The 117,043-nt window shown below is 38.3% G+C and overlaps 5 protein-coding genes across 20 annotated transcripts; 2 read left to right on the forward strand and 3 right to left on the reverse strand.

Moving 5' to 3' along the window:
- The first annotated feature begins 2,940 nt into the window (after nt 1-2,940).
- On the forward strand, nt 2,941-57,958 carry obscnb (obscurin, cytoskeletal calmodulin and titin-interacting RhoGEF b). Of its 15 annotated transcripts, none has more exons than XM_081598571.1 (83): nt 2,941-3,185; nt 6,087-7,169; nt 9,921-10,190; nt 10,384-10,644; nt 11,432-11,737; nt 11,817-12,083; nt 12,197-12,303; nt 12,986-13,154; nt 13,291-13,566; nt 13,655-13,936; nt 14,333-14,608; nt 14,688-14,963; nt 15,091-15,372; nt 15,452-15,733; nt 16,890-17,165; nt 17,247-17,516; nt 17,601-17,867; nt 18,288-18,557; nt 18,664-18,930; nt 19,755-20,021; nt 20,107-20,219; nt 20,315-20,468; nt 20,561-20,722; nt 20,796-20,900; nt 21,702-21,968; nt 22,914-23,183; nt 23,277-23,543; nt 23,627-23,893; nt 25,095-25,361; nt 25,445-25,714; nt 25,857-26,126; nt 26,664-26,930; nt 27,402-27,668; nt 27,869-28,135; nt 28,336-28,602; nt 28,826-29,092; nt 29,296-29,562; nt 29,816-30,082; nt 30,552-30,626; nt 30,841-30,903; nt 31,258-31,353; nt 31,878-31,940; nt 33,170-33,436; nt 33,577-33,843; nt 34,214-34,480; nt 34,840-35,109; nt 36,286-36,552; nt 36,845-37,123; nt 37,393-37,650; nt 37,791-38,057; nt 38,206-38,478; nt 40,931-41,197; nt 41,412-41,687; nt 42,135-42,407; nt 42,504-42,794; nt 43,034-44,359; nt 44,668-44,949; nt 45,067-45,148; nt 45,253-45,374; nt 45,643-45,840; nt 45,961-45,993; nt 46,093-46,191; nt 46,287-46,505; nt 46,661-46,694; nt 46,799-46,851; nt 47,063-47,161; nt 47,910-47,966; nt 48,660-48,799; nt 49,367-49,567; nt 49,674-49,750; nt 49,831-50,001; nt 50,110-50,269; nt 50,885-51,001; nt 51,161-51,325; nt 51,434-51,592; nt 51,673-51,850; nt 51,942-52,055; nt 52,183-52,350; nt 52,686-52,788; nt 53,418-53,547; nt 53,964-54,057; nt 54,260-54,302; nt 55,730-57,958. In XM_081598571.1, the coding sequence occupies exons 2-83, from the start codon at nt 6,095-6,097 to the stop codon at nt 56,814-56,816; spliced, it is 19,557 nt and encodes a 6,518-aa protein (XP_081454697.1). In that variant the 5' UTR covers nt 2,941-3,185; nt 6,087-6,094; the 3' UTR covers nt 56,817-57,958. The 15 variants fall into 15 exon arrangements, with proteins under 15 accessions (XP_081454697.1, XP_081454699.1, XP_081454696.1 ...); XM_081598570.1 differs by having other exon boundaries at nt 2,942-3,185; nt 45,250-45,374; XM_081598573.1 differs by lacking the exon at nt 30,841-30,903 and having other exon boundaries at nt 45,250-45,374.
- A 479-nt stretch (nt 57,959-58,437) lies between these two features.
- Nucleotides 58,438-64,715, reverse strand: guk1a (guanylate kinase 1a). The gene is made up of 7 exons (XM_008434292.3): nt 64,581-64,715; nt 62,777-62,890; nt 61,597-61,638; nt 61,260-61,495; nt 61,093-61,177; nt 60,906-60,991; nt 58,438-60,086 (listed from the first exon to the last, which is right to left on the reverse strand). Exons 1-7 carry the CDS (start codon nt 64,612-64,614, stop codon nt 60,048-60,050), a joined length of 636 nt encoding a protein of 211 aa, XP_008432514.1. The 5' UTR covers nt 64,615-64,715; the 3' UTR covers nt 58,438-60,047.
- A 469-nt stretch (nt 64,716-65,184) lies between these two features.
- Nucleotides 65,185-69,290, forward strand: c17h1orf35 (chromosome 17 C1orf35 homolog). Its single transcript, XM_008434291.3, has 8 exons — nt 65,185-65,317; nt 66,604-66,754; nt 66,844-66,889; nt 66,978-67,060; nt 67,647-67,719; nt 67,873-67,955; nt 68,079-68,213; nt 68,809-69,290. Exons 1-8 carry the CDS (start codon nt 65,221-65,223, stop codon nt 69,062-69,064), a joined length of 924 nt encoding a protein of 307 aa, XP_008432513.1. The 5' UTR covers nt 65,185-65,220; the 3' UTR covers nt 69,065-69,290.
- Nucleotides 69,291-70,667: 1,377 nt separating this feature from the next.
- arf1 (ADP-ribosylation factor 1) lies at nt 70,668-80,162 on the reverse strand. Of its 2 annotated transcripts, XM_008434290.3 has the most exons (6): nt 80,008-80,161; nt 74,846-74,964; nt 72,467-72,675; nt 72,241-72,351; nt 72,028-72,152; nt 70,668-71,920 (listed from the first exon to the last, which is right to left on the reverse strand). In XM_008434290.3, the coding sequence occupies exons 3-6, from the start codon at nt 72,609-72,611 to the stop codon at nt 71,762-71,764; spliced, it is 540 nt and encodes a 179-aa protein (XP_008432512.1). In that variant the 5' UTR covers nt 72,612-72,675; nt 74,846-74,964; nt 80,008-80,161; the 3' UTR covers nt 70,668-71,761. The 2 variants fall into 2 exon arrangements, with proteins under 2 accessions (XP_008432512.1, XP_081454712.1); XM_081598586.1 differs by lacking the exon at nt 74,846-74,964 and having other exon boundaries at nt 80,008-80,162.
- Nucleotides 80,163-91,545: 11,383 nt separating this feature from the next.
- On the reverse strand, nt 91,546-113,215 carry wnt3a (wingless-type MMTV integration site family, member 3A). The gene is made up of 4 exons (XM_008434298.3): nt 111,950-113,215; nt 103,911-104,152; nt 95,700-95,965; nt 91,546-95,617 (listed from the first exon to the last, which is right to left on the reverse strand). The coding sequence occupies exons 1-4, from the start codon at nt 112,069-112,071 to the stop codon at nt 95,138-95,140; spliced, it is 1,110 nt and encodes a 369-aa protein (XP_008432520.1). The 5' UTR covers nt 112,072-113,215; the 3' UTR covers nt 91,546-95,137.
- Between the last annotated feature and the right edge of the window lie 3,828 nt (nt 113,216-117,043).

Genomic DNA, 117,043 nt, shown 5'->3' on the forward strand with positions numbered 1-117,043 from the left:
CTAACCTGGCAACAGTGACAGATAGTGTTTTGCAATCTCTATAAGTTTACAGTACATTTGTGAAAGAAGAGGTTTTTTTTTTTTCTGGCATCAGTCCCAAGCAAACAGTTGGAATGTAGATAAAATCTGAAGGCTCTCATGAGCACTTTTTGACCCCAACATGCCACTTTTTGCTGACGTTATCTGTGTGATGGCTAGATAATTACTAGTCTTTTTTCATGTTGGTGAAAGAAAGGGAATACTGTGTCCTGTCACATTATTCCTCCACATAAACAGAAAGTCCTTATAAACTCTGTTTCCTAGCATAAATAAGTAAAGTATTATTTCTAAAAATATATTTTGATATTTGTTTTTGAGGTATTGTTAGGGATATTTATAATTGTACTTATAAAAACAGTTGCTTTCTGACATGGGATGTTTTCTCTCACTGAACAGATTGAAGTACTCAAATTAAAGGTGAGTTTTTCTCAAAAATGTCAGTCAGATTATGCAACCACAATTACTTTTTGCATGTCTTTTCCAAGGGTGCCCAAAACTTTCTCTGCATCTGTTTCTGGGGGTATATGATAAATATTAATGCAGTGCAGCAAAATATTATGCAAGAAGTACCTTGGAGAAACCGCATGGGCCTTGCAGGTCTATAAATTCCCACTTTACTTTCTGCGCACTATATCCTGAGAACAATGTCAAAACTGACATTCTCATTATAAACTTGGCCTCAGTCTTTGACATCTCCATTAACTAAAAAAAAAAAACTAAAGCTTATTTGCACATGTTTCAGGCTTTTCATAAAAGGCTTTTGACATTTTCACATAAATCCAGCTATTTGTAGCTCAATTCTGCTGATCTTCAGAATTTTGTGAATATTTTATTGCAGAATGTTTAAAATAAATTGTTTTACAGCTATCTTGTCGCATTTCTCCCTTGATACATGTCTGCATTGTAAATATGCATGAATAAACAGCCAACTGCTGTTGCTTTTTCCTCCTACACCTTTTACTTCTGGAGGACAGGTGCGCCATCTGCTGTTCTTACAATAACATTTGCCTCGACTTTCACCTGGCATGCAAATGTTTTGGTGGTAACATGAATGTTTGAGTCTGTGAACACGATACATCCATGACCTTTGTCTTTCAAATGACTGGGAGGTCAGATAAAGGTCCATGCAGTTCACACTGGAAGGCATACATTGCATCTAATTTTTTCTCCTCCACTCATCAGACAGAAATGCTTTAATACAAAAATAGGCACTGTGTGGAAAAGTTTCTTTCCCTAGTGTGTTGAACAGTAAGCTTTAAACATCTACCAATGGCTCTGAAAATATACCATATATCATCCCAGCCTGCTGGAATTTTTGGATTAAAAAAAACTTTAGGATAGGATAACTCAAGTTCTCATAAATCATTGTCTATTTTACACCTCTGCATGACGACACGCGAATAACCTAAAAGCTTTCAACAGCTATAGAGTCATTGATCAGTTCTGGCAGCTCCTCTATGTTCTTTCTGCGGTATGGAAACCAAAGACAGTGGACAGAACAGGATGAGGCAGAGACAAGCAGCAATAGTGGATTAGTGTCTGCTAGAGTTTCGAAGAGGTTAAATGAGGGTCCAGGAGGCCTGCTGCTGTCAGTCAGTGGAACTGGGAGGGGGAAGCCCACAGTCAAAAACGAAGAAAATACCACAGAAGCAAAGGAATAGGGTCCCACAGTGGAAGTCATAAATCAATCCTTGATAAGTGATTTAAAATGAATCATCCAGGCAAACAAGAGCTTATTTTTACTCTGTTGGGAAAGAGGTTATTTCTGAGCATTTTAAAATACTACAATTTTAGGTTTGTGGAACAATTTAAAATCATGTTAAAAAAATGTTACAGATTAGAAACCAGTCGAATTTATTAATTCGGGCACTTACTCAGTATGAGGTCATGTTTTAATAAAAGGTCAGATGCTTAAGTTGCAGCTGTCACAGTAGTAGCTGTGGGAACACAACATGCCACAACCTCTATGCAACGACCCAATTATATCAGTACATTTTCTGTAAATGAGAATCAGGCTGTAAAAACAGGAGTCAGTGGCAATACAGCAGTGTGGCTACAATGGCCAGGAGAATATTCTGAGGTTTCAAAGCAAGATTCAAAACACGATGCTTGACAGCTGGGAAAGTGCTTTCCCAGCTGTCAAGCATGGTGGTGGTAGCGTCATGATTTGTGTCTGTTTTGATGCAGTCAGTGCTAATGCATTGTGCAAAGTCAGTGGAATGACTGAAGACTACCATTATTCTTTATTTGTACCTCAAAATAACAGCTCCTATGGAGGCAGTCAGATTAATAACAAGTTAATAAGAAGATACTATTACCACCTTCACTGTACATTGTCAATTGTTTACTTAGTTGCATACCTAACATGTTGATTTAGTCTTGACCCTTTTTAGAATATTCATTAGAAGATATATTGTCTTGTACCTAAGGAGGTGTCACAATTTTTGTTGATTTTATTATCATTTGCCCTTGACACTGAACATGGGAAAGTTGGTGAAAACTGATAAAAATCAGTTTTTTGGTTTTTTGTGTGGTTTTTTTTACTTCCTTGAACCAAACACAACAATAAACAAATTATATTGAGTATCTAATTAGTATTAACCAGTTAAAAGAGCTTTGATTTACTGTCAACTAAGACAGGTTCCAGCCCAGGGCCCCACATCTTTCTAAATCTGGCCATAACTCTTCCTCCCTGAAGGTAAAGAGCATGTTTCTTCCTGGTTATATATTTTTTTCCCCTTTGTTCTACTGAGTGTAGGCAGCAGCAGTGACAGGCCACAAAGGCCACTGTCTGTGTCTCCGTTACCAGGCCTGTCCAACAGAGGCCATCTCCTATCTGCAAATGACAGGATCTATTTTGGAAAGGAGGCTGCGCCAAACTCGGAACGTCAGCTATTTGGCATCATGAGCCCTCAGAGAAGAAAAGAAAAAGGAGTCTAGTCAACCGCCCACCACAGGAGACTGGGGGACTTCCATCTTTCTGGATTTACTATCATTTCACGGATATTTGTGCACAAAGAAGACCAAAATTTTTTTTTGGTGGGATTACTGAACTCGGAGCTGGTCCTTAATCTGGAATTTTTTAGTAACAGCCAATAGTCACATGACTCAGCTGCTGATTTACCTGAAAGGTTGAAGACTCAAAGGTAAATAATGTATCAGTTTAAAGTAATATCATTCTTAAGACTTACAATTAAATTTCCTATGACTGTGTGATTAAAGTTAGCTCTGGCTACAACTTATAGTATTGTTTTTGTATATGCCACTTGTTGTATTTAAGAACCAATTTTAGAAATTTCTGTCTACCTCAGTTGGCCAGAGAGAAAATGGACTGTGCTAGAAATAAAGCATGTTTCCGAAGTAGGAGCTTTATCAAAGAGCACTTCGTTTCTACAAATGGCAATGTGCAGAGATGGGCTCTGACAGCTGAGGTTATTTTTGGGACAGGCGGTCCGAGCCACTGGAGGTGACAAAGCTGGCAAATAGAGATCTTTGAAAGGCACCTATCTTTTCTGTATGACCTTGTTACATGGGAATTCAGTTGTTGTTGTGGTATTAAACTATTGAACAGGCTGCGTGGATTTATGTGGTTGGCTTGATGAATGTGTGCAGAGGAAGAACAGGAGACTGTATAATGTTACAAGAGCTGCCAGCTATAAATATGCCGATCTTAATTCTAGTTTTATATCTTTTTTCATTGCATTAAAAAAAATAATAATAATAATGTAGAGTCCACATAGAAAATTGTAAAATGTGAGGCGTTTCATTTGGCTTTGGTTAAGAATTTATTCCATGACTTTAATATGAATAATGATGTATCATATCATATATTTAGTTTTATTAATTGTTTTATACAATTACTGTATACAACGCCTGCTGATATTTTAAAATCAATCTTGTTCCATGACAGACTGAGGTTCAATTAAATTAAATTAAAAAATACTTCATTCATCCCAAAGGAAAATGAAAAGACCAAATACTAAAATGCCAAAGGATTAAACAGAGCAACAACATTCCTGTTTAAAAGTCTTGCTTGATTTCTCTGAGTTGAATGAACCACAGGAGGGTCACAAAGTAAAAGAATACTTTCCTTAAAAATAGCTTCTGACATCACAGTACTGTACCCAACTTAATTTTAAGCACCTAATTGACACCAGAAATAACTAAACTTAAATTTACTTCCTTGATTAACATCAGCCACATTGAAAACGTATTGGGCACAGTGCCTTTACTTATCAGAACAAAATATAGGCTACTGTCACTGTTCTGGGCCAATACATAAAAAATCTAATGATTCCAGTAACAGTTATATTTTAAGGTAAAAAAAGTAACATTTAAAAAATTACTTTGTAATGTTTTACCAAAGAGGCACAACTAAACACAATCACAGCAAAGGGGAGGTATTATGATTTTTCAGGCACATAGTGCCATTTTATAACACAATCTAATAATTAACTTACATTCAGTTGCTATGAAAATGTTGTAGAGGGCTATATTTAAAAAATAACTTTACAACATCATAGCCATATCTGATGTCTTGAAATATACCTCTGTGTTTTTAAGAAGCTCCTACCTTTCCCACACTCCCCCTTCAACACGTCATGGTGCTTCTCCATTCCTTCTTACAATGATATAGTGTGCAACTGTACTCAGTGGTGTTGAAGTTGGTATGATAAACTCAGCAAATGCACAATTACACCAGGTGAGCCATGGCAAAATGTAGATGGAAGGTAATAAAATTCTAGCACAATGCAACTGTATTTTAATTAGGACTGTCAACGTTAACGCGTTTTTCCTATTTTGACCTAAAATCCAGTTAGGACAATTCCAAGGCCCACCCCCCAACCCCCACAAATGTATTTATTTATTTTCTTATAGAAATAGAAAAAAAATTGGGGGCCCTCTCAATTACAAAATTAATCTTATTGTGTTTTTAAAATTGTTTTAGCAGTAAAAATTTAATGTTACCACTCACAGACCAAAAAGCACACATCTATATTTGCCCCGAACACCCCCCTGTATCTGAATGAAATGGTTCGTTCCTGCTTAGCAAGCTTGACAGTGACGATGTTCAGGACCAGTGGAAGACAAGTAGGACTGTGTTTGTTACTGTGCCGCCAAGAAAAATGATAAAGTCAGGGTTTCAAAAAGAAAGATAGAAAAAAGACAAGTGTCAATTTATAGCCCAGTTTTTCTCCAAGAGAAGTGGGTAGAATGTGCGAGATTGTCAACCATTTAGCATAGTTAGCTTAGCTACAGACTACCGTTTGCCTCCATTTACCTAGCATTTTATGAATGAAGAAAATAATTTAACAACATATTCATATATTTAACTTGTACCTGTACTTCCTACCACACTTAACAACAGATTAGTCAGACAGCAGCAGCTCTAGCCCTGATAACAGCATAACTCCTCCCAGTGGAAATGGTGAGCAACACAGTGTTCAATCTATGTGGATGTTTCCTGTCTCTCTACTCTTTTTACAATTACACAACAAAAACAATTTATTTATTACTCACAGAAATTCAAACAATCTTTATAAAACCTCCCAGTAGCACACTTATCAGTGAGTGGAAGAGGTTGATTGAGAGCTCTACGCCTGTTCTCCTGGTTCTGATTGGTTGTTTTTGGTCAGAACAGTGCATTTCTTTAGACAGCAGTAGCAGCTCAGGGAGGAGGTGGAGGAGATTGATCTTTTCACAGATTATCTGTTTAATAGCAAACCGTCACGACATGGTGACAGCTTTAACAAATGGTTAAGATACTTTCAGCTGCTGGTCATCTTCTGTAAACAGCTATTTTTTTTCTTTTGTTCACCACTTGTTTGATCACCACACTTTGCTTGTTTTCAAGGAAGTTGCAGTCATGGTTGGGGTCAAGGAGTAGAAAAAAAATCAGTTCTGTGTGAACTGATGTTACTATATGTATTCTTTGACCCTGTTATTTAGTTGTCACATTTAAATCAAGTTGTCCTTAGATTATTCCTTTATTATTGTTTGTTGTAGTAGCTGTATTAATGTTGTTTTATATGCTTTATTCATCACAGAAGTAAAAATGGATCAAAACCTGTTTGGAGGAGCCCCCAGGTTTCTCACTCGCCCAAAGGCCTTCACAGTGGGTGTGGGCAAGGATGCTACACTCAGCTGCACTGTTGTTGGCAACCCAACTCCAGTAATCACTTGGGAAAAAGACAAGCTCAAGCTTTCGTCTGGGGGCCGCTTTAAAACTGTGGAAGATGGAGACATCTACCGTCTGACCATCTATGACCTCACGCTGGAGGACAGTGGTCAGTTCATGTGTCGAGCCAAAAACAACATCGGGGAAGCTTATGCTGCCGTGACCCTGAAGGTGGCCCTCCAAACAGAGATGTCTCAGAGGGCCCCCGTTTTCATGGTGAAGCCCACTTCCACACGAGTGGCTTTAGGAGGAGAAGTTGTTTTCCACTGCCGGGTTGTGGCTCACCCTGAGGCTACATTTGAGTGGGAGAAGGACGGGCGCTACCTAGGTGAAACAAACCGCATCAAAATTATGTCCGACAGCGAAAGCAGCACCTTAAAGATCCAAGGTGTGCGCAACCTGGACAGCGGCACGTTCATCTGCAGGGCCCAGAACTCTGTCGGCCGCTCCCAGGCTGCTGCAGCTCTGGTGGTGGATACTCAGGATGCTCGCCACATGTCTGCAGACAAGAGTACCTCTCTCCTCTCCCACATGCAAAAGCGCAAAGAGGAAATGAAGAAGGACATCTCCATCTTTCGCACGGAGGAAAACAGCTCCCTCTCCAAAGCCAACATGACCGATGCCCTGAGTTCCCTGAGCCTGGAGCAGGAGCTGAGGGCGTCTGCACTGGCCAGTCTACCTAAAGGTGTTTTCACCCGCACTTGCACTGTTACTGAGGGCAAACATGCAAAACTCAGCTGCTTTGTGACGGGTCACCCCAAACCACACATTATCTGGAGGAAGGACGGAAGTAACATCAGTGAGGGACGCAGGCACGTCATTTATGAGGATCAAGCTGAGAACTTCATCCTCAAGATCCTGTACTGCAAGCAGAGTGATAATGGTCTCTATACATGCAATGCCACCAATATGGCAGGCCAGACCTACAGTGCTGTACTGGTTACAGTCAAAGGTAAGGTTTTAAAATGTTCACTTATTGAGAAAAAAAATCATTTGTGTACATCTAAACTACCTTAGGAGGTAAAACACATTATATGCACACTAATGCAGTGATATCCACATTTTTATTTAAAAAAATTTATGATTGCAAAAAATATTTTGTTGAGATTTTTTCTTCCTGGCCGGGAAATTGTCTTATTCTATTTTTACATTTAGTCACACTCTTTCTTTGAAGACACTTGGTTTATTTAGCTAAATGTAATGACTAAGTAAAATATGTCATGACGCTTGCTTTTGATTAACAGGATGTGTGATATTGTTAACTATAAAATAAATTAAAAACTAAAAATGTGGCACATTGTTGTCCCTTGGGCTATGCTTGGCCCACCTCTTCTTTATGTCAGCAACATCTTAAAAAGATGCTGATCCATTATCTACATTTTTGTATCAAGTACGACTTCAATGGATACTAAGCTTTCCAAGTACCACCACCTTTACAAGCTTTGTAGAGCTGTAGTACAGCAGGACTTTGACTTGTCTTGTTTGTTTGGGAATGCTGTAAAAAGACAAACTAAAAAAAACAACAACTAACATTCATTGACAATGTATTTCTAGGAAATGGCTTATCTGTGTGTTAAAGTTTAAATCACAAACATTGCAGCTGGGAAAATTAATGGAAAAGTACTTAGAAGTTAAAAATGTGGGTGGGAACGTTGTCTACATCTGCTTATTCCTGTAGGACAGTCATTTGGGGAGAGGCATGGTATATATGCCCGTGACAGTGCAACAGTCTACCACAAGCCAACACTGACACACAAATTATAAACAACCATGCATACACACTTAAAGGGAAATTAGTGCCCAGTAAGTCAAGTCATGTTTTGGACTGAAGGAGGAAACCAAAGTACCTGCTGAGAACCTGAGCATCCACAGGAACAACATGCAAATAGAGCACAGGCCGTGACTTGAACCAAGAACTTTCTAGCTGCCAGACAACAGAACTAACAGCTGTGCCAGTGTCATCTCAGTTCATGCATGTTTTGGTAATTGGATTTCTGGATTAGGATCCTTAGCCGAAAAACAGAAAGTTTTTTTTTTTTGTTGTTGCTTTTATCAACATGAAAAATATAGTATATTTGTATTAAATTATGAGGAGGGTGTGAAAAACACTCACCTCTGCAAAGTGTAATCAATGATATTATGAGGTACTTTGCTAGCACAAGTTGAGAAGTTTTTTCAGAAAGCAAGACTTTTATAATTTTTATATATTTAAATGTGAAAACAAATCCAACAAAACTTAAATTCCAAGAAATTTCTACTCATTTGTTTTTTACCCCAAAAGAGTAAGAAAATTATTGTTTTTTTAATTTAACAGAAACTGTCAAACACCCAGATTTTTTATTTAATGTTTTATTCCATGTTACAGACTGCCGATACCTATAATATCCAAGTGGTAATAATAGGGATATTAGCACTTGTTCAACATTTATTTAAATATACCATTTTAGTATTGTTTTTTTCTCTGTAGCACTAAAGGTAGCACATATCCCATCAGTTTAGGGAACCATAGACCTACATGTACAGTTAAAATGATAAAAAAATATTTTTCTTAAAGTCCCCATATTATAGATAAAGTTGTAGATCCCAGTTGTTGATAAGCACATTCAGCTGCAGATAACCACACAATTGCTTCTCATTAAAAAGGTCTGTAATATGTCATACACTACATGTAACTGTAATTACCATGTTAAATCAATGTATTTTCCCCTAAGATTTACCTAAATGTCAGTGGCCATAAATTACATGGTTATATTCATCTCGACCCTTTGGAAGTAGGTGTTGTGTTTCATCTATTTCCTACTGGTGATGAGTAGTTCACAGTTTCTCAGATGAACTCACCCTTTCTAGGCCACTGCAAGTGACACTTCCTCCAGGAAGAAAATTGGCTCAGAGGATGACATCATTAAATCATATATTTGTGTTGATTAAAAATCTTCATGCACTCTGATGACGAGGAACGATGGATATATATATGGAGAGGGTGTGCTGTTTTCAAGCGGTTTCTTTTCCATGAAAGTCATAATAAAAGTGGCTTATATTTATCAAAAAATATTCAGTTATTCAGAACAATTGTACTATTTTATGTTACTTGTTCATGAAGCCCTTATTTACTTTGATAAGTAAATTTGGGCTTTACACTGAAATTGTAATTTGTAAGGCTTTCTGCTGTCTTTCCCATGTTAAAAAGTGTCTGCAAGATATTAGCTTTTTGAATGTCAAATTGTACTTTATATCATGTCTGAAAAAAACATAACTGACAAAAGTGGCTTGCAAGGTAAATAAAAACATACAGGATTAAACGAAAAGAAAACAATAAAATAAAATCAGTATAAGAACATATATGATGAAAATGATGTAAAACAGACTAAAACACAAAAATACCAGAACACAAAATATCTGAGTTCAGACAATCTTAAAAAGCATAAATCAAAAAAAAAATTTATTACTCAAGTAAAAGTTTAATTTTTCTACAATTTTACTGACATTATACCTCTTCAATTTAAACTTATTTTGTTGCATTTTTACACGTCTTTACAAGAAGTGACAATAATTTTGGAGTGCACTGCATTTAATCTTAAATTTCCTTTACTTTTACTTAACTAATATGTAATTTCCCACCTTATAACGAATGATTGCTCTGCAATTTAGAACATTTTATGTCATTTTAAAAATTTGCAGATTTTGTTGTTTTTCTGTTTGTCAGAGCCAAAGGTGCCATTCAAGAGGAAACTGCAGGATGTGGAGGTACAAGAAAAGGCCTCAGCCACACTCTTGTGTGAGGTGCCACTCATCGCCACTCAGACCGACTGGTTCATGGAGGAAACTAGGCTGGAACAAAACACCAAATATCGCATGGACGAGGATGGGACTCTGCGTCGCCTTACCATACATAATGTCACCACTAATGACGATGGAGTTTATATCTGCGAGATGAAAGAGGGCAGCCGTACTGTTTCTGAGCTCACTGTCCTGGGTAGGGAAACTGTTCTCATTGGATTTTTTCAGGCATCTTGTGTGTAATTTTGAAGACATTTGTTTAATAAATAATTTTTCTAGTGCAGCTGCTGTTGTGACCACACTGGTTAACAAAGTTGAGATGAATGCTTATATTTGTTGTTCTTTGTGCTGCAAATATTATTATCTGTAATCTTACTTCCATGTACCAGGTAATATCACAAAGAAGCTTCCTCGGAAGACCATCGTTCCAGTCAGTGACACCGTCATCTTTTGTGTTGAGCTGGAGCATCCTTGTCCAGATGCCTACTGGACTCGCAATGGCGAGAAACTGAAGGAAGATTCTCGTACTTCAATCGCCTGTGTTCTTAGACAGTACACGTTAACAATTAAAGACTGCCAGGCAAATGATTCTGGAGAGGTGGCCTTTGTGGCTGGAGATTGTAAGACTTCAACGCGGTTCTCTGTCACTGGTGAGTTAAATAATTTCTAAAGACTTTTCTTATATATGGTAAATTGTACAACATAGTGAGAGAGACAGTAATAAATATTGAAAGGTTGGCTTTGGTGAGCACCTAGTTCTGCCTCCACTTATTCCAAGAGCCCTTTACCTGCAATGTCCTTTAATCTGCATTCCCAGCATGTCTAACCTAAAACCAAATTTGTCATGGCTTTAATATCTATGCCAAAAAAATCGCAATATATGTATATATACATGAAACAAATAATGCGTTTATAAATAGATGTCTGAAGACATAGTGGGCTATTGAGATATGATGGAGGTAACAGCATTAAGGTTCATCATGGACCCCACACAAAAAAAGGGCTCTCAAGAGTTTAAAAATGTAAACTTTTGAGTTGTAAAAGACAAAAAAGAGCTAAAAAGTATAAATCATATGACATTTCAAGTATGTTACTTCAAGTTCTATTAGTCTAAGTTTCATGTGAATTGACTTATAGGATGTATGTAGAACAACTTGTAATTAAGTAAATAATGCATGTACATTTATGCCTATTGTTTTAATTTTGTGATTTCATCAAAACATTTTATTCGATGTTGATACTATGATACTATTCTTAATGTCAGATTGATGCTACATAAACAATGTTGTAAGTTAGATATTAGATGAACTATCATAAATAATGGTAGGCCATACAACCTTGGAGTAACACCTGTCAATAGTCATGTAAGAAAAAAGAGAAGATGAAAATTTATTGCACTCAAAGGAACATCTTCAACTGTTTTTTTCCCTACTGTAGCTCCCAGGAAGCATCCTCCTGATCCCCCAGTCGATGCTGTGGTGCAGAACAAGACTGACTCGTCCATCACCATTCATTGGTCTCCCCCTGACAGTGATCGTCCCGTACCCATAAAAGGATACATCGTGGAGAGGAGGAAGGTTGGTGCTTCTACCTGGCAGAGATGCAATGCTGGAGAAATCCTCACAACCACAGAGATCACCATAAGCAGTTTTGCAGAGGAAGCTAGCTACCAGTTCCGTATTTCTGCCACAAATGACTTTGGCCAGAGTCCCTTTCTGGAAGTACCTGGCAGCTTCTACCTTGGTAAGTCTTATATTTTTGAAAAGTATCTGTTTTCTGTGTTTTGTTTTTTAAAAATACTTTGCTTGTCTTTCTTATCCAGAACCCACTGCAGAAATCAGGAAGGGCCTGATGGACAGCTCTGCAGTCTCTGGAGAGGAATTCTCCATCTCTGTGGAGTTGTCGGCTGTTTGTTCAGGTTTCTGGTCCCTAAATGGACGCCTCCTGCGGAGTGGATCAGAATATCTTATCACCAAATCTAAGAACATTCACACACTGCTCATTCGTGTCGTGACCATTGAAATGAATGGAACCGAAATCAAGTTTGTGGGTGGAGGTTCTCAGAGCAGTTGCATCCTATCTGTGAAGGGTATGTCGTTTAAAAAAATTATTTTCTGCATTTAGATTTTATAAGAGTAATCTGTTTTCTCAAGCTTTATTTTTTACTCAGTCACGCATTTTAAGTACAAAAATGTGCTATAGCACCCCCTATCAGGTTCACCAACAAGTCCGACCATCCAGAGGTTGTAACCTGCAGTGTCCAAGAGACGGCTCAACTGAGTGCTGAAGTGTCAGACTACGAAACTCAGGTTTGTGTGCAAAACATCTTATATTCACCACTTTGACCATTTTCATATTTAAAAAAATAAATCCTGTTGGAGAAAGTAAGGTATCCTCTTACAGAGCCTTGCGGTTCCTCCTCAGACCTTTTCAGATTTAGTCATGTAGCCAGCAGAAGCCAGAACATGACTGTGAAATTAGAGACATTTTGGAAAACTAAAACTCTGAAAGATCTGGTGTGCAAATGTAATCAGTCCCCTTTTTGATGATACCTTAAATTAAAATCCAGTGCAACCAATATCCATCAGAAGTCAACTAGTTAGTATAAAAGAGATTACCAATAATTCTCTGTATATACAACTTCTTAGTGAAGGCTTCTAACAGCTTTAAGAAGACCAAGGAACACACCAGGCAGGAGGCTTAAAGCAAGATTGGATTAGAAAACAGTAGCCCTTGGTTTTACATTTCATTCGGTGCACTTCAAGTTCATTATTTGAAAATAGAAAGGCACAGCTACAAACTTACTGTCATCACACTATTAGCCAGCATACACACCACTATATGAGGTGGTGACTTTATGCTGTGTTAATGCCTTTATGGATTCTGGTCAGTGCTAATGGGAAGAAAAGGCTAATTCAGTGTTGTGAGTGCTGTTAGAGATCTTAAAATTAGATAATGCGTTTTGGTAAACTGGACTGTTTGGTTCTTCAGGTATCTTGGTTGAAGAATGGGCGAGAGGTGAAAATGGGGAAGAAGTATGAATCCATTATAAGAGATCGTAAGAGAATCTTGATGGTTCACAATGTTACAGAGGAAGATGTGGGTCTTTATGAGTGTGTCTTATCTGAGGATAGGATGTCAGTTCAGCTGACACTGAAAGGTAAGTGAATTAGAACTTTAAAGTGGTTATAACATTGCACTAATGGACACATAACATCCTGGGTTAAAAGCTTTGTTTCGGTAACCATCGACTACATTTACTGGAATTAATTTCGTTTTATTCTACTTCTGCTTAGATGAACCTGCCAAATTTCTCAATAAAGCCAGAGGCCCCATGGGAATGTCATCATCCCTTAAAGGAGATCTTGAGCTGACCTGTGAGGTGTCTTCTGCAAGTGCTGTTGTTGTATGGAAAAAAGATAAAGTTGAAATTAGTGAGGACCAAAGAACAACTATCATCTCCAAAGGGACCCAAAGGAAACTTATCATTAAAAGTGCCAAGAAAAATGATGAAGGATATTATTCTTGTGAAACAGCAGCTGATAAAGTCACATTCCATGTCAAGATAAAAGGTAAAACTAATATTTCTTCTTGTAACATGATGTAAATTGTTGTCATGCAGGTGCTTCAAATTTGAGATCATTTTGTTTTTATTGTCAGAAACCCAAGCAGTAGCTGCATTCTCCAATAAAGAGTCAGTTCAGAGAGACGTCAAAGCCGTCCTCAGCCAGAAATCAACACTTAGCTGTGATGTGTCAGACACTAAGACGGAGGTGAAATGGTACAAAGATGGAAAGGTGCTGGAGTCAAGTAAGAGAATACGCTTGGAGACCAAGGGTAGCACCCGTCAGCTGGTGATTGAAAACATCGAGAAGACTGATGCTGGAGAGTACACCTGTGAAGCTGGAGGGGATAAACTGGTCTTCAAGATAATTGTATCAGGTAGGAAGGCTGAACCAGTTACTTTGAAATATGGTTTTCACTGAAGTTGTCCTGATTAGGATGTTTTGACATGTAAGACCAGCTATTTGCTGATCCCAAATAACTTACTTATTTACTTACTTACTTACTTACTTTGCCCACAATTCTTTCCTTTTTTTAGTATTTTTAGTTACTTACTTACTTACTTACTTTGCCCACAATTCCTTCCTTTTTTTTAGTATTTTTAGTTCCGCACAGATGTTGCATCAGAATTAGGTCTTAATGGTTTCATGTAATGATGTTCTAAAGGTCATCACATGTTGATGTTAAAAAAGAACCGTTCGGTTTTAACTTTTGAAATTGTACTGTATTTATTATTCATACCAATACTGAATTTTTTATTGGCTTTACTTTCAGAGGCTCTGCCTGCTTTCTGCAACAAGGAGTTAGTACAGAGGGAGGTGAAAGCCACTCTCTCACAGAAAACCACCCTCAGCTGTGAGGTAGCAGACGTGAAGACAGAGGTGAAATGGTACAAAGATGGCAAACTCCTGACTTCCAGCAAAACGGTTCAAACTGAATCAAAAGGCAAGAACCGCCAACTGGTGATTGACAGTGTGGAGAAGAAAGATGCAGGAGAATACATCTGTGAGGCTGGGTCTGAAAAGATGAGTTTTAAGATCAATGTGGCAGGTAAAAATGTTTGGCACATATAAATCGGACTGTTAAGGAGAAGTTACTGATATGTTTTTTTTCATGACTGTTTAATCAGAGGCCCAGTCAACCTTCTTCAACAAGGAGTCGGTTCAGAAGGATATCAAAGCCACTGTGTCTCAGAAAGCTACGCTCAGCTGTGAGGTGTCTGATACCAAGACAGAGGTTAAGTGGTACAAAGATGGCAAGCTGCTCACTTCTAGTAAGACGGTACATACAGAGTCAAAAGGCAGAAGTCGGCAGGTTGTGATAGAGAGCCTGGAGAAGAAAGATGCTGGAGAATACATCTGTGAGGCTGGTGCGGAAAAGCTTTCCTTCAAACTCCAAGTGGAAGGTAGGATCCAGAGCTAAACGGACACGTAGATGGTCAATACAATACAGTTTATTGTACAGAAACTGTAGGAAATGATACTAAAAAGTAGATTATTGATAACAAAGTCATATATTCCTACTTCACACAGACGTGCAGGCCCAGTCTGCCTTCTACAAAAAGGATTCTGTGCAGAAAGAAGTGAAAGCCTCTCTTTCCCAGAAGGCCACCCTCAGCTGTGAGGTAGCGGACGTGAAGACAGAGGTGAAATGGCACAAAGATGGCAAGCTGCTCACTTCAACCAAAACAATCCACACCGAATCAAAAGGCAAGATTCGCCAGCTGGTGATTGAAAGCGTGGACAGAAAAGATGCAGGAGAGTATATTTGTGAGGCTGGGTCTGAAAAGCTGGCCTTTAAGTTGCATGTTGAAGGTAAGGCGGTTTTTTATACACCAATGTTTCATACACCTAAGTTGCAGCTTCAAGATGTTTTCCATTATTATTTTTACAGAGACCCAGCTTAAGTCAGTCTTCTTCAACAAGGAATCTGTCCAAAAGGAGGTGAAAGCCACTCTGTCGCAGAAAGCCTCTCTGAGTTGCGAGGTTGCTGATGCAAAGACAGAGGTGAAATGGTACAAGGATGGTAAGCTGCTGAAATCCAGCAAAACCATACACACAGAGTCAAAAGGCAAGAGTCGCCAGCTGATGATTGACAGTGTAGAGAAGAAGGATGCTGGAGAATACATCTGTGAGGCCGGGACTGAGAAGTTGGCTTTTAAGATTCATGTGGCAGGTAGGAGAAAAGAAAACAATACTTCTTTCTGTTGTAGGCATATACCATTATACTGGATTTATTTCACAGCTTTGCTTTTCTGAAACATTCTATTGCTTGGACCTTTTGTTAGCAGTTTTTTTTGAAGGGTTCAAAATAAAAGACAGAGAAGAACACAAAGTAAGCGACTTCCAAAATGGACTGAGTCGGCATGAACAAGTGTGAAAATCCTATATGAACAAGTAAAAAGTTTGTTTACAGTGACTGAAAGTAGAAGTGCTGATTCAAAATTTTTGTAGGAGATTTTTTAACTTTGGTTTTAATAAAGCTTTGACTTGCTGATTGCCGATTTTTGACAAATTGTCTTTAAAGATTAATCCAATAAAAGATCTGCAAGAACAACTTTTAAAGAATTATATTTTTTTCGCCTTTCACATTAACGGATCTTAATTGTTTACATTAGGAGCAGAAGCCACAGCACAAATCATGTGTGTTTAACAACAGTCACTCTGAAACAGTGCTTTAAGGCTTCAAAGAAAAAGAAAACGGTGTAAAAATAAAGTCTAGCATTAGCAGTTAGTGTGGTTAGCATATTAGCTTTGCAAAAAGGTTGTCTACTTTATATTTTCAACAGAACGTACATCCTTACGTTCTCAAAAGGCTCCCAGCATTTCCAAATGTAGCGTTTTCCACGACAGACATACAGAGTTTGATAGTTCAGATGGATTAAACAGTGTAATGACTGTATCTTATTCAGCCTTCCTATTACATTCTGAAAATGTCACTCTCTCTGACTTTTATAAAAAGTGAGTAAAAGTGAGTTGATATGTGGGTTGACCAACATGTCGACGTGAGTTGCAGACATGTCATAGAAAATACAGTTTTCTGTCATATAGCCTCTTACATCTTTATACTTCATCTGACACACTAATTCTAAAATGCTTAACTCGGAATCGTCTTTGCTCAGTAACAGAGATTAGGTGTGTTACGCTCACCGATTGAGAAAAGATAACATTTTTGACTTTCTAGCTATCTACTAGTCAAGGTCAACTTAGCTGACACATTGTCCAGTACCAGTCCCCAGCTGGATCCTTTGTGTGTTTCCAGCTGAAAAATCCAACTTATGTTAATCAGATGAACTGAAATGTTTATGACACATATTTCTTTTGTTCTTTAGAAACTACAACTGTCTTCTCTAGCAAGGAATTAGTTCAGAGAGAAGTGAAAGCTGCTCTCTCTCAGAAAGCCACTCTAAGTTGTGAAGTTTTAGACTCCAAAATGGAGGTGAAATGGTTCAAGGATGGAAAGGTTCTCACTTCGAGTAAGGGGATCCACATGGAATCAAAGGGCAAGACCAGTGAGCTGGTAATAGAAAGAATGGAGAAGAAAGATGCTGGAGAATATACCTGTGAATCTGGAAGTGATAAGCTGGTCTTCAAGCTGCAATTGACAGGTACCAGTATATTACAAATAAAGTTTTAACTGCAGAGATTATGTTCTATAACAAAACACTTTAAAAAATTGTGTCCTGTAGACATGGCTGTGAAGTTTAAGAAGCCTACCAAGGATACATTTGTTGTTGAAGCAAGTGAAAGAGTTGTTTTAACGGCTGAAGTGAACACAGAAGTTGGTAATGTGAAGTGGTTCAGGGATGGCGTGGAGATAAAGGAGAGCAGCAAGTGGGAAATACAAAAAGATGGGCTTTCTCGCACTTTGACACTGAAATCGGCAGAGACCAAAGACAGCGGAACGTACTCCTGTCAAACTCCAGATGACAAAGTGGAATTCAAAGTTCAGGTTAAAGGTAGGTCAAATAAAACTATTTCTGCATCTGCTTCTGCCGATGTTTAACTTTCTTTTCCCCTGTTATCCCATGCTTTCATTTCAGATTCAGCTTTGAAGTTTGTTGTTCCTTTGAAAGCTGCTACAGTGGAGTTAGGAGGAACACTCAGCCTAATTTGTGAGCTAAATCAGGCCTCAGGGGATGTTCTCTGGCAGCACCAGGGCCGTGAAATTAAACCTGGAAACAGGCACTGTGTCAGAACAGATGGAGCTAAAAGGATCCTCACTGTAACAGCAGTCACTAAAGAAGATGAAGGGGAATACAGCTGTGTGTGTAAAAATGACAAGACCTCTGCTAAAATAACTTCTAAAGGTAATTAAATCTGAAAATTTACATATACACTTGCAATCTTTACAACTGTGCCAAAATATTCGAGCCATAAATGAGAACCTTGAATGGATTTTATGGACGTTTGTCCACCATAAAACATATAAAAGCATCCAATGTACCTTTAAAGAGTTATGTTTTTTTGTGAATAAGACCAGAACAGTCTTGGACCTTAATATTTACTAACATCAGCAGGTCCGTACCGTTCTTGCACCTCTTATTTCACTGACCTAAATACACAGAAAGGTATTTTAATTTTCATTAAATTCTTTACAAACTTTGTATTTTTGTAAATAGTGCTGTAGAATCTATGTTTCTTATGTCATTATGTGTTTTTATAGTCAGTGTACACCTGTTAGTGAAAACGCCTGATTGAATCTTAAAAACTGGCTTCATTCTTTTCAGCTCCAAGACTCGTGAGGTTGACCACTAAACTGAACAACGTTGCCGCAATGGAGGGAAAGGACGCCATTTTCAAATGTGCGGTCACTCCGGCTGACGTCAATGTTCGGTGGTTCCACAACAATATACCCGTCACTGCTGGGCCCAAGTACAAACCTGAGCACGGAGGTGGTAGCTTCGCACTGACCATCACTTCAGTCACACAGAAAGATGCAGGAGAAGTTAGTGTTGATGCAGAAGGCAAAAGCTGCAAAGCAACTCTTCAAGTTCAGCGTAAGCTTAGAAATGTTTTCTGCAATAGCTGTCATTTTTACTTTAGTTCATTTTCAATTTCCAAAAATACAAAATATGTGTAAATCACCACGTCTGCTTTTCCCAGGTGAACCTGTCACTTTTAAGAAAAAGCTGGAAAATATGACAGTGGAAGAAGAGAATGAAGTGAAACTGGAAGTAGTGCTGAGTAAGCCTTCAGATGAAGTCAAGTGGATGAAGAACAGTGTTGTTGTGCAGCCCGCAGGAAACATAGAGATCCGAGTCGAAGGAGCAAAGCAGGCTCTAATTTTCAAGAGAGTAACTTATTCTGACCGCGGGATATACTCTTGTGAGACTCTGGATGACAAGACTCAAGCAAAACTCACTGTTGAGAGTAAGAATAATCCCTATTAATGTTTTTGGAGAGACTAATACAATATGCATGTCTGGTGCTACATACAACTCTCGAACCACAGTAACAGAATGCTTTTCCCTATTGTGTATAGACGTTTGGTTAGCATTTACGATTCACAGGATTTTGTTCACTACACGTCAAATTTTTTCTGATTGACAGAAATGTAGTTTTACAGTTTCAGCTGTTATGGTGGTGGTTTATATTTAGTCCAGGTTGCTATGTAGAATGATGAGAAGTATTGATCGGTATAAAAAAAAAAAATCTGTGCTTCTGACCTTAAACAACGCCATCTTCTCATTCTTCAATAATCTTATAATCAACTCAGGGCAAAATGTTATAAAAGGACATATCATTTGTCATTCCGACTGAATTAGCAGGGCAGATGGTTCATTTTAAAGAGAGTGGTGCTTGAAACATTCTTCTTTGGTCAACCATAATTGCTTCAAAGGAAACACCTGCTGTCATAACCATTTTGACAAACTCTCTAGATTCAACTTTTGCCATCAATTCAGAAGCAGTTGAGTTATGAAGAAAATATTTGAAGGCATGTTAAATGTAGTAAATCCTCCAAAAGTGAGTGTGACCAGTCATTCAGAAATTTGTCCAGAAATTTATATCTAGTATGTCAGAATTTCAGCCAAAAATCATGAAAAATAAATCAAGACTCACTCTTTGCCTATGCCTCAAATCTGACTTTGTTTATCAAAGACATGTGACAAAAAGACCTAATGCAGTGAAATTTTATCAAAAGCTGTTTCTATTATTCTCCAACTTTTTTCACTAAATGCTGTTTTCCCCTTCAGTGAAGAAGATTCAGGTAATAAAATCTCTAACAGACACAAAAGCTCATGAAACGGAGACAGTGACTCTTGAAGTGGAGCTGAGTCAAGCTGATGTTGAAGGCTCGTGGACCAGAGATGGGGCCAAGTTAAGGTCAGGGGCAAACTGCCGCATCACGACCGTGGGAAAAAAGCATACCCTGACGCTTTCCAATCTGAAGAGAGAGGATGCTGGGACTATTTCCTTTCAAGCAGAGGGAGTCCATACCTCAAGCAAACTGATTGTCACAGGTAAATTCTGCTGATTATTTGTTCTACTGGGGAATTGCCTGAACATTGCCATTTCTTTTTTTACTTAAATGTGCTAATCATACAGAACCTCTTGCTATGATCTCCAAACCCATAATGGACATCAATGTTCCTGAGAAGGAAAAGGCAACATTTGAATGTGAAGTGTCTAGAAACAACGCAGAAGTTAAATGGCTCAAGGTGAAAAGTTACTTGTTCATCTATATAAGCAAAATAAAAATATCCTGTTCAAAAATAATAATAATAACATTTTGAAAACAACAACAATTCTGCAGGATGATGTTGAACTGAAGCCAACAAAGAACATTGCTATTCATTCCTTGGGCCGAAAGCGCTCATTAGTTATCAACAAATGCACGCCTGAAGATGGAGGCACTTACATCTGTCGCACAACTGATGATAACACCTCTGCTAAGCTCACTGTGCAAGGTGATTAATTACCTGCACATTTATTAAACCAGTCAAAGTGTGCTTTTTTTTAATTGTTCTAATGAAATACATTCTTAATTTGGTTTCTGTAGCCAGAGATATCAAGATTGTTAAGAAGCTAGAAGATGTGGAAGCGGTGGAGAAGGAGAGTGCTTCGTTTACCTGTGAAGTCTCTCATGACGACGTGGAGTACCAGTGGTTCAGAGGAAATGCTAAAATTAAAGCCAGCGAAAATGTCAAGATGAGACAAGAGGGTAAGGATTTTAAAAAACTTAAAATGATAAGAACTTTTATGTTTTTATTTGAAAATGTTTTATCCTCTTCCAGGCAGAACGTATGTACTGCTGTTTAAATCTGTAACTCCTGAAGACATGGGTGAAATTCGATTTACAGCTGAAAAAGCGTCTTCAGCTGCAAAACTTAAAGTGAAAGGTGAGCAGTTGTTTTTTTGAATATTCATTAATTTTTCAAATGCTGAATGGAGAATGGCATGAAGTCAATAACCTTCCATAGTCTTGCAATTGGATTGATCGTGGATTGATGGTATGAATGCCATACTGATCTGCATATTGTAAGCATTGCTTCCTCTAAATCTACACACTGGCTACTGCAATTTTATTTTCATAATCTTATTTTACGCAGCATACAATATTAAGATTACATCTTCACATACTTACTAGATGTATATTTATCTAAAAAATAGGAAACGCATTGCATCATTCTGACTGGTTTTAATTTGATAGGATTAAATTGCAAGTTGCATTTAGGTTTTTATTCCTCATTGAGGCCCGATGGCACCCCAAATACGTTTCATCGAGAATCAAACTTGGTGTTTTTTTTTTTTTTTTGCATCAGAATTTTAGCCTGATATTTTGGCATAACTGGTGTAGGCAATTGTGTAATTACTCAGTAATTTTGACTTTTTGCTGCCAATGATCACATTGTATATTCAAAATTTATTCAGCTTCAATGTAAATTGTGGGAAACAGTCAAAGTTACCTTGAGTTGCATCAATTTATGGATTTTATCTGGCATTGTTATGTTATAGCTTTGCTTTTGTGTTCCATTGCCATAATATCTACCTCTGCTTTCTCTGGCTTTGGCAGAATTATTGAGCAATGGCCTTCCTATCATGTGCTTTAGCAAGAGCTATAATAAGACCTGTTGCACTGATAGGCCTTTTTTGAGACACAATTACTAGTCTACAATCACGCCATGTTCATGTTACTATAGAACTGCCTGTCAAGTTTGTGAAGAAACTCAGGGATAAGATAGCGATGTATAAGCACCGTGCTCATCTTGAATGCCAAGTGTCACGTGCCAGTGCAAAAGTGAAGTGGTTCAAGAACAAGATGGAGATCAAAGCCAGCAAAAAGTACGAGATCAAAGGTGAAGATGTGTATCGAAAGCTCACCATCAATGACGTGGATTCTGGTGATGAAGATATGTATACCTGTGATGCTACAGATGACAAGACATCCTGTAAAGTGCTTGTGGAAGGTAAAACGGAAGATGACAAAGAATACTTGTACACTTAGTTTTGCTATGAATAGATACACCCACAAAACAAGCCATAAGATTGAGAGTCAATGAGGCATTGATCTATTTATCAGTGTGAAATAATCTACTAATGGGATAAAACGTGGACATTTACCAATTTGTATTTTGTTTCTTCTTGTAACCAATCTCACCTACTAATTTATTAAGATCAATTAACTTTTTTATCCTATAAACCGATCGAAAAGTTTTAAATGCTACTGCCGATAACATCTATGTAATTTGTCTAAGTGATTAGGACCACAAAAGAAGGTATTCATGGATTTAAGTGTAAGTGTGATTCATTACAAGAAATGTATTTGCTCCAAATATGTATGTTTTTAATAGCTCTAGATTAATTGTGATGACAGTAAAACATTATCAATAGATCAAAGATTCAAAGATATAAGAACTTAAAGGAATACCATGGTTATTACCAAACCTTGCTCCTCGATCGATTTTTTTTTACCATTTGCGAATGATGTGGTTGTGATGGTAAGTTCATTTCATGACCATTAGCGGGCAGTGGAGTGGTTCACAGCTGAACATTAGGTGTATGGTTGAGAGTCAGCTCGTCTAACTCTAAGGACATGGTTCTAAATTGGGAAAAAGTGGACTGCTCTCTCCTGACCAGATATCTGTTGCAAAGTTTCCAAAATAAATTCTTACTCAAAAGATCAGCAAAATATCTGAGAGTAAAGACAAACAGCCAAGTGACTTTTTAGATATGTGGTTATTGGGCAAATGTTAATAAATTAAATTTTGATTATTGTTTTTGTGCTAGTCAAATTACATGAATGCCATTCTTGGATCATATAACTAATAAAACATTATACAAATACCTGTTACCTTGAGAATAATGGATGCCATTTGTCGTTTCTTACTTTGATCTTTTTGTGATTCTTACAGAACAGTCCATCAGTATCGTACGGGAACTCAGTTCAGTCGAGGTGACGGAACCTTTTGCAGCTGTTTTTGAAGTTGAAGTCAGTATGGAATTAGTGAAACCTCCGATTTGGACTTTGAGTGGAGTTCCTGTGCAGGAGGGTGTTGATGTTGAGATGGAGAAAGAAGGCACCATGCATCGTCTCACTTTTAAAAAGACCAAAGCGTCAATGACTGGACCAGTTCAATTCACTGCAGGGAAAAGCAAATCTCTTGCTCAGCTCGCAGTCAAAGGTGAATACTTTTTTTCAAGCTCATACAACAATTGGGTATATTTTGTTTTCTGCATTAATGCTGTTGTTATCATATACTTTTCTGTATGTTTAGAGCGCCCACTTGAGATCACTGAGCATATCAAAGATGTAAAGGCAAATGAAAAAAGCTCTGCTGCACTTGCTTGCAAATTTTCTGCCACACCTAAAGAAGTGAAGTGGTTCAAAGGTCAGGTTCTTCTGGCAGTGTCAGATAAATACAACATAAGACAAGATGCTGCAAGGGCTCAACTTACTGTTCAAAAGTTGACTGAAGAAGACAGTGGGGAGTACCGCTGTCAGTCAGGTCCTGCTGAAACCAAAGGGACTTTAACTGTAGAAGGTATGATTTATATTTGATGGAAAACTGCATACTCACATAACTTATGTTTACATTAAAACTACTTTCCTGTTTTAACTTCTCAGTTCGAGAAATAAAGATCACCAAGCACCTAGCTGACACAGAGGTTGATGAAGACAGCGATGCAATGTTCACATGTGAGATCAACTACCCTGATGAAGATGCACAGTGGCTTCTGAATGAGAAGGTCCTGTTCACCAATGAGGTGAACACCATCACACATGAGGGCAAGGTCCACAAACTCACGCTGAAGAACTTGGCTCCTCAGGATGGAGGAACTATCACCTTTCAAGTACGCAAAGTGAAAGAATCTGTCACACTGAAGGTTAAAGGTAAGCAATGCCATTCACTGTCTTTTAATAACTGGCCTCAAACTTCCTGGTTGCCTAAATTAATTTAATGCTCAAAAACATATAATTGCAGGGCCTTGCAAAAGTATTCAAAGTATTTTGGAACTTTGTGAAATTTTGTCACATTGCAACCACATGAGTCTATAAATTTTCCTGGGATTTTATGTGATAGACCAACACAAAGTATTTTTGTATTTTACTCTAGTATTCCTAAATAAATTCCAGTTTAACAAATTGAGGTAAATAGAGGTAAATAGACCTGTGTGCAATATAAACTCAGTATATATGGAGCTGGTTTCTCGCATCATTAAGACATAAGAGACGGAAACAGGAGCAATACCCCAAGCTTTGAGTTTCTGGTGAAGTTCTGTTTAATCCATTTTGACAATGGAAAGAGTATTGCACTTACCTAAACATGACCATCTGCCTAACCTCATCTGTCAAACAAGATGAACTCTAATCAGAGGAGCAGACAAGGGGCCCATGGTAACTCTGGAAAAGATGTAAAGGTTAGGTGGGAGAATCTGTTGAGAGGACAGCTAAGAGCTGTACATCTCAAAAATGTTGTCATGAAAGTGGCAAGGAGAAGGTTAGTGTTGAAATAAGTCATAAGTGTGAGAGCGGCATGGAAGTGTTCCTGTAATGTTATAACAGCCTACTTAAAGTCCAAACCTATATTACATTTAGAGTTTGTGGCAAGACAAGATTTAAATTTATTTTTGATTGTTGCTCTCCATCCAATAGTGATGGGTCATTTCAAAAGCATCAGCTATAAGAGCCGATGCTTTTTAGTGAATCAGAAGAGCCTCCAAGACCTCCCATGGAGTGACGGCCTGCTCTCTGCTCTCCACTTGTTTTCTTCCTTTCACTGCTCTGCTCTCACACTCATCCTCATTCTCATGCTCGGTGGCTGAAGGCTTATTACAAATGCATGCTATACTTATATATATTGCCTCATTTGCTTCCACTTTGTGGAATCCTAAAATTAAATCCCTGTAAAAAAAATATTAAAGTTTATGGTTGTGAGATGACAAAATGTGGCAAAGTTCAATGGGTATGAATGCTTCTGAAGCCACTGTATGTAATTAGGGTGAACATAATTGCTAGTGTTTGGACTTCATCTTCTTGTAGTGTGTAGAAATAAATCTGGCTGTTTGTTTCTCCCACCTTTCTTAACCTGCAGAGAAACAAGCAGTGTTCCTCAAGTCATTAGACGATGTCACAGGAGAGGAGAAAGGCATGATAACTTTGACATGTGAAGCAAACAAGCCAAGAGTTTCTCCAATATGGAGAAAAGAGGATAAAGTGTTAAAAGCTGGACCAAAATATGAGCTCCTTCACACGGGCAAGTCTTTGGGCCTGATTGTTAAGGATGTGACCAAGGAAGATGCTGGAGAATACAGTTGTGATCTTGGCAAAGAAGTCACAAAGGCAAAGGTCACTGTAAGAGGTGAGTAACCTTTTAGGTAAGCAATTTAGAGTTAAAGTGAAAACCCCCCCCAAAAAACAAAAGCTCTTTCTTTCCTATCCTAGAAATTGGTATCGGCATCACAAAAAAACTGAAATCTGCTGTGGTGAATGAAGGAGACACATGCAGCTTTGAGTGCATTCTGTCACGCGAGAGCATTGATGACTGCTTGTGGTCCGTTAATGGCAAAGCCGCTAAAAACGGAGGTCGCTATAAGATCTCCAGTCAGGGGCGAAAGTATACTCTGACCCTGAAGGATGTGACCCCTGCTGATGCTGGTGAGGTGGTCTTCAGCATTAAAGACCTGAGCTCCAAAGCGACACTAAAAGTTGAAGGTAAGTCACTTCATAAATTTTGAATGTATCAGAATAGTTCTCACATCTCCATCTGTGTTCAATTGCTATTTAGAATTGGTGATTAAAATAGAGGCACACATACCAAAATAAGTCATCTAAACATTGTGTTTCCATGGCACAGGAAAAGCTTCATCTCTATCAACTGGGCTTCAGAATGTTTCTGTTGTGTGTAGCGAAGATGCTGTTTTTGCCTGCGAGGTAACACAGGCTAGTTTTACAGTAAAGTGGGCCAAAGATGGTAAAGCCATCAGAACAAGCAAGAAGTATGAGATCAGTCAACAGGAGAAGCTCATGAAGCTGACCATTCGCAATGTGTCTGCTGAAGATTCTGGGGAGTACAGCTGTGAAGTTGTTGGAGGTGCAACCACAAGAGCCAAGCTGGAAATTAAGGGTAAGGAAGAAATGTATACACTTTATGAACTATCTTTTTACATATGTAGACACTTCTGGGCAATTTACTATGTATTTATTTATTTATTTACTTCAAACTGGAAATAAAACTGGAAATATCCTCCATGTGTATTATCTGAATATTCTAAAGAAGAAATATTCACAATAAACCACTTTCAGTAGCAGTTTTAATATCAAACTATAATATAAAAATAGCAAAAATAATTAAACATTTAAAGTTCAGATTCTCCTTTTTTTCTTCCCTAGTATTACTTTCTGTGAACTCGTAGAGATTTGTACATGTTAATAACATTACTTTTAAACACAAATACATGTTTTACATTTAATTTATTAAGAACATTCAGTATTAGCAGCAATGTTTATTACATTGCTGCTAAAAATTATAGTCTGACATTAGATCAGACAATTTTCTTCCTTTTTCCACCCATATATTGAACATTGGTGTTCCCCAAAAATATATAACAAACCAATGAGATGATTGTTACTCTCTAAACTGTAGCAATTTTACTTTTACCAGAACCGATCCATAAATTCACCAAAGCGCTTGAGGACATCCAAGCAGATGAGCGGACCTCTGTGACCTTACGTTGCGAAACGGCACAAACTCCATCCACGGTGACGTGGCTGAAAGGCCACACAGAGCTCAGGGCAGGAGGTCAATACGAGATGTCCCAGAAGGACAAGGTCCTAACTCTCATCATTAAACACCTGGAGGAGAAGGACACCGACATCTACACATGTGACGTGGGCACTGCGAAAAGCATGGCAAAGGTGACTGTGAAAGGTGAGCAATTAGGAATAAGTAAGGAACTGAAAACTTCACTTTCAATTCCACCCCAATCTGACTTAACACGAAAATTGAATAAATGTCATTCCCTCTTAATTCACATTGGATGACTCGTAAGCTATATTGAGTTTTATTATTTTGTTCTCCAACTAAAACATTAATTAATCTGAAACCTGCTGCCTCCAATATCCAGTGGAGGAAATGACCACAACATCTTATACCAAGAGAAAAAACATGACTCAGGTGTACCCTCTGTATTCTTAAAATCGTGAATTTAGTGGTGAAGAGAGGGGAGATTATCCTTGTTTTTGTGGGGACCAGACAACTTCTGCTAACCTAAAAGTGGTGGTATGAATTCATGTCTTCGTTATCAGAGGTTTAGAAAGTTTATTCAAAAAACACCAAACCATTGAAGTTTTCTTATTATTTGTGTCAAATTTTGCTGTTATATAAAACCCACTTGTGCAGCATTGCCAACGACATTTGTGAAAAAGTTGGAGAGCCAAGAGGTTGAGGAAGGAGCCAGTGTTACTTTGCATTGTGAGCTCTCCAGACCTGGAGTCTCTGTGGAGTGGAAGAAGGGAACACAAGTCCTGAATTCTGGAGAGAAGTACCAGATGAAGCAGAAGGCCTCTGTGAATGAACTCATTATTAACAAAGTGGTTCCAGAAGACAGTGGAGATTACAGCTGTTTGTGTGGAGACCAGAGGACCACAGCCAACCTCAAGATCAAGGGTAGGAGAAGGATTTATTATGAGTTCCTTTCAACGAGTTTTTGTGTTTGTGATTTGTGTGGTAGATCTTGTCTGTGATTGATGTGTGAAACCGTCCGTATTGGACCCATTTGTTTAGTGTGGGGGTACTTTGTGCTTGTTCGTGTACTATTTGTTGTAGCAAGAATACCATTGACTATGTTACAACTAATGACCATGCAGCCAAACCAGTGATCTTCAAACAGAAGTTGGAGAAGCAGGAGGCCGAGGAAGGAGCCAGTGTTACTTTACAGTGTGAACTCTCCAAACCTGGAGTCTCTGTGGAGTGGAAGAAGGGAACACAGGTCCTGAATTCTGGAGAGAAGTACCAGATGAAGCAGAAGGCCTCTGTGAATGAACTCATTATTAACAAAGTGGTTCCAGAAGACAGTGGAGATTACAGCTGTTTGTGTGGAGACCAGAGGACCACAGCCAACCTCAAGATCAAGGGTAGGAGAAGGATTTATTATGAGTTCCTTTCAACGAGTTTTTGTGTTTGTGATTTGTGTGGTAGATCTTGTCTGTGATTAATGTGTGAAACCGTCCGTATTGGACCTATTTGTTTAGTGTGGGTGTACTTTGTGCTTGTTTGTGTACTATTTGTTGTAGCAAGAATGCCATTGACTATGTTACAACTAATAACCATGCAGCCAAACCAGTGATCTTCAAACAGAAGTTGGAGAAGCAGGAGGCCGAGGATGGAGCCAGTGTTACTTTACAGTGTGAACTCTCCAAACCTGGAGTCTCTGTGGAGTGGAAGAAGGGAACACAGGTCCTGAAGTCTGGAGAGAAGTACCAGATGAAGCAGAAGGCCTCTGTGAATGAACTTGTTATTAGCAAGGTGGTGCCAGAAGACAGTGGAGACTACAGCTGTGTCTGTGGAGACCAGAGGACCACAGCCAACCTCAAGATCAAGGGTAGGAAGAGGATTTATAGTTAGTTTATTACAACAAGGTTTTTTTGAGTGTGTATTTCTTTCATGTATGTATTAAGGCTGTTTGTTGGAGTTCCGGTCTGCCATCAACGTGTGCAAACTGTCAGTGTAAGCCCTGCTTGTTCAGCTTTATTGTCATTTCTGCTTGTTTATGTGAAATTTGCTGTGACATATCGTTGATTGTGTAATAACTAATGACCACACAGCCCAACCGGTGACCTTCAAACAGAAGTTGGAGAGCCAAGAGGCTGAGGAAGGAGCCAGTGTTACTTTGTGTTGTGAACTCTCCAAACCTGGAGTCTCTGTGGAGTGGAAGAAAGGAGCACAGGTTCTGAAGTCTGGAGAGAAGTACCAGATGAAGCAGAAGGCTTCTGTGAATGAACTTGTTATTAGCAAACTATTGCCAGAAGACAGTGGAGACTACAGCTGTGTGTGTGGAGACCAGAAGACCTCAGCCTGCCTCAAAATCAAGGGTAGGCAGAGGATTTATTGTTAGTTAATTTCAACTGTTATTATTTTTTTTGATTGATTTATTTAAGGTTGTGTTGTAGATCTTGTTTGTCATCAAAGTGTGCAAACTGTCAGATGGTTGTTCAGCTTTGTTTTGAATTGTGTTTGTTTATGTAAAATTTGCTGTGGTGTAACATTGATTGTGCAACAACTAATAACCATGCAGCAGCACCAGCGATCTTCAAACAGAAGTTGGAGAGCCAGGAGGCTGAAGAGGGAACCAGTGTTACTTTACGCTGTGAGCTCTCTAAAACTGGAATCCATGTGGAGTGGAAAAAGGGAACACAGGTCCTGAAGTCTGGAGAGAAGTACCAGATGAAACAGAAGGCCTCTGTGAATGAACTCATTATCAACAAAGTGGTACAAGAAGACAGTGGAGATTACAGCTGTGTCTGTGAAGACCAGAGGACCACAGCCAACCTCAAGATCAAGGGTATGAGGAGGATTTATTATCAGTTTTATTACAACTAGTTATTTTGAGTGTCTTTTTCTTTTATGTATGTAAAAGAAACAACAACCTTAAAACAACTTGTTTTAAGGTTGTTGGTTGAAGTGCCCGTCTGTCATCAAAGTGTGTTAACTGTCAATGTTAGTCCTGGGTGTTCAGCTGAGTTGTACTGTATGCCTGTTTATGTTCTATTTGTTGTGGTATATCATTGACAAAATACCAACCAATAACCATGCAGCCCAACCAGTGACCTTCAAACAGAAGTTGGAGAGTCAAGAGGCTGAAGAAGGAGCCAGTGTTACTTTGCGTTGTGAACTCTCCAAACCTGGAGTCTCTGTGGAGTGGAAGAAGGGAACACAGGTTCTGAATTCTGGAGAGAAGTACCAGATGAAGCAGAAGGCTTCTGTGAATGAACTTGTTATTAACAAAGTGGTGCCAGAAGACAGTGGAGATTACAGCTGTTTGTGTGGAGACCAGAGGACCACAGCCAACCTCAAGATCAAGGGTAGGAAGAGGATTTATTTGAAACCTAACAAAGCAAATGTATTTGTTTGCCATGTGCAAACTGAAGTTTCATTGATAGTGTATTTGTATGAAATTTGTAGTGTCAATGTTTAGAATCTGCTCTGTAGTTTTTTTATTTAAGTTGCTCTTGTGTTTGGTTGTTATTTAATTTTGTCTGCTTGCCTTATGTTCCTCTTGTCTGTGGCTGATATTTCAAATTCTTGAGTTGTTTTTGTTACATAATGTGTTTTACTGTGGTGAACTCACCATTGTGACATTTTGTATGATATTGTTTCGACTAAAACATTGTGCAACACTTCTATGGCATTGCAATTCTGCAGTTAATTCCACAAATTAACAAAGTATTTTTCTTGCTTCTGTTATTTGCTGTTATTTTATGTTTAGTTCATGAACTCATATGAATAATCTGATATGTTATGGCACACTGACTTTGCATTATTTTCTCTCAGCTGTGAAGCTGTCTCCGCCTCCTTCTGCTGCTAAACCAGAACCCAAAACTCTGGAGACCAAAGAAAAAACTGAAGGTAGGTAAGAAAATATGGTTGGGTGATTCTGAGTTGTATGTTTTCTTCAGTCGGATAATTGTGCCTTAGTGTAGTCTTCCTTTAAATTGTGCCTCAGAATAGGGCTATTTCTGTTGTGTCATTCTGTTATTTTGTTTTAGTAAAGTGTTGTTTGGTGGAAAGCAAAAGTTTAAAGAACTTATAGTGATTATTTTTGTTGCATTTGCATTTGCAGTCAAGGTCGGTGAAGTTAAAAGCATTGAGCAGAAGAAGCAGGAGATAAATGAAACTGTAGAAGGTAACATTCTCAAGATTTTCACCTTTGTTGTCTTGAGAAATGTTCTACATGTTGAAATTAAAACATGTTGCTTTGTAACTTGGCTGTATCACATTGTGTCTCATTTCCAGGCCCCTTACGCTTTTTGAATTGCTCATTTTCAAATACCTAGCGTGTATTTATTTCATGTTTTCAGCTCGTACATCCACAGGTTTCTGCACTCTCAAGGTTGTTTTGTTTCTTGCATGGGGGCTAACTGTTGATATGAAATGGTATTTGCATTTATTGGCTGTGTGTCTCTAATGACCAGATACGAGTGCTTCATGCAGCTTGTGTATTTTTATATAAAATTACAATTGTGTCCAATTATTGTAGCTGTGATCCTGCTATCTACTGGTGAAGCCCCTAAACAGCAACTACTGAAAGAGGAAAATCAGAGAAGCTCAAGAGAATTTGATACGGAACATGAAGGTAATATTACTAACTTGTTCTGTTGGATACTGTGAGAGTCTTAGTTGAAAAATATTTTTGGTGTAAATAAGATGTTTAACATTTATCCAAAGCTGGAAAACATATAATTGTTGCTCAATTTAGTCTCAGTCAGAGAGAAGGTGTTCTTTACTTCTTTAGTGTTTGTATTTCATCAGTATTTTACTGTTTTGTTTCAATTCTATGTCCAATTTTTAGTGCTGCAGGGCATGTTGGCAATACTGTCTGCTTTTCACAATGATTTGAATTTGGTTGAAGTAGAGTCGAAAGAGGAGCCTATGATATTTTAACATATATTTATTAGCTTTCCCTTTTCCCAGAGATTTTGTACACTTTACAGTCTGCATTAAACAAAAGAACATTTGTGTTTAGGGCAGAGTTGTAAGCTAGTAACATTAAACTGTGCATCGTAATTGACTGTGTCTGCTCTCTTGGCTCCATGCTGGTGTTTTATTTGGGTCAGTAAACTCATCTCTGTAAGATTGTGAGGTTAATGTTGTGTTTAGTCCTAGGTGAGAAGACTGTTAAACAAGCTGCTCAGAGTGAAGAGACCAAAATCCAGGCACAAGGTAGCTCCTGACTCGTGTTTCCTCATCAAACTTTGCTGCCACGTTTATGTCAGTTTGTTTTTGAGCGATTTGGGGATGTCTTGTATGCCGGGATGGCAGGGGCATACTGAGTCACTGCTTTACAGCTGGGCTCTGTCTATGTTATGTTCCACAGTGTGAAAGGTGTGTTCATAGTGATGTGCTGTGTCAGTCTTCTGCTACAGATATCCTTTTGTATGTAGGCCTTAAAGCTTTCTGTGTTGTAATGCAGCACAAAATTTATGTAACTTTATAAGCATTCACTCCTCCTGGATGAGGATATGATGATAGTGTGTTGTTGACTTTACAAGAATACCTCATACTGCGCATGCATGTAGTGACAATGGAGAGGAAAACTCCCCATTAAACCTCCAGCAGAATCTGCCTCAGTACCGGCGGCTATCTACCACGATCGACTGGGGTTTTGAGAAGATAGAGCAGTATACACAAGAACACCCAGAAGAACTAATGTAGGAGTACTTTCTATGTTAATGAATAGTAACATTTTAATAACAAGAGTGGAAAGACGTTTCGTTGCTGGCAGCATTATCTCAGACAATGCCCCCTTGCTGGATAACCCAACCACTTAGGTATGAGTGAAGTCAGAGCCCTGGAGAACTGCTTTTCTTAATGCCATTTGTTTTTGCTAGATCTTGATTGATCTGCTTGAACCCCTCACTTGTTTTCTTCAACATTGAAACACTTGCTTGAAAATGTAAAAGGTGGTACATATACTACGTTATCCCACTCCCCATCACATTCTTTTTTGTATCTAATACTCTTGTCCTAAAGCATGATTTTGCTTTCTTTGACATGTTAAAAACACACTTTTGTTGCTTTCATCTGAATGCATATATCTGAAATAACATAGAATGTGTAGTACTGACACTTAGTGGTCTAAACGGGTACTGCCGTTCTCATGTTGACCCTAAAGAGATGAAGTTATGGGTGGATGGAGTGCTTTCTGATCATTGTGTTTTCTACTTAGTTGTTTATGTGGATTGTCTGTGGGGTCTTTGGCATAGCCCATGAAGCCCAAGTCTGCTTGATGGACAAAGGTTTATTGTTTGTACATGTCTATTTAAAAGCAGTTGTTTTCTAAAGATGTGATCTTTGTAAGACATATAATGAAAAAGACTGGTTTGTTAGCATATGTATTGTGTTTTCAAAACATCAAACGCAATACTTGATGTAAATCATTGATTCCTCAGTTGTTCAAGTCATATGCATTAAAGACCTGGAAAGCCGTGTATCAGAGGAGGGAGCAAACATCACCCTGCACTGTGAGCTTTCTAAACCCGGAGTCCCTGTACAGTGGAAAAAAGGACCTGAAGTCTTGAGTCGTGGAGAAAAGTACCAGTTGAAGCAAACTGGATTACGTTACGAGCTACAGATCTTTGATTTGACTCCTCAAGACACAGGAACCTATTCGTGCTGCTCAGAAGACATATTAAGCTCTGCATCTCTTGTAGTAAATGGTACGGTGAAGACCATCTTGTTTACCACCCATCAAGCCTGTCTTTTCACATCCGTATTAATTTCTCCTTCCACCAATTTACTCCATCATTTCTTTTCTTTACTTTTCAAATAACTACCTATCGTTCTTATTGTTCTTCAGCCTCCCCAGTGCTTTTCACACGCGAGTTGGAAAGTCAGACTGTGGAAGAGGGCCAGAGTGCCATATTACAGTGTGAGCTTTCCAAGTTAGGTGTTTCTTTGGAGTGGAAGAAAGGAGAACTTGGCCTTTGCCCTTGTGGAAAATATGAAATTAGACAAACAGAGAACCTGGCTACGCTAATAATCCATGATGTAGAACCAGAGGACTCTGGAAGTTACACATGTGACACTGGTGAACATCAAAGCACTGCAAAGCTATCTGTGAAGGGTATGTTTACAACCTACTGTGGGCTCTTCCTTTGTCTCTGAAAGATTGAGTCAATCAGGATCTAAGCTCAAGACCCGAACTTTTGTGACGCATTGTCCGTAGTGCTTACTTTTTACTTTACTTTACTTTTCTTGATAGCCTTGAAAAAGTATTAACATCCTGTTATTTGATAGATAAGGGATCAGACTGGTTATGGGATAGACCACTAAAATACACATAAGTTTGTGGTTCTAAGTTGACGAAATGGGAAAGATGTACGGTTGAATACTTTCACAATGCATTGATAATGACTTTAAGGAGTGATGAAATAAAAATTGAACTTGTGCTCTTATTTCTTCTTAATGCTCATAATTTCTTCAATTTCCCACAGCCAAACCTGTCCTTTTCAAAACTAAGCTACAAAACCTGGAAAGACAGGAAGGGGATTCTGTTAGCTTTTGCTGTGAGGTAACCAAAGTGGGAGCCAGTGTGGTCTGGAGGTGTGGTAACAAGGTGCTGACAGCCAGTAGCAAATACCAACTGAAGCAGGAAGGGACTGTGGTCCAGCTTGTTATCTATAAACTGCAGCTAAGCGACGCAGGAGAATACTCCTGTGATACAGGCTTCCAGAAGACTTCAGCAGCCCTTAATGTTAATGGTAGGATTTCTTTTCATGCATCAACCACCTTTTACATCCTTATCATGTTGTCTTGTTTGGAATTTCCTCTCTAAAGTTATCTCTTGAGACCTTTTTTCAATGCACGTTAATTTTTCAAATTATTTTTTATTCTTGCACATTTCCTAACAACTCCTCCAGCTCTTCACACAATTTGACATTGAACTGGAACACTTATCACTTTTTGTGGTGCCCCATCCTTCCTAAGCATTAACACACCAGAGTGCTGTTGTTCTTCACTTGATGATTTCAATAACAGCTAAGTTGAAATCTTTAAAGTTTAATTACAATTTGCAGTTTCAACTTTTCAATATCTGTGTGCTGCTGCAATGTCTCTGCAGCCGCTGAGGTTCTGATTTTGAAGTTTTTGGAGAGCTGCGTTGTTCACGAGGGGGAAGATGTCCACTTTGAGTGTCAGCTTTCTCATGATGAGGCTCCACAGATACAGTGGAAACTCCAGGATGTCCCTCTGCAAAATAACGAGATGAATCTGATAAGGTCTGAGGGCCGGGTGCACAGCCTCACACTTAGAGGTGTCACAGCCTCTGACTCTGGAACAGTCACTTTCACTGTAGGAAACCACACCTCCACTGCTTCTCTCACAGTCAGAGGTAAGAAAGGCAGAAATAGTTTTAAGCCATTTCCTTCATCATTATCATTTTGACCTTTCTCCAATGTTCTCCATCTTTATCACTGTGGGAGATATTGTTGATGAATTACTACAAGAGCTCTTCAACCTGATAGCCATTTCTTTTTTTTTAATATCTCTTTCTTTTTCATATTCCTGAAATTTTCACTCTTTCGCATGGATTCTCCTAGTATCTCCGCAGTTATTGACCCACTTGCATAACTGGAAAAGTGTGTGAGAGGGAGCAGTTAGTGTTTCACAGCTCGCCAGTTCAATGGGATTTCTTTTCTTTTTTCAAAACAAAGACAAAATGATTATGCAGTGGACATTTTAAACTATTTTTAGCATCTAACTTGTTTAGTGAGGATAGCATTATTAAGAAAAGTCTAATTGTGGCCTCTTGCTGAATGACCAAAACCTTACCTCACCTGTCAGATGTCTAAAGATTTGCCTGAATTTTCAAAACCACATTGTTGCACGACTGAGATAATTGAACTCTTCAAAATGGAAAAATTTAGAAACTTCCTTTTTTCACATAATTTTAGCCTCCTGTCAACAGCTTCAGCACTGAAGAGTGGTGTTGTCACAAGCTGTTAGTGCTAACATATGCTCCATTCACCAACCTGGAAAAGAAGGGATTTTTCCATTTCTGATAACCAGTTGTGTCCCATGAAATGTAAAGTGGTCCATTTCATAACCCCAGTTGATTTTGAACTGGATCAACAGCCTGGGCTAAATACAGGCTTATATGTTAACAGTGTGATGATCATGTGTTCATCAGAACATTCTTGAACTAACACCTGTTAAAATTATGTTGAATGTTAACATTTCCATTTTGTATGAAATGTACTCTCATGATAAATAAAGCATTTGGACTATGTCTTTATATTTTAGCTTTTTTATTTTTATTCAAAGTTTAGAAGGGAACCAGTTTATGGTTCCCTTCTAAACAACCAAGTTTTGTTTTCTGAGACCTCTTTTCATGTTCTGTCTTATTGTGTTATGTTATGTCATCTTCTATGCTATGCATGTTGTTTGTTGCTTTTTGGTACAGTCTATAACATATGTATTTGTGGTGTGTAACGTGGAGGCCATATTCACCTTCTAAAACTTAAAAAGCCTTATAATACTCATCTTCTTTAATTGGTCTTTCTGGCAGTGCCACCAATATCCTTTAAAAAGGAGCTGGAAAGCCAAGAGGCCAGAGAGGGAGGAGAGACAACACTGTCCTGCGAGACATCAAGCCCTGACTGTAAGGTGACCTGGTGGAAGGGCTCAACTGTCCTCTCTCAGGGAGAGAAGTACACCATTCAACAGAGAGCTATCACTCACAGCCTGGTGATACACAAGCTGGTCAAGGAGGACAGTGGTGAATATACATGTGATACAGGAGACAAGAAAAGTACCGCTAGGCTGACTATTAAAGGTAACTGCTTCTGCAACTCTCATAGAAAAACCAGAGTTTTCAGTCTATGAAGCAACTTCACCTCATTATCTGCCATTGTACAGAATTGATATGTTCAGGAGGGTCCTTTCAGGTTATTTAAATGTAAAACGGGGACCTTGTGTACTTAGTGCTAAACTAACATTTAGATGGATTGAAGAATGCAAAGTTTTAAAATAATTTACCATGGTTTCAGTTTTATATCTTAAAACTAAAAGTGATGCTCTCTGAAAGATCCGTTTGACCTCACTTTTCACTTCACATTCACTCTCAGAGCATGTTCGCATTGTCCGTGAGCTCCATGATGTTACCGTGACCACCGGTCAGGACGCCGTCTTTGAGGTCGAGCTGTCACATGTAGGCGTCACTCATGGGGAATGGTGGCTCGGAGACAACCTCCTTCAAAATAACGATCTGAATCAAATGAGCGTTCAGGGCAGAGTTCACCGACTGGCTCTGAAGATGGTAACCACAGATGAGTCAGGTGATGTTGCCTTTGTCGTTGGTGAGGAGAAGAGTGTGGCTTGTCTTCTGGTTGAGGAGAAACCCAAAGGTAAAACGGATGACATTGTGTCTCTAGCGTTTTACTGCCCAGAAACATCTTCATCAACAATGAAACAGATTTTTTTAGTCCTTTTAGTCCTTTTTATTATCATTAGCATTAGCACTCACAATAATTATTCATTTTATAAAAAGTAATGTCAGCAAAGCACAGAACATATGTAACTTAAAGCTAATGCTATGCAAGTCAAACTTAGAACAAGAACTCTAAATAAAAAGACATATCACTGCAAATGAACTATGTGTTCCCTATATTTACAGTGGTAATATTAGAGAAACCTCATAACGCTGCAGCAGTAGAGGGAGAAACCGTCACATTCAGTTGCTCCCTCTCCGACTCCAATGCCTGTCTCACTTGGATGAGGAACAATATACCAATCCAAGCTGGCATAAAGTATGACCTGAAGAAGAACGGCGCGTTGCATCAGCTCCGAATTCACAACCTGGTCCCAGAGGATTCAGGAATATACATCTGTGAAACTGGAGATGCACAGTGTGAAGTTACTTTAACAGTGCAAGGTAAAACAAGAATGTTTCCTGTTTAAATTGAAAACTGGACCAAGATAGTACTGAACAACATACTTACTCTAGCATTTTTAATCTTTGTGCAAGTTTCTGTCAACTTCTCCGATTGATGATATACTTAATTAACCCGCTAGGTGCCCCAGTGTTCTTCAAGAATGAGCTCAAGAGCCAGGACGCCATAGAGGGTGATGATATCACCCTACAGTGTGAGTTGTCTAAGCCAGGTGTCCGTGTTGAGTGGAGGAAGGGAGGTATTGTCCTCCAACCTGGTAAGAAGTATGAAATGAAGCAGGAGGGGCGCATTCAAGAGCTCTGTATTCATAGCCTGGAACCTGAAGACAGTGGTTACTACACCTGTGATGCAGGAGAGCAGCTCACTACAGCTTCTTTGGCAGTGCAAGGTAGCCTCCAAGCTTTCACTTCTACGTCTGTCTTGATTGTTTACTGTCTGTCTGCTGAATTGTTTTGTCAGTCAAACTGATGCAATGCTTGATAATGAATTTGTTTAAAACTTAGTGTATGCATGTGTGTGTATTTTTCACTCAACAGTGAAAGAAGTCTTCATTGTTACTGGTCTTAAGACCACTGACGTCTTTGTTGGGGAATGGGCAACGTTCTCCTGCCAGCTTTCTGGTCGGGCGTCTGGTAAGGTGCAGTGGTGGCTGGATGGCACCTTGCTGGAGACCAGCCCCTGTATTGATATAGGGGTGGAACAGGGCTTTATCCACACACTCACCTTTAAGAACCTGGCTACAGATGACTCAGGCACTGTCACCTTCAAAACGGGCAACTTAACCTCATCAGCCAAGCTCTTAGTCAAAGGTATTCTGTTTAAGGATCTCAGTCATGCAGAATTTTAAACAAGAATATTTCTGACTTGCATTATGTATGGAGTTCTAAAAGTGCCAAATTAAGAACCTATTATTTAAATGTGTCATTCAACAATTAGAACTGGAATCAAATGGATAATTTCCGAAATATTATTTGGTGTGACTAAAAGTTACTCTTTTAGCATTTATTTAGTTATTCCATTGTTGTATGCTGCAATGCAGCATTTTCGTCAGTGGGCGGGGCTAAAACTACTGGATGTTGGTGTCTATATGATTAGCAACATTAACAGTTTAAATCAATGGTCCCTAATCGCAGGACCAAGAACTGGTACCATTCCTTATTTATTTGTACCAGGCAGCAGAGAAAGACTATATAAGTAATTTTCTATCAGTGTTTTGACAGCCACACTCTGAAAGATATACAGCTGACACTGATTAGGGAGAACAGCTAGTGCTCTAGCACAAAGTTTGTTATTGTGCTACTTATTGTTGCAAATCCCAACCCTGGTCTCTAGAAGTTTTGAAGCACTTTATGCACCACCCTCAGAATCCATGAATTTCTTTTTTTCCAAAATGAAGTTTGCTTTATGGTGCTGAATAGATGAATAGCTGAATATTGAACATAGTTTTAAAATATGACTTCCTAGTTTGTTTGATAAATGTAGCATTTATTTATCGTATGCATTAATACATTTTTGACATTTAAGTGATTGTAGATGCCTTTATTTATCTATTAAACAACTCCAGACATAGTAGACTAAGACTTATATAAATCAATATTAATTTAATTTAATCATTTAATGTGTGTGTCAAACAATTTTTGGACACAAAATATTAAATATTTATACTTTCATATGAATACACATTTTTTTGTCCTTTAATTTAAATTTTTACATTTAAATATTTAAATTTCTGCATTGTGGCACTTTTAGGACTTCACATTTTAACTTGCTGTCAGTCTTTTACAAAAAACAATTGGAAATATTTATTCAAAACATTTGAATAAATATTCACAAATTACAAAATTACTAGTGAATTTTGCTTTTCTTTGTGACATTTTTCTCTAATTTTTATGGATTCTTTATATATATATATATATATATGTTTTAGAAACTTTAAAATATTTTTGCAATCCTGCACATAATCATGCATGATACCAGATTGTTTTACATTCTATTAATAATACTGTTCAGAGTTTCATGCTGTATGGTTTGATATTACCAAAGCATAGAACTGGGTGCAGCACCACACCAGAGGTGAAAAAAAAATACTGTTCAGAGTACTTCCACAGCTATTCGATACGTCCTGAAAAACCATATTGCAAATAAACTTTTGCTTTACATTTGTATTTTGTTTTGGATAAGTGATGTATTTTGGGCTGCTGAAATGACAAACTGATAATCACGATTGTGAATATGATTTTTCAGAATACAACTACATTATTTCCTTTAATCACCCACCAGTGCCACACATTTGTATTAATTAAAAAATGCAAAATCGATTTGATTGAGTCAAACGTATTTCATCCAGACATGATCAGAATGTTATGGCCAATTTTTGATCTCCAGTCTTTGTAAAGCTTTGAGCTGCCAATTTCATGTTCAGCTAATTTGAATTACCATTTAAGAACTTTAAGTGGTGTAAGAACGGTGTATTGGAAATATTTTCTTCTAGCTATCCTCTCATGAGAAGTCAATATTATTCACAAAGGTGATTGTAATTTACTTGTTGCACTGATATCTTTATTTAGTTGCTAATTAATCTAAGGTTATTTCTTCCTTAGAAGGAATCTCTTTACTACTAACAATTTTGTTGTAAAATAGTGGATGAAAAGTTTTTAGAGTAATAATCTGATTGGTATGCAAAAATAAACAACTGGAATCCAGCGGGGATTCCAGTTGTTTTCTGTCTTACTGTTTTCTGTAGTAAGTGGTGCAGCCCAAACTCTATGAATTTCTAAACAGTGAGTGATACCTGTTTGATGTTTAGATCCAGCAAATTACTTCTTAATGTGGTATGCTTGAATTACATTTTGAACTTCAGGTGAGAACAGAGCAAAAAAGTGCTGCTCCACCCATCCAGACTGGCTAGATGCTCTCATTCACATACCCTGTCCTAACACTAAAACCTCTAACTCTCCTGCAACTCCCATGAGTTCAGCATTGGCACTCTGTCCATTTGTGACCCCCTTTCTCTTTTATCTGCTGCCAGCACTGTTGGACTTTTTAATCCCCATCTGTATAAAAAAGCATATTTATTTAAGTCCATTAGTGGAACAAAAGCAAAACCAAAAAATCTTATAAAATATAATAACATAAGAACTTGTTTGGGGGATTACAAAGCCCTTACATCATTTGGCATGCCCCAGTCATATTATTCATGACTAAGTCCTGACAATATCACCTCCCTTCAACTCCCCACAAAACCCCTCACCCTGACCACAGATCCCACGGTTGAGGTGGTGAACGATATGGAGGACCTTTGGGTGGTTGAAAACCAACCGGCTGAGTTCATCTGCCAGTTCTCCAGGCCAGTCAAAGCTCAGTGGAGGAAAGATGGGCAGCTTTTGCAGCCTGATGGCCGAAGGGTGGTAGTGGAGCAGGACTGGACTGTTGCTCGCTTGTACATTAACCGTGTTTCCGGTGCCGACATGGGAACATATTCCTGTGAGGCAGAGGGTACCTCTGTGGTCGCTTCACTTCATGTGGAAGGTGAGCTTCCGTCCACATAGAAAAGGCAACAGCCTTTAAAAAAATCTCCTCGTTTTGGTCGAACTCCTAAGCAAATCTTTTGCCGCTTTTACAAAATGTATTCCCTTTTCAACAAAAGCTTTATGTATCTAAATTTTACAGCATTTTTGGTTAAAAATATATTTTAGGAGTCTTCTTTTATTAATGTTATATTTTTGTCTTTCCACTTCTCTAGGGAAACCCATTAACATTGTCCAAGGCCTGGAAAACGTGGAAACATTTGATGGGGGCGAAGCGTTGTTCGAGTGTGCCCTTTCTCGCCCTGAGAGCAAAGACTGTCACTGGCTTCTTGATGGAAAACCAGTAAAGGAATCACCTAAAGCAGAGATTGTGTCTTTTGAAAGTGGTCGACGTCATCTGCTGCTCCTGAAAGATCTGCACGACAAAGACAGTTGCACAGTAACATTTAAAGCCGGAACAGCTTCCAGTTCTGCCCAGCTCACTGTCAAAGGTGAGCCTTCCTATTTGCTTAAATTGTGGATCTCTAAACAGGCTGAAAAAGTCTGCAATTTAATTTCAGTGTTTTACAAAATGTATAGAATGGCATATATATCCATTCTTTATCCTTCTTCTTTTTTACCTTCTGTCTTACTATATTAATGTCATTCGATCTTTTTTTCCCTTGTGCCATTACTTATTTTCCTCATGGTGTCTTTCCTCTGTCTTTCGATACTTATGGTTCCTTCGTTCTTTCCTTTGTTTATTCCTTCTTTCCTTCCATCATTCCTGAATCAATTAGAGAACTTACAACTATGGAATTGAGTCTGCAAAACTAATTTTTACATAAATAATACATGTACTATGTGTGAATAATTTTACATGAATAAAACTGTCTGCATTGTAAGCTTTAATCACCAAGATTTTCAGCATAACTTTGTGTTTTTATTTCTGTTTTAAGGCTGGAAACTGGAGATCGTGCAGGGTTTGGAGGACAAAGTGGCCGCTGTAGGAGAGAAGGCTGAGTTTTGTGTTAAGCTTACTGAGCCTGTTCCTGCAGCAGATGTGACGTGGTACGCTAATGGAGTTGAACTAAAACCCAGCGACCTCTGGGCTATGAGGGTTGACGGCAGTTCTTATCGTCTTGTCCTGAGGCAGGCCCCACTCATGCCCCAACAAGAAATTACCTTTGCAGCTAGGGATGCACTTTCTTTGGCCAAGCTTACCATCATCAGTAAGACTTTAATAAACAAGAGACAATTAATCTGTAGTTTTTTTGGGGGGGAAGGGATTGTGTGTGTTTTCAACCTTTTGTGTATCACTCCAACAGCTGTACCTGACCCCCCAGAGGATCCAGAAGTCCTCCGTAAAACCACAGAGTCTGTCACTCTCTCCTGGTTTACTCCTCTTCACGATGGAGGGAGTCCCATCATTGGCTACAGAGTGGAGATGCGACTTGTAGACAGCGCCCTCTGGCTTCCAAGTCATTCTGAGCCTGTTTGCAACACAGAATTTGCTGTGGAAAAACTGGTGCCTGGGAGTGGCTACAGGTTCAGAGTGGCAGCAATTAACAAAGCTGGCCCTGGAGAGCCCGTTGAGCTCCCTCTGACAGTGCAGCTTGGTGAGTAGACAAATACATTTGGCTAAAATATTACTACACACTCAATTAATAAACATAGCTATTTGCTTATTGCTTCTAAATAACTGTTTTGCATGGCATGAAGATTTATGCTGTAATCTCTAAAATACACTGTTATGTTGTCATTATAACAAACAAGATATTGAGGATAAGATCATTTTAACCAATAAATCAAATGTTGCTGTACTCTAACTTTAACCATATTGTGGTCATTTCTTCAGATGTAAAACAGATAAAAGTAATGGAACAGCCGAGTCTACCTCCAGACTCTGCTGAGGAAGGGGAACTCCATGATCTGTGGGATGCATCAGCAAAGAAACGTCGCATGAGCAGAGAGCCCACTCTGGACTCCATCTCAGAGCAGCCTGAAGACAGTAGCAAAGGCGGCAAAAAACAGCAGAAAGAGTCTGTGTCATCAGAAAAAGTAGAAGTCACAGGAGCGGAGAAAGAGCAGGTCGTTGTGTCCAAGAAACAGACAGAATCCGTTCAGTCCATCAGCTCCGAGAATGAGACTGTCACTGGCGGCTCTTCACTTGTGTCTTACCTGAAAAAGAGCAGCAAGACTGAAGCAACAGCAACCAGTGAGGCAGAGACTCTGACAGCAGAGAAGTTCTTTGCTCATTTCCAAATGGTAGAGCAGAAAACAGTGCAGCAGACTGAAGCAAAAACAACAATAATCCAAAAAACAGATGAAAAGCACCTGTCTACTCAGGAGACCAGTATCATGGAGATTACAAAAGAGGAGGAGCCCGAGCTGACAGATGCTGCCATCAAGATTCAAGCTGCTTTTAAGGGTTACAAGGCTCGCAAGGACATGCGTCCCATCTTTAAGGAGGTCTTTAAAGACCAAACCAAAGAACCTAATGACACCATACATCTCGAATGTGTGTCAGAAGGTAAACCAGAAAAGGTGCGCTGGCTGAAGGACGGTGAACCGCTGATGGACGGCAAACATCATCATATTGATATCTACAATGACGGCACCTGCGCTCTGGTCATTACTGCCATCACCACAAAAGACACTGGGGTTTACACCTGTGAGGTCACCAACAAGTTTGGAGTGACGTCTCACAGCGCTAAGGTGACAGTGGGAACGGTGAGGGAGTCGTCAGGCCGACGACCTCTGACAATAGGTTACAGTGCCGACAGTGAACCCGAGAGCTCTTCCGGTAGTGAGATGGATGAGTCGCTGAGACAGGCGAGCAGACGCCTGAGGCGCCTTCTTCGCACACGACTCCCACCCGACGTTGAGGAGGAACCATTTATCAGCGCAGACGAGGGCGACTTGCGTGCCCCAGATCCTCACTCTTACCGGGAGGATGAAAATTACATCTACATTCGCTTTGATTCCCAATCAGAGGCTGAGATCGCCTCTAAAAGATTCCAGGAGATGTTCACGGTCCACGGCGTACCCGTAGAAACCGCCATCGTAGCAGCGGGGACTCACAAAGTAGAGCTGCGAATTAGAAAGATGGGCTACATTCAGGATGGCACACAGACCCCAACACAGGATCGACAGCCTCCTGCTTTATTGACTGGAGCTCCAGGTAAGCATTACGGTTACGACTGTGGAATTCACACTTCTTGAACAATTTCACATTCAAATTTGCCATTTTTCAGCGTCCTATTTTTTACAGTGAGACAAACTATGTAAAGTTCTTCTTCCACATCTGATATATGTGCTACTGGGTGTTTATGTTTTAGATAAAAAATTTGAACATGGAGGTTGGTAGTTGTTAAATGACAAAATGTAGAAAAAAAAAGAATACTTAAAGTTGATAATTATGCCAAGCATATTTTCAGCCTCGGAGTCCGTGTTCTTTCATTTATTGATCCAGTTGTTCTTGTTGCCCAGCTGCTCCAGTATTCCTGACGGAGCTACAGAGTCAGGATGTTCCTGACGGCTATCCAGTCAGCTTTGACTGCGTTGTGATTGGCAAGCCCCCTCCCACTGTTCGCTGGTATAAGGATGGCAAGCTGCTGGAGGAAAATGATCATTACATGATCAATGAGGACCAAGAGGGCTGCCACCAGCTCATCATCACCTCCGTCTTGCCCACTGACATGGGCGTTTATCGCTGCACAGCCGAAAACAGCAGTGGAATTGCCGCCACTAAAGCTGAACTTAGAGTTGACAGTAAGTAGAAGTGAATAAACGAATATGAAAATGAAGCAAACATTTTAATTTTCCCCCAAAAAATGAATGCCTTTTCAACAAACTTTGTTGAATAAGATATATTATCATCTCTATTAGTGTCGTGCAGCTCAGATTATGACACTGCTGCAGATGCCACTGAGACCTCGTCGTATGTCAGTGCTAAAGGTTATGTGTCCAGGTAAGCACAAGTGTTTTATGATAAATTAATTAGAATATTTGACATTCACCCTCTCAGTTCTCATGCTAGTTTTTGTTACTGCGCTGCATACTTTCCTCCAGTAGGGAAACTGAAACATTTGAATCCGTAAGTGAAGACGATCAGCTTCCACAGGTTGTGCACGAACTTCACGATGTTCATGTCAGTCCAGGTTCGCCTATTGCTAAATTGCAACTCAAAGTAAAAGGTGAGCCCACCAATAAACCTGAACTGTCAAATTACAATTTACAATTGTCAATAAACAATTTTGTTTATTAAAATATAACCTTAGGAATTTTTTAGTGGAGTGGGAGTGGGGAAGTCTGTTTTTCGTTTAAAGTGTTTAGTGACACAAAGTTTTATAAAAGAGGTTTCTCCAAAGATGATGGCTGAATAAATGAACTGAATGGATGAATTTAATATAAGATCAATGAGGATGAAGAGGGCAACACGTTCTACGTATTTCTGTCTTCTAGGGTTTCCTAAACCGAGAGTGTACTGGTTCAAAGATAGCCAGCCTCTCCGACCGTCAGAGAGGATTCAGCTTTTAGCAGAGAGAGATCTTCATGCTGTGGAGATCCTGGAAGTGAAGAGAGAGGACATGGGAGAGTACTCTGCTTATATCAGCAATGCGGCCGGTTCTGCTTATTCCTCCGCCCGGCTGATAGTACTGAGTATGTATGCACAGACCTAAATAGACCTAAACTGCACATCCACCATTTTCTGTAAGGCACACAGCTTCGGCGTTGAGCTCAAGATCTAACCACGCATTGTAACATTTGGATTTTGAACAGGTCCTGGGGAGATTATGCCACAGGATAAAAAGGGTAAACTACTTTTCATACTATAAAATTGCAACAGGTATTTAGACTGTAAACAAGGAGCATCTCTAAACTTCCTTTGCACAAATTATTTTTTTTACAAAGATTCTAAGGAGCCGCTGGTGCCTCCACGCTTCATTGAGAGGTTCAGCAATAGGAAGGTGAAACAAGGAGCAAGCATCACTCTCTCTGTCAAGGTCGAAGGTCAGTTCACATCCCCCTTTTAAACTTCTTCAAACACCCTCCCCCCTTTAACTTCCTTGCAGATTTTAGCAGGTTCTCCACTTATGCTCTATTAGGATCTCCTACTCCCATGGTCTCCTGGCTGAAGGAGAAATCATCAGAGGATGTCTTGTGGATTAAACCTGACACTAAAGGATACAAAATAGCCAGCTCTGGTCGCCAACATAGCCTCATACTGATGGACGTAGACAAAGAGTATACTGGCGTCTACACCTGCATAGCTACAAATAGAGCAGGGCAGTCGCTCTGCAATGCTCAGCTTGAGGTGGATGACAGTAAGGAAAATTTCGTATTTTGCATTTTATATGAAAATAAAATGACTTGTGAATATGCGGTATCTTCACAGCATAAATAAAACAAGCAGACCTGGCTGAAGTCTGCTAAGTTTTTGTAGTTATAAACAAGTGTATACTGCTCTCCTTTTTGACAGCACCACACCTGAAGAAGAATACTGCAGCTTCAGAGTAAGTAAGCCGATAAATAGACGTACTGCAGTTTACATATACATGCAAATTAATTTCATCGTGCTACAAATGTGATGCACATGTAAAATTTGATTCATTTTTAGGATCCTCGGGATTACAGTTAGTCCTCCACAAGAAGAGGCTGGCAGAGGAAGTGGTAAAAATACAATAAAATACAAAGATTTATTTTGTATTTTAACCAAATGTTTGTCTTTTTTTTTACTGCATATTAAAAAGTGTCAAGCAAAAGTATCCATACGTCTTGATTGTTTTTACATTTTGTCATGCAATACAAAATACTGCAGCATTCATGGTGTTTGTTTATTAATTTTTTTTTTCTTTTACTTTTGTTCATACCCATATATTAGAGGGTAAAATGCCGTACTTAGGTGAAGTTGGCACAGAGGAATTCCTCATGAAGCTCACTTCTCAGATCACCGAAATGGTTTCAGCAAAGATCACACAAGGTAAGTATTTGTCACCAGGCAGTTTTGATTAAGTATTTGGATGTTCACTTTTAATTTTAGTTTGTGTGGTGTCTAGTACAATTTCACTGCTAGTGTAGAATGTGAGCAACAAAATAAAACAGAATGTGTAATTAGGTAGACGTAGCTTGCATGTACACCTTTCATGAAATTGTGGTGTGCTGTTTTATCACAAGACCAGCATTTTAATTTATTGTCACTATGCATGCAACAAGCTTCCAGGAGGAATGTTGGCAGAGTGCTATGACTCCTAAAATATCTACTGCGCTATTCAAAATTGGATTTCTTTTTTTTTTTTTTTTTCTTGAGACATTATTCAGGAGGAAAATCATGTAACTGCAAAATGTTCCAGTTTTCTCTGTGCATAGAAAAACACCATCTGATGTTTGCATGCCTCTCCTCCTCCTGCTGTTACTTGCTAATCGCTTTAGTCCTACAGTCAGGTTTGGTGGATTTCACTCATTTTGCTCTGCCAATCCATACATTTTGTGGAAATTTAATGTTATATTAATGAGCTACTAAAATGTGTGTTTTTTTCTTTATTATTATTTAGAACTGACACCAAACCTGACAAAGGTGTTTTATTACTGTTTCACTGCATGCTTTGGTTTTTTTATTAAACACATAAAACAACTCTCTTAACTTCACACAGACCCCGTTTTCTTAACACCCATTATTTTAATCAGTTTCCCCATTTAAATGTTCACCCAATAATTAATTTGTTATTCAGACAGCTTACAGAATCACGACGTGCTCCAGTGGATGAAATCTTGGCCCAAATCTGCCAGTATGTATACCAAATGCATCAGCATCACAACTGTGCGACAAATTTTCTTTCTCTTTAAGAGATATTTATATCATTAGATGAATTTAAGGAAGTTTTTTTTTTTCTCACAAACAAAAGCACAGCTGCTACATGGATTTCTTCATTTTTTTTCTTTACCTTTCATAGCTGAAATCTTACTAAATGCTTTCATCTATTCAAACAAGATTTATTGTCTCTGTCAGCTTACAGCTGGGGTACAAACTCATTGACAGGCATGTATGTACCTGCATGTTGCCACTAACGCAGCAGAAATGCATTGTTTGGCAAAAGTAGAAATTGTTTCCTGCTGATCTTTTTCAGAATTTCAGCTTAAACAAAGTAGTCATTTCTCAAAACATCACCGGGGTCTTATCACTACAATATCATCACAACCAATTACTCATCGTCTACTCTGACAATGAGTAACTGGTAAAACTGCCAAGTTGAACTGACTGCAAGTTTTATTAAACTTATTAAGCTAAGTATTAAGAACTGGCACAAGTGTTAAAGTCAACAAATTCTGTTTTAGACAAGACTTTATAATACAACTCCCTTGACAAAATGTCTTTTGCTACAGAACTTTAATAATTTTGAAACAATAGAAAACACTGAGAGGACATGCTGCGCACATTTCCCCCTTTGTTTCAAGCATCTTTCTTAACCTTGTCGTTCAAGCTTCACTGCGAGTACCAGGTGTGGACAGTGATGATGAGACCAAAACTCCTTCTCCATCTCCCCATCATGGTCGCTCTCGTCCACCTTCCCTCATCGCAGATTCCTCCTCAGAGTCAGATGAAGGAGATGCCAGAGGAGAGGTACAAGCTGTGGAATTGAGTTGTTTTGTTTGTTGTGTTAGAGGAGTTTACAAAAACATTTCATTTTCACGATTAGTAATGGGGGAACCCACCTTCAAACAAAGTTACATTTTGAGAATCAGACTACAAGTTATTAGATATATTCACATCGATGACTAATCTGACACCAGCAGTAATAATTAAAGATGCACCAATCAGAATTTTTCAACAATATCTGATCTGTGGTTTTGCTAAGCTGATTTTTGCAAATTTCGATTTGTCTTCGAGAAGTTTAAATGACAGCATTCAAAATGGAATGTTCTGTGAGCAAGCAGCCACTGTAAATATTTTATTGAAAATGTTTCGAAAACTTGAAAGGAAAAAAAGACTTTTCTGCAACACATTACAGATCAGATTGTTTTCATTAACAACAGGAACAAATAGGCAGAAGATTGAAGCAAGTATTAATTTGCAATAGGAGAAGTTTGAACTTGGAATGAAAATAGAAAAATAAGATTGAGCAACTAAGTCATTTTTATTGATTTACATCACTGATGAGAGTCCATCTGCCTTGTCATGTTTTTGTAGATGTTTGACATTTATGTGGCATCTGCGGACTACAATCCCACCTTTGCAAGCAAAGACTCCATCTCTCTCAAAGAGGGACAGTATGTGGAGGTCTTGGACTCAGCTCATCCTCTTAAATGGTTGGTCCGGACCAAACCCACCAAAACAACGCCATCACGACAAGGCTGGGTGTCACCGGCCTACTTGGACAAAAAACTTAAAGTATGTCTTCGGATCAACATATTTGGATTATTTTTTTTTTTATCTTGTTATTCTCTGCAGCAGTTTAGCTTGTTGATGACTTCGTATTTATAAATGTTTGTCCCAGCTCTCAGCGGATGCAGGAGATCTTCCAGAAACAAGCGTAGAAGAGGTTTCTGAAGCAGAATACAAGCGGAAGTTATTGTAAATGAAGCACAATCTAAAGTCACTATAAAACCGTGAAACTAAAGACACTCTGACGAAATTACATTTAATTCAAACAGCCAGCTGATGCAGGACCTGATAAAGGGAGAATCCGAGTTTGTCAAGGAGGTGGAATTCTTCACTTCTCACCACATGAAGCACGCCGACAGCCCGGATGCTCCACCTGACGTCTGCAGCCAGAAAGAGACCATCTTCAGAAACGTTGATGACATCAAGTCCTTCCACAGCAAGTAAGACCACATCTTAATTACCAGTAATATCTGTTAGACCTTAACAAGAACCGCATCAAATAAATGCTTTGTATTCATGAACCTCGTCTCCCGCATTTTCTTTTCTAGGACATTCCTTCCAAAGTTGCACGACTGTGACACAGATGATGATGTAGCAATGTGCTTCCTGAAAAGCAAGGAAGGATTTGAACATTACCTCCAGTATCTTGTAGGACAGAGCCAAGCCGAATCTGCTGTCAGTGACAAAGCTGTCCATCGTTTCTTTAAGGTACCTATTTTTAAGTGACTCCTAGATAAATAAAGTGCCTTTGAAAAATATTCAAATCTCCTAGACTTTTTTACAACCGTCATGGGATATATTTTTTACAACCGTATGGGATATATTGGCACACAATTATGAAGTGGTTTGTCATTTTTTTTAGGAATAAAAATCAATTTTATATCCAAGCTGCTTTACTCTGATGTCCCTTATTGAAATCCAATCCATCTAATATCAGAGTTAGTTTATGAAATAATAAAGGAAACAAAAAAGGAGAACTCAGTCCATCGAAAACAAGCAATGCAATGAATGTGTTCCTGTCATCATTAATCTAATCAGATTTTTAAGTCTTGATCTAAAGAAACTTTTGTTTCAGAGCATAAAATCTGAAAAACACTTCTCCGTGTTTGATTCTTATTCTGGAGATATAGAGTAGACTTGACCCAGAATCAAATGCAATTTCATGCCACAATTTTCTGCTTTTTATTTGTGTGGAATTTTGAAAAACATTTATTACTTGCACTTGACAATTGTATACAACTTTGTGTTGGTCTGCCACAAAAATACCCAAACTGTTTCCCAGAAAAATGCTCAAATTAAGTCATAAATTGTTTACTCTTACAGCAGTGCTCTGAGAAAGAGCAGGTGACTGCAGGCCCTGGGGATCCTCCAGTTCGAAGCATAAATGCCTACCTGCAGCAGCCCCTCGAGAGGATTCAGAAGTACAAGGCCTTCCTTAAGGTGACAGTTTTAACAGCCTACAGAGAGTCCTTTATGTTTAATACCTTCTTTATATTGTAAATGGGTATGTAGGATGTGACTCAGATGTGCAAATCATTTTCCATTTTGATATCTGATCATCATTCAGCCTTTCTAAATGTCTTTGCCTGCTGTCTGCAGGATCTCATCCGAAACAAAGCAAGAAACGGCCAGAACTGCTGCCTCCTGGAAGAGGCGTACGCCATGGTGTCTGCACTCCCTCAGCGTTCAGAGAACACTCACCACGTCTCTCTGATCGAGAACTATCCTGCCACCCTTGAAGTTCTTGGAGAACCAATCAGACAGGTAATACCTTCATCAGTAGCTATGCAACACAGGCCAGTGGTGGCTTTATGTGTTTGATTGTTCTCTTTTTTTTTTTACATATTTTTTCTTATTATTTCCTTGCTCAAGGGACCTTTCCAAGTGTGGGAGGGAGCGCCCGGAATTAGAACATCCTCTAGGGGTCACCACCGCCACGTCTTCCTCTTTAGGAACTACTGTATCATTTGCAAACCCAAAAGAGACAGCAACACTGAAACGCAGGCATATGTTTTTAAGAACATGATGAAGGTAAGTAATAATTTCCTGTCGGTTTTATATTTCATCACAGACTCAGCATGATTCTTGTTGTACTGTTCATCTCGGTGCAGCTGAATAACATCGATGTGAACGAAACGGTGGAAGGTGACGACCGGGCCTTTGAGATCTGGCACGAACGGGAGGACTCTGTGAGAAAATACACTTTACAGGCCCGAACGGTCATCATCAAGAACTCCTGGCTGCGAGACCTCAGGGAGCTGCAGCAACGCTACAGCATGCCTGCATGGAGTCAGAGCATTTTTTTTTATTCTCTTTAACTTTGTTCTTATTTCTCTGTTGCTTTAAATGTTAACTTTTTATGATGTAAACATTCTTCCAGGTTCACCTGATTTTGTAGAAATTTTGGCAAACTGCACAGCAGAGTTGGGTCAAACAATTAAACTCGCCTGCAAAGTTACTGGGGTGCCTAAACCTGTAGTCACCTGGTATAAAGGTAAGACAGTTGCAACATAATCTGTGCTCATTTGCTTGGCTTTACAAAACACTGTACGCATTAAATAATCTTTAGAATGACTTTTCTTTTTTTTTAATCAGTTAATATTTAAACTCTTGGTTTTTAGATGGACGGACAGTAGAGGCAGATCCTCATCACATCATCATTGAGGACCCTGATGGCTCCTGCACGCTGATCCTAGATAACATGACTGCAGATGATTCCGGCCAGTACATGTGCTTTGCAACAAGCCCAGCAGGAAACGCAAGTACTCTTGGAAAAATCACTGTTCAAGGTGAGTGAGAATACAAAGTTGAAGACTTTATCATCCATTCCTTCATATTACCAATTATGTTTCTACCCCCTATTCCTCCTTCCCAAAATATGATAGGGCACTAATATCTTATATTGCACAAGTACCAGATTAAAAATATATAGCTGCCCTGTGTAAATGTGCAGTCAATAGGGATTTGGCGCCCTCTGCTTTCTGCTAAAAATAGCATGTTTTAAGTGTTTTGTGGACTGCTCTTATGTCTATCAAGATTTTGCTGCTTAATTGGAAGCAAATGAAGTATATTTTTTGACACAAACACCTAAACATCTCATGTACCGTTTGTGTATTTGACACAGTGCCTCCTCGCTTTGTAAATAAAATGAGAAATGCTGTCTTCGTTGCTGGTGAAGACGCTCAGTTCACTTGTGTGATACAAAGCGCCCCCAGCCCAAAAATAAGGTAGGACTGTCTGAAGTACATCTAATGCTGCTCATTCTTGACTTTTAAAACTTGTGGCTCCTTTCAAAAAGCACTCGGAATCATTTTACTTTATCACATCTAGTCGGATTATAACCACACACTTCCTTGTATTTTATTAGAAACCTAAATGAGAGGTCAACCAAAGTAGCGTTCAACTAATTCTAACTTGGAAGGAAATGTTTCAACTATTTCAAATGAACATTTATAAACTGTGACATATATTTGAGCTTTTAATTTTACATCGTTCACTATGATGTTTATTCACAATCAATAACACACCTCTGAGGTCTCCACACAATAGTGGTATTTATATGTTAAATTACACACTAAATATATGTTAAATTCCAGTGGTTGGCTGACATCAGAGTAACAGGGGAAGTTAGAAACACATCAAACTTTTCAGATTTTTATGTTTGAAATTTTTTTAATACTACCTGTATTTATCATTTTCTTTATACTTCACACTTTTGTGCTACTTTGTGTTGTTTTATCACAACATTGAAAGACATTGAAGTTTGTTGTTGTAATGTGGCAACATGTGAAGAAGCTTGAGTGTCTTAATATGTCTGAATTTAACATATTTATCTTTCTTTCTGTACTTGTTAAAGGTGGTTCAAAGATGGCCGACTATTGACTGACCAGGAGAAGTATCAGACCTACAGCGAGGTCCGTAGTGGGGTTCTGGTTCTGGTTATTAAAAATCTGACTGAGAGAGACCTGGGACACTATGAGTGTGAGGTAAAATCAGACGACATCGCTTCTGTTCTTATGTTTAGCTCTGTCTTGTTTTTTCTGGATAGTTGAAAATTGCATAATTGTATTTCAAATAAATGTAGTTACATTTTCCCTCTTCAGTTTATTATAAAACCTATTATAACAAGCAGAAAATGTTGCAGTTTATTAAAACTATTTATTTTGCAATAACAATAAGTCACTGTGTCCTTTTAAGTGCTTTGCCAGGAGGTTTTGCTGGATTTACAGCTTCATTGACTTCTTGTTTAGGTTTGCTGAGTCATTGGGGGTGTCTAAGGGCAGATTTGATTGTGATCCTATTTTCATTTTTACACCTAAGAATTGATTTGAAGCTAGTTGCTACCAATTAGCAGTAGAAAGTCATATTTAGGACTCTAAAAATATATTCCTGCTGTTGCCAGCTGTCAAACCGCCTGGGCAGTGCCAAGTGTGCTGCAGATTTAGTTGTTCCTTCCGCTGTGGCCCGCAGTGGAGAGCACGCCATCACCATCGAAGGTAGGACTTTTCTATCTGCCTTTTAGTTTAACAGTTTCAGTGTTTGGATTTCTCTGAATAAGTCTAACAACAAGAGTTAGTATTTATTTTTAATATGTGATTATTTTATGCAAGTTATTGCATTATATATATATATATATATATTTTTTTTTTTTTTTTTTTGTCATTTAAATGTATTTTTATAATTCTGTTTTTGTTTTAGTTACCGAACAGGAGACTAAACTACCAAAGAAGACCATTATAATGTGAGTGTGATGAGTCTTTAACATGATGCATAAGGAATTTCTTTTTGCTGCTCATGTTCTCAGTCAAACCAAATCAGAAAGTTAGTTAGTTTTGCTCTGACTTTTGTCAAAAGCTTCAAAATCTAGATAATCGTTAGAAATGTTGATAGGAGTGAGAAAATACACATACAAATCTTGGCTCATTTCTATGTGATTTTGGTTAAAGTTATTACGAGTCATCATGGAGTCGTTAAAGAGCCACACGTGGCTCTGGTGCTGCAGGATACACAACCATCCTCCAGACAATTTGTTTGTGTTTGTTTTTATGACCAAATTTGTTTTGCAAATACGTTTCTTCTGGGGACAAAAACATTTGAATTTGCTGGACAAGCATTCTGAGGTAGCTACAGGTTTTATGTAACTAGTGTTTTTTTTTTTTAGAACCAGATTTTAGAGCACATTTCTGTGTGTGTGCCTTTCTATAGATTGTGTAGTATTTAAAGTCTGTGTGCTAAAGGATTCTATCATATGGATGATAAAAGGAGGGGCTTTTTCCACTGGCGGGGTCCTTCAAACTGGGAAACCTGTTGCTAAGCATGAATTCCAAGACTGGATAAAAAACTTCAAGTTAACTTTTAGGTCTATTTATATGATGCCTATTAGAGGAAGAAGGAATGTCAGTAGAGCAGAGGAAAAATGGACAGAATGTACTAAAATGGACAATTTGCAAAAAAAAATACACAAGACTCCTTGTATTATGTTTCTAAACACACTATCAAGCAATTTATAGTTCATCTAACAATGGTACACTGTTAACAAAAACAAATCTGGATGGTGAATTGTGGTTGTCCACTGCAGAGTTTCACAGAATTGCCTGCTGTGGATTTGTGTCGGTGATGTTATTAAACGTTTAGGCAGATTACGATGGAGTCTGAACCATTCCAGATCTACTCCATTTCTTTCCAGACCTTCAAACAAACTACTTCCATGGAGAGTTCTCACATATGAATTAAAAATTATGCTGCGGCCGTACAGAATATAAGACAGCGCCTTTGTAGGAACGAGCAACGGAATTTCATTAAAATCACATCATTTTACAAAATTGATTGGAAAAACAAACACAAATAAATGTACTTAATGAACTCTGATAAGTTGTTTTATGTTTTGTATGACTTCACCAGTGATGTGTAGGTATGGAGGCTTGTTTTTGGGACAATTAATAGTATCTAAATTAAATACAGTTTAATTACAAAGTAGAAAAACATAGAAAAGATGACGGTAATACATTGTCCTGTAAGTGATTAACTACATCTACAGTGAGCTTGATTTTACAGAAGGTCTTGTGTGTATCTTTAACATTACGATGTGGCTGTTTAAAGCCTTTCAGTCTCGTGTGTTTTTGCAAATACGCCAGTACCTCTGCTCACGTATTCATTCATTTTTTCCAGCGAGGAGACGATTACCACTGTTGTGAAGAACCCACGCATGAGGAGACACAGATCTCCAGGCTTGACTGTTCTTGGAGCCCACCGCTCTGAGACCTCCACCCCTGAGCCACCTGCAACCAGGCCAAGAAGGATGCCCACCCCGAAAAAGACCACCATTCCAACCCTCTATGTTACTGAGCCTGAGGGGGCTGGAGCCAGGGCAGTGGAGAGCAGGCCCAGGTGGGTTGAAGTGGAGGAGGTCATCGAGTATAAGGTCAATAAGTCTCCCAGGCTGCCCAGGAGAAGAGGAATCTCACCTGCAGGCTCCGATCGTGCAGCCACCCCCTCCAGACCTAAGAGGTCCCCCCTGGACAACTTGAATGCCAACAACTCAAACAACAAGCAGGTGGAGCAGGCGCAGGAGCATCTGAAGGGAGACATCAGCAGCCAGAGTGTCTCCTGGGAGGAAGACGAGCCTCAGATCGCCTCAGGCTCTGCTTCGAGAGAACCGCGTGAACTTTCATCTGTCCTAACACTTACTGAAGACGCTGATGACCAGGAGGATCAGCAAACTGTTATCTTTGAACCGGAGGATGAGGATACTGAGGAGCCTGAACCAGTGGTTCTGAGACAAGGAGATCGTATTTTGAACCTGGAAGACTTGGAGGATTACATCCCAGGAGAAGGTGAAACCTACGGCTCCTGTCGTGTCTCTGATGAGAAACCCTGTGAGATTTCTGTCCTTCAGAGGGAGATCGGGGGGTCCCAAGTGGGACAGCCTGTGCTTCTCAACGTGGGGCGCCCTGATATTGTTCCAAGGCAGAGAGGCGGCTTCTTTGGCCGCTTCAGGGAGCATCTCTCCAACAATCTTTTCCCCTCTGCCTCTCCGCAAGGAAGCGGAGCTCGCCCCCGAACTGAGAGACAAGTCCCAATCCAAGTGAGCCACGCAAAGCTAGAGGTGAAGCCCTCCTACTGCTCCGAGGTGCAGAGAGTAGAGGGGGGGCAGCAGAGCTTTAAAACCAAAGTGTCCACTCAAACCTACGGCTACACATCAGTCGGAAAGCCTGTCACTCTTCAAATTAAAGAAAAGCCCTTTCAAAGCCAGTAAACATATTCTAATTGGTGACACAAATCCTTAGTCTTAAATGGATACATTTCTGCTTGCATGGTTAAAATAATCTAACAAAATAATATCTACTACATTTAACAAACCATTCCGTCTTTAAGCAGCCAGTCAGAAAATAGTCTGATCCTCAGTTGTTTTTGTGGGATTCAGAGTTTTCTTTAGGCTAGGGAATGTGGAAACTGCAAATTGTAGGGATACGTATGTCTCTATAGGCAAGTTTCAGTCTCGTTCTGTCATTTGAACTGCTGCACGACATGCAGCATGAATTAAGTGGACAGATGATAAGGATATATGTTACTGTTCATGAGTTGGACGTTCGTTTTCATAGATGTCCTGTCATAAAATCATTATGTCTGCAATAGTAACTCATCCAACCAGTGACATTTTGAACACCTCTGACTTTATTTCTGGATTGTCATTAAATGCATATTAGTGTCATATCATCAGGTTTTTTTTTTTGTACTTTTCAGAAATGTTTTTGTTTCACAGCGTCTTTCAGCTTTGAAACTGAAAATACAATGAACAGTGAAGACTTTGACCTTCTGCACTGCTTGCTGTTGTTTAGGTTTAATCACTGGTGTGCAATTAAATTATAGACAAACTTTGGTGTAGATGTATGAATGATTCCCTGGTGAGCTTTAGATCGCTTAGTTTTTTTTTCCAGGTACCATCGACTAAGTAGTAGTTGATACCTGAAACATACATCCATACTCTATCATTTGCTTTTCTTTTTTTACAAAGCTTCTTTGACAAATTTGGGCCTTTTGATGTTTTGCAGTTGCCCGCAAACTCACAGGGTTTAACAAGGGCGTCCTTTTGTGTGTCAGTGACATATTTATGAGTGACTGCATGTATTTGCTTTGTAAACCAAACATGTTAAGCAGAACTGTCATGTATTTACGTGAAAACATTGAAAGACCTGAAATTCCAGGACTTCACTACTTTCTTGGAAGACGTTGCTGTGTTTGTGTTCCTATAATAAGGTGTCATCGACTGGGTATGGACTATGTATGTTATGATGTTTTAGGTCTAGCAGATTGTAATTGCTTGCAATGTTCATGTGGAGTTGTGGATAATAATGAGGTTGAGCACAAGTGTTAAATAAATGTACAGAAAATACTTAAGATTACCTGTTTCTTCTATCATTGCTTACTACTCCTTATTAAGCCACTTATGAGCTGAGTAAGATGAGACACCAGATCCAACGAGGACCAGCTCCAGCACCAATTGTCCCTTTTTCCACAACACTTTCTTGTAACCTTTTAATTTACCTAGATACAACACTGAACTGCTGGCTTCTGTTTTGTGGCTTACCCTCCTTGTAGAGGATGTTAATGGACCAATGTCATGTTAGTCTTTCTCATGACTTCCTTGATTCCCAGGGGTTTTTTTAAGTGCTTTTTCCATTTGTCTATTTAAAGTATCTGATAAATTAAGTTCTGGGTTTTCATCAGCCCTAAGCTTTAATAATCAAAAGTAACGGTGATAAATGTTTGAAATCCTCTAAGAAATGCATACTGATTTCAGTTTTTATATAAAATTAAACTAGGTTTTTGAGCATATGGTGCTGACATAGACTTGTGTGACTAAACAAATAATGCACTTTGTAGCTGTAACATTTTATTGAGATTTTAACATGTAACACGTTTTAGTATTCCAGAGGACTTATTGCTGTAATTAAGAATAAGCTCAAATAGTGAACAACAATATCAGGAATACATAACTTTTGGTCAGATGAATTGATTTTTACAAAGGGCCATTAATAGTTTTACTTTGTAAGAGTTGCTGGAAAAATTATTGATGCTAGTTAACAAGTACATCATAGACGACCTTTAAAGGGGCAGCAGTATGTATTTGTCAGGCACATTGTGATAAAAAAAATAAATACAATAGCACGATCAAGTAACTACTACCTTCAGCATGTCATCACAATGCTCCTCCATTAAGCTTTTAACATCATTCTTAGGAGTGTTGCACTGAGAAGTAGTTTACATGAGTTCAGCAGATGCGCAGTTCTACCAGGTGTTTGCCAATTGCTGCTGCTGCTAGTCTGAAGGAGCGTAATGAGGGATGTGTGGGCGAGGGTTGCTCTGTGAGGCAGAAACTCTGCTTAGATACTACATCTCCGAGGAGCTTTGTGGAAAAGGCAGCGCTCGGTCCCATTAAGCGTTTTGAAAACTCAAATTGCTGCCAGAAAAGATTAAGATTTCTCAAACGTGCATAAAATAATCAATGCAACACTCAAAACAAAATACCTGCTTTACATAATGCTGCCCCTTTAATTTGATTTGCTGTGCTTTTTTCTTTTATGGAATATATAAAACCTTAAACATGTCCGTCTATTTATGCCTTAAAGCCCAATGAATGTCATTTCACTATACACATAAAGCTACAATGTGAGCAAGTTACACCATATAAAAGTTTACAAAATCACACCTGTAAAATAGTCAACTTTGTATTCCCCGCTTAAAACATAAAAAAGTGACGATGACAAAGGATTTGTTTCTCTAAGCAAGATTGGATTTAACTCACTTGAGCACAACAGAATCCAAATGAAACTTATAAAACTGTTAACATATACAACAACAAAACAGCTTTAAAATGAATTGCGTTACCAACTCTGGAATAAAAGTAATGTTTCAAAAGTATGCCTGACTTGCATATACCTCCTGTAAACAGCCAGAGATGAATATAAATTTTAAACCCTGCCCAACCACCACCACATATCACAACTCTGGATTTTTCCACTTTATTACCACTAAATGACACCACCAGGTGAGCACAGTTTGGTGCCAACAACCAGCATGTGGCTTTACTGGCTTTACATCCTAAAACCGGTTTGTCCAACTGATGGAATGGGTCACGCTGCTCCCTGTTTCATGCACCATGAACAAGGCAGTCCTGACTGAAGAGGACTTTGTAACAACAGGAATCTTCCTGTTTTGTGCAAGTCAGACTTCAAGTAAGATTCATTGGAGTAGCTTTTTTTTCCCCAAACAAAGAATAAAGAAAAAACAAATCTAAAACTGCTCATTAAAAATAAAACTTTTTTTTTTTTTTACCAAAGTTAACTTAATCTAAATACATGTTTGTAGATTCCTTAAAGTAAGCTGTCTGAGTTTCACAGGCCACCATCTGAGGGAATGTACATGTCAAATGGAGGTCTGGAGTTATAAGGGAGTGGATGGATGAGGTGCCAGGCTGTGCCGTCTTCTACGAAGAAGTCTTGGTTTTCTTGACTTTGTTAATTTCCTACAGACAGAAAAATCAAGCCCATTACAAGATGTATCAAACACATAAACCCTGCATTGTTCCTGCAGTGTTTACATTTCAAAATTCATACCTCAGGCTCAGATTTGTCCATTTTTGTCTGTTTTTTGATGTTTTAAATATTAGAACATAAGACAGTTGGGTTTTATTATTGTGTATTCCAAAAATTTTATGAAAAATGGCCACAGAGAGGGTGTGACTACAAAAGCATGCTAAAAATCTGAAAACCATTTTGTCATTACGTGGCGTAGAAAAAGAAAAGCATGCTACTTTGTGCTGATCTACAACAACCCAGTAAAATACATTGAGGTTTGTGACTATAACGTCATAAAACATGGCAAAATTCAATTGATATGCCCATTTTAAGTTGAAACTTTAACAAAAGATTCATTTTAATTGGAATCTTTAATTCCTGATGACATCTGTTGACTTTACAGATACAATATTCTTAGTATACTGCAAGCCAACCATCTCATCTGCTCCAGTGTTAATGATCTGTGCTTGCTCTGCAGCTGTCAGCGAGTCTACGTGTTTCTACACGCCCTTATTGAGGCTCGGATGAGTGGAAACCAATTAACACCACTGCCTCCACACCAGAGGCGTTTTCACACTTGTAAACACGTGTGCTTTGATTATTTAATTCTTGGGTTCCAAACGACAGCAGCACCTTCTGTCTCCTCCATCAAAAGTTGAAACAGTACAGCTGACTGTCCTCACGGCTACTCTGAACTGTTGAGAGTAGCTGGTTAAGCTAATTTTAGCTCCTTTGATGCGAATACAAGAGCTTCAAAGGTGGCTCACCTCAAGAAGAGCTTGTTTTAAATTCTTATACGCATCCTCCAAATTGTCATTGACGATAACGACATCAAACATGCCAGGTTCTTTACCTAAATGGGAGAGATCATAAGAGAACGTTTCATTTTAAGCATACTTACTTAAACATACTCTAGCTCTACTAGAGGTTTGGGAATAAATGATAACTCCTTACTTAACTCCATGTCCACGTTGGCTGCATGTAAACGCTTCCGAAGGCTCTCCTCCGACTCGGTATTCCTGTCCCTTAATCGCTTCTCCTGTAACTCCCAACAAGAGACTGATTATTAGCAGGAAAACTCACAGAACCAAACTGGCTGCACAAATTCCAATTGTGCTCACCAGGATTTCCATGGATGGCGGCTGGATGGAGATGTACATGGGATTGAGGTCTGTCTTCTTGATGTTCTTCACGCCCTGCATGTCGATGTCAAGGATACAGATGAGATTCTTGGCCTGGACGGCTTGGACGGCGGCCTTGCTTGTGCCGTACAGGTTTCCAGAAAACTCTGCGTTCTCGATGAACTCGCCGTTGTTTATGGCCGCCTGCATAGCCTCCCGCGTAACATAATGGTAATCTAAAAATCCAACACCAGAACACGGAGGGATTGGGCTTTTAGAAAACCAGAAAGCACGTGGACTGCTGTTATTACACTGAAAGCAGAGACGCATGCTGTACCTCTGCCGTTCTCTTCTCCTGGACGAGGGTTTCTTGTTGTATCTGGGAGATTAAACGATACGAGTGTTAGATACCTCAGAGCTGCAAAAGTTTCAGCACTTACAGATGTCTTTTCTCCTTTTATACTATGCATTTATTCAGCTTTTAAAACAAATCATAACACTCATAGAGCAAATTGGAAGAGTAGAAGACATCCTAATCACAAAGAAAACCAATAAAACATAACCAAGTTTGCTGCAAATAACAACATGCAACATCTTGAAACGTTGTCCAGCAGATCACTAGAAGAAAAAGAAAAATTACATCCCACTTCATCACCAAAATCCTCCGGACAACAAAAGGACACCGGAAAGTTTTTTTTTTTTTTGCTTGCTCCAGTAGTTAGTTCTACATCTGCCAAGAATTGTTTTGACAAAAAACATTGGATTCAGTTCTAAATGAGTTCTAAATGTAAATGTGTCCTGAAATATTTTAGCCCAAGATAAAGAATTAATGCACAAATTTCCATTTAATGTAACAGGAGAGAGGGTAACTCCCTGTATTACATAAAAGTAAAAGAGTACGAGTATGTATGAAACTTATACAATACTTACCCTTAACCTGATCCCCAAGTCTAGTTAAACCCGTAGCATTACCATTACCAAACAGAGGTTTCCTGCTTTATCAGCAGATCTACTGCTATTGGTTTGTGCTTCCCACTGTTGAGTTAATTTGCATTTTGACACAAGCTAAATTTTGCTCGTCTCCATTCAGAAGTAAAGCTGTAAGTACATGGACGTTTGGTCAACTTACAGACCAATTTCGACAATCTGTTGATTATTATATGGTTTGCAAAACAAAGTTAACTGAATGTGTTTATATTTCAACTTCTGCTTCTCCAAATGGCAAAATAACGCATCGAACAAAAGGGATTAATAAGAGATACATTTTGCCTATCAACACTCTTCAAAGTGCACTAAGTGTTTCACACATTGTTGAATTTTCATATTTTTTTCCCCAAGTATTGAGCGCCCAAAAATACAAAACTGAAACCTAATAAAACATGACAATATATGTTTATATGTCCATAAAGAAAAACAAAGTCCACTTATTTGAGTAAGTGATCAAAATCATGAACACAAAATGCCAAAAAACACAAGACAGACTTTTTATTATTCAAGCTACAGCATGACGCACTTACGAGAGACGCTGAAGCCAAAAACATTTTCATGTTCCTTGATAAGTTTCTTCAGCAGGGTGCTTTTTCCTGCCCCGGACGGACCACTAAACACCACAGGCCTGGGTCCAGCCATTGCTGAAACAGAAGAGGAGTTATTTAGAAAAATGTTTTGGTGGGGCAGTAAGGATTTACTCATAAAAGTAAAAATTGGTCTAGGTATAAAAAAAATGTTTTTCTTTAACACTCCAGCATTGGTGGGTAAATGTTTTTGAGAAGAGTCATGCTGAGGAGAAAAATAACCAAGCGATGTGGCCTGTGGTTAACTGAGGAAAAAAAACAAAAAAACAAAACAGATACAGTTGCCAGTTTGGAGCCAGAGTCACTAGGGAAGACATCAAGTAGAAACTATTGAACCTGAACATGATATCAAAAAAAACAACGTCATACAAGAGGTGAAAGAAGAAAGGCTGCTTTGGATAGCACACAAACAGCCCTTTAAAACCATTCAAAGCTCAATTATACAACAACTTCCTTGTGGGGAAAAAAAAAGCTCTCAAGCCAAGAGTCTGTTTCAACTCACATATTCCCACCGTTTCTACACTTTGATGCTACATCTAATCCGCTACTGATGTCTTCCATCAAAATGCTCAAAGATTAGAGAGGCACCTGTAATGCTTCTCCTTACCTTTTAATGGACAAGAGTTCAAGCAGGTGAAGAGGTGGAGTGAGAGGTGAGGGTTTGATAGAGACAAAACAGAACGAAAGCAGAAATAGAAAGGGGTGGAGAAAGCAAGAGGGCGAGGCAGGGCAGGGCTACGCAACTCTATAAACCAGCTTCTGTTTTTTGTTTTGTTTTTTTATTCTCTGCAACAGATAATAAAGAGATGCATGAAGGGAAACAAAAATCACATGGTACTACAACCAGCAGGAACTGATACTTATTGGATTCAGCGCCATAACTCATTTAAAACCCGTGCACTCCCACTCATGTGACTAGTATTTGCCTTGAATAAAGTTAAATCACACGAGTTCCATAAATGCCAGAGAACAAAAGTATGAACTGAAACTAAAAAGACTTCGATGGAACATTTCCTTAGTAATCATTTAAATATTCTTTAAAATGTAAATAAATACATACATTTAATCTTTAAAACTGCTTGGCACGTTATTTTTCCAGTGTTATATGATTTTTTTGTTAGAAGAAATTATTGCTATTTTTCAGCCTAAATGATTTCTTAAGGAGATTGAATTTAAGTATATAGAACTAAAATACAGAAATTCTTACAGTGCAGAGAAAGAGAAGCTAAACAGTGCTATCACCACATGTAGGGTAATGAGTGTTTACGATCTGTGTAGAGTAACCACCCAGACTCAAATCTCATTTTAAATGTTTTGACTGCATGTACTTCTGATCGATTATTCTTACTTGTTAAAACTGCCATAATTCAAAACAAAGAAAATTAAACTATTATTAACACCACTTGATTTAGAAAGATTTAATTAAATACAACGTGGAAGTAGTGGTGAGTGACTGACAACTTACTAGAAGCTGCAGATCCATCATGCTGTCTTAACGTGAATAATATTGATTAAAATGCTTCCTTGGGTACTTGCTACAGCTCCAAATAAATTGCAAATTAAAAAAGGTAAAAAGTTGCATAGAAAAATATATATCAATCAACTGAAAACTCCCTGCATTTCATTTCCATCTTTTCCTGGTACACCATGTCAACTAGCAAACTCCAGGAATGAATGGCACACCCAGACAATAAAAGACATCCGGGATGAAAAGAGGCGATAAAACATAAACAGTATCCCTTCCTACCTGTAAATAATCGTGTAATATGTCTCAGGTACATCGAGGGTTAGATTATTCCAAGCCCCAGACCGTTTCCGGAGGATTTTCTTCCTCTACTGGCCTGAGCTTTCGTTGTGAGAGCCATTAGATAAAAACTGTGCTGCCTGCGTCATCACTGCGGACCAAAACATCAGCGTTCAGCGTCAAAACCACGCGCGGAAAAACGAGGAAACTGTTGTTTTTTTTTCTCTCCGTAATTTACTTTAGCCACGAACATTTTAGAAAAACGTCAGTAAAGAACTTATATACTTATTATGTTTATATTATTGCAAATAGTTCGTAATAGCTGTATAAACACGTTAAGGACGCGCTGTTACCATAGCTACTTGAAATAGGCTAGCTGAAAGGCAGCGCTGCTGCAAGTTCTTTTGCTATATGTAAAAACATCCGCCTCAAATGGCGTTCGTTTTCCAAAATTAAACCATACCAGTTAACACGTTGCTCCCTCTTTCGATAGTGGGAAGTTAAAACTCACCGCACAACTTCCCCGGATGAAGGAGTCCCGAAGGCCCGACCAATCACACGGTTTGGGTTGCTAGCGTTAGCTGCGTGCGGTAGCGGCGTGTTACTGGTTTTCTTTCAACTCTCTGGACTTTTTCTGCCTAAAATGTTTGGCTCGTCAAGATCTGGGGGCCTACGCGGAGGTCAGGACCAGTTCAACTGGGACGACGTGAAAGTCGATAAACACAGAGAGAATTATCTGGGTAAGTTCAGAAACGTAGCTTTTATCAGTGCTAACCATACGGCTAGCGAGCAAACGACGAGGGAAGATAGCTACAAACTGCAGGCTGTAAACGCATGTTGCCCCAACACATACGGCTGTCTCATACCTTTTGATGTAGAGTCCCTCATTACATAGAATCTGGACGGCTTGATTTGCTTGCTCTTGAAGGCGTGTTTTATTCCCCGAACACAGCTAGTTTCCACTTTCACATTGCCTCCTCTTTAGGCAGAAAGAGCCTCTCAGCGGTCGGTGCCCTGACCGCTGCCCAGCTAGTCAGCATGCCAAACAAGAGGAGCTACGTAGCAGCACAGATGTGACATAAAAGGCGAGCTAAAGGAGCCTTGCACAACTTGTTTGCCAAGTTATATGTTGGGGTATCTCTGTAGTAAACAAATAAGATAACAAAGATAACAATTTACGAAATTGTGTCGGTTAAACATTTTAGCATGTAAAAACACACACACACACACTGCGGTCCTAATTTTAGATGGGCTATTTCTCTGACGTTTTATAAGATAAACAAGTTTCACTTTTTGAATTGAATTACTGAATTTTTACTTGTTGATCTACATCTGTAAATATGACATATAGCATTTATTAATTTAGAAATATGTCCAAAGTCGGGATCTTTCTTAACACAACCTGACTAAAATAAATTGACTCAGTCTTTTAACACACCTTTTCCTCATTTGCCAGTTAATAAATAACCTTTGATTGATATAAGATGCTGCTAGTTAGGATATTTACATAAATCAAAAGATTTGAGTGCATGTCCTCATCCTAAAATCTCTTCACTGTATACCAGTTAAAGCTGCAGTAGGTAACTTTTATAAAACTGTCACTTTGTTGTGACAGTATAATATGAGACAGTCTGTGAAAAGAATCCCACTCCTGCCTCCTCTCTCGGGTCCTTCTGCAAAAACAACCAGTCAGAGCCAGGAGGAGTGTCTCTGCACTGTCAGTATGTGTATGCTATTGACACTGCTTACTGGGAAATTAATAACTTTATTAAAACTAAACAGTCCAGCTGGTGTGTTTTCACTGAAAATCAAAGCTTAAGTTGTGATACAAACGTAAAACGCATGAGTCATTTAACATTTGAGCCGTGTTTTACTTGTTGCCTAACTGCTCATAGTCGAGCAAAACTAAGATTTGTAATGAAATCAAAATCAAAATGTAAGAAACCGGGTGGAAAAATGTCCTTCCAAATTTGTTTGGCATCAATATTTAAACTGTGCCCAATCATTTGCTCTGTTTTGTTCTTAGGAAACTCCTTGATGGCACCGGTTGGACGATGGCAAAAAGGTAAAGATCTGACGTGGTACGCAAAAGACAAAAAAACTGGCAAACCGTTATCCAAAGAGGACGAACTTGCTGCTGTGAAAGCAGCAGAAGAGGAGGCGCTGATGGCTGCGCTGTATGTATGACTTCACGTGTACTTTTATGTAACACAAGAACGTTAGAGCTTCAAAAATGCTTGACAAACCATTTACATTCTCAATTTAGAGGACACAAAGTTATAAAGAGACAACCAACTGGTCTTACCAAAGAGGTAAGTGGTTTCGCTAGTGAACAGAATACATCTGGGTATCTTCAATTGCTTAAGATCACATGGTTTAAATTTTATTCAATTTTCACAGGATCTTGTAGAGGTTTGTAGAAGGGAAGAGGCTGATGGTGAAGAGAGGAGCGTGGATCGTATATCAGGCTTGGGAAGCTCCAGGTGATTACTCGCGTCATATAAAATTTGCAATGATTCCATTTCAAGCTGGAATGTGAGTCCCTGTATTGTAATCAGGTTGCAAATAATAATTGAGATGATAAAATAATATGGCTTAATAGGACAACTTTGTTTCATTTTCCAATTATAAATCTGAGCAAACAAAGATCTGGTGAGGTTTTTCAAGGCTCCCATGTTGCTAAATTAATTTGCTACCATTTTGAAGACTTTGTCGTATTAAAATGTTTCCTGATTTTATTTTTTCTAAGTTAGATTTTTGTAATTGTATCTGTGGGGGGAAAAAAGGCAACTGCAGCTTATCCAAAGGATCCAAATAATCCATGCGGTCAGAGTCCTGGCCAACACCAGCAAATCGAGTCATATCTCAGTATTCTCGTACAATCCAACTGTGTAAAGCAATTTTAAAATGTCACGAATGGTTGTGGGCCTTAAATGTAGTATTTGTTTATTTCTGGTTCTTTAGTTTCCTGAAGGGTCCTCTGAATAACCTTTTGGTTAAATAGTGCGACCGAAACAAATGGCCTTGGCTGACAAAGTGCTTGTTTTTCTCCTCTGCTTGTGTTTGAAGTGTGGGGTCACGGAAGATATTGCTGTCCCAAAAAGAGAAAGAAGCGGCTAAAATGGGTCTGCCGATTTTCACAGTGAGTTCAGTTTCCTTTTCAACTGTTAAATGCAGATTACCTGATGAGAAATCCTTGTAACGACGGCAGGTTCAGTTAATGGTTACTTAAGATTTATTTCCTGCTATAATCTTTATGCCTTACTGCAAAATTGTAATCATTCTTGTTTTGCAGCACCACAAGACTGAAGGTCGTCAAGAAACATCTGCAACAATATCATCTGAGAGCGTTGAAAAACCAGAAGAGACAGAAAAAGGGTAAATGTGAATTTTACTAACCCTTTACATCTACAAAACATCCAGCATTAAGCGGACATGATGAAATGGGAGTCTGGATATAATGGGCCATGATAATGAAGGTCAACATTTGTTTGATTTTAGTTTGCAAGAGAGCAAAAAGAAAAAGAAAGAAAAAAAGAACAAAAAGGAAAAGAAGAAGAAGGAAAAAAAGAAGAAAAGGAAAAGACGAGATTCGTCAGCCTCTGAGTCCACGTCATCGGAGGATAACAGGAAAAGGTTTGTCCAATGACAAACTGGTTTGATGTACTCGAATAATCCACACATTATATCAAATCAGAACATCATCAAATCAGAAACAATGGTTACACAGTGAAATCATCCAATTTCACTGTGTGCAATATCATCATGTACTGTCTCCATGTTTTCTATACGAGTTAACACCAGTGATGCAAAATAGTAGATCACCACTAGATGGCGCTGGGACACTGTTCTACATTTTGCTTCCTCGCAAATTAATTTTTTCAGTTTTGGTATTTTCTTATATTTAGGATTTACGATGCCCACGGGAGTTGTAGGAAGTAATGTGTGAGGATGACAATAGAATTAGCTTCAGATGGAGGATGTCATTGTTTTTAGATTTTCTGGGAAGCACCTTGTGATTTTTATCTGTGAAAGGTATAAATACAATTCACTTACAGATTGAGAGGTGCAAATACAACTACTGATATAAGGTTTTAAAGCAGCGTTTTTCTTTTTGTGCATGTCCCCCATAAAACCCCATGCAGTCGCTGATGCCCCAGTGGTGTGTGCTCCGTCTTATCGGATGCCCCACCACACCCACACTCATTGATTGTTTCCTTTTACTTTTCAGACACAGAAAGGACCACCATCATCATAATCCATCATACCATAGTCAGAGTGGAGCCAGACCCCATGACAGCCATTCAAGGGAGGGAGCAAAGGCCGAGCGGCAGCCTTCCCGCCCCCGTCATCGACGGCAGAGGCACGACACAGACTCTTCTGACGGGGGGTCTCCAACCCGCAGTAACTCTGCCTTCCACAAGAAGGCCCCCGCTGGTGCCACACAAAGCCACAGGAGACGCCACGACACAGACTCGGACGACTAATGTCCCGCGCTCCCCCACCAAAACCAGAGCTGCATAGTGCACACGCAGCATTTTGGGACCCCCTGGATCATGGACCGCCAGGAAAACTGTGATGCTTCTTACGTTAAGCTTTATATCATACTAGTTCCTCATGTGGGAAAGATGAGTTTGGTGTTTCTATTGAATTTTGGTGATGAGCTCTTCTTGTTTCCAAAGCAGTTTGTCATTAAATTCACAACTGGGTGTATTTGTTTTGCTTCTTTGTCCAAAACCTTTTTGGCTTTGATTTTTCCCCAAAAAATTCCTATGAGGCGAAAGTTCAGCTTTTTGTCTTATTTTTTCTAACATACATTAGCTGACACTTTTCCCTTCTCATTGAAACATAGTATTGTAATGTAGATGCAGTTTTAATTTCATAAATTATAAAGCATATTGTATTAGGATATAATTAATAAACCAATTTTAGGTTTTTAGTTGAAATGGCTTCGACTGATACTTTTTGACGCTGTATGATACTAGTGGAATGCTCTTCACTCGAGAGTGTAGTGCTTGCATTTGCCTTGAATGGGTTTGAAAGAGGAGATATTGCATGCTGATACCTGGGGGGTGCACACACACACACACACACACAAAAGAGCAAGATGTTCATTAAGAAGAGTGCCAAATACCAGACTGGTCTTTTTTTATGACAGAGTACCGTTCTGCTGCCACACACGAACCAAGCTGATGAAGCAGCGGGAGCAGAGACCAGACAAAGCCACCCTATGAGGGACTTGAGGCTCAAACTACTACGCCTTCCACCACTACCACGCTCTCCTGCCATGTTTTATAGGCTTGGCTGCATTAACCATGGCAGCCTAATCAACCTGCAAGAATGCTGGACTGCCACCCTTACACAAAGTGAAGCAGGGTATGCTCTTCACATTACTGCCTTAACCTCGACAATGGGTGGGTCATCATTTATGGGAATTGTATTTCCTCATTTCGTGATCATTTTGAGGTTTTTCCAAATTTTTTCTTAAGCATTAACAGTTAAGATTAATATTACAAGGATTTTTAATGAATCTGTTGAAGTACCTTGCAAAAATATTCATACACATTGAAGATTTCACACTACCAGTTAATGTATTGTGTTACTCAATTAGATTTGGGTTGGTGCTTTGACTGTATGAGCCATTCTAACATGAATATTGATCTAAACCTTTCCATTGCAACTGGTTATGTTTACGAATTCTCAACTCAAGCCTGGCCTCAGTTTAGTCGGATGTCCATGCCTCAGCAGGTTTGAAGTTCACACTTTCTATCCATTTTTATGTTCCTTGGTCTTCGTGATGCCTTTACTTCCAAATTATTCTAACAAACCACCGAGGCACTCACAGAGCTGTATTTAAGCCCAGATCAAATTATACATTGCTTAAATCCATTTAACAACTAAGACTTTGTCAGTTGGTTTCACTAGATTTTAAGGAAATCAGGGTAACTCATACCACCTAAATAAAAATGGATACTTTTCAGCTAAGAATCCTATTACACTAAAAATGACTGAATATGCAATTGTTTAAGTGACGGTTATTGAAAGCTTCACAATTCAGTTTTGAATGTGTAGTACAATAAAACTCAATCATTTTGTAGCCGGTCACTTTTATTGCAATGTGTGACCCCAACCCTCCACAAATTTTGACAAACATCAACATCGACAGACTTATTGCAATATTAGAACATTTAGGCAATTAGAAATCAAAAAGAACATAATGCACCAACAACAGAAGGAAACATCAACATTTTGTAAGACAAATCTTGGAAAAATAAAGGCATTTGTTTGGCTTTTTGTTTACATCAAAGATGGTGGCACTTTGATGCAGCTGATTTTGGTATTGCTTTCAAAATGCTATTTCCCCAAACCGAGAAGAATCAAGCATGCGATCAGCTGCCTACAACCTTAAACTATGGCACCAAACAGCTAAATATATTTCACACAGTACACTCACAGATAAATGATTATAGAGTTAATGGGATAAGTACTCAGTAGGCAAGGAGTTTCTCATCTGGGTAAAGATATAAACACCCAGTAGACGTGCTTGCTCTGAAAAAGCTACATATGATCAACCTGAGACTCCTAAATAGAAAAATCAAAACTGATAGAGTGCCCACCTGACACCATTATACAGATAGTGTGCGATCACTGCAGTATGTTCACTTCCATCAAAGTTTTTTACAAAAAGCTGGTGAGTGTTCACAGACGAGAGCAATGTCAGTACAAACGGGTTAATGCCAGTGTTCTGTTTAAATTCAAGATTTGTTACATGTTACTGCAGCAGTTTCAAGTAGTGCATCAGTATAATTCAGTTTATTTCAACACGCTCTCCCTCCCCACTGATCAGTACTTGCATTACTTTTGATTGTGTTGAGTTTCTGGGGCCAAAATATTCTGGTAAATTTCTTCTCTTAATTTCTTTGTCAAAGTTAAAGCCACCCAACAGCCAAGAAAAGTCAGTGCAATAAGATCCCTATTACCAAAAATTATTTACATTTACACAAAATAAAGTGTACCAACAAAAGCTTTACAAGATTAGAAAAACCCCACCACTGGCCTATGTATAGGAGATCAAAGCTGAGCAGAGGGACGGTTTCCAGTATGGGGTTGATTCAGTTTTACTTAGAAAGGAGAAAACATGAGGGATTGGGTGGAACAGAGTAATTTCTTAAATGCTCTAGCCATTAATGGTTTTTGAGCTGATTAGACAGCCAATCAAGTCCTTCATAGAGACCGTCTCCAGTAGTGGCACAGGTTGCCTGGATGTACCAGTTTCTGTTACGCAGGGAGTGAAGGTTCAACTTGTCAGTCAACTCTGCAGCATTCATGGCATTTGGAAGGTCCTGCAATCAAATCAGGGAGGAACATTTTAAAAGCTAGCACATAGAAAAAAAAAGAGGGCTAACAAAGAAAATGGCATTCATGTGTTTTTAAGGCTTTCGTTACTTACTTGTTTGTTAGCAAACACTAAAAGCACAGCATCACGCAGTTCGTCTTCAGCCAACATCCTCAAGAGCTCTTCCCGAGCCTCAGCACATCGCTCCCTGTCATTGCTATCCACGACAAAAATCAGACCTAAATATATATTTAAAAGAAAAGAGTGATGAACATTTTTCCACAGCAGTTGGTCTAACAATGAAATATAAATGTGATCAAAAATTACCCTGTGTGTTCTGAAAATAATGACGCCACAGTGGTCGGATTTTGTCTTGACCGCCAACATCCCAAACTGTGAAACTGATGTTCTTATACTCTACTGTCTCTACATTGAAACCTAAGGAAGAAAGCAAAAAATAAAAATGACATCTTAACCAACAAGTTTTAGCAGGCAATTAGAAATCTGTCTAATTGCCTGTCCAGCTATGTGCTAAGCACAACGTTTGACCCACCTATTGTTGGAATGGTTGTCACAATCTCTCCAAGTTTAAGCTTGTACAAAATAGTTGTCTTTCCTGCAGCATCCAAGCCCACCATTAGTATCCTCATCTCCTTCTTCCCAAACATTTTAAAGAGCCCCGCAAACATATTCCCCATGGCTGCCGGTGATGGGAAAAGAAAATCACTTCAGGACAAAAACGGTGTGATAAATCCGCCAAATCTGAGGATAAACAGAAACAACTGATGAGCAATGAAGCAAGAAATTGCTGCTCCATTTAGTACCATGAGAAGCTTTGATAATGTGGACAAAATATTTTGATTTATTGAAATTAAATTCTTAAGATTTGCTTTGTGTTTACGAATGCTGACATGTCTGAAATATTTTTTCTCTTGTGGTGATTGTGTATCCATTCACTGTAAAACTGCAACCATTTTCCCCACACCCATTGGAACAGAGTAAATGCAGCAATCTATATCTCTAATGCAATGCTGGCAACACCAATCTCCAATTGGTGCTTTTATCAGACAGAAATCTTAAAGTCACTGTTTCCAAACAAACTGTTGAGTGAAAAAGAAAACAAAAAAGTAAAACTAAGTGAAAATATTAAGATAAAAAAATAACAATTAGATACCCAAAATAAAAAAGTTTAAAACAAGCAAAATAAATGTAATTTACAACACTCTATTTATTCATGTTAGTGGCATAAAACATTTACAGTATACTTTTTTATTAGACTCTTGGATAAACAACCTTTGCACACTGGAAAAGATAAGGATAGAAATTCTTAACTAATGACAATCTCCAGCCATCTAAACAATGAAATACTGCTTTAATCTCATTTAATTTAATGTATTATTCTGGTGTGAAAAAGTGTTGATGCCCTTCCTGATTTCCCTTTTTTTTTTTGTATGTTTGTCACACATCAGTAATAAAGTCAAGGATAATACAAGTAAACACAACATTCTGTTTTCAAGTAAAAGTCTTAAATACTGAGGGAGAAAAATATCCAAACCTTCATTTCAGAAAATGAATATCATGTCAAGAGTAAAATGTGTTGGTGGTAAGTGTGATTGTCTGGGGCTGCTGTGTTGATTCAGGGCCAGGAAGACTGGCTGTGATAAATGAAATCATGAATACTGCTGTGTACCACACAGGCCTAGTCAAAGTTGTGATCCAAATTCTATTGGTATGCTGTAGCACGACCTTAAAACAGTCACCCATGCACAAAAAATGGTTCAATGTGGCTAAATTACAATTCTGCAAAGATGAGTGGGCAAAAAATCCCCTATGGCACTGGAAATGACACATTGCAAGTTATCAAGATCAAATGAATGCAGTTGTTACTGGTAAGAGTGCCCTAACTAGTTATTAGGTTAGGGGGCAATCACATTTCCACACAGAGCCACGTAGGTTTGTATTTTTTCCTCTTTTAATAATAAAACACCTTTATTGAAAAACGGAACTTTGTGTTGACATGTATTCTCTCTGACTAATATTTAAATTGGTTTGATGTTCTGAAATACTGAAGTATGACAAACAAGCCAAAAAATAGGAAATCAGGAAGGGGAAAAACACTTTCACGCCATTGTATGTGAACATCCTACTTCTTCATGAGACCTATAAACAAATAGTGCAGTGAAGCTTCTGTGGAACAAATTCAACAATTTTATTTTTAATAAATGTGGTAAATAAATTCCCAGACACATCAAATACATTTTTTTTTAAATTACACCAATGGTGTTAGTAATTTCTTAATTTTTTTCAGAGTACGTTTTTGTACAGACTATACATATAGTGAATGCTTTGCTTTAACTTCTCTTTAAATAGTCCTACATAGTTAGGATTAAAAAAAAGAAAGCTATGCAATGTATTTTATTGATTAAAATGGCTGTAAGCTGACAATCCAAAACATTCCCAGTAGTATTTGCTTCGTGGGGATTATGCGTCTCCTGGGGTCATTTATGGATCCTTAATTTCCCATCCAAGAAACCACGAAGGCTGCAGCAGCTTTTACAGCTGACTGTTCAGGGTGCGGTGCGAAAAGTTGCCCACCTACCTCAACAAACACCCATAATAGTATGCTGCGGTACAATAACACCAAAGGCAGCACGCCAACTAGACGGTATTTTAAACAATTCACGCTATTATATATTTTAACAACCTAGCATATAATATGTGAGGGGAAGATACGAAGCTAAGGACAGCATCGTCGAGAAAACTAGCTCTCCTAGCAGTTAAGTTACTCTGCTTCTGAATGTGTTGTTACCGCAAGCACTTGAAGCAGTTTTATTTAGCTTGTACAAACATGTCTGCCTGCATAACTACAGCCTACAGTAAGATTTTACAGAAGATTAAACATTTAGTTTTGTTCCAAATTGTTTCAACTCACTCGCTCGATATGTTTTCTTCCCTTAAGGCGTTTCCTCCTGTACAGGAAAATGGCGATGATTTGACACGTCAGAGGTTCCTGTAAAACTTCAGCGTTCACACACCGGGAGACATCGCCCCCTGTGGTCGAGGAGAGAATCGCACGCACATGTTGAAGGGAGGAAAAAGGTTTTCTGCTACAGGTCGGAAATTGAATCGGAATACTTTTCTCCTAGAGGGAAACTGAAACTGTGTAGATTTATTTGCCAAATTTAAATGCACCTTTGAAATATGAAAACAAGACAAACAAACAAACAAAACAATCAAGAACTAAAGATAAAACTGAAAAACTAAACCTAAGGTTTATTATTCAAATTCAAGCTTAAGGTGCCTTGTTGTAATTGAGAAATATTGACCAAAATTGTGTTTGTGCAAGATTATATTTGTGGACATAGGAACCATCTAATTATCCATATTATAAAGCTGATTTTCTGTGCATCTCAGTGGAATCCATCTTTTACTAAGTATCATGTGAACATCCTTATTTTGTTTTATTTTATTTTATTTCCTAAGCAGGTTCAATATGAGTTGATTAAAGTAATTAGAATGCCACAGATCATATTTTCAATGACCAGTGTTATTCAAACAGTACTGTAGAGTTATAATTGAATTTATTTATTTTATGCTATTTTATTTTCAGAAAATTTTGCACACCTGTTCATGAAGTAGCCAAACAACAGGGGAAATTGACTTCAGACATTGACAGAAATGTACCCCTCTGTGTTTTTAGCTTCTGTTTCTCTTTAAGGGCTCTGACTTTAACGTATCCAGTCTCTTCTTCCTGACCTTTGCGAAAGCATTTAAAATGTGACTAAGTAAGTCTTGATGCCTATTACAAAAGACAACGCTACAGTTAATCCAAAGGTTTAAACTGGTGTAAGTTAATAAAAGCCTGCAATTATTGATATTGAAAAAAATTATGTGATTGTTATCAAAAACTTCAAACTTCGGTTTTGTTTTCTTCTTATTATTATTATTTTTGGTTATATATATTTTTCAATATTTAGTAAAAGATTCAACACCTTCCATCTCACACAGTGCCTCCAGGGGCACCAACAGCCACATCTCTCCAAATGTCATCAAAAAAAAAATGGAGGATATCAGATGCAAAATAATTCAGAGGATGCCACCACTCAAAATATTGTTTGTGGCCCCATTACTCACTTATTCCTCCAATATTGCAATAATACTCCACTTTTTTGTGGTCAGGTCCAAAATGTATAGCTGAGGATCCTCTGTAACATATGCCTGTGAATGACTCATATAAAATATTATGAAGTTATTACCTGACCTAGAATACCAAACATATTGTTCTTGGTTGCATTTTTAGGAAGTGATCCTAATCCACAATGATGCCATTATTTCCTAATGTGAAGGTTGCAGAAACCACAGGACACCTCCAGATTTCGGAATGGAGACTATGGGTTCTTACTTAATACTAGACAGGAAGTCATTATGTTATGGTTGCTAAACTCTGTCATCATCTCATTAACAGTGGTTTCATCATTAATTAATTAATTCATTTATTCTTCCACAGCAGCTAGACAAACTCTCAAGCTTTGGATTGGGTGTACCCAAAACTGCAACATAGTCATGGCAAATTAATGATGGGAAAAAAGCGCAATACTTTTCTGAACCCGCACTATTTTTATTTGGACTGATGTGATATAAACTAAAGACTCATTCTTTTACATTCTTAAGATCCTTTCAATCTTGTTGTAAGTGCTTCATTGAAAATGCACCATCTGTAATAATATGGATGAGTAATAGAGTGTTTTATATGGAAATGTGGCATGTTTAAGAAGGCACAGTTATGCTACTTTCAATGATTTGATCACCTGTCACATAATATATACTATGCAATGCAAACTTTTTAAATTATCCTAAGAATTTCTTTATATTTTGATTTCAAGCAACTGGATATTCTTATAAATTATCATATAGTTTATATATGATAATTTATATTATATATAAACTCAATCGGCCAATTGAGTGTTCAATTGGCCGATTTAGGCCAATTGAACACTCATTTATTTTTGAGTTCTTCTCCATGATCATGAAGACACATTGTGCAGTGTCTATTAATTAATTAATTAATTAATTAATTAGTAAAGCAGTAAAATGGAGAGCAACAAAAGAAATGCCAGGTATAGAAAGCTTTTTCCAGCATTTGAAATAATGTTTTTTGAAATCCCAAAAGTCCACTGTAGAATGCCAAATTTTCTGTTATTAGCACTGGTGGCATACAGGTGGCATGTATGTTACATATATTGTGTTGGATGTTTCTCATTAAGCTGAAGAAAATGTAAAAAATAATATCAATAAATTATGACATCACGGAAGACCCCAATTTGAGTAAATCAGTATCAAACCAAAAGCTATTCACTTTATGGTTCTACAGTAAAAGGGTAAGGATGCTGTACTGGTGTCTCTGCAGTCCAGACCTGCTGCACTAAGAGATTTCGGCAACAAAGTAGCTCTTGAGATGATGAGCAACTGAATATACAAGCTAAGAAACAATAGAAACTGACGACTTGATAACAACAGAAATGGATCACTTTAGCTCCCAAATGCCTTCATGGCTATTTATAAAACTAGGCAGCATAGTACAGTCACTAAAAATCATCAGTTTGAACTATTTCTCATGGCTCCCCTTTGTTTGCTTAAATAAAGTCAACATTTCATTTCAATGTCAGAATTATTTTTACACCCTCAAGAGAGAGATTCTTAATCTTGTTTGGGTAACTTAAGATATGTTTTTTTTAATTATTATTTTGCAACTTGAGTATCCTTTTCCTGCACAACCAGGCCCCTAAGGACATGACTAACCATGTTATTGTTGAGAAAGTTGAATTTTAACCAGGGTCAACTATGCCCACTAACCCCAGCAGAGGGGGCAGCAGGAGGGGAGAAGGCCCGAGGAGAGCAACAGGAGGGGAGAAGGCTGAGGGACCACACAGGGAAGGCGCATAATGCCATCTCACTCTTCAACAATAATTTGTGGTTTTGCACTGCTGAATAGCTGAAAGATTGCTTTCAGCACCTGCTGTACTTTTAAATGAGTGGATGGTAATTATTGCAACAATAATTTAGTTTCTTGTAGAGTCACATATTCAGCAGGGTTTGTTGGTTTTCCTGTTTTTTCTTCTCTTTGCTTTGCGTATTTCTAACTAGATTGCAATTTGCTCAAACATTTTAACCTAAATCCTTCTCTGTGTGTTTCGCAGACCACCATAGATCAAATTATTTTCTTTTGCCTTGCATGAATGTGCAGAAGAATTTTCTACCTGTTTTTTTGATATGCACAAATGACACAATGACTTGATGATTGAGCAAGTATCTCTGAGAAATTCAGTTTTGATCTGAGAAATGCACCAAGGTGAACTGGAAGGCCACCTTACACTGAAGAATTGTAAACATGGTGGTAGGAGGGGCTTACCCAGAGTGACCTTCAAGCAGGAATGACTTCTGATTCAAGTCAAATTTATTTAAACAGCCTTGTATTGTACATGCAGAAAATAACCTACCCCACAAAAACAAATAAAAAAACAACTAAAATAACCTAGACACAAAATAATAATAATAAAAAATTCACAACAAGGGACTAGTAGGTGTTGCAAGTTCAAGATCTAATGAAAAACTATTTTAGGGTTTTGGTAAAGCTCCTGCATGACCTTGTGGTCTTTTCCAGTAAATCTAGGTGCAATAGATCACCTGACTTTTCTGATCATTTTGGTATTTGCAATGGTAAATGGTAAAAGACCAGAAAGGTAATGACATTATGAGCCAACTAACGACTTTATAACAGACAGTTCAGTGTAGACAAAACATGCAGATTGAGATCTCACCAATATCTGGCTTCTAGGAAGTCATGAAAAAGACAGGAGAAATGGGTTAAAACCAGCATAAAGGCTTTTACATTAAAAGTTTGATATGTGAAGGCACAGATTATATTCTTGAAATCCGCCACAAGATTAACTTGAGTTCAAAGCTGAAATGCCCTCCTCCTTTGACAGCATTAGGTGTCAAATGAAAGGGTACTGTCAGAAAAGGCCCACATATTTCATGCAACAACTTTTTTTTTGTTTAAATTTCCCAAATGGACAACATATCTGCAGACATGTCTCAGTGATCCACACCACTATGTTTGACCCATCAACTTTATCTTTCTCCCCAAAGGGAATACAATCTTCACGTAATATTTCCACTCTACAGTGCAAACAAATTCACATTATGAAGGCCAACCGCTCATCTGCTTCCTAAACGTTTACTCGCCTACAGATGAATCCAACAGTGTTTCAGTTTGTGGTTTGACTAATTTTGGTTCATCAGTTTTTTGAGAACAAATATTTTTTTTGTCTTGTCAAATAAATTTAATTATACAGCTTTCTTATGGTTTAGATAACAAAACACTCACTCTTTTTCCCTGTATCTGCATTTTGAACTACATTAGTTATGAGAAAATTTCCCTGTGGGCATGATTTCGTAAGACCTGTGCTCTGCCTCTTACCCCGCAACTGGTGGAAGTCCGTGACAGCATGCGTTAAGCGGGAATAGAAAACGAATAGATGGGTTAGGAAAAAGCTAGAATAATCAAACAGGTTTCAGGTAAAAAAAAAATTATAACCTGTATCACTTCAAGAATTAAAGGTTTATTCATGGAGAGAGTATAAAAGCTACACTGTTCCTATCAAATTCCACTGTGGTCTGGTTTCACATAGGCAATGCTCTGTTCCATTCCCATCAGATAAGCAAACATATCTCTGGCATATTAAATATAAAAGCAAGCGTTCAGTACAACTGCATGTTGGGTTGCAACAACACAAATGCATCTCTTATTTATTTTTCTGTTTCTCAAGTCTTAATTTCAAAGTGTCCTATCTTTAGCTGCTGACCGTAATCAATTCACATATGTATTCCCTAGCAAAATAAATAAATAAAAAACTCCATAAAAGATATATTCAAGTTGAAAACAAAATTGCTTTTAAACCTTGTCTTGCAATAAGAGATTCTTATATTCTTGGATGAGCAAGCTGAATTCCAATGAAATATAAAAAGCCCAAAGTTTTACAAGACAACCCACTGAGTTCACTGGATGGACAACATCATAGCATATGCACCTACCATAGAAAATGTGAAGGTACAGTTTAGATCCTTAAGGTGATGCTAAATCCACCATAGTCCATGTCAAACCCAACGATAATATCCAACTGAGCGTTGCTCTTCGTCATCCTTGTTTTCGGCTTCATATCTCGCTGGATACTGACAGTTGTTATGTGTGGACAGACGACTGGAAATAGGACAGTAGGGGGGTGTATATATCACACACACACCCCTCTGAAAGCACACACACAAACTAATTTTGATGGCACCGCTGGTGATGGTACACGCCTAACAACTTTTTCCCCCAACACATACACAAACGCAAGCACAATGACATGTTCACCCTGTTCTTTCTTTTTTCTTGGTTTATTTTTTTAAACCTATTCTTTATTCTGGTAAAATGTCACTCCTGGAACTCTTATGCCCACCTGGGGGGCACATCCTCATGGGAGACGGCTACAGTAAAACTATTGGAAGTTCTTTCATGGTAGTGTCCCTCTTCTGAGAGAAAAATCATCTTTCATGCGCATTTCAGCCCATGTGGAAGTTACCTACATCATCAACCACAATGTATTTTCAGTATTTCTTAGTTACTTATAGCAAAATAATTTATGGTTAATGGGTCTTAAAACAAGTTTCTGAATGGAAGAGGGCTGCCAAGGGGCAAAACAGGCTTTGCAGCAGGAAGTGGATAAGGTCTCAGTAGGGGCCTGACTCCCCTCTGAGACAAGGCCTAGCAAGGATAAAAACACTCAGTCAGGGGCTTGGGAACGCTGGTGTGTGTGCGTCTGTGTCAAACAGTGCCATAGAAAAAGAGTGTGTGTCTGTGCACAAGTTGTTTTATTCATCTGTAACATATTCTCTGGTAGTTTCATAAATTATTACATTTAGTTGAACAACCAATTTCGGATTTGGGGTTTGTATTTTATGGCTTAAGTAATCTTAATAATTGTGGTAATGGAAGCGTATTATGAAATGGCCCCTTCGACAACCAATAGACAGTTGTGTGAGTCATACAAAGGAGTGGGTTTGGGCTAAACAAGGCTGGAACTCGGATGGACAAGCATGGGATACCTCCCTCTGCGTCTCATGTACTGGATTATCGGGCGGGCCAAATCCCAAAGGTGGTGTGAAGCAGGAAACAAACCGAACATTATTGCAACGACCTGTATCGCTGCCATGAGAGGGTCCATGCTGGCTTCTTCCATTGGCAACAAGTGCCATTGGGCACCCTACCCCACGCCTCTCACAGCAGGGGGCGCTGTAGAGAAAGACGGGCTGGGGCAAAAGGATAAATGTGCACCAGTGTCGCCTGCCAGTCACCTTTGTATGGTGATTGTTGGCGCCCTGAAAAGGTCGTTAAGGGGATTTACATAAAATTTTGCACTCCGCCCTGGATACGTTCAGAAATGTTTGCTTTTGTGTTACGACATGAAGGTTGCCTAGTATTTTGACAACACAGAATAATGGAATTAGTTGTATGAGCATCGTCAAATTGTTTGACAGGTGAAAATATAGCATGGAAATAAAAGGCTGAGATTGGAGACCATCAAATTTGACAAAAAACACCTTCATTAACATCAAATATGTCTCCTCCATCTAGTATGTCAAATTAAAATTTTTACAGACCTATCATTTCAGTTTGAGCTCCAAGTTTTGTGCTATGGTTTGACAGAAATATTACTTTTCATTTGCAATCCTTTCATCTATCCAATCACAACTGGCACTTTATTTATGCAAGCCATTGGTGTCGATGGGTAGATTTCCTGGGACATCGATGGGTAGATTTCCTGGGACATCCGTGACAGATGGTTGAGACAAGCTTCTAAAAGACGTATTTCTTCAGAATGAACACAGAGCCCTCTGGTGAGGGAGGGACAGTGTATTAGGACTGGGAATCGCTGGCTTGGGGGATGTGGGTATACTGGCAAGGTGTAAGTGCACACATTGAACAAATCGTCCATGCCAGAGTGCTGGATTTCCTGAAGGATGACTTGGTTCTTCGTGAGGTTACCCGGGTCCAGCTCTTAAGGTTCCCACCATCCTCTCATGACCCTCACTGAACCGGATATTTCATCACAGCCAATGAACTAAGAGTACCACTTTGACTGGTGTAAAATCTGAGTTTGCATATGCTACTCTTGAATCTCACCTCCAAGGCTCTGATGGTGAGCCATTTCAAGATGAAACAGTAGAGGATAAAGGTATTTCTTTGAAAGACTTTCTTCTTTCTTTTAGAGGGTTGTACTGAAGTTGATTCATGTTTGTTATGCATACAGGTTTTTATGAGTTGTCCCTCCCATGTTCTCTGTTTTAATCCATATCCCAATGGAAGAGGCTTCAAAGATAGTGTGAACCTCTTGCACGTTTGAAGATACGACTACACTAAAACATATTGCCTCCTTAAGAAAAAAGTCACGTCCATCTCAGGATTTCGGAGTTTTTACTTTTGCTGTTGAAACTGAATTCTTTGTATTGCAATTTAAACTTATTTCTGCAACATCGAGACATGTAAGAAATTAAGAGAGTGATTATAAACGGCCGCTTGAGAAGGCAGTGTTCAGAGGCAACTGAACCCTGCCATGCCCAGGTCAGTGTGTTCCTCTTTGATGTTGAACTTTTTTGGTTTGCAAAAAATCTGCACAAGTTAACAACTACATATTAAAAGTGCCATTAGATGATAAGTGAGGCCAAAAATGCGCAAACTAGAAAACTAGTGTGCACTTTACACTCTAGATATCATTCCAGAGGGCCTCCCTGGTGAAGTGTACCATGCATGTCCCACCAGGAAGACACCTAGAGGAAGACCCATGACACGCTGTAGAAACTATATTTCTTGGCTGGCTTTCGCAGGCCAGCCGAGAAATCCCCAGAGGAGTTTAATAACTATGGTTTTATTAAACCATAGTTTTATTCCTAGTTATTTGAGTTTTAGCAGGGGTCATAATGTTTCATACTTCATAAGATGAGAGGGACAACTGGCTTAAACAGGACAAAAATCTAGATTTTCCAATACAACACAATACAATACATACAAAAAGACTTTATTGAACCTAAAGAGAAATTAAATGTTGTAATTCATATTAAATCATATTCTTCAAAAGGTTATTGTAGATAGTGTTGGCTGTTGACAGGAAAGATCTTTGTTCGCTTTCAAAACAAAAAAAACAGTAACACACCTAAATTGCATATTTTATCATAATTTATTTGAATAATTCAACATGCAAAAATAATTAATTAGAAAGAGAAAAAAAACATTTATACGTTTAAACATAATAAAAATCAAGGAATGGAAAAAAAATGTCTGCATAAAAGCTACAGTTAGCTGAAAAAAATGTGAGAAGTGAAAAGAGAATAAAAATAAAAGTAGGAGTGGGTATGAAATGGTTGCTATGAATCGGCAAGGGGGCAAAATGACTCAGTTGTCCTGGTAATCAAAAATACTTAATGAACTGATGTGTTTAAACATTACTGCATTGATACTAAACATATTTAGCTCAAAGCCCTTTGCTTTCTATTTATTCACTTATAAAAATAAATGTACATTTAATTAGCATGCAGTTCCTATGACAAATGTATCATTTGTCAAGTCTTTGTTTTGATCAAATGTATGCATAAAGGTGTTTGTTTGCGTGTTTGGCATGTGTGTCTCATTCAACTGTGCACCTGTCTGCCCTGAGGCGGGGAAGATATGGCACTTGTGCTGCAATGCATTAGAGGGCCTGTCATCATGCTTCACTGAAGGCCTCGGACAAGCTATTTGACACTCATGACAGGGTCAGAGGTGTAAACCTGCTTGGAGTGACAGTGAGATGGACACACGCGGGCAAAGATGAATAAGGTCACTGCCCGAGTCAATTGCAAGTTGTTGCTTCAAGGTATTTTGCTGCGCTTAGTACGGATGCAGTCACATTCCTATAGATATGACAATTTTCATCTTTTCAGAAATTGCTAAAATCAGTTAAAACAAAAGGCTCATCTGATTAACTTTTATTCCTTTTCTAAACTAACAGTACTATGACATTTACAGGTCTGGGTATTGATACTTTTACAGAAACTCATTTCAGAAACTCTGAACTATCCATCAAAATGTACTTCATTGAGATATTAGGCTATATTGGTAGATAGTAATACTGCATTTCCAGAAGAGATTGTTCCTGAGTCTGGAATAGGAGTTGTTTTAATTGCTAAAATCATCCAGAATGCAACATTCACTAGCTGCATTTCCATTACAAATATGCACAGAACACATTTTTGTACTTGCTGTGTTTCTATTACATAAGAAACACAGTTAAAATCACTTGTGAATAAGTTTGTTCACACAATAAGTTATTTAAAAACATGCTGCGCCATCATCCTCTCATCACTTCCTGTCATCTTCTTTGTATTTTCCGCCATTACTAATATGCAGTCGTTGATCAAAGAATACGTGTGATATGAAAATTGAAGTTTTGCAAAATACACTAATTTCAATGCAGCCGAAAAACCACGTCATACTAGTGCAAAAACCTTTTATCAAAAAAACATGAGCTTTTTTTTTTTTTTTTTAATTAATGAGAAAATTAAATTTTGTAATTCCAATTTGTGCCATTTTTAAGTCAATGGGAATGGAACCACTTACATTCACAGAAAAGCTTATTAAAAGACTTTGTTAACTTGCTTGTAAAGTCAGGATGAACGATGTATAGGTCTGTAAAAGACACAATATACTAAACAATTTAGTTGATTCTGCACAACATGGACACAATGCCACAATGCATCCTAAAGTCCCAAATCCTTGTTAAGTCCTTGCATCTTTCCAACCAAACTGGATCACACCAAGAACCTTCTATCCCTTTATCTTGGTTAGATCCTTTAATCCCTTGGCCATTTTTCATTCTTTCTTCTTTTTCTCCCCTCACTTCAAACGGTAACTGTTTGGTTGTCCGGCTCTGGAACGTTGAGAATTCATACTTGCAGTGAACAAAAGGAAAGTGACCATATGAAGAAAAAGGAAAAACAGTTTAATATACAGTATGTGAGGATGCTAAAGATCTGTATAAATATCAAGTTGTTTTCTCCACTTGCAGTTTGTGTTGCCAAGAAGACCAATTATTTCCAGAAAGTAATACATTGAAAGATTAATATATAGGGACTTGTATCACAGTATCCCAATCCTCAATCTCTCTCCTTTCATGGAATATTGAAGAGTCTAGGTGTCCTTTATCATACATTTTAAATGTTGAAGTTGATAGAATGCGCTGCGGAAAAATTAGCCAAAATCCTAGAAAATGGCCTGAGATGTTTGAAACATCCTGTAGGTTCTAGACCTTCCAATTAGGGACTAATGTCATCTATATTAACCCCTCGCCCCCTCCCTCACTCGGCTTTATTGAGGGAAGGACAAGAGGGTTAGGGTTGCCTCAATAAAAACAGCACTAAAAAGCAATTACAGTGCTGAGAAGAATGGGACTTGTCAGTAATTTGCTGTCTAAAACCAAGGAGATTGCAGGTCTGGGGCCGACAGGAATTCTGAGCCTGCAGTGCAGTGTGGGAAAAGCAGTGGGAAGGCAAGCACCACCCTTTGTGAGGTAATTACTGGAACTACCAAAGGCCAGCACCAGCCTCTGCTAATGATAACCCCTCTCCTCTCCCCTACCAGTCACCTTGTAATTGATATACGTGGTCTCAATTACTCAGGAGATGTCCATGATGATGTGGACACCTTTTGACATTATGCTGAGTTTGTAAATCAAAAAACTAAAACAAAATGTGTGCATTGAATACAGAAACATTTTAAATGGTCAATGACAAAAAGCGAAGAAAGCCTTTGGAAAATTAATATTAACTTACACTGTGTTCCTGTGGAGTTAGGAAATATATTATTGCTCAGTGTATTGGTTACTGTTCCTGGAAGGTCTTACACAAGTTTAATTCTTTTCAACCACATCAAAACACTTTTGTGACAACACAGTTTGGACAGAAGGATCTTAAGCTATGTGTTTACTGGCAGATGTGTTCCAAAAGACTTCTTGCATTGAAATTGGCTTTCTTATTGTTATTTTGATGAATCACTGAAGTAGCACTACCTCACATAAAAAACAATCATATTATCACAACCTGTTTCACTGTAAAGAAACATAAGTATTAACTGAAAATAAAAAACCCTACAAATTTAATGCTATAAAAAGCTAAAATATTAAACGAGTTTTATGTTTTGTATTAAAAATAATACAAAGCCATGCAAGGACAAAACATTACATGTTAAATCTTTTAAAGTACTTGTTAAAAAATAACATGCTTTTAACTTAGTTTGTGGTATAGCTGTAATTGGGAAAGTACAACTGTTAAAGTTTACTCACTGTTTGTTCATTACAGCTGATAAAAAAGATAAAAAAAGTTACAGAAACAGAACGTCCCTCTCTGAGTCCGAGTACATTTCAGATAAACAGATTATAATGAAGGCAAAACTCAGCATCTCTGAATGGATTGTGATGAGAAGGTAAAAAAAATAGATGTTGCTGATCTGTTACTGCAGAAGAGAAAAGCTGTGAGGAGAAAACAAACCCTATCTTGGAGACAGCTAACATCTGACTTTAAGACATCCTACAACATTACATAAATCCTTACCATTAACTTGGCACATTCTCTTTTATGACAATTTTTGGCAGTGCAATACTTTGATGTATTTTTGCTAACGTAGACAGCCTTTCCATTTTTTAATTTGTACGTCGTGATTTCTGAAAGTTTATGAAAGCTATATCCGTGCTATATTTTTAAGTGCTAATTAGCAGATATATACAAGAACATGTTTAGAAAAGTAATTGATAAACTATTATGTGGAGATAAACTGCTGGACCTCTTGCTCAAATTCCAGCACCTTAAATTCAGATTAGATGGTCCCGGGGCTAAAGCTAAATGTTAGGAAACAGCCCTAGACCACAGTGGACTTCTGTAGGCTTCAAACAACTCTAATGAACTCCATGTTTCTTACCTTTACACTATCTGTCACATTTGTATTGAGTAGTTATTTACAGAGAAGCCTATGATAGTGTACATAGTAAATGGAGGAAGGGGACGTTGTGCCTCCTGTCATCTTCCTGTGAAACTAACTGGGCACTGACCATCTAAAGTGTTTTCTACTACTTAGTAGAAATGAGCGGTCGTAAGAAATCAATCAGTAACTGTTCACTTAAAACATGTTTATTTATTCATTTGTACAATGCAATAATTTTACATCAGACAATTGCTCTGACCTTAAAGCTTCTGTTCTCAGTGTCTGTTTAGTGCAGAGAGATAACTAGTGCTGCACTTCCTACTGTTTGCTTTTGTGTAAATAGCCAATGTAAATGTGATGCTGGTTAAAAAAAAAATTAACAGATAGCGTTAAGAAAGTTATTACAGCAGTTAAAATTGGAGTTGTTTTCAGAGGGTAAAACTCTGGTTTGAACTTGGTTCCTCTCAGGTTCTGGTTTTTAGACTCCTGGACCAACTATTCTCAATTTATAATTAAGGCAGAAGCCAAACGAATATTCTACAGCAGGTGAGAATATAGCTGCTTGTAATATTTAGTCTACCACAAAATTATGTAAATTTATTTAAAAGTTATTTCAATGTTTTCGTTCCTCAAAGCGGTTTAACATATGAACCCCCACCCGATAAAATCATAACCACAACCCTCAAGACGATGAGGCTTGCCTTGTCACTACAGGCAATACAAAACTACAGTTGTAAGATAATGATAAAGAAAAACAGGATTAACACTGGCGCAAATGAAGATTAAACTGTGACCCTTACACCTCCACAAGCAAGAAAAGTAACCGACACTGGAGAGGCATGCATTCTTATCCTTCCTGCTGAACCGCTTGGAGCTACATAGAGGTGAAAGGGTGACTAATGAGTGATCATGTCTGCTTCATCCTCCCCTCTCCAACGCCAACCCGCATTAATCTGGTGGATGACCCTTTGAAAACCTTCCAGACGCCCCCACCCCCCAACCCAACGCCCCCCGCTGCCTTCACCACCACTGAGGGACTTCATCTTACAGCAGCATACCTGAACACATGGGGTTCCTCTGAACTTTAAAACGAAAAGTAAGAGCATTTAGTGCCGCGCTGACACACACCTGTAGAGGGCGGAGCGTATTAGTATGCCTCCCATATCACCCTCCTCCTTTGTTATCTACCCAGCTTGACTAATGCTTTCTTGTAAGTACAGACGTGGTAAAATTCCTTTGTTGCTCCCAACAATACAAACAAGCACTTCAAAAGGGAAAAGGCTTTACAGGTGTCACATCTTTACTCATGACGGCTGTTCTTTTCCGTCTTCTTTTGGATAACCCGTCATCCTTTTTCACAACAGGCGATAGGCTCAACACAATCCACACTGTAGGCTGTAAAGCAGAAAAAGCTGTGTTTCATTGCTGCAGATGTTACAGTTTTTAGGAATTAACTCAATGGAAACAAATATTCAAAGGAGAACTACGATGGCTTTGACATAAAACCATTCCTCTTGATTTAGTTTCACACATTTTGTCACATTACAACTACAAGCTTTGTTGTACATTAATGAAACTTTCTGTGACAGACCAACACAAAGTGATAATTTGCTATTCAGCTGGTTGTGCAACATTTTATTTAGACGTATAAATAAAATTTCATCATCTCTTCATATATGCATATACATATGTATACCCTTATATTTCTACAAGCATATATATATAGCTAAAGTGTTATTCAAGGTGTCAAGGATATTAAGTTATTTTGATTTAGAACACAGATGTGAGAAACATTGTCACTTCCAAGTAACACAGAGCTCAACGTAACTCAACTAGCTCATGTATTCAGTGGAATAAAAATATTTACAACATTTTTTAAGATAAACAATATTTAAAAATGTTTCGGACTCATCAATCATCTGAGCTCTGGTTCTGTTCTACATCTGGTGTTTTCAGAGAGTTGAAGGAGCTTTGAAATGGAGGGGGATGTTCTGATGTTAGACAGAAGAGCACATTGACATCAAAAGACTGGCTTCAAAGTCAGTTACATAATGAAGTGCCCACACACTGCTCTCGTCTGTGTAGATCAGTTAAGCCTTGTCACCTTTGGAGTGTACGACCTACAATGAGGAGGTTTGAGTATCGCATTCTTAAGGCTACAGTCTAGATAAAAACATTTCATGTAATGTGTGGATTGTTAAACTTTGACCAGTATATTATGTATTTATTTTTTATTCAATTCCTTCTTTCAACTTGTTTTCAAAAAAAGTCAAGTCAACCATCTTATGTGAATCATCATCTTTTATGTTAATACCAGGGATTGTGTTGCAGAGGCTTCAAAAGGATTTCTGAGAGAAGCAGTAGCAGATTGTAACCACTGTGTGACTTCTAATCATTTGCATTGTCTCGGGAGCGTGGGCCTCTTTGCATCATTTCACCATATATGCATCCCTCACCAGTCCCATGACAACCTTATTCTATTGAAATGCAAGCAGAGGTCTGACATATTTAAGGGTTAAACACAGGACATAAAATAGAGAAACTAATTGCAATCAAAGCTATTGTCTCCCATTTATATGGTTATTGGGCTGTGCCACTTGCAGCCTGATGGCGTCAAAGTTCTCACAGTCAGGATGCCACCTCTCCCAGTGGAGCCGCCGTAGCCTCCTCCGGCAACTATCTGCTAACAAGGTTCATCTCACTTGGGTGACAAAGCTGCAGCGGGTGGGTCTGACCGAAAGGGGAAGGGTCCATTTCCTTCAGCAAAATACTGCGTTGCTGCAGGGCCGGAGTTTCTGTCTGTCCTGTGATCTTTTTTGTGTTTTGTACTTGTTTGCACCCATTCACGTGGTGTAAAAAATGTCAAAGGTCACAATGTGGAATTAGCTGTTGTCACCCTCCCAGTCACTGAAGCAAACCTCATCCTGGCGGTGTTCCAGTAAGTCACACACAGCAATAGTTTTCAAAGTTTCGTACTTGTCTCTGACATGAAGAAGGATGTAAATGTTTTAGCATTTTTGTGAGTGTGCTGGAATGCCAAAGTGAGGATATACCCTGGCAGGCAACTTTAAACACTATTTATGTAGGGGGTGGCCAAATAAGTCAACATGAATCAGAATGGAAAGGTGTCACTTTTTTGCTACTTCCACTTCTGAGGAGTATTTTGTGTATCAAGTTTTCTGTGTGACAATGGCGTTAGGTAGCAGTGACACCTGGCCTTTCGTGGTGACGTTGTTGCTGGGCTCAAAGACTATCAGGGGTCCAGTGGCTGAGCTGGAGAACTGATAGGTTTTGTTTATAGTTAGACCTCAACCAGGTCTCTCATTTGAACAAATATCCATCTTTTTCTAAACTCTTATAACTTATATGACTTTTCCCCCTCTTGTTTTGCTAGCCATAGCTGCACTGTTTTAAAAGTCTTTTTTGCTAATAAAATCTCAACAAAGACTAACTATTGACTCGTTTATAGTAACAATAACTATAATGACCATTATATATTTTTTTCTGATGAGGTTAAATTATAAGGAGATGCATTTCAATTATTTTAGTGTCTTTTAAAATCAGTCAAAATCTTTTTGAGTGGTATGAATTCCAGCAAGGGAAGAGAATCTCCCTTGCTGGAAGAGCAAAGGTATTGCTCTTTCAATCCCTTGCTCTTCCAAGGGATTGTTTGTTGGATTCTTTACCAGAGAAGAATCTCTGATAAAGAGATTCTTCTTCATCTCTGATGATCAACAGTTTTCTTCCTACGTTAACATTTGGCATCAGCAGAAAGAAAAGAGGGAATATATAAAATATTGCAAAAGGTGTAGAACAAAGATACCCGGAGGAACAATAAGATGAAAAGAATTTAGGTGGAAGGCCATCCTAAAATCAATCCAAAAGTAAACATGCTGAAACTAATGTTACAGTCTGAACTACTGGACTGCTTTACAAGACCCTAAACCTATTGATGGTTTTTTGTTGACATGATTATTAGAGAAGTAGCTGGTTGCTACTCACAGCTCTTCTGTTTGTTACAGTGTAAGAAGCTTGTGCTGGGCCAAGTTGTTTAAATGGCCCAGCACAAAAAGCCAGGGATTTCTTGTTTTATAAAATTCTAGTCTCTTTTTCACATTTCCTGTCACCTTCATGCACTTTACCCTACAAGGAGAATGGCTACAAGGAGAATCATTAGCAGCTCCTTGTAGCCATTTAGTGTCTTCAGTGCATGAATTTATCCAACAAACAAATTTAAACTGAAGAAAACAATAGAGTTTTTTGAGAGATGTGGGTGTTAAGATTTCTTTCTGTCTTGTGAGTTTCTGGAGATCAGAATGCAAAGAAACGTCATTATACGACAATATGCTACAGTTGCAACACTAAAAAAAGTAACAAAGACAATTTTTTTAAGGTCCGTGTCTGACCTTAATGCAGACTAAATGTTTCCTGTATTAAGATCTGCTAACATGCTTGCACACTTATGTTTGCACTCATTGCTGAGGGACAAATCATTCTTTAGTTGAGCAACTTCTGAAATCAAAACAAACCTAACATAAGAGGGGTTCATCTTTATCCACATTGACTCAATATTCAGAAACAAGTCACAGAGTTCAGTCTTTTTTTATTTTTATGTTACAGAGTTAGCTTTTAGAAATCTATTACAGGCACCAGGATCAACACCTGTCAGTGGAAAAAAAGATGAGGTAAAAAGGCTACAGAGTCACAACACTGCTTCAAAAACACATTTCTGCAAATATATACTTTCACTCACTAATATGTACAAGGCATGTAATAAATAATTATAAAAAAAAAATCAAATCTTAGAAATTCATAAAATCCGAGAACTAGTCTGTACAAAACTTTGGATTTAAGACTCAAAAAATTAGAACAGAGCCACATTCTCCACACAGCAGTCGCCCACATACAGAGTGTATGGTAATCAATGTCATGATCAGTTTCAGAACATGCACTGATGGTGGCTGCTCTGTAATTGATTAAGAATGATTCAAAAGTAAAACCTATTATAACAGTTTATTAATATTTTCAGTTCGGTCACAGGCTGAACAAAAGCCTGAGACAAACAGTAGTATTACACTGTAAACATGTTTTGTTAAACATAATTTCCTATAGATTTTACACCTTTCACCACAGCAGAGAGAATAAATTCAGTGGCACAGTAACAACCCAGCTGTGTGTCCCGGTTTTTATTTCGGTATTCAAAGGTCATCCCAGATAAATAAATATTATTCTGCATTTCTTCTTGAATCAAAGGAGATAGTCTCTATTAATCTGCTTTATAAAAGTCATGAGTAGTGAAACACAGTAAACTGCAACAAAACTCAAACAGAAAAAAAACATACTTTTAGGAATAATAAAAATTAAACACAATATCTTGCAAAATGTATTTAGAACACATTTGATGAAATGAGACAATAGCACTAAATAGACAGCTAAACAGGCAAGCCAAAAATTTAGCAAATCGAAAAAATGAAAGAAATATTTTGTTGTGTGATCTGAAATGTGTTGACACACTGTTTTTGTTTTAAACAGAATTGTGAAAGGTGTGGCTCTCGATCGATTTACCCCTTTTTTCAATTACTTCCATTTCATATCCGTGTGTCATTATTTAACAGTTTGTTTGCCTCAAAAGTTATGTATTTAAAAAAAACAATGATGAAGCCCTATAATCGTAGAAGTGAACAAACTGTACTTATAATTTAATTAAAATTAAAATAACATTTATGCAGTATTACAAATAAAGACACCTGATGAAACCAGTGTAACTTTTAAGTGACCTCCTGCTGCTATACTACATTTATTGCTGTCAGAAAAGAAAATTATGGAAAATTACTCTAAGCTTTCAAAATTAGTACATGTTGGCAAGAAAGGTACTAAAAAGCATTCATTCACAAAGGTATGAATTGATAAAGGGGCAAAATGATCAGAACTTGTTGCCCTGTCTTATATGTCTTCTACTTTGCTGATTTATTTTTTTTAAATGTTTCTTTATTGAGTATTTGAATTCAGTCCTACATGATTGTGATTTCCTCCATCTGTGCCACCTTGTTAAGCCAATATTTAGTGTGACACTTAACTGTCGGACAATGAGAAAAACAAGCTCTATCTTATCCTATTTAATTAAATTTGTATTACTTTAAGCAAGAATTTATATATATAAAAACACATTTTTCACATTTTTTTTTCCAAACTACAATAAGCAGTTTTCTTTCACAGAAAGAATCAGTACATGCAAAGAATACACAAATCACACAGGGATGAAGATGTATTCGGTGTAAGTTAATAAAGAAACATGAAACAAACATGAACTCATGTTACCTTAGCAGCATAATAATATGGAAGTATTGATAGCTTCAGTGATGCTGCTCATTGTTTAGTGTAGGGAACAGGAAGTCATTGCTCAGAATCATTACAAACAAAGGTTTTGGTCATTATTTTCCAACAACTGTAAAATATACTGCATAACAGAACTTACATAGCTCGTAATGAACATTTTATTGTTATTTTTTTCCTAAAATGGCAGGAGAGTATCCTTCTGATTGATTGAAAATTAAAACAACAATTAAGTCTGAACTTTACATAATAGGACAGAACCCTTTCACAAATATCAGTGTTTTTCCACATCAAAGACTTTGCTAATATTGTCAAACCCAGGGAGAGAAAGCTTCATATTTCTCAGCTGACCTTGCAGTCTTAGCTATAGATCTCTGACCATCTCATAAATATTTCTTCCCCTTGGATATATGTGAAAGTATAGCTTTTTCTGAGAAATCTTTAAAAGAATATCTTGGGTTAGAGTTTGGCTAAAATAAATGTCTTTCCTGCAGTAGATTATTCTTGCATCATGTTTATCAGCTAATGGCTAAAGTGAGAGGGGGCAAGACAAATAATTGGCATCTATCATCTTAAAACAACTTAAGTCTGAAAAACCATAGCTTTATGGACCAGAATGTACATGCTTCAGAATGTTCTGTAAAGAGAAAGTTGTTATTTTCCACTGTCACAAAATATTTGCTCAGGATTAAGGATAGCTGCTAGGTTGACAACCGGATGCAAGGAATTGTTGCCACATGGTTACTCAATAACAGAGATTGCTGCATTTGGGGAATTTGTACAGTATTGATAAATTGAATTGTACTCACTTGATATGCAATGCCATTTTTTTGAAAAATTTTTGGTTTACAGAGGACGTTGTTTGCTACAAATATTCACTGCGTGAAACTTTGGACGTTCTTGGTTTAAAGGTGCAAACCGCAGCATTTCATGACCCACAGCAACGTTTTTAAAATTGGAGTTGTTTTAAGATGGTAGAAGTTTGCTTTATTTTCCCCTTTTGGAGGGATCATTAGATTTAGCCTTCTGCAGCATCTAATGTGGATTTGGGCTACATATAGATGCCAAAAAGAGTTATGTACTGCAGGTAAGAAATTACCTCCTTATAGCCGTTTCACAAAACTTTACTTAAAACATCCTAAACTACATAAAACTACATATAATGGGTGAAATGCTCTGGTTTCAGCAGTATGTAGCTACTCTGGCTACTCTCAGATAATGCTTGTCATTTAAAAGAGATATTAACACATTAGCTTAAGGTTGTGAGGATGTGTAAACATGTTACAGCAAATAGCTACATTCACTGAGGTGCAAGTGCATTCTTACCTAAACATCAGTAACACTATGAAACTATGATCATGTTAGTTCGCCTATAGGCAGAAACATACATATAAAAAACCAAAGAGGGGAATGCATGCAGTTGAGCATCTTGTAACGTAAAGTTCTATTTTTTTTTGTTTGTTTGTTTTTTGTCAAAATCAAAAGATGATTAAACATTGAGGGTAACAATGGCATTGCTGTTTAATTCTTAACAGAAATACCTACTATTGACATGAAAGAGAAACACCAATATGGTGTTTGTTAATTCGTCAGCAGTCCTTTGTTCCTACTTCAGCATGAAAACCTTTTAGAACATAGATACAAGCATGGTAGTTCATGAAGGATGCTCTCAGTATGGATACATGTTCAACACTTTCAGCTGATTTGGGCAGAGACTAGCTCTGCGTAGCATCCCCGAATAGAACACACAGCCATTTGTGCGTGTTTACGCACACAAATGACAGGTTTCACAGGTAGAAACCTGCAAAACAAATTCTCAGATTCTTGAGAACCTCTACAAGTCTATTTGCAAGTGTGCACATCGTAGACTCTCACACACTCTTGACAGCTGACGTAGCAGCACCAGTGGAAAATACAGTGACACTTCTCCTTTCTCTTCTCAGTTCTGGTGTTGTGACCCCTGCCGCAGCACAGCAGGTCACAGCCGTCTATGCCGTGGGATGTTAGGTTGCAGATGCGATCCCGGGTGCCAAAGGAGCCTGTCTCTGGGTTGGGATCGCAGAAATTGGGTGAACTTTCATAGTAAACCAAATCACGCTCTGTGGGTGGTTTGAAGTAGTTGTACTTGGGTCTCAGCGTCTCTACCCAACCGCGGGACTCCTTGTGTTTCTCCACCACCATCTCAGATGCGCTGTCATACTTGTCCTTCATGTAGTCGCCGATGACTCGAAAGTCCGGCTGTGACCACCAGCATGTCTTGACTTCGCAGCTTCCTGAGAGACCGTGGCACTTGCACTTCAGGAACATGTTGTCGTTGAGGGACTGTAAGGTATATTTATAAAAATGTTAACAACACCTGACAGTAGAGCAGAAGAACAACAACAGAATCTAAAGAATAACTGACCGTTCTTCCTGCCTCATTGTTGTGGCGATTCATTGCCGAGCGTGCATCTGGGCGGTTCTCCCTCGCGTCTGCAAACTCGCGGGACACCATGCTTCCAAATTCCACATCCTCACTGCAGCCACCCCACTTCCATCCCTCTCCTGGGGGGCCCTTGTGACGTGTGTCGCAGCCGCAGATGGTGGCTGAACCATCAGCGCAAGCCCGGGTCACAGCAAAGGCAACCCCCGCCGAGGCAATGGCATGGACAAAAGCAGACTCTCGAGTAGCTACAAAGAGAATTTCAAGGATGCGTTTAGGATGGGTAGGAAAAACTCTTGAACACAAACTGCAAAATAAAAAGCTGAAAATGGTCTCTTGATTAATGTGATTATGTTCAGGAATGAGCTATAATTAACAGTATTGGTTACCCTCTTGTCCACAGACATGGGTTCATTTTGTTTCTACTAATGTCAACATTAAATAAACTGCATATTAGGAATCCTTTATTGTTGTCGGATTCATCTGTTTGTCATCTGTATACCGCTGTGTGACTTTGTTCAGCCCAGACATCAATCGTGCTGTCTCTAAATAAGGCTGGAAAGTCCTCCATGTCTGTGTTTGACATAGCTAACTGATGAGTCAGAGGGATCAGGATCTTCCACAGAGATGAGAGGAAAAGACAGGCCTGACAGACCTATAATTAAGAGACTCAATTAAGCTTTTGAGAGGTTAGGAAACAACCTTGCACTGAAGGGACAATGTACAACATGGAGTTGAGTCTTTATTGACCAGATGCTTAATTCATTCGCCTAATAGAGTGCATGAAAATGAGGTAAAACTTGAAAAGGGGATGAAAACCAAAAAGCGTAAGTAAATTGGATGTCGAGCAGTAGGCGTCATATAAGACAGTTTATGCTGACATGTTTGACTGTGTGAGAGAGCCAGAGCATATTTTAAGAAAGAGAGGGAGAACAAACGAAAGGAAGAAAAGAAAAAAAGGAAGGCGCACGTAGCTAAAAGCAGTAGGAGCTCCTCCCGTGCAGCAGGTTCCAACCAGTTTGAGGACTAAGGGGCATTAAAACAGTGATGCAAGAGAAATGGTCTTCTTGAATCCTCCACCAGCCATTTCATACTTCAGTGAAATGCATCCAAGGTTACTAAACATCAACAAGCGTTTTTATTTTAATAACAAACACTTCAAAATGAATTAAGCAAAAACTAAGTGCAGAGGTAGCTCCCATCGTTTAATCCAACAGAGTAACAAGGGCACTATAATAAGCTATCAAACCAATACTTTTCTGAGGCTCAGAGTTGTTTACGTTTTTTTTTTTTTTTTTTACCACCAAGCTTTTCTCCAGAAAGTAACCGGAAAAGGTGTGACTAGAGCAGTCATGCTAAAACTTTTTATAACAAGTTCAACCTCAGTAAATAATGAGCTTTGCAGCTACAACCATTCTGACACTTTGGTTTCTATGCTGTATATTGGCGCTGCTTTAGTTCAAGCATGCCATGGAGTGATGTGTTCCAGCTCTACTCATAAACTCAATTTTCAAAAAATTTTGAAGGTCACAAGTTTCTCACCAAACATATAGCCTCAAAATTTCAATGTATCCAACATTTGATGACAGTGGCAGTAAAACAAAAAAAACAAAAAGAAACTGTGCTTCTCATTAAATCTTTCACATTTGAAATTTATTGCTGTGAAACAACCTTAACTGAACTCGACAAACAATTTTTGTGCTTAAAATATTTTCATTAAGGTGGTGGAGTATATTGACAGCTTAGGAGAGGGATGTCATTTAATAATATCACCGACTGAAAGCTGTCTTTCACCAAATCTAAGACAAGTTACTAATGACATGTTTTTTAATCAGAAATACAAATTCAAATCATTAACGAACAGGAACCACCTGACAGAGTCACATTGCAATACTCCATTAATGCCAAAATGTTGGGAAACCATTTTATTAGAGGCTTACAGGGATAAATCTGGGGAAATGTGGATTTGTACACATTTAACAGACTTGGAGTGAAATGAAAAAATGTATACACTGTAAAAAAAAAGAGAAACATATATTTAATACAGGCAGTTGTGATTGCCAAAATTTTAACGTATTTATATGGTAAAATTCTGGCAACCACAGCTGCATGTATTTTATTGTAAATTACAGATGTTTATTTTTGTTTTACTTTTTTAAGGTGTAGATGTTAACAAGTTGTCTCAGAATCTCTCAGTAAGTATAGAGTCTAAAAAGATGTTTATAGTTTGTGTCCAGAGTCAGACATTCTTTTATGAGCTTCTTAATTATAATATAAAGACAACAAACATGAATAAGTTTGATTCTAAAAACGTCAGTAATATAAATATAATATATTTAAAATGTGATGCTGGTAAATGCTTCTGAGGTGATCATTAAATCCTGACACTATGTTTGCTCTAGGGCTTTATACTATTAAAGCAAAAATAAAAAATAAAGCATCCTACTCCAAGCTATATTTTTAAGAGGTGTCATATTTGGTATCATGCTACCTTTCTGGTGCTGTAGTAAGTCTCGAAGCCAATTGCACATCCTGTTGTAGCGCTTACTTTGCTGGGAGATGTCCTCTCTTACATAAGTTCAACGGCTTCTCTCCCTTTTACGACCAATTTAAGGACACTTTTTCTTGGACAATGCTTTTCAACCAAACTTTGCCAGATACCGGCAGGCCAAATGGTCCCTACAACCTGCTGGGGGGTTCAATCCCCTATTGTGCTGTCACAGTCACGCTGTGTTAGTCCCACAATGGACCCAGATATTTTATATGAAATTTGCCCTGGCTAGTGATTAGTGGGGACTAAGTTAAGTCATAGCAACAGAGAACTATGCATTGGCTGGACCCCGCTTGTCGGCAGACAGGGAAATCCCTATTCACATGGTTTAATAAAACAATCTAAAGGGCGTGTGAATGGGGAAAAGCACTTTTTCTCCTGCTTAATCTCATGGTTGAGAAGATATTGTGCTCTGGGCAGCACCCAGCGGGGAGCAGGGCTAAGGTCCCCCCATCAACTCCATTTACCACACCCCTTCTTTCTTTCTTGCCCAGAGTTAATGATATACTGATGTGCTCGCTTCCCTCCCCCAGCTTGATGAGACATACGTTCTGTGAAAAGCTAAGACCTTTTAGCTCATCCTAAATAGTTACACTTTCTCATCCTCAGGTCATAGGTCATAACCCGTATCTCCTGACATCCTCCTAGTTAATTTAGGAGGGATTTATTGATTTCACTTATACTTCCTGGCTTGAATATTGCCAAGCTAAAAAGAAATAAAAAGAAAAAAAGCATACCCCTTGAACTTTTTCTACAAACATAATTTATATTGGGATTAAATATGATAGACCCACAAAAACTACCACATCATTTTGATGTGGAAGAAACATGATTTATAACTTGCAAAACTGCTAACAAATCTGAAAAATATTGGGTCAGTTTCAGTTTTGCGTCCTGTATGCTGACACCCATAAATAAGATCCCATGCAATTGAGTGCATTCAGAAATTAATAAACAATTAAATATCACAATGATATTGTGAGTGATACAATATCATCATGAATCCAGATGCTCTGCGAAGGCATCAGACGTTTGCTAGAAAATACTAGAGAGGAAACAGGATCATGACGACCCAAGAACACAGCAGACAGGACAAGGATATGTTGCTGGACAAGGTCAAAGCTTTGAGGCTCATCTGAAAATGAAAAAGTATGGCCTGCACAGCTGGTAGAATGTGCACGCCATATGCAGAAGCTGTAGTTTTCAACACTGTGAGGAAGCCAAGACCTCCCATGGTAATTCTGCAGGAACTGCAGAGATAAAGTTTGTGCATGCCAACACAGCAAACAGATAAGAAGGTTATCTCTTCACTTGAGACCAAAATGTAACATTTTAGCTAACATGCAAAACATTATCTATGACAAACAGAAAAAAAAATAGTAGCACTTCCATCCACAATGATGGTGGCAGCATGATGCTGGTGGAACACTTTTTGCAGCAGGAGCAGGGAAGCTGGAGGAGTTGAAGGAGAAGATGGATGGAGTGAAAAGCAAAGCAGTCAAGGAAGAAATCTGTTAGAGGACAGGACAGGTTTACCCTGTGTTAGGATATAACAGTAGGTACAACGGGATGTAGTACTATAACTTATTGTGTATAGTTAGAATCTTCTAGCCAAATTCCACATCTAAATCGTATGGGAAATCTGTGGCAATATTTGCTGTTCTATCCAAATTGACTGAGCTTGACTTTTTTTTCGCAAGAAAGCTAGCCAACAGCGCTACAGACTCTAGTCTCTAGAGCCCTGTGGCTATCGTTGTACTCTGATGACTTTGTATTCATAATTCTGGCAACAGATGGATTTAGAAAGCATTTCCTTTCACTTCGCATCTATGTTGTAGTTTGTGTCTTTTCAAATAAAATCCCAACAAAACACAACTAAGTTTCTGGTTGTATGGTGACATTATGTGAAGAAGCTTAATGGGCTTAAATACTTTTGTAAAATGCAGTTTCTGTTTGCATAGGTCTCAACACCTGCGATATAGTTACCATCCACATTTTGAGGCACAGTTGGACTCCCTAATTCCATCATATGACTCACAAACAGAAGTGTGCATATGCCCATACAGCAAGAAAGGTCACAAAAGCTCTGGGATTGGTTGCAGAGACCGAGAACACCTGCACAGCTTTCTATTACCTTTCATCACAGGCAGATTCCAGCAGTGCATGTTTTGACACTTTAGTTAATGTAAATTAATGAGTGCTGACGCAGACATAGCCTGGAGGGAGGCCTTGTGATGTGGGGTGTGGCTATGGATAAAATCTTTGAGGTTTAGGCCACGTCTGAGAGAGAGTTCTAACAAGAATGTGTCTTATTTAAAGGCAGGAGTTGCTTTCCTTTTCATTCATGTGAGTGTGTGCGGTAACAGAAAGTTGTGCTCACACTGGGTAGGATCTTGTTGCTTTAAGTTTTAAGTAATTGTTTTCCATTTTAATGTTTTTGCTCTAACTTCAAAAACAATCTTCCTTTAAATACAAGCTTCCTTCATAGACATGTTAAACTAACTCAAATGCTCATCATGACGATGAGGTCAACACTACCAGTGATGGGATGTAACTAAGTTTTTGAAGTAAATAAGGTGCATACTCTTCCTCACAAAAAAAAGGCCAAGAGGAAACTGAAAGACAACAGTCTGAATTGCAGACAAACAGACACCAGTGGGGACAATGGCTTCACTCCACAGACAAACACCAGCATCAATCAAATCCAATGAAATGGAAGCCCACTCTGACTAAAACCTATCAAAGGCCTGTGAGCCCCTGAGCCACTCTCCTCATCTTCAGACAAAGGCACTTAATCCAGCCACTTTGACCTCTCACATTATTACGGGCCCGGGTGACCTTAATCCAATCAAAATGATTTACTAAAGCCCTGTAGCGGCCTTCTCTTTCCAGTCAGTACCCCTGCAATTTAGAATTGGGAGGGGAGGGCAATGGGAACGACGTGGTGGCATTTTGCACCACAATGGGGCTGGGATTGAGAACCCCTATCGTTAGCCACCTACTTGAGCTCAAGCCTCTTCTATCAACTGACTCAAGAGTTTATTAAAAGCAATTGCCCTAAGTGACCTCCAAGCGGCCACATTTGCATCAGTCTTCAGCAAACTAGCTGCCAAGTTTAGATCTCCCACCCTCGTCCACATTGCACACCATCCGGTCTCATTTTTTAATCTTATTTTAGAAAGCACAAGAAGGGAAAGAACATAAACTCCTCCAGCGCAGCTAGGAAGATACAAAGCAAATTTGAATTTAAATTTAGAAATGTTTCTTGAAAACAACATGTCAAGCAGCATTTGTAACAACATCAGGCAAAGCATCAACTAACAGATGAGGTGTAAGTTACCTGTAAGAAAGCAGAAAATAGTTGCTTACTGGAAACTAAGCTTTGTGCAATAACATAGAACCAAGTTATATCCCCTTGGGCATAGATGGAAAAAAAAAAAGTTGTTCAGGAATTTATTTCATTTTGGTAAGCCATAATTATTATTCCATGTCAGCAAGTATCTTGCATTGCTGATTGTCCAAGTATAAGTCAAACATAAGTACATGCTGTCAGAAATGATTATCAAATGTTTTCGCATCCTCTCTTGTATGTGTGAATTTGCTAAATGGAAAACTACCACTTGTTTTCAACGCTCAGCTCCGAGATGGGGATAAAAACTGTGAGCCGTAAAATTTCTGTCTGAAACTATGCTCAAAGACACTGAAGTTAATTCTTTGTGAAGTTTAATTTTTTTAAACTGCCACAAGCAATGGAAGAACAGCAAGCACGCCAAAAAAGATGCTTTGGTTAAATGGCACTAAAAGTTATCTAAGGGAACAGACTACATCCACAGTGATACATGGTGGTGGCACTGTCATGCTATGGGATTGCTCTTTTTCAGCAGTTGCAGAAAAACTGGTCAGAGATGATGAAGCTATTTATGGAGTCGAGTACCTGCGAAATATTTGAGGCTGTGGGAAAGGTCCACGAGCCGAAACAAAACTTATAATTGGCCCAATTTTATTGAAAATCTGTGCCAGCTATTTTGTTAAGAAAAGTGGGGGAGATTTTAGGCTGCAGACTTGCAAAAATGATAGAGATATACACCAAAAGTCTTTCAGATTTCATTTCAGTGAATGGCAGTTCTGTTAAATTTCTCTTCACAGAGGGTGAACACATCTGCATGACACTGTTTTCAAATTAAATTGAAACCTATTTAATTAAACAACATTTAATAACAAAACCAGGCTTCTTTATTAGTTTGTTGAGCCTTTTTAGGGCCCAGATTTTATTTATTTATTTTTTTCAATATTTTGAAAGCTGTGAATTATTTTCCTTCCACTCCCTTGTTGGTGTATCACTTAAAATCATTGAAGTTTGTGGGTGTAAGTTCAAGTTCAAGGGGCATGATTAGTTTTGTAATGCCCTGTAAAGCTCATTGTGAAAAAAAAGAACTACAGAAAATGACCATATTTTCAGGGTGAAATTAGGCTAATGGAAGAAATATATCATTTAAAGTTTATTTTTACATGTGTATTCAATAATACATCATGTTTTCTTGACCTTTTTCACTTATTCCTTGATGTTTTTGTTTGTCAGAATGCCTTAAAGCCTGTGATCTCATTTCCTGAATAGACAGTTCTATGCAAGTATATGCATATTCTGAAGTGAAAATGTATTTTAGAAAAACTGCATTATTCAGCTTGGTTCAGAATCTCATGTAGGTGTCTTTTAAGGAAAATACGGCAATTGCAGGAGATCCCCTCCCAAAGAAAACTCAGACGAGACAGAACTAACTTGCCTTGGGCTAATTGTGTACATCATTTCATGCATATAGGCCCCTCGGAGCTTGTTCTGTCTCAAGACTATTTAAACAAGGATTTGAATCAACATAATGAATGATGCACGCAGGGAATGCAGCTTTTCTACTGCAAATATAAGACAAAGAGAAAACAGAACAGTTAATGAAAGAGTTAATCAGCTCAAAAAGACCATAAGTCACTTTTCTTTTCCTTTTTTTAAAGTAGTTTGGAGAACTAAAGACTTTTATATCAACTTTGCAAAGAGTGCAACATACTGAAACACAAACTGAAGCCACTGAAGTTGAACATCATTAATGTTTTGGAATACTCCACATCTACAAGCTCACTCATAATTACACATTATAAAAAATCCTTGATACTTTGAATTTTTGATTAAGTTATTATTTAAATGTATTCTTTATTAACTGACAATGGAAGCCTATTTATGTTGTGGGTAAAATAATGACAAACTGTCTTTTTCTGGCTCTCTTATATTTAAGTGTGTCATTGGGCTCGTGAAAGTTGGGCAAAGATACAAAAAAATCTTCCTCTGAAGGTTATTATATCTATCTTTCTGTCTACATAACTATATTTTAAAGAACATTTCTGAAAGATTCAGAGTTTACCTTTTGAAGAAGCATGTTGTAATACTACAAATCCCAATGTTGATAGTTGCAAGTGGTTTTTCTTTTAATGTTTGTAAACTGTGTGCTTCTAGACCACAAATTAGTTACAACCTTAACCCAACATTACCAACCATAAGCCTAAAAGTACATATCTGAGTTATGTATGAGACCATGAAACTTCAGTGAACGTAAGCCCATGGATCTGAATTCACATACGCATGCTGTACAGTTTACCTTTGTCCAAAACTGGCCCAAAGATGGCCAAGTTGTCATTGACTGTTGTGCAGTTCCAGCGCCGGCCTCTGAACTGGTGCTGGCACTCTTGGATGCCGATCTTTACCCCCTCGGCCACACTGGGCATGATCTCAACGTAGTTCCTGCAGAAGCGCAGCTGCTTGGGCACCAGACCTGGTATGCTGGCACAAAGGATAGGTTGGGTACCTATTGATGAATACTGGTGGCCCACTGCTAGTGACCTACAGGCAGAGAGGAAGTCACAGTGTCAGCGCATTTTCATAATTATATCCTCGTATCCTATTTGTCTGAATCGATGTCTCACTACTGAAGTGGGAGGTAATTTTCCTCTTTGTGCAGTGTAATCTTATGTCTGAGTTTATCTGATTGTGTGTGTTTATTTGTCATATCAAGTGCTACCTTTAGGTTTCTATCCTTTATCCCTTCAACCACCCTTTCCAAAGACACCTGCCCTTCATGTGTATTGAAATTGTAGCCCTGCCACCGCATTGTTTCTGTTTAAGATGAAAGTCTGCAACGTATCCAGAGGTCTTCATAGACCTTAAGCTGACAACTTGGAAAAACTACACCTTGTTATTAGCTGTCCGCACACTTAACAGGCTGTCAGCTTAGGGTAATAAGAGTGTAAACCCTACAATGAAACTTCAGAGACTGTATTAAGAGCGACGCGGACCCCCCCACCCCCACTCGTAGTTTTTCTCTTTGAGGAAGATGCTTTAAGAAACAAGTGTAAACTTGGCTCACTGATTACATCTCTGTGCCTTTACACCTTTATAATTCCCTCAATCTTTATTATTAGTGTCTATTTATTTCTATTACTCACTCAGCATTTAAAGCACTGAGAAGTAAGGTGTACCACTGTATAATGGATACCTTGAACACTCTTTTTTTTTTTTACAGAAATTAACTTATTAGCCTTGCTACACATTTTAATATTGCTGGAGAACACGCTTATTCTTCTTATTAATTTTTTTAGTACACAATGATGAGCCCTGAAGCCATGGGGGATTTTGCACACATTTTTGCTAAACATACAAAGAAATGATGAAGCTGCCACTTGTATGAACAATGTGTAGAAAAAATAAAATAAAAAAAGTGCAAGGTTAAAAGAATGTATGTTGAAAATACACCCACAGTTGTCTAAATGTGGTTTCAAAACCAATTCATGCTTGGGGCTGACCTAGCTTGAATTGGACCTCTCAAAAAAAAAAAAAAGTTAATTTCAACATGTTTTCTAGGGCTAGTAAAAGACTACAGACAGCCAACCTTAATCAGCCATCAAAAAATACATATGACCTCAAAATTGTGCATACCCCTAGCAAAATTAGGCTTGAATTAATCTTTTAATTTGGAAATATATTGAAGAGGCCCAATGAGAATCCTGACATGGATCTAGTGTAGGATCTGTAGAGGGAGCTAAAGATTAGGGTGATGGTACTCAAAGGCTTGGAGGTCATCATCAGCTAAATCCTCCTAATACCAGTGGGGACAAGCAGTAGGCTGGTCAGCAATGAAAAGGGTTTGAAAACTGTAGCACTGTTTTTTTAAAAATTAAATACAAAATAACAATCTATTCTAAATCACAGTTATTTTTAACAAAACTGGTGTTCTGTCCTATTGCATTGTTGTCTTTTGAGAGATTCCTGTCTCATTTTCTATCAGAAAGAAAGCTGATGGTTCAATGAAAACTATTTTAGCAACTTGGGTATGAATAACTTTTGACCAAACTGAATGTCATTGAATGTCCAGTGAATGAAAGGTCGACATCATTGATGTCGATTATTTGTTGAAAAACCCTTTAAATACCTCCATCCATCCATCCATCCATCCATCCATCCATTTTCTTTACACCCTTGTCCCTCAGTGGGGTCGGGAGGGTTGCTGGTGCCCATCTCCAGCTAACATTCTGGGCAAGAGGCGGGGGACACCCTGGACAGGTTGCCAGTCTGTCGCAGGACAACACAGAGACACACAGGACAAACAACCATGCACACACACACTCACACCTAGGGACAATTTGGAGAGGCCAATTAACCTGACAGTCATGTTTTTGGACTGTGGGAGGAAACTGGAGTACCTGGAGAAAACCCACGCACGCACAGGGAGAACATGCAAACTCCATGCAGAAAGACCAGGGCCGAGAATTGAACCCAGAACCTTCTTGCTGCAAGGCAACAGCTCTACCAACTGCGCCACTGTGCAGCCTCCTTTAAATATCTGATTTCTGTTTTTCTATCTGATTAAATTGACTTGATTGAGTCTTTTATGAAATGTGAATAAAGTTGTAGCTTGAATCACTGCAAACTAAATCACATTTGAAGTGTTTGCATTCATATTTTCACTTTTTTCTTACTTTTTCAGGACGCAGATTTGTTTTCTAAACAGGGCAGGTTTTCACTGTCTTTCACAAGGGTCATTGCCCTTGGTGACCTTGGTAAGACCTTACCTGGGCAGGCCAAATAAGATCTCTGTCTCCTCAGTAACATGGATTTGCGTCTCTTCTACGAATGTATCCCCAAAGCAGTACTTAGCTGCTCATTTTCTGCTAACCTGCTGAGTGTTGTTCAGGGATTAATAACTGATCACAAGATTACCGGGTTCCTGACACAGGCCTGCAGGCAGAGTTATTTTTCTTCGAACTACAAATGCTGAACAGATCTTCTCCCAAGAATTCTGTGACTAATCTCAGGTCAACTTCACAAAACAATTTAAAGTTGTCTTTCTATTTTTGAGAAATTGTAAATAATAACGAATAAAGAACAAAAATGTAGCCCATATAAAAATCAGGTAAATCCAAGCATCTCATTGGTTCCAACAACCATGTCAGAATGCCTGTGCAAACAGGCCTTTTACAAATGCTCTTTCTTGAAGAAGAACATTTCCTTCTTTCTGAAGAAGGAACATGTCTATGTAATAATCGTTGAGACATACAGTAAGTCAGTGAGCAATGGCAAGTTGATATTTATTCTAGACAAAATCACCTTTGTCTGCTGCAAGCATCAGTAAACAAGACGCTCCTGCTGTGTGAACTCTTTTTTGCCTTTGTGAATCTGTCTACCCTGCAGCTGATAGTTTCCAGCAGAGACCTGCAGAAACCACCTACTTGGGTTCCCTCTCACAAGAATTGCAGAAAACGAATCTTTTTTTTTATCATTGTGCACAAACTTACCGGCACCTCAGACACTGTTTTGATGCAACATGTGATCGACTTTGATTTAAGGAACTAATAACCCTTCAATCTGTACTTTAAGAGGCCATTGTGCATGAGCCTCTGCCGGATCTTAAACAATTACACACAAACTCACCATGACTCAATGTGATGTGTTTCTGTCTCAGTGGAGCAGAGTGAGTTGGTGCCATCCCTTCCTGTGTTAGGAAACGGCTTACGAGAGGAGGCAGGGCATGTTTCAGTAGAGATGATTTATGATTTTTTTTTTCGTTTTGCAGAAACTGTTGCATAAAGAGCAGTGTTGTTGGAGACCATCTCCAACAACCACTTAAGGCTAACTGCTGCTCTTCTGTGTGTTGTGTGGATTTTTGGTATTTATTGTGTGGTCTTTACTTTAATCTCTCTAATTCCTCAGGGGAAAAAAAAGTCAATTTATCTTGTCGGGAGCTGCTGTTGTGCAGAGAGCAAGACTTTCAGTGTACTGAGTAAAAAAAAAAAAGCCACGTACGAAAAACTGTTTAGCTTAAAGAAAAACATATATAAGGGATGTATTTTTTTCCACTCTGAATAGATTTTCCCCTTTAATCTAAGTGTAACCAGCGCATGTTTAATGCATATTTCAGCAAGCCCAAGCAAGGTGCCTCAGAATTACCACTTTACTCGTGGGCCCTGGGGCCTTGGAGTCGACTTTGACATCAAGAGAATATGTTTGGGAGAAGGAATGTGTGGCAAGCTTTCACCTCCAGGTATTTATCTTCTAAGGTGGGGTGGACTAGAGAAGGATGGTGGGAGGGCGGCGGGTGCAGCCAGGCTATGTCATGGCAGGTCGGGAATAGGCAGACATGAACCCGCCTTAGTGCAGATCTGCAACGCCACATACTACCACGGGCACAGAGGCTGTGTCTGAAGACCACTTGAAAATTCTGCAGCGTCTGCCAGCAATAAATCCCCCTTTAACCCTAAGTTGAAGACATGGCTTTCACATATCTTGCATGTTTGTTTGCAAACGGAGAGAAAATGTGAGTCAAAAGGAACTGAGTTATTTCAGCTGAGGCTAACGTAGAGAAAAAGAAAAGATAAAAAAGAAAAAGTTTTAGAGAATTACTGCACGTGCTCCTTTGTCACTAAGTCAGAGTTTTGTTTATTTTGGTGGGAGCAACTCAGCCAATCAGATCATGTGTTTGCTTGGCTCGGTGTTGCTTTTGCAGTTGCTTTCTCCAAACTCCAAATTTACACACGGATTTTTCCACTTACAGCACGATTTCAACTGTAACAGAGTGGAAACCTGCCTTCCAAGTTTTTTTTTTCTTCTTCTTTCAAAGTAGGGAATGGAAAAAATGACTTAAAGAAATTATTACAAAAAATTAGATGACAAATTTGATCACAATCAAATATGCTGGAAAGAAAGGAATGATTAGAGCATTCCTCCCTTTTTCCCCATCTATCCACCCAGTGGGCTCAGTGTTATATCAGGATTTCCTTCCAGCTGAGTGTGTAATTAGTTTCTCATCAGCCTTAACACCAGGGGACCCATTAATGGAAGTAGATTAGGGGTCCACCCAGTTTTAAAGCCTTGCCAAATATTAAATGATTTATTGAAACCTGGACATCTTTTGTTATTTTTGTTCTACTGTACAAAACCTGCTATGATTGATGGACGTATTTTAACAAACGTGACATTAGCTCTCAAAGCCTGATGGCATAAAAATAAATAGAGTGGAAAATGTTATGCCGAAGTGGGGTGTTTAGGATATGGTACACAGTTTAAGCTAAATGGCAAACCTGTTCCTAGGAAGAATATTTTCATCGTACACTGAGTTTGATTAAAATTTCATGGTTTCACAGAGATTCATAACAAAAATATAAATAAAACATGCTAATAGTTTGAGAACTGTCACCTTAATGTCAGTGACTGGCAACAGTTTCTCAATTTCCACACGGTGACTCTCTGTTTTTTTATCAGGTGAATTAGGCTTTTCTAATTCAGCTGATCAGCAGTGCTCAGCAACAGGTGGGGGAGGGAAAGCAACAAACTGACACTGATTCTAACAGTGAGGACTCCAGCCCTTTCTCTGGCATTTCAATAAAAGGACTCTAAACAGTAGAAACAGTTTGCAGCAGTTTTTTTTTTTTTTGTTGCTTTGAAACTTTTTAAAGCCTTGCCTTATCTTCTTACCAGTTAATGGCACAAATTTAGATAGATTTATATCTGCATAATACATAAATAATATTTTACAGGGCTAAAAATGCAAATACACTAAGACCCAACTATGTGAAACAAAATAAGTAAAAAATAAAAGCACAAAACCTTCACATTAACTACAGAATTTGCACAGGATTCAGGATAATGTAATTGTTCTTTCTCAAAGAAATCCTTTGCTATTTTACATAACCTGTCTGCATATCCACATGTTGAGAGAAGGATTATTTTTTAGTTACTTTAAAAGTGCCATGTGAGCATTCAAAAATATGTTTGGAATTCAAGTATTATGTGAAAGTTTATTGTAATATATATATTTTTTTCCTGAGCATGATGGAACCTGATGACCTTCTTATCCAAGATCCTAATCACCTAATTATACATCATTATCAGTTGGAGTAATAGTTCTTGCACAAATGGAGCCCTGGACAAGCCTCTTCTCCTGAAACACCTATACTTGCCAGACATACCAGAAAGCATAAACCTTTCCCCACCATCCTTTGCATTTTTTTTGTAAATAAATGCTTCAAATTGGTTGTTTCTTTGTTTCTTTTTTTAAAATTCTGATTTAGTTCATACTCACAGAGGATTTGGTTTTATTTTCTTGATTTCATAGACAATGCCACTCTTGAACCAGTGTGGTGAGACAGAACAGAAAGCACCACTGCTTTAAGCACTACTAGTGGTTAAACGGTAATTTAAAGAAGTGAGAAAATCAATAAATGCCTAAAATTATTTGCAGCAAGAAATCTTAATTAGTCTAAACAGATGCATCTTTGAAGTTTCAATCCTGCTTTATAAATTCACCTGCAGTAACTCAAATGCAGGTCAAATTTTCAGTCTGTCATATGTCAGACTACTGAATCACTTATTTTAACTTTAAACTGCATGAGTGAGTCATTATATCCTGAAAAATTACCTTGACTGTGAGACATTACAGGCTACACAGTGAAACTGGATCACATGACAGGTAAGTGACCTCCCAATGATATCAGCATCATAAACATACAGACAACATCTTCGAAATGGACTAAGAAGCATTAACACTGTTTTATTTATGTAGTGTCAAATCTTTGTATATTTTACTATTATTTATGTGAAATATGGTTATTTTTACATAACTACAAACTGTCTGTATATTTACTACAAAAGAATTGTAGTGTCTTTACAGCAATGTCTTGTATGAAACTCAATGAAACATTCTATTCTATTCTATTCTATTCTATTCTATTATGTTGTGTTCTGTTCTGTCCTGCTAACATGATGTTGGTTAACATGCTTATAAACCTAATTTAGTGGAAATGATTGAGTTTGATGCATTAAATAAATAGGGTAAAACAATGTTTTCAGTATTTGGCATGCCCATCACCAAACAGAGACTATTAAGAGAAATTTGATTGACTGATTGATTGATTGGATGATTGGTGCGTCTCTTGTTTTACTGTTGACAAATTGACAAAAGTCCCTCAAAGCCATCAATTGGTTTCACATCTAATGAAGCACTGCAACTGTGCAATTGAGGCGATGAGAATTGATTTTACAGTTGGAATCATTTTAAAAAAAGGAATAAAGACAACAAGAAAATGCCAAAAGATGGACTTAAAAACTCTCTTCTGTGAAACCACCTGATACACACAGCTCTGTGTATAAGTTTGTTTTTTAGAAGCATAGACTTTATCCTGATTAAATAGTGGTTAATTACATGTTTTGTAGGGAGAACAACCCATGTTCGTGTACGTTTGAATAGAGACCCAGATTTAAGCAGGGGATTCAATGTCTGCCTGTCACACATTAATGACCTCCTCCTCACCCCCACCCCCAAAAATAAAAACTGGATAAACATAAACCCATGTTGTTCTCTCACAATCTAATTCTCACACAAATACAGGCCACTGTTTTCAGAAATAGAATTGATTGGAAATGTCAATAGAAATGTACACTTTTGTCAAAGTGGGCAAAGGCCAGCGCTATATTTTGCAGGCCCCATACACTGAAACCTATTTGCCAGGACAGTTTTTCATTTGCATTTGTTTAATTAATATTTTTTTTTTAATAGAAGTATATCTTCATGCAGGACACAAGAGGACAAGTCTATGAGTTGTAACATTTATTTTTTTATTTATTAATTAATTTATTTATATGCATACATGTATTTGCTAGTTGTTGTTCACTCACTACTTGCTCTGCACCACATCTTTATTGACAGCATATTCAAACTCCCAAAATGTTGTTCTGGGCTTTTGTTTTGGTGTGCCAATGAACCACCATCTGCCTGCCCCAGTTTTAAAACTTTCTGGACACGCACCTGGTTAGTTTCAACACATTTCCACGATGAGTTAGATAAAAATAAATAAATAATAATGATAAAATAAACAAAATTAACAAATAATTACGAAGAACAAAGTCAACAAGAGCATTCATTGCGGACAATTTAAATCTGCTTAAGGTGAAGCTGACGGATCATTACTGTGCGTAAGAGTCCGGCTGCTGTCAGAAAACAAACTGAAACTACAACCGCTCAAACTGTCGCACATGGATCGAGGACCATCAGACGCTTCTCAGCATTTCAACAACAACAACAACAACAAAATCACGTCGTCGTTAGTTTAAGGTGTAAAAAAAAAAAAAAAAAGTGAAGATAAAGCTTACCACCAGATGGGATAGCTTGCTATGACATGCGTAAGCCCACACAGCAGCAGGAAACATCCAAGGTATATCATCCTTAAAGTTTCGCAAAACCTCTCCAGCAGAACGCCAACATGCGCGCTCATCCGCGCACCAGAACTGAACTGAAGAATGAAGCAAAAAATTTTTTAAAAAAATTAAAAACTAGAAAATAACTACTAGCTGGTGGATTTTTATTTCAATCTTGAAACAACCGCAGGGAGGAAAAAAAAAAAAAGTCTTTCAATCTATCGCGAGTGCTGGTGGCAGAACTGAGGAGCCAAATATTAAAAGTTAAAAGCCGCTTGCTTTTTTGTTAAGGACCCAATCAGCAGGTATTGCCAAAGGGGAAATTCTGATGATATGTTCCTTCTGTTGCCTTGTCAGCCGGAATGAGCTAATTTTAAGATGTGTTTTAGTGCTCACTGAGAATTGCTGGCATTAGCATGCAGTGTGTGTGTGATATATAATGTTGTTTAAAGGAGAGAGGGAGGGTCCTCTGGATTTTAAATAGACATCGGAACCCCTGTGGATTGCGTAGCTATAACAACCTGTCCGGATTTCACTCCCTGGCTTGAAGCTTCTAAAATGCAGAAATAAATATGTGTGAATTGCTCAGGAGTCATTATTAGGGAGCCCCAGTCCTCTAATTGTGCCTGTTTGTCATGAATGTAAAATGAGAAGTTGAGAACTTTTTCAAGGTTTTCCCCAATGCCCCCTTCTCATTTATTCAAGAGGCATTGTCATCTTTATGATTGATATGTGAAACGGGACACACACTATTATTCCCTTTTTATTGTCTTATTTTTTCAGTTTAATTAGCAGAAATGTTCGGAAAAGTTGTTGAATTTAAATCGGTGCAGACATGCGTTTATAGACTGATGAATGATTTAATGATAGGCGGGCTGGTCTCTTCTTTGTAGGTGCTGGTGCTTTTCTTCATATTAAAATTAATGTCCTATTACGCAACAGAAGGGAATGTACAGATTTAATAGATCGAAGAAAATATAATTTTATTACTGTGCCTGTATTTTTAACGCGTCTTAGATAACTTTTTATTTGAGCAAAGACATAATGGTAATGTGCCCATATATTGATGATAGCTTTAACAGTTTATCTGAAATATGTTAAGTGAAAAACGAAACATTCTTTTAAAAGTTTATGTTGGGGAAATTCTCAGAACTGATTGATTCTGGATAATTAAGGTTTGAACCAGTATTATTTTGGAATTTCAGGGAAATATATCTTTTTGTTTTACAAAATCAATGAATAAATAAAAAAAATAAATGAATAATAATAATAATAATAATAATAATAATAATAATAATAATAATAATAATAATAATAACCTGATTAGATTAAATATCTGTTTGTTACACTAGTTAAACTTTATTTGATCCGCATCTAGAGTTAAAGGCTCAAACTTTGCACAATACGTGGGCAGTCATATTGTCACAGTCGGGCTTTTATTGATTGATTGATTTATTTTTTTGCCTTATAGCACGGATAAGTGGTCATCTGTCATCGACCTGGTTTTTAAAAAATTATTATTATTTTGTAATTTGTTTAATTTGCACTGCTTGTTTTTTTACTTCTCAGTTGAGCAGCAAACCAAGTTTTAATGCGCTGTAAAATTTATCTGAACTGTTTTCTTTAAGATTTACAGTACATGCATGTTTTGATGCCCTCACGGTATGTTTGTCACAGTCAGCAAACTGGTCAAGTTTATTCTATTTGAGGCACCGAAAAAAAACAAACAAAAAACAACAACTACTCATTTCCTTTAATTGTTGATTCTATATTTGTTCCACTAAGTCGTATTTGGACTATTCAACTACTATCTAATTTAACAGAAGTTTTCATTAAAAAAAGTCTTGATATTGATTCGCCTGGGAGAGGAAAGTCCTGGTCAGGCCCACAGATGTCCAGACGTCTCAACAGGTGGTGTGAGTCTGAATGCTACTGCCATCTGGTGGGCAATCCTACACATAGCAAAACAGTTTTTTAAGGGTATAGGTATGTTTTACATGCAAACATCATTGGTTTGTGCAGACTGCTGATTTTTTGCATTGGAGTTGCACCATTCCACTCCTGAAGTCCCATCAGCAGAGAGTTGATGGGAAGACGGATGGAGTGTTTTCCAATCTTGGTTTTCATTTTATAATCAGGCACTTCTTTGTGCTGGTCTGTCACATTAAATTTCAATAAAAGACACTGACATTTGTGGTTTTAACATTTTTTTATATTCTATGACAGAATAGAAAAAAAAAAGTTGAAGGCATAGACATTATTTTGCAAGAAACTGTTGGTGGAAATGAAACTGCTACATAATCAGGGTCTATGAGAAATAGTGATGGGTGCAAATCAGAAAGTGAGTACCTCAACTAAGTGTGTTTTTATTCCATTTAAACACTCCCAAGGGCAAATCAAATCGAATAAGAATAATCTCGTGCAGAATTTACTGCACATTCCTATGGGATATAAGAAGTTGGATTTTCCGCCACCCCTTTTTGTCATATTTAGTTACCGAATTAGCAGGTTTTAGAAATTTATTCATTTAAAAAACAACCTTTCTTTCACACCTCGCTCCCTGCATGCCGTCCTTTCAGCTCACCTTCACTGAGAAAACAGGAGAACATCAAGTCTCCTCTGTGTGGCCACATGACCTCACGGGGACACTGATGTCATTTGGTGGTGGCCAACCAGCACGTCTTGTCATTTCACTGCACCATTGCTCTCAGTGAGACGCCCTCTGTTTGACATTAAACAGCCACAATAACATCATGCGGTACAAAAATATCGAACAAATTACATTTTCATTACTTCACTCGGTTCTCCATGAATAATTTCCTGACGTGTTAGTAAGCTGTTAATACTCCTCTGTGCACTGGGATGTGTTTATGAGTTGGGGGGGGAGAAGGATTCTAGGGAAAAACTGAACTGTGTTCTGCAAGGCTTGTGCGTAAATGTGACTGCACCACTAGATGTCAGCATTGTAGTAGCTCTAGTAAGACTCATCGTCACTTATTAGCTTTGAAATAATAAAAAAAAAACAACTAAATGGGAAACAGGTGCAGACTATCGTTCGAATTTGTAGCAGCTTTCTCTGATACATTAAGGTAATTCTAATATAATCTTCAGCCACAAATCACAATCTAGTCTTTCAGGTATGGCCAGAAATGAATAAGGAACACATCTGGAGGGAAATGTAAATAAAATCCCTCTGAATATCTAGTAAAATTAGACATTTATCCTTTTAGACTTTATCATCAAAACAATAATACAAATTTCATGGTGTTTAGTGGTTTGGTCAAGAGCAGAGTGGAGTTTTTGCATCAGGATGGGCTCTTCTGATCTGCCATCTCATGTGTTGTGTTGCAGCTTCAGATCGTTGAGAAAATAAAATAAACCTCTCATATGGTGACAGTTTGGCCTCCGTTGGCTGTGAGGTCACACCTGGAAACAACTCATCACTCTCCCCTCTATAGCCCATAGGCATGGGAAAAGAAGCAAATACTCTGCCTCTGTGTCCACTTTATCTGCAGGATGGGCATTACCACAGGCGTCGACATCCCTATCTGGCCTCTTGGTAATACCGCCTGAAAGGTTTCAGATAAGGAGGAAAATTGTGGTGGACCATTTCAAATCTTGATTCCCTGGAAAGGTCTGACATCACATTTGTTGGGTTTGACCACTAAAACACGCATAGAGTGCGTCATGTGCACAATCTTAAATTATCTTGAGAGTAAATTGCAAATTAACAGATTTGTCAGAGATCTTCACAAGAAGACTAAAGAATGTCGATTATAACCCATGTTTTATCAGATTTTAGCAGAAATACAAGAATAAGACGGACCTGACCGCACAAAGAGTTATTGGCAAAACAATTTAAACTTGTGTTAGTTTTCATTCTGAAAACAAACACAATAGTCTCTTTGTCCTGCCTTTCACTTTAGGTGGACGACCATGTTTTGGTAGATTTGCGAATTGACTATAGCAACACTTGAACAACTTCATCAGTAGACCAATGAGTTTCAGCTTGTGGCCTTCATCCAGGTCATCAAACTTGTGGTTGAGACATATTCTTTCCATTTCCAATTGATGGATTGACTAACGCTACTTTGTTTTGTCATCTAAATGGTCCACAATTTTATTCATGACTAATCTGGAACTGCAATTACATTGTCTTTCTGACAATGACAATAAAATTATTTTGATTCTGATTTGTTATGTCTTTATAATGCTTCTAAAACTGACCTCTTAGTTCTCAAAATTCACAGTTATGTGCTATTTTTTTGTTAATTTTTCACACAGAATCCTAATAAAGTACACTGAACATTGTAGAAATCTCTAGCCATGTTGTAGCAGCATGTTTACCTTTGAATCCTATAGTAACTGGTTTATCTTGAAATGGACAGGATGTTTCTTTTAGTTCTTGGAAGGTTAGAGTTAACTTTATTGAGCTTCAGGGAAAAGATCACACGTACAGTTTTTACGACGGTGGTGAACAGTGAGAAAGTATTTCTTTCTGTTCTCTTCTTCTCTTGTTCCTGCAGTCGCAGTCTCTTCTGGGTCATCCCAGGTTACAATCAACAAAAAGGGTGGCTGTGCAGGGTGCAGCTGCTCAGCCGGACCCTGTCTTGTTTCATTAATGCTACGTAAAGCAGATCATACCACTCCATCAACAGCACCTGGTCGAGACCACAACATGTTCACTTTATATCTACCTGAGGTTTCCCTGCACAGACCGCTGACGGTGCTGTTGAGACTGTGTTGTGTCACTGTGGATGCTCTCGCCAGAGAGACGCTGCGAAAGAGCGGCTGTGTTTGTTCAAGGCCAAAGAGAAAAGTGCAATTCTGCAAACAGCCCTCAGGCAGGGTGTTTCACAGGTTGTTCAGAAACCATGACAGGATTGTATCACGCAGCTGTGGCAGGACAATACCTAACCCACAGTGGTTTTATATTAATGTAATTGTTTACGAGAAAGCAAAAGAAATGTGAGATTGTATTTGTAAAATGTTGCCCACTCACTACCTTTCTTCATAAAACAAATCAGAAGGCATTTAAAAAAAAACAAC

The sequence above is a fragment of the Poecilia reticulata genome, chromosome 17 (assembly GCF_904066995.2).
Source record: "Poecilia reticulata chromosome 17, P_reticulata-male-v2, whole genome shotgun sequence".
NCBI classification, from domain to species: Eukaryota; Metazoa; Chordata; class Actinopteri; order Cyprinodontiformes; family Poeciliidae; genus Poecilia; species Poecilia reticulata.

Excerpts from the sequence above, each read along its gene's own strand:
- arf1 (XM_081598586.1), bottom strand. The coding sequence starts at position 72,611 with ATGGGGAATATGTTTGCGGGGCTCTTTAAAATGTTTGGGAAGAAGGAG. Across the intron at positions 72,153-72,240 it reads TTATTTTCAGAACACACAGG|GTCTGATTTTTGTCGTGGAT; the intron begins GTAATTTTTGAT and ends ATATATATTTAG. Across the intron at positions 71,921-72,027 it reads TAGTGTTTGCTAACAAACAA|GACCTTCCAAATGCCATGAA; the intron begins GTAAGTAACGAA and ends ATTTGATTGCAG.
- guk1a (XM_008434292.3), bottom strand. The coding sequence starts at position 64,614 with ATGTACCTGAGACATATTACACGATTATTTACAG. Across the intron at positions 62,891-64,580 it reads TATTACACGATTATTTACAG|CAATGGCTGGACCCAGGCCT; the intron begins GTAGGAAGGGAT and ends CTTCTGTTTCAG. Across the intron at positions 60,992-61,092 it reads CAACGTGGACATGGAGTTAA|GTAAAGAACCTGGCATGTTT; the intron begins GTAAGGAGTTAT and ends TCTCCCATTTAG.
- c17h1orf35 (XM_008434291.3), top strand. The coding sequence starts at position 65,221 with ATGTTTGGCTCGTCAAGATCTGGGGGCCTACGCGGAGGTCAGGACCAG. Across the intron at positions 67,061-67,646 it reads TCAGGCTTGGGAAGCTCCAG|TGTGGGGTCACGGAAGATAT; the intron begins GTGATTACTCGC and ends TTGTGTTTGAAG. Across the intron at positions 67,956-68,078 it reads CCAGAAGAGACAGAAAAAGG|TTTGCAAGAGAGCAAAAAGA; the intron begins GTAAATGTGAAT and ends GTTTGATTTTAG.
- wnt3a (XM_008434298.3), bottom strand. The coding sequence starts at position 112,071 with ATGAGCGCGCATGTTGGCGTTCTGCTGGAGAGGTTTTGCGAAACTTTA. Across the intron at positions 104,153-111,949 it reads GCAAGCTATCCCATCTGGTG|GTCACTAGCAGTGGGCCACC; the intron begins GTAAGCTTTATC and ends CTCTGCCTGTAG. Across the intron at positions 95,966-103,910 it reads TGGGCCAGTTTTGGACAAAG|CTACTCGAGAGTCTGCTTTT; the intron begins GTAAACTGTACA and ends TTCTCTTTGTAG.
- obscnb (XM_081598570.1), top strand. The coding sequence starts at position 6,095 with ATGGATCAAAACCTGTTTGGAGGAGCCCCCAGGTTTCTCACTCGCCCA. Across the intron at positions 12,084-12,196 it reads TTGCATCCTATCTGTGAAGG|CACCCCCTATCAGGTTCACC; the intron begins GTATGTCGTTTA and ends AATGTGCTATAG. Across the intron at positions 23,544-23,626 it reads AGGGACTTTAACTGTAGAAG|TTCGAGAAATAAAGATCACC; the intron begins GTATGATTTATA and ends TTAACTTCTCAG.